We start from the raw sequence: 143,201 nt of genomic DNA, 5'->3' as shown, positions 1-143,201 counted from the left end.
TTGGTAAGTACAGACCACTGGAAGAGTTGTGCTGAGGTAAAAATGGACAGCAGAAATACATCACAACACCAACAACAGTAAATGCTGAATAGACAAATGGAAAATATAATATCTACTGTGTGTGTGTGTGTATATGTATAAAATATATAAAATGTATGTGTGTATATATAGCTTGTCAAAACACACACCGAGCTGGTCCAACTGGTAGACCATCTTTGCGGGCATGTATTACAGACAGTCATGGAAAAATAATTCTCAAATTACGCACTTAGGTTGTTACAGAGTTGAGTGTGAAAGTGAGAAAATTCAGATTCTATCAAATTCTATCAGACTTCTGTTGTTCAGGCTTCACTGCATGGTTGAATAGAGTAAGGAATAAAACATGTTAGGAAAGTAATCAGTGGCAGGATCGTGCACTGTGTTTATTATTTTCCTGTAACAACATATCCTGAAGTGTTTTATTCCACTTATACTGCAGGAATTTGCTAACAGTTGCAAATTAAAATTTATTAATGAACAACTCCAGCCATACTTTTTTCAGAATATACTTATGTTTTAATGTTGTGCAACAGCTGCGAAACAAGTCAGTTCTTGTTATAGCTTAATAACAAGATTAATTATAAGATTACTATAAACATGAATTCCTTCACCAGTCCCTCTTTTTTTCTCTCTTTTGATGTTAATAAGACAAAAATTAGTCCTGCTTCTTATGTTACAGGAAAACTGTAGAAAACCATGTCAGAAAATTTACTGTTACAAAACACTGACACACGAGACTCTTTCCATAATTGTTTTTCTTTGTTAAACAAACATTAAAAAAAAAAATCTATTTATTATTAGTCTTAGATTAGGTGGAGCGCCCCGTCAGTGAGTAACTGTAGAAATTATAACGTATTCAAACAAGCACATTAATATTAAAAAAAAAAAAAAGTTTTGTTTGAAACAGTGGTGAGTAAAAATGGTTGGCCATTTGTAATGTCAGTTGAACGGCCTCTTCCTGTGGAAGTAGGAGGTTCTTTCTCACGTTTAGTGACAAAATGTAACAGACACTACCAAAAGCTAGACGCCTGGCTTGTAATACTTGTACAGAAGGTGCATAACAGAGATGAAGACATCAAGGAGTGTCTGTATGAGTCAGAGCTGCGAGCTTTGCTGTGAAAAATCACTGATTGTCTTTCGATCAACGTTTTCACACCTGCCATCTGAGTACAGATTTTAATCACTTCAAAAAAGAATTTTTCAATTATTCAGCACTGGTGAAGTTCAGCAGCATCAGTATGTTTTAATATTATATTGCAATTAAATGATTTGTCCTAAATAAATCACAGATGTAACTCGTTTCCATACAGCAACAATAACTTTACCACATTCTCACTTTCTGTTTGATGAGCTCCACACCTGGCCTGATTTAACCAAAATTTATGGCATTTAGCAGATGCTCTGTAGAACAACTTAGAGACATGTTTTATAGTCAAGATTCAAGATTTTTTTTATACAGTATATAACTTGCAGTGAAATGAAAACTCAGTGAAAAGTCCCCATCCAAAAAAAAAAGCCTCATGCTTGTAAAATAAGTCAGGGTGTATTAAGCAAAATCCTGTTAGAGAGGAGTACAAGAAGATATTACGAAAACAAAGTACCTCAGATGAAGTATTAGGTAAATTTATGGAGTCACTAAACAGTCAGGGAATTGAATTCCTTCTTTTCCCAATTCTCTTTTCTCTCTCTTCTCTCTCTCTATCTCTCTCTCACTCTCTCAGTTCTTGGCTCTTGGTGAATTCTTGGCGCAGTCTCTTGGCCACATCTTCATTGCAGACTAAAGTAGTAAGGCGTCTGAGTTCAGTAAGAATGGAAAGTTCCTATTTTATCCCATCCTGTCATAGCATTATGTAATGGATCATTTGACTACCACTGACTTCTCAGATGCGAAAGTCCAAGTCTGAAATGTTGCACGTTGGTGTCAGTTTGTTGTAAAATTAATTTAACACTTTCTTTTTGTAGAATAATGTCATCTAATAACATGAATGAGTAATAACTATACAGAGAACTTGTTCCCCACATCAAAGAGCAATTTCACCCTATTGATATCTTTGGTTCGTTTGCTGTTTGATTGGGTTTGGCTTCATGCTGCATGGAAATAAACAAACCAACAAATAAACATATAAAACTTGCTGAGGGGTTTGTAGGGCTGAAACTCTTACCATGTTTGTATAAAATGCAAAAATGAATCAAGCATAGAGATCAATGAGCAAGCACTCGTTGAATGATTAGATAATGATTAGATTAAAACATGTTGCGTCTCACATCCAGCATCTAATATTTTTGTTTGGTTTGCCAGTCCAAACCAATTTGCAGCTTGAGGCTCAGTTTAGCAAATCATTCTGACTGTTCACTTGTACCCCATGATGAAACATCTCCATGCTGATAGGAGTGGTCTCCTCCAGGATGACCATGCCCCCATCCACAGGGCACGTGGGCTCACTGAATGGTTTGAGGAGGATGACAGTGCTGTAAATCATATGCTATGGCCTTAATAATGAGCAGATTTTAGCTCAGTTAAACATCTTTGGGAGATTTTGGAGCATCATTAAAACACCAACTGATCTTTTGGAAGATGTTTATACTGTTTATACTTCCACAACTGTAGATATTATCTAATATACTGTCATTAATAAACTGTGATTGTGCTGTACAATCCATCTACTCAGTAAAACGTAGCTTCATGCAACCTTAATTCCAATCTTGATTCATCTGTTTTGAGCTTGGGCCCATTCTTCATGCAGGTTGACCAGTTTACAGAATAATCCAGCTAACCATGTTAACTATGATGGAGCTGGATGTGCAAATAAATTGGTTAAAAATGAAAAGGCTCATAACAACACTTTGAATGAAACTCTCTTCCCCTGCAAGAGTTCTTCTCTGCTATCAAGTCATAGGAAGCATTAGAGAATCCTCAGCATTGATTTGGGACAGGGCCAGCAAGTCTGCTATTAGTGTCTCTTTTTGGCATCAAAACCACAAAACTTCAGTTTCTTGCTGATTGAACCATCTGCCACAGCACAGGTTTCCGTGCCTGTGCATATGCGCACAGACACTCACAACTACAGACTCTGCTGATGTTAGGAGCAGGTTTGCAGATTCAGAAGTTTGATAAGATTCGTGTGTTATGATAAACTCACCTGTGCCCATTCAAGTACAGTGGTAGTGATGCTGTAAGTCTCCTAAATGAGAATTTGAAAAAGCATTCACTTCTTGCAACTGCACAATGTTGTGAAACACAAGATAAGTAGGTTACAGAAAGATGAAAGCTGTCACAGTCTATACTGAGACTTTGAAACAATTTGACTATTGCACTAGTTAGCTACTAAATAACAGTCTGTTTGCACATCAGTAATTGACCTGTTCTCACCTTTTCTTCAGTGGATAATCTCATCTGGATACTGTAGATTGTTACCTAAAGTTGCTGCTGTAGTCATAAAGACTGTCCTGTGGTCATCCCAGGACTTCACAATCTGCTAGAAGTGTAATGACTTAAAATCCCATTATCCAGATGGGTTCCCTTTTGAGGTTCCTCTCAAGGTTTCTTTTTCTTGTCTTCTCAGGGGGTTTTTTCTTGCTGCTGTCACCTCTGGCTCGCTTAAATCTGCTTTGTGACAATGTCGCGGTATTGAATTGAATTGAAGTAGAGACCATCTAAAACATCCACTGTTCCAGTTATGCTTTAGTTTAACTGGCTTACAGGAGATGGCACAAATACTCACCAACCAGTTTATTAGGAACACCTTTACACCTGCTCATTTATGCAGTTATCCAATCAGCCAATCATGTGACAGCAGCACAGTGCATAAAATCACAGATGCAAGATAGTCAAGAGCTACAGTTAATCTTCACCAAACACCAATTATCAAGCATCAGAATATGGACAATGTGATCTCAGTGACTTTGACTGAGGCATGGTTATTGGAGCCAGCCTGGCTAGTTCGAGTAATTCAGAAACTGCTTATCTAGGATTTTCATGCACAAAATGGTGGTAAAACCAAAAAAAATCCAGTAAGCGGCAGTTCTGTGAACGTGAATGCCTTGTTGATGAGATAGGTCAGAGGAAAATGGCCAGATTGGTTTGAGCTAATAGGAAGGCTGTGGTGATTCGCTCTTTAATATAATAATCGCTCTTTGCAACTGCAGTGAGCAGAAAAGCAGCACAGAATACACAGTGAACCTTGAGGTAGATTGGCTCCAGCAGCAGAAGATCATATCGGGTTCCAGTCCTGTCAGCCAAGAACAGGAGTCTGAGGCTACAGTGAAGACGGGGAAAACATTGCTTGGTCTGATGAATCTGAATTTCTGCAGATGATCTGTCAAAATTTGGTGTCAACAGCATTAATCCTTGGCCCCAACCTGCCTTGTGTCAGCACTTCAGGCTGGTGGTGGTGGCGTAATGGTGTGGGGAATGTTTTCTTAGCACACACTGAGCCCCTTAATACCAGATGAGCATCGTTTGAATGCCACAGCATATCTGATTATTGTTGCTGACAATGTGCTTCTGTTTATGGTCACAATTTACTCATCTTATAATGGCTACTTCCAGCATGATAAAGCACTAGTCATGTCAAAATGGTTCCATGAATATGACAGTAAGTTCAGTATACTTTAAGGGTTGCCCCGTCACCTGATCCGAATCCAATAGAGATTCACAGCATGTGAAATCTGCCGATCAACATCCAGTATTTGTGTGGTGTTCCTGAAAATTGGCCGGTGAGTGTATAAACGTCTGCGTATTGTTGCGCATATCAAATCAAAATTGATATTACTGCATTCTACAGTGCAGCTCAATTCCCGGTAACACACAAATAAACACATAGATATGACCGCTTGTGCACCCGTTGTGTGGTCTCACACTGCATATGCTGATTCTCAGAAAGCTGCAGAGAGGGCAGGAAGAAAGGTAGCAGAGTGTGTCTGTATATAGGTGTGGGTGTATGTGGGAGTGTGTACAGTGTTTTTGTTTTTCACTACACCTATAAGTCTGATTTTATGCTTATTTACCAGATTCTTCTGTGCTTTTCTGGATTAATGTAGACTTTTGACGAGGCATTACCATTGAAGCATGCTTTGCTTAACACGCATTTGCAGGTGGGCATGCAACACGCGCACACACACACACATTCAAAGATGAGACTGTGACTCAGGAAGTAAAGACTGAGACCGTTAAAGGTAGAGCGTGGTTAAACTGAGCTGTTTTTCTTCCTTGCCATGTTGATCAACGATTGTTGTTTATCGTCTTTCAGCATCTACGCACTGGTCTACTCCCTTGATTTCTGATGGTCAGTATAGTCATTAAAGTCATTCGCGACTCGTCATATGTTCTTCAGATGAATGCAATATGTAGACGCTTTAATTTCTCATGAAATCATTCCTTGAAAACACGCGTATAGACCGCTACACGCAGTTCCACAGAACAAACTCATATTGAAAGCTGTGGTTTCAGTGCATTTCTGAATCTCATAACTGCCAACTGAAGCTTCACTATACATTCTGACTATATACATTAGTAAATATTGGTTTCGATTTGTCTGCTGCTTTCCTGAGGACACGTGTTCACATGGCCTAGCAATGATAAACAACTGCAAAATTTAAAGGCGCCACCAAATGTTACGTTAATTCCAAACATTGACTTCTGTGGAAGGAGTGCTGTAAATTTGACTGGTTATGCAATAAATGTCCATAGTTCATGTATCAGCTCTGCTTCTCTGAAAATATGACTGCTGATACCAGTGGTGGTTTATGTCCAAGCATTATTATTGGTTGGCTATTTAAAGGAAAACTCCACCTTGAAAATGTTTATATTGAAAAATTTGTGATGTGATAACAAATTAACACCAGAATTGTTGACTTTCAACAATATCAGAAATAAGGGATATCGGTCAGGTTTCACTGTTCGCTCCTAGAAACAAAAGAGCAAGAGCATCTTTTCTCGGGCACTATTTTCAGCGAAGTTCAACATCATATTAATGAGAAATCCAATATAAGAAGTGGAGAGAGCAAACATTTGACTCAGCGTTTCAGAATGCAATGCAGTAATGGTGTAAAAATACACAAAATTAAAATACCATACGATATGGTGGTGTCTCGATATGATACATTTTCAATAAAGCAGAAATAAGTATTGTCTTAGGTTGCAATTTTTAATTGATTAAAACATTTACTATTAAAAACAGTACAGTGATTGAAGCATAATAATCACATAGTGTGTGAACAATTCGGACTCTTTGCAGCATAGAATGAGACAAAAGCTGTGTGTTAGAATGTCACAAAATTAAACATTAGCTCTTTGGCCAAGCTTTCACTGGTGTGACTCTCAGTGGGGCATGTACTGAAGCACAGGGCTTTTTTATTACATATTCTTCTGAATGCTGTGTTCACCACCAACTGATCAGAGTCTATTATCTGCAGCTGCAGTGGATATAAAAAGTCTATACACCTCTGTTAAAATTTCAGGTTTTTGTGATGTAAAAAATGAAACCAAGATAAATCATGATCTTTTAACACCTTTGGTGTGAGCAGCCAACAAAATTCAAGTGAAAAACAAAGAGAAACATTTTTTTTTTTTAATTACAATATCCTGATTGTACAAGTGTCCAAACTCCTTAACTAATACTTTGTTAAATCACCTTTTCGTTGCAATACAGCACTCAGTCTTTTTGGGTAAGAGTCTATCAACTTAGCACATCCTGATTTGGCAATTTTATTCCACTTTTCCTTGCTCCAGATCTATGAAATTGTGACGAGGATCTCAAAAAAGATCAAATTGTTGATCGTCTTCTTCTGAAGCCTGTACTTTGTTGACTTGGATTTGTGCTTTAGCTTGTTATCATGCTGGAATCTGAAATTTTTCTTAATCTTCAGCTGTCTAACAGAGGCCTGCATGTTTTGCGCCATAGTAGGTAGGTGTTTGGAGCTGTCTATCATTCACTCTATATTGACTAGAGCCCCAGTTCCAGCTGAAGAAAACCAGCTTCATAGCAAGACGCTGCCACCACCATGCTTCATGATGTTCTTTGGGTGATAAGCTGTCTTGTTTTCGCTTCTACCTTGGTCTGATCAGACCGTAATACATTTTTTCACAGGGTTTGGCAAAGTGTATGCAGGCTTGAATTTTATTTATTTATTTATTTTTTACATTTTTTTTGTGAAAATGGGCTTCTGTCTAGCCAACCTACCCCATGGCTCAAACATGTGAAGAATACAATAGATTGTTGTCACATGCAGGGAGTTACCAGCACTTGCCAGATATTCCTGCAGCTGCTTTATTGTTGCTTTAGGTCTCTTGGCAGCCTCACGGAGAAGTTTTCATCTTGTCCTTTTGTCAATTTTGGAGGGATGCACTGTTCTTGGTAATGTCACTGGGGTGCCCCGTTTTCTCCACTTGTTGTTGATGGCCTCTGATGTGTAGGAAATTCTTTTGTGTCCCTGTATCTCGTTATCGCTACCTTTCAACAATGAGATCCCATATATGGTTCGTAAGCTCTTTGCAGACCATGGCTTTAGCAGTTGGATGAACCCAAGGAGATGTCAAGATAATCCTACAGAAACAGCTGGACTTTATTTGGGGTTAATTAGAATCATTTTAGCGATTACAGTTGTATGATAATTATTTTTGGTCCTGAGTTTGAATGTGATTGGTTTATTCTGAGCACAGTCATATTCCCCGTTATAAATGGGTGTGCATACTTATGCAACCAGTTTATGCAATTTTTTTCTTATACATTTTTCTCCTTCTAATACATTTCTATTTGTTTTTCACTTGAATTGTGTTGGTTTCTGTATCACATTAAACATGGAAAAAGATCTGACATCTTTCTTCTTCTTTTTTTTTTTTTTTTTTAATTTATTTATTTATTTATTTTATATCCACTGTATATGTCTTAGGTTTCCATTTTCAATTGATTAAAGCGTTCAGCATTACAAAACTACAGTAAGTGAAGCTTAATAATGGCACAGTGTTTGTATGATCCCTTCAGACTCGTAGCAGTATATAATGAAACAAAAGCTGTGCATTAGAATGTAACAAAATTAACCATGGCCGAGCTTTCAGTGGTGTGACTCTCAAGGGAGCATGTACTGAAGCTTTTTATAACTCATTATGCTCTTCGCTATGTGTGCTCTCAGAAACACATTGCCCTCTGTAGCCCTGGAAGCATTTCTGAATCTTGCGTTTTCCACTACAGTAAGTAGAGTTACTTATCTGTAGTTAACGCCACAATTGCACGATTGTTATTTCTTTAGACCACATCGAATCAGACGGGAAATGCTGCCTGAATGCAGCAGAGAGACTTGTGTGTGTGTGTGTGTGGTTGCTTCTTTTTTTTTTTTTTTTTTTTTTTTTTTTTTTAATCTAGCTGTACTGATTGACACAGTAATGTTTCAGTCTTGTTTCATAACTTATGTGGAAGCCAAAATGTTCCCAAACACCAGACCCCAAAGATTTGAGGGGAAACTTTGTGCTCTTGCTTGCTGCTGACCATGTACATTGCTGTTTTCCCTGAGCTAATATGCTAGAGATTTTTTGTTTGTTTTTTGTTTTTTTTTTGTTTTTTTTTTATTCTCTGTAGCATATCCAGATTTGAGATGATAACTTTTTAAGAGGTTTGGATTTGCATTGTCCAATGTGCAGATGTATCGAATTGAGAGCCTCATATTGAATAATAGGACAAGTTTCAGAAGCCGACTTCTGTTTGAGAGAAGTGGACAGACTAAAAGAATAAAGTGCTTCTGCATTGCTTTCTTTAGGTAGAGATGAAGCAAGGGCTAAAGCCCACTGGTGCCAGCAGGTCGTCGAACGCCTTTGTGGGTAATGTAGGAAGCCATTAAGTAAAGTGTAAATAGATGAGCACGTCAATTAAAGTTTAAACTTAAAAAAAAAGTCAACTCAGAATTGTATTAGTAAATAAATTTTGGATGCCATTGAAGATCTTGTGTTAATTATAAAGACTAATATGCAAGTTATTTAGGGTTTCCCCTCCCCCCAGATTTTCCAAGAATAAAATTATTATGACACCTTTCTAATACAGTTTATTTGGTAAATATATAGAACAGTCACTATAAGCAAAACTTTTATTTTCACATATTAAATATTCAGGTGTTTGTGTGGGGCCAGTATTGCAATACAGTAGCAGCTCGTTAGCAGCAACCATGAGTCAGTGTCTTCCATTTTCCAGTCATCCTTTGGTTGAGAATAAAATAGTTGGAGTTTATTAAGAAAGGGTGTGTGTGTGTGCGTGTTTAAGGGTTTTAGTTTTCTCTACTCAGCTCCTTTGTGGTTTTAATTTAAGTTGCTCACACATGCTCCCACACAGAACTGAAACGGTTGCGGTCGGGAGTGTGTGTGCACACGCGTGTGTGTGTGTGTGTGTTTGCATGCCTATATGTGTGTCGGTAGTAGTGAGATTTCTAGATCTCTGCACCTTAACCAGACAACAGTTTCGTTTATCTCTCCCACACTCGCGTAGTGGATGCCGAAATGCTGACTTGCCTTTTATAGACAGATATATGGTTTAAGAGCTAGCAATCTCAGCACTAAGAGGTCAGTTTGGGCAGAAAATATCAGGTAATGTTACTTCTTATACTAAGATGATATGCACAATAACCTGCTCTTTGTGAGAATGTCTGTGTTGTTTCATATCCTGTTTCGTGTTCTTCTGTTTCATCTTCTTGGCTATGGTTTGTAAGATAAGTGTTTAAAGTGTCGCCTTTATTTAGGTGTCGGGTTTTTTGTATAAAGCAAAATTGGACTGAGTTTCTGTTTTTTTTCCCTTCCATTTCCTTTCTTCTGCTTTCAGGCAGTTTGTGGTACGATGCTTCTGAAACAGACCTGGCGGGTTGCTACGACCACAAGAGGTTAATCTCAGCGCACAACTAACTTTTTTTGCTGATTCAGCAGATATTAACAGAATACGAAGTATCCTTTTCATCACCTAGAGGCATAAAGACACTTTGATCCAAAAGCCAGCTGATTTGCTCCAGCAACAAGTGCAGCTTGTATGTAAATACTGAGCTGAAAATAAAGTGTAAACCTGCTACGTCTTCCATTTTGTCTCTACCTCCTTCTGATGTGGAGGTCATGGAGGCTAGGTTCGGTTTGGGCTGAGGCATCTTCCTTTCTTCTCCCCTTGAGGGAGGGGTAGGAGATTGGTTCCTGCCTGGTTTACAGGAAACAGCCACGTTGCTTGTTAAGCAAACTGTACAAACAACGCAAAAGACTATCTATACACAGATGAAGTCGTGCCAGACTCTGAAGGAAGAGACGATAAAGGAAGCCATGTCGCAAGAGGAGGGGCCGAGGACGCATTCCACACAGACCTACTACCATCATACCTCTATAGCAGACAGCGACCTATCACCAAAGCTCTACAAGCAGGAGGGAATGTCCAAGCCCTATTCAGTGCTGGTCGACAACAAGGTGCCTGCCAAAGCGCTGGCTCCTGACCTCGAACCCAGTCCTGCCCCTCTTCAGCATTACTACAAAGAAGCTTCCGGAACCACTGGAGCCGAGGGAGTGGTGAAGACCAAAAATGACGGGACGTCTGATGACACAGAGGAGGAAGAAGAGGAGGAGGAGTTCAAGCGAGCACAGATCATTGTTGAGGTGAACCTGAACAATCAGACCCTGCATGTCTCTAAAGGTGACAAGAGCATCCCTGCAGGAGAGGTGAAAAGTGACAGTGAAGAGGAGGAGGAGGAGGAGGAAGAAGAAGAAGAGGAGGAGGAGGAGGAGGAGGAAGACGAGGAAGAAGATAGTATAGAAGAGGAGGAGAGTGTCGAGGAGGACCCCGATGATGAGGAGGAAGAGGAAAACGATACCCGGAGGACGAGATCCAAGCGGACACGCACAAAGAGTCACCGCGTCAGTGTACCCACAGGGTCCATTGGAGTAACCACGAGGGGGCGGAGAAAGAGCGCCGAAGCCCCACCTCAGAAGCGCAGGTCAGCGCGGGATGGAAGGAGCTCTGGTCCGTCTGCTTCGGGAGGAGGGAGGGAGGGTGAAGAGCGTGGGACACTGGCGTGTGAGAAATGCCCACGCGTGTTTAACACCCGCTGGTACCTGGAGAAGCACATGAACGTCACACACAGACGCATGCAGATCTGCGACAAGTGCGGCAAGAAGTTTGTCCTGGAGAGCGAGCTGGCCCTGCACCAGCAGACTGACTGCGAGAAGAACATCCAGGTGAGAGGCATGGAAAAAATAAATTATAAAACATTTGAATTTATTCATTTGGCACAGGCATTTATACACAAGGCACAATACTATCCAATTATAGTTATTAAAGGAAAAATCCACTCTGAACAACTTGCATATCAATATTTATAACAAATATGTGATCTTCAGTGGCGCTAAAGATTTATGTTCTGATTAAATCCTGAGGTGAGCATGTTGGTCACTTTTCGCTTTGGTTTTTGATTTCCTACATTACCCACAATGCTATTTGACTACCTGCTGATAGTGGTGCCAGTGGGACTTAGCACTTGCTTCATTTCTGTCTAAAGAGAGTGATGCAGCAGAGCTTTAGTTCTTAGGGTAGTCCAAGCTCGTTCACCTCCTCATCTGTACACTCTGCTCAAACAGATCGGCTTCCAAAGCTACAACCTTCATGCTAATACTGCCAGCATCATGCTAGTCATCTCGTAGCTCGCTAACTAGCCAAGATGAGTGAGAGTGAGAAAAGACTTTTTTCCCGAGCTTACAGCGAAACCTGACCATTATCCCGTATTTCTGAGAAACGTTTTCTCCTATTAAACGCATTGCGCTAACAATGTCAACTTGTGACATTGGAGCAGCAGACAAGCATTAACTTCTCAGACGAATAATGAAAATACAGCATTGTAATACAGCATATAAAATACAGCATATGACTCCATATTAATAATTTCCTTAATAAAATGAATAAAATGGAGTATTTTTCATGGATGGGTACAGATCAGATTTCTTGTGTTGCCAGCAGAGGGAGACAGAGAGTCAGAGACAGACAGACAGACAGTTGCAGAGACAGCAGCATTCAGGATACAGCCTTTAGCATCTAACAGTGGATGAAATATTTTTAATTTGTTGCTGGGAATCTCTAATTGGCCATGTGTGTGTGTTTTGCTCCTCAGTGTGTGTCATGTAATAAATCTTTCAAAAAGCTCTGGTCACTTCACGAGCACATTAAGATTGTCCATGGCTATGCCGAGAAGAAATTTGCCTGCGAGATATGCGAGAAGAAGTTCTACACAATGGCTCATGTCCGCAAGCACATGGTCGGTGAGTAAGAGCAATATTCCTGCTCCTTTCCTCCAGCAAAACACACACACAACACATACAATGGAAAGTCTTACACACACACACACACGTGTGTGTATATATAGATAGATAGATAGATAGATAGATAGATAGATCGATCTATCTATATATATATATATATATATATATATATATATATATATATATATATAGATAGATAGATAGATAGATAGATAGATAGATATATAGATAGATATGTGCTTAGAGTGTATGAAATCAGACATGTATATATGTCCTTAGAGTGTATGAGTGTTTAAGATGAGAAATAGTGACAGTCTAAACACATGCACACTCACAAGCAGAGTTTGAAATGAACTTTCACCAGCCATTGTGGTTTGATATTTTCAAAATTTGGCAGCCAGTCAGCTTTTTTACTCAGCCAAAACAATTACATATCTAAGTGATAAATCCAAAACTGGTACGGCACAAACAGAGCCATTATTTAGTAATTATTAATTAATAGTGAATTATTCATCAATTTAGTTGTTTATATAACATGGATAATTTTGTAAATAAATAAATCAGATTGTTAGGTTGTTCCTCCTTCTATGTTGTCCATTTTTATCATGATTTTTCTTTTCCTTTTTGATTCTTATTGTTCTTGCGTGCTGTGTTTTTTTTGTTTTGTTACCATAACTGAATTCTGGCAAACAACCAGAAAAAAAATCAAGTTTTGGCCAAAATTGTTTTTTTCCATTTATAGTGTACTTTAACTTCTCAGCTTTAAGAAACTGTAAATATATTTTGCCACGACGTCATGGAAATATTTTTATTTACGTTTTAATCTTGCCTAGGCTGTCTTCCTGCAAAGATCATGTTGTCTAAGCAGCCAGTTTAACAAATGCTGTGATTAAAAGCAGTCAGCCTGCCTAAAGATGTCTGAATGTCTTGGTTTGACCAAGTTGTTGTGTTGTAGTGAAATGGAAATAAGCCTAATCTATTCAGTCTATAATCAGATACTGCCTGTCGAAATGTCCACAATGCTCCTGACATTTTTCTAAACTCATTTTTCTTCCACTTTGCAACCACTAGCGCTGACTCTTCCTATCACACATCATCTCCTAACCCAGGAGGGTCAGAGCTAACACGATTTCTCCAAGACAAATGAAGCCAGTCAAATGCATCTTTTTGAACTGCTGCTCATGTTGTCACAGGCACTGTAATACACTAGGAGGAAAGCGCTATCTGCCCTCTTCCACATATATGAGCTCACAGACACCTACGATTCGTTAGTGTCACTGTGACTGATAGAAAGAGAGTAAAACCTTCCTGGTCACGGATGGCAGTGGCATTGTCAGGATTCAAACTCACGATCCCCCAGCAACAGGGCAAACACTGGAATAGATTCATTAAATACACTGTTCTCCTTTTCACTTTTGGGGATAATCAGACATTTAAAATGCTATAACTTCATTTCTTGTTGAAATACCTGCAAAAGAGAAAGTTTTCAGCAGTACATGAAGTAGCAGATGCCCTCAGGCCGCCACACAAACCTGTTGTCACGTTTAGGCCAATATATAAAAGGCCAATCATATAGAAATTACAGTTATGAGAGAAACTAGTGGAAGGATGTTCATGCTGATTGAAAGTAAATGTGCATGTGCAAGTAGTCATTACATGGCTGGTAGAAATTCATCCAGGTCATTTCAATCCCTACTCATGAGATCATACATTACAGTATTACACATTTACAGAGACTTTTTTTTTTATTTATTTTTAATTAGTTAAACTCCATTATTCTAACAACTGGATTTCATACAAGCTGCAGTTGTAAATATAGCTTTCTCTTCCTCTCTCATCTCTTCCCCTCCAGCTCATACTAAGGACATGCCGTTTACATGTGAAACCTGTGGAAAGTCGTTTAAGCGCAGCATGTCCCTAAAGGTGCACTCACTTCAGCATTCAGGAGAGAAGCCCTTCCGTTGTGAGGTACACAAACACACACTCACATCAATGCATTTGCATACATGCCACTGTGTTTGTTGGGGAATACTGAAGTGTCCGTTGGTTTCTCAGGGTAACTGAACTTCCCCACACACACTGTGTACACTACCTTATGTGCACCTACACACACACACACACACACACACACACACATACAAAAACTACTGCATTCATTAATCTTCTCACATGGAGGTAAAGCAAACACACATGCAGCCACCAATGCATATAAGCTTGTAGCTTGCCTTTCTCTCTCTGTGTGTGTGTGTGTGTGTGTGTGTGTGTGTGTGTGTGTGTGTGTGTGTGTGTGTGTTTTATGGACACCTGCCAAGCTTTTCTGACCAACATGAAAATAAGGCTCTCTTTATTTTCTCTACAAAACCAGACCCTATATTTGCATAAAAGTTTATTGAGGTCCATGTTTGTGTTGGTTATACATGTTCATATTTCAGTCTCTCAATATGGCATTGTGCTGTTTACAGCCAAATAAAGATTTATATTTGTCAAACCTGTTGGCTGTAGTGTTAAGTTTGCCCAGGCTTTGGCTATTGCTACTATACTGTTGACTCCAGAAATATTGGCACCCTTCACAAACATGAAATTACTGGCACCCTTTGTGATTGTGAGCAAAAATGAATAGGGGATATAATTTATATTCTAGTGTGTTTAGTTTTAATTTAATGTGATATTTTTAATATTTTTATTTTTAATATTTTTATTAATTTTCTTACTAGTTTTAAAATTATCGCCACCCCACAATTAATATTTGGCTTTATCTCCATCATTCTTCTCCTCACAGCACAGGAATTTTGAGACACTTGAAGTCTCTCATTTTATTTTATTTAATTTTATTTTATTTTATTTTATGATTTTGTTTAATAGTTTGTTTAACTGCCTTTATTTTTTACATATCTTTTTCACGAATAGGTCAGCTTTTTTGTGTTAAGCTCCTTGCTTTAACGCATAGTGATGAGTGAAAAAAGAAATTATAGGCAACGTTTAAAGTTTGTTTTGTTTTTTGTTTTTTTTCTTTCTCTTTCAGTGATGAAATTTCATTTGCAGTTATTTTGTATATTCCTTAGTTGTATCAATGCTACTTTAAAAATAAAACAACAACAAATTAATTAGAATATTTTTAAGAAGTGACTGGAAAATTTCGAATCCTTATATGTAGTACATACTTTTTTTTTTTTTTTTTTTTTTTTTTTTTTTAACAATACGTTTTGCTCTTTCTGTTTAAGGGGTGCCAATAATTCCACTGTATATTCCACTGTGTATTGAAAAGCATTGTATGCTGCTTGATTCTGAATACAATTATGTGCTCCAGATTGGGTTTTTGCTCGTATGTTTGCTGTAGGTAATTATGTTTGATTAACTACCCAGGATTTGATTGAGATCGATGTTGACTGTGCTGTGAATCAGTAACAGGAGAGATCAGTCTGGCTGTACTGGCGTCTCTTTCATCATCCTCTCTGTTTCCTAAATAGCTTGTCTGGTAGTTGAACAATTTACATTTCTAGTATCAGATCCGTGACAGCTGTATGCTGAAGTTTTTGTCCAGATTTAGAGCTGTTCCTCTACACAGATTACATTATGTAGTTATTTCTACTGTTAGTTCTAGCTGAGGTTTAATTAGTGTCTACATGTTTACACCTTTACCCCCCAGTATAATCACTGAGGTTAGAAATGAAAAAGCTGATTCTGCATCAGCACTGTTGCTTTGAGTGTATGAGAGCAGCCACTCCTGGCCTCGTGGCAGTTTTCAACCCCACAGTGGGTGTGGGGCCCACAGGGTGGTCTGGGTGGAGCTGCTTTTAGTCAAAAGCTCAGTACATGTGTGTTTATGTGAAAGAGGATGTGTGTGTGTGTGTGTGTGTGAGAGAGAGAGAGAGAGATTCAGGCAGGGTTGGGCTGGTTCATGTATAAATAACTTTGGTAATGACAGGCTTATAAGATGTAATAACAGGTTATGTCGCTTATATTACAAAGCTCCCTTCCTGTATTCCAGCTGCAACTACTGCGTTCACCCACACTGTCTATTTCTGTGTGTATGTGCAGAATTGTGATGAGCGTTTCCAATATAAGTATCAACTGCGGTCTCACATGAGCATCCACATTGGACACAAGCAGTTCATGTGCCAGTGGTGTGGCAAAGATTTCAACATGAAGCAGTATTTTGATGAGCATATGAAGACACACACAGGTGAGACACACAGACAGGCATATACATAACCCCATATATACAGTAACCACATGCATACACGTGTACAGTAACATACAGTAACCACACGCATGCATGTGTACAGTAACATACAGTAACCACACGCATGCATGTGTACAGTAACATACAGTAACCACACGCATGCATGTGTACAGTAACATCCTGTACGCATGCATGTGGTTACTGTAACCACATGCATGCATGTGTACAGTAACATACAGTAACCACACATATACATGTGCACAATAAGATACAGTAACCACATGCATAGATGTATATATTAACTATACACACTGGTCTGCCATAACATTAAAACCACTGACAAGTGCAGTGAATAACATTGATTATCTCATTACAATGGCACCTGTCAAGGGGAGGGATATATTAGGCAGCAAGTGAACAGTCAGTTCTCAAAGCAGGAAAAATGGGCAAGCATAAGGATCTCAGTGGCTTTGACAAGGACTAAATTGTGATTGCTAGACGACTGGGTCAGAGCATCTCCAAAACAGCAGGTCTTTTGGGGTGTTCCTGGTATGCAGTGGTTAGTACCTACCAAAAGCGGTCCAAGGAAGGACAACCGGTGAACCGGCGACAGGGTCATGGGTGTATAAGGCTCACTGATGTGTGTGGGGAGCGAAGGCTAGCCCGTCTGGTCTGATCCCACAGAAGAACTACTGTAGCACAAATTGCTGAAAAAAGTTAATGCTGGCTGTGATAGAAAGGTGTCAGAACACAGTGCATCACAGCTTGCTGCGTATGGGCCTGCATTGCCACAGACCGGAGAGTTCAGTGTGTTGACTTGGCCTCCAAATTCCCCAGATCTCAACTGTAAAATGACAATTATAATAAAAACATGTTCTGTGTGTGGAACTTTAAGGAATAAAAAGCACAGTTTCTCCATTAAATATCCAAAATATTATTGTGCACATTTAAATAATGAGCCTAATATTTGAAAGGTTGGATTATCGGGTATCTATTATGTTCTGAGAGTATCTGTGGAATTTTTATTTATTCATTTATTTAATTCTTTTAGAGGGGTCCCTTTAAAAGAATTAAATAACCCGTGTGCTCCATTTGACACTTTTGCCTCCCTTTTTTTTTTTCTTTTTGAGAGTTTAGATGACAGACTTAAATGCTTGTGGTGGAACACACCCAGAGTTTCCCATAAATGCCCTTTCATATCACATGCCTCGATGTTGCACACCCAGAAACAAACTCACTTTAACCATTTTTTTTCTTTACACTAGAATTACTACCGTTACTAACAATCCTCTTGTTTTAGGGAGAAATTCACCCATAACCCAAACAATAACTGAGGAATACTGGCCAGTGTTTAAGTAGTATCAGTTTCTATCACCCTTATATATTATTTGTACAAAAGCATATACTGTGTGAATATTTTATAATATTTATATATATATATTATTATAATAATATTTATAATTATTATTTGATAATTTAGCATATTTGATTTCTAATTTGTTTCTTGCATTTTGAAACCCTAATCATATACAGCTTGTATAAGAAATATATGGTCTTGAAGTCTTGATTAACTAAATTAGGCAAAGTAAAGCAGTTCAAAAAAAGCTCAAGGTTTCTTTTATTTGTCGTTCATGGAGAACCCTTACAGGTTTTCCGACAAATCCTACAACAGAGTTTTACTTTGAGAAAAGGTTGCTTGTAAAACTGCTTTGGAAAGCCATCCAAAGAACCCTTGAGGAGCAAGTTTAGAGTTAAGAGAACATCACTGAATGCCTACAGAATATTTTGAAAAATATTAAGTGCATTAGAACCGCAGTCCGGTTTCATTTTGATACATTCTGCATATCCAAATATTCTTAGAGAAGACTACAAGTATTGAACAGTTCAACTGTGAATCTCAAGCTCTTTTGCTTTATTGTTGTAGGTGAGAAGCCATTCATCTGTGAGATCTGTGGGAAGAGTTTCACCAGTCGACCCAACATGAAGCGTCACCGGCGCACACACACCGGAGAGAAGCCTTACCCGTGCGAAGTGTGCGGTCAGCGCTTTCGCTTCTCCAACATGCTCAAGGCGCACCGAGAGAAGTGCTTCCGGGTCACGAGCCCCATGACCCAGCAGCCTGCCAGCATGCCCATCTCTGTTCATCTCCCTGGCCACACCCCTTCTTCCTCTGGCCACACCTCCAGCCCACCACTGCCCTCTCAAGGCACATCCGCTGCAGCAGCCGTGGGCCCAGGAATGATCGCTTCCGGAATTGGACATGGCTTTTCCCCTTTGCACATGCAGGCCACACCCACGCAGCACCACCAAACCCATTTGCATCATCCTGGGCACACCCCTATGACGAGCCACACCTCTCCGCACCAGTCCGTGCCGTCCTCTCTCCTGCCGTCTCCCCCAGCGCTTTTTAAAAGTGAGCCAATCAACCACTGCGCCCACGAGGACGTGTACCTGAGGCCAGGCTCCGCACAGCAGCACTAAAAATAACCACACAGATCCGCCGGCAGTCCACACACAGATAATGTGTTCAGGGGTGTATGAGGGAAGCTCAGCAAAACATTTGTGTGTGTGTGTGTGTGTGTGTGTGTGTGTGTGTGTGTGTGTGTGTGTGTGTGTGTGTGTGTGTGTTACAGAGAGGCATATATGTAAGTGCTGGCTGTGCATTTCCTTGCTGGGAAGCGATCATGTGATCAGAGAGGATGTTTAAGGCTGTTGACCTCAGTGAACTTTCTCTCAAATGATATTAGCATTATTTTACACCTCATATACTGATAAGGAAAAATTCCACTTGCATCATAATGATGAAAACATGCCACTGTATGTGAGCTGGCACACTTTCAGTCTTTCTTTCTCCTCTCTCTCTCTTTCTCTGCCTCTCTTGTCCCTCTGTTGCGTTCTCATTTTCTCTCCCTGTCTCGTTCTCCTCTCTCGCACACCCTCTGTATCTCTGTCTCATACATCCTGTATGCCTCTCCCTCATCTCTCTGTCTCACTCACTCTTACTCTCTCTCTCTCTCTTTTTTCTCTCTTGCGGTCTCTATCTCTCTATCTCACTCTCACTCTCATACGTTCTTCTTCTCTGTCCCTCTCTCACTTTCTCTTTATGTCTCTCTCCCCTCACTCTCTCCGTCTCTCTGTGTCCCTCTCTCACTATCTCTCCCTGCATGTCTCTCCTCTCTCTCGTATCTCTGTTGTCTCTCTCACACTGTCTCACTCTCACACACCTCTGTTTCTCTCCTCTGTCAACAACTATACGCTGATGCTGTCTCGCCCTGTCTGTTTCTCCCTAGCTCTCTCTTTCTTCCTCTCTCTCACCTCCCTGTCTCTTGTCTCCCTCTGTCTCACACTCTTGCTCTTTTTGTCTCTTATAATATATCCAGCTGCTGCTGCCAGGGTTCTACGGGTTCAACACAATTACTTGTAAAAGCTCTAAATTCACTTTTGAATAATGCAGTTTAGCCTTCTCTATATGGAAGTACACATTTGACATAAACACTTGTACATGTGTGTACGTGTGTGTATGTATGTGTGTGTGTGTGTGCGCGCGTGTGTGCATGTGCGCATGTATACAAACTTATACATGCAGACTTTTGGGCACTTAAACTCATAGATAATGTAACGCACTCACTATGCTTGTTTTATAGTTGTCAAATTTATTGTGCGTTATTGAAACCTTTTTTTTTTGTGTGTGTGTGTGCCGATGGCTTTGGGAGCGTATGTTCTGGATGAGGAGTCGTGGATGTATTCAAGTGAAACTCTTTAGGGGAAAAGAGACTGAGAAATTATGTCGTGTCATAAGGGACTTTAAAAAAAAAAAAACATAATTCATTATTACGTTCTGTATGATCTAACCCATTTACCATATATTCTTATTTGTAAACATTACTGTTTTTAAGAGGAATTTTTATGTGTGTGTGTGTGTGTGTGTGTGTTTTAATGGGCTTAAAAAGAGGATTATTTGTATATGTTTATTCAGATGAATGCGTGGTTAGGGCGCTGTAGCGTGCGGCAGTGAGTGTGTGACTGTGTACTTGTTGTGACTGTCGTTACACCTCGGGAGGTGCTGGCATTGAAAGCTGCTTCTCTGTCTTTTACATGACTATCCATCATGTATGTGTGTGTGTGTGTGCTTGAGTGTGTGTGTTTAAAGTCTATTTTGTTTATCTGTTCTCTGCACTTTACTGCTGCATTACAGATTTGAACTGAAACTGACAAGACTTTGTTAATTATGTCTAGCAAGTGTGTGTGAGTGTGAGTGAGATGGTCAGCTTTTGGAAAAGGAGGAGATTCACATCTAAATAATAACCTTGATTTTAACTATCGAAGAGCTTCATTTATTTTATACTTTAATTGATTTCTTCTTCCTGTAGTGTGACAGGTGGAGATGCTTGTCAGTCATGTCTAACCTTTCTGTTTTCCGATTTTCCTCCTTTTCTTTTGGTTGAAAGAATGCACTTTCTAAGTAAACCTTTCTAGTTAAGAAATAAGCAGACCATGTTTAATGTATACTCTGGAGCGATTTAAAGCAGAGGAGTTAACCCTTCTCTGTTTCTACCACTCGAGTGTAGCAGTACGTGATTGCATCACTGTATGGTACTCAGATGTGCAGCTTTGCCAACTTCCAACTGCTTTTTCTTTTGATTGTGTTTGAGAAAGGATGACAGACATGTATTACTCACAGGCCTTTTTTATAATGCTCATTTAACATACTTTCTGATAACTTTAGGAAGTAAAAAAATAAGTAGCCACATTTATAACTTTGTTAGTCATCATTTATAACTTTTTTTTTTTTTTTTTTTTTGAAAATGAAACATGAAGTTTGTCTTATGTTCAGGGTGAATGTGGTTATAATCAGTCCAGCTCCTGTTTGTCTCGCTTTTAACCCTTCATCCCTTTTCTGTCTAGTCCACAGAAGCACAGCTTTTTCACATGATTGTGGTGAGGTTAAGAGTGATTAGATTACAGAAGTGTTAGCAAAATAAGGTTACTTCCTTCAGGGAATGTTCAATTTGACTTATCACTTTGTTCTGAGAATACACCATCCCCGATACTCTGAAAGATCAAAGGCCAACAAACCCATACAGCAGGTAAGTGAAGAACAGTATTGTAATTCCGCAGTGTGATAAACTATCTGTGGTTGTTGACAAGGTTAAGGGCCGTTCACACTTTCAGCACTGTTGTAGATTGACATACGGACATTATTTGGATTGAACAGATAATGTGTTCTAAACAGATAGGAACACACATACGAATAAGAGGTGCATAATTGTTATTTTTCAGAAATCTGGTTGACCCAAGAGTTGTGCATCAGACCGGGATCCTACAGAAAATTAGGTTACTTGTTTATTTAAATTTTGAGCAAATAGAACCAATAATAATTGCACAAGCAAGGTGACAAACCAGTACTGCACACAGTTGTTGATAAGACCAATTATGAACCCGAGTGATGTAGCTGAGGTTGAGGAACTGTCAGAGCCAGGTTCCACACAGCATGGTGACAGTGCTGACATTTCTACCTTTGGGATTATTTCCCCAGTGTTCCCAGGACACTGTGCTACATTCATATTTAACTTCCAAAAAATTAAAATCTGGTTTAGGTCACACCTGCATCTGGATTAAATCCAAATACATTTAGATCCTGTAATACAGTGGAGAAGTTGTTTCTCCGAACATTGGATATCTGTATGAACAAAAAATTTTCTTTTTTCCCCCAATCTGGTCACCTGCCAATTCCAACCCACCAGCCAGCTCTGCTTTATCACACACCAGCTAACATGTGCTTCATCTGAGACACGTGAAGCCAGCCAACCATATTTTCTTGAACTGCTGCTCATCCTGCATCACAGGGCAGCGTTACACACTCGGAGGAAGGTTCTATCTGCCCTCTTATGCATACATAAGCACACAGACACCCAGGATTGGCTAGTGTCGCTGTGATAGACAGGGGACAGAGAGTATGGCCAATTTTGCTCCCTCGGCTTCCATGGGTTTGTCACGATCTGCACTTTGCAATCTCTCAAAGATGCCAAACGCTTTTCTGTTGCACCTCTTGGGAGCAAACAGAACTTTTTGTAGTATGCATGTTACTCCCCAGCTGAACTTTTGAGGTTATAAACACTCAGTGCAATGTTGTCATAAAGAAGTAAAGGAGCACATTAATGATGCAGCTTACAACCAATCAACCAAGCCTGGACATGCTGTTGTCTAATGAAAGTGTATGTGGTTATGGCCCAGACTGAAGAAGTGAAAAGTAAGATTCAGCATGTCTTCAGCAGAATTACAAAACCCTTATGAAGAAAGTGGGTCAAAGGACAGTGCACATGCTCTATCTGTGTGCTTTTTCCTACAGTTTGAATAATCTTTGTACAGATGTGGAAGGTCAGGTGTATTGACAGATGAACATGCACAACACACTTACTGCAAAAATGCTGCAATCAGTGTTTAAAATCTGGCTACTTTTCACTAGATTTCATAACCAAAGGAGTTTATCCCCTCCCTTTATTGCAGTGATATACCAACAGTTACACACCTGACTTCAGATCAATAAACCTAGCAATGCATTGATTAATGAATGTAGTGCTCAGCTGGATTAAAGGTCTGCACACACAATGACACTTTTCTGTTACAAAAAAAAATGTATGGTGGTCTGGGGAAACCCTTCACATGTTCAAATGTCTACTGTATTTACTTCTGAAAACTACAGGTCTAAGTTTTCATTTTGCATGTGTCTCCTCCAGAAGTAAAGTTCTTGCATTTTAAAATCTGGTTTCAAAATGCAATGCCCCACATACACTATATGGCCAAATGTATGTGGGCACCTGATTATCACACCACCTTGTGCTCGTTGAACATCTCATTCCAGATTCAGTCTGCCTTTGCTGTTATAATAACCTCCACTCTTCTGGGGAGGCTTTCCACTAGAATTTGGAGCGTGGCTGTAGAGATTTGTGCTCATTCAGCTACAAGAGCATTAGTGATGTCAGGTGAGGGGGACTGGCGTGCACTTGGTATTCCAGTTCATCCCAAAGGTGTTCAGTGGGGTTGAGATCAGGGCTCTGTGCAGGGCTCGAGTTCTTCTGGTCCAACCTTGACACACCATGTCTTCATGCAGCTTGCTTTGTGTACAGGGGCATTGTCATGTTGGAATGTGTTAGTTCCAGTGAAAGGAAAATTGTAATGCTACAGCATACAAAGACATCCTATACAATTTTGTGCCAGTTTGGAGAAGAACCATATACTTTTGGCCATATAATGTACATATATATCCAAGCAAGCACCACTCCCAGATACACAAACAGACAACTGTGTTTTATTGTTGAGCCAAATACTGTTTTGTACAGTTTCTGTGTGAGGTTCAAGTTATACCAGTAAAAACCAAGTTTAAAAAAAAAAAAAAAAAAAAAAAAAAAAGAAGAAGAAGAACCTTCAAGCATCAGTATTCACACTGTTCAAGTCTCTTAGGTTTGTCCACTGGAGAAACACACCAGTGTTCACTGTTGTCATCCCTCTTGCTTTGTTTCTTTATGAACCTGAGCTCTTCATTTACTTTAGTTGTTATAGTGTAAACTGCTGTCGGTGATAGTGTAACCAGAACCTTTGGTTAATTGTCAGCTATCTCTGTTAAAGCTTCTTACATCAATAACTCCAATATAGTCATAGGGACATTTCCTATACTCTTCCCTCATATGGGCTTTCAGTGCACACATAAAATAAGTGAGAGGTACTACAGCCCTAACTGAATGTTTAATTGTTGATTAAAGAGTCCAAGCCAGTCAAAGAACTTTTCTCTCATCATCTATTTTAGTTTACATCATGGGCTAAAGATTTAGAAGTTTAGATGGTTTTCTTAAAAATATCTTATAGTAGTGTAAACTTTTGGAATGCCTCTGTTATCATGCTCTCTAATTCTACAATTCTTAAAATCCCATGGAAGATGTGAGTCGGGTGTTTGAGTGCGTTGGTAATGATACTGTAACTGAGTTAAGTGCATACTCTGTGCTCCTCTGCCACTGCCTAAAATAACCAGTCAAATTGCCTGTTATTAGAGAGGGCTGCTTTGGACAAGAAGGAGAGGAGAGAGGACCGGCTACAGAAGAACATACCAAGCAAAAAATAAAATAAATGAAATCAAGGAGGTTGTGTCTATCTCCGTATTAATCATAATGTATTTTATTTTGATCATTTTTGTTTAACATTTATGGTCAAAGACAGCTAGTACGTTTCCACACCCAGTACTTGTAATCCATGCACACATTCCCCAGTAGAGACACACGGTCAAGCTCCACAATTCGCCATAAAGGTTTGTTGTATCTTTGAAGGTATGTTTACATTGTTCATACCTTGAGCAACAAAAATCTTCCTGCATTGTATTCTACCTTTTTTTTCTGATTGCAGAGAAAAGCAAAAGGTAGTTTAGCATTATCTGAAAAGACATTCCAGTGTGTCTCATCTTCGGTCTTTTTCCCCAAAACATTGTCTTTCAGGAATCATCCTTTTATGAGTGGAGATAGGGATCTTTATAAGGCTTTCTATTAAAAACTGCAGTCTGCTATCATTCCTGTTCAATCACACAGGAATTGAAAAAGAAGTTCGCTGCCACTGACACCAGATGAGTATGAAAAATCCTGCAGGACATAACTAACTACAAATCAAGGCCATCCACTTACAGATCAAGTCAAGGCAAGTGGCTTTATTGTCATTTCAACCATATACAGCTAGTACACAGTGAAACGAAAAACAACGTTCCTCCAGGACCAAGGTGCTACATAAAACAAACAGAACTACAGGAGATTACATATATTTACATAAAATGCACAATGCAAACATGTGCAGACAGCACAAGACAGTACAAACCTACCAAAACAAGACAATGGGCACAATAAGTTACAGTGCAATGCTGACTAGTACAGATGATGACTGATCTAGATAAACTCAACAACCCTTTTTTTGCTCATTTTAAAAGAGGAGTGCTCCACTCTATCCACCATTCCAACATTTACCATCTCAGAAGAAGTGGTGAGAACTGCCTTCAAATGGCTAAACAAAAGAAAGACAGCTGGCCCAGATCACCTTTATCACTTCATCATTGCACTGATGTGCTGGCCTCTGTCTTCACAAAGATCTTCAACACCTTTTAAGAGGTGCATTATCATTTCTATACCTAAATCACCAAAAAAAAGACATCAGACCTTAATGACTTCAGGTGTGTTACACATAATACAGCACATCTGTGGCCATGAAAACGCCTGAGTATCTAAGTCTTGCCTGGCTGGAATCATGCACGTCATCACTAATGGATCCACTACAGCTAATGCACATTTCTTGCACATGTTTTGTCCATGCAAGATGCTTGATTGCTATGTTTTGGAAAAAGGTACCCTGCCCATCTTTAATCCTTTGGATGACAAAACTGTCCTTGTGTGTAGCAGTCAAGAACCTTGTTTACACAATTAAACACTTAAAAAAAATCTTTTTAAAATTAATTTTTCACTACAAAAAATGGAAGTGGAAGAACTCATGGTGGGTGGGTTTCCATAATATTCTTTTTTTTTTTTTTTTTTTTTTTTTTTTTTTTTTTTTTTTTGAGGTCATCAAATCTCAGCATGAATGACATCAGGTAACTGGGGCAGTCAAACTTATCAGCAGTTATATTCTGGCCTGATAAGTCAAAGTCAAAACTTAGGTGACTAAACACTTTCAGTGGAACTTCTCTGGTAGAAAAAAAGTGACTTAATTCATGTGACATCAGATAAGGGGAGGTTGTAAGGATCCAACAGGAAGCTGACCCCAAAAATCTCGAGGTAGGAAAGTTAGAGCAAATTATGTACAGATATTCATAATTCAATCATTTTTAAGATTAAAGTACAGTAAGTAGAGAGAGGAAAAATTAAGGGATATAATGGATGTATGAAACATGCCGCACCTACAGTTCGATGATGCACTGATGGAGTTAACATTGTATTGAATTATGTTTTTTTTTTTTATGAAACATCTGAAGAATCGGAAGAATAAAGTGGCCTGGGAAATATTTCATGTTACTTAAGCCTATTGCTGAGTATTTGGAGATTTTTGTGTTCATTTCATTTTAGAAATTCATGTTAATGTTTAATTTTTTAAATCCTGAGTTATGCTGCGACTCCAAAAAATAAATTATAAAATGTTGCTTACCTTTTACTGGTATTTTTAATTTTTTATGTGAGTTTGTCCATAATCTTTTCAAAAAGAAAAGATTGGCTATGAATTTGGAAAATATTGAAGATTTGCTAAACCCTGTTATTGTTGTTATTGCTGTAAGGAATAGATTATGGAATGTTATTTAGACCACATTCTTAATATATAGTCAATTTTGCTTAGTCTACAATATTAGAATATGCTGATGATGTATTTTGGAGAAGATTATGGAGACATCGTGTGATTGAAGTTTGAGTTAGTGATGCAATGATTAAGTCTTGACAAAAGGGCAAGTCATGCATCTTAAGAATACGATAAACAGTTAATACCTTGAGGATTTCAAAAATGTGCCATGTCTTTTGTTTCAGTTATTTTGTTTTAATAATGGCAAGAAAGCTTAGATAAGGTTGAAATTCAAAAACTATGCCAATATATATCTGAATTCACCCTGTGTAACATAGCTTGGGGAACTGCATACTGAATTTCACTGTAGTCCCCTCATTTATACACTATATGGATAAAAGTTTGTGGACACCTGACCACCACATATGTGGACTTTTGCCTAAACTGTTGCCAAAAAGTTTGAAGCAAACAATTGTATAGAATGTCTTTGTATGCTGTATCTTTACAATTTCCCTTCACTGGAGCCCAACCATGTTCCAGCATGCCAATGTACTTTTGCCCTGTGCACAAAGCGAGCTCCATGAAGACATGGTTCTCCAAGGTTGGAGTGGAAGAACTCGAGTGTCCTGCACAGATCCCTGACCTCGACCCCTCTGAACATCTTTGGGATCAACTGGAATGCCGACTGCACACAGGCAAATCCCAACAGCCACACTCCAAAATTGAGTGGAAAGCCTTCCCAGAAGAGTGGAGATTATTATAACAGCAAAAGGACTAAATCTGGAATGGGATGTTCAGCAAGCACATATGAGTGTTATAATCAGGTGCCATATAGTGTACTTGAAAGTGAAGTTGATGACTAAACAGCATTGCAGTAATACACTACATGGGTTCTTTGTGGTGTGGGGTTAAAACCACCTTAGCCGAGACAGAGTCAAGACCAAAACCATGGCAAATGGAGTCTGAGTCAAGACCAACTATGACAAGGAACAAGACAAAGACCAACACCACACATGGCCAAGTCAATATCAAGACCGAGACCAGACTCTCAAATGTGGTGATTTGCTGGTTGTAGTATCTTCCTAACATTTCCTGAAATTTCTCTTGTATTACCTAAAATAACCCATTTACTTATATTATCATTCTGTACATTTTGTACTGCAGTGTAATCTTATTTTATACCATTGCACTGGGGGTTTATGGAGCATGCATGAGGTAAACGAAATGATGCAGAGATTGATAATAATAATACTATTTTTTAAAGAAATGCAACAGCACGTGTAAAGATTTGCAAATCAATCAAATCACATTTGCTTTGATATACGCTGCAAAAAAAAGTCGTCTTAGCAAGTGAAATTATCTTGAATATCGTCAAATTTATCTAGTATTTCTTATTATAAGATTAAAATAAACCAAATATAGGATTACCAAACCTATTTCTAGACATTATTACTTATTTCAAACTTGTAATTTTCTTGTTCCATTAGCAGATAATTTTGCTTCTTTTTAGAAATAAATGTTTAAAATGCAATTATCTGCCAATAGAACAAGACTTTTTCAAGCTTGAAATGAGCACAAATGGCTTGAAAAAGGTTTAATAATCTTATATTTGGTTTATTGTAATCTTATAATAGGAAATACTACATACACATGACTATATTCAAGGTATTTCCACTTGCTAAGATGCCTTTTTTTTTTTTTTTTTTTTTGCAGAGTAAGCACAGAACAGGTAAATATAATGCATTAAAAACTAGAATTTGTTTTGCCTCATACAACTTTCTGTGACCAGATACAGCTGTGCATTACAAGTACTTGTGCTCCATTATATTGAACATAAGAAGATGAAGTATTTTGAAACATAGTCACTTGAACTGTAAAGGTGCTTTACAGTGTAACTCCACATGCACAGATAGACATTTACATTGTGTACTGTATTATAGGGAACATTACAGTGTTCATGGAAATGATGTTATGGTCTCAGGTGGTGTTGGAAAAATACTTCTTTGCAGACTGAGACTGAGATAAGACCAAGTAAAAGTTCACCTGACTTTATGACAAGACCATTGATTTATGGTCTCAAATAGCTTTTTGGGCTTCTTAATCTGCAGCCCTTGCATCATTTCAGTATGTTAGTCTGCATCAGTGCTGTGAGGCGGAGCGTCTCTGCCTCTCTGAGCTCATAAAGCGCGAGCAGCAGCGCGAGGATGTTACAGCACTCAGAGGCGCACGCGACACACAGACGGCTACACGGAACTGAAAACAGACAACACTCACGAGACGGTTTCTTTTCAATCTGCACTCTTCAGGTAAGAAAAAAACGTTTCTTTGACGTTTGGTGTAAGCTAGTGATTTAAAACTACTGTAAACAGTGTGTAAAATAGTAGCGTAGACATCAAAATGCGGACTATTTAGGCGCACTATTTAACGCGGTAGAATAAAGTTTAGAACGCAGCCATTCTCTCACTGATTTATCTTTTTTTTTTTTTTTTTTTTGTAGCTCATAGTACATTAATTAAGGTTGTGGGGTTTTTTCCCCCTTCAGAACAAGTAGTAATATCAAATTATACCATGGTGCTGTTGAATTTCGCTGAATTTTGGTCAGAAAATGAGAAAATCAGTGTTGATAAATTTTCTACAAAAGCGGCTCTGAAAATAGTTCCAGCTGCAAGCTGTGTATTAATGCGCTCGTTCTAAGACGTTATCGTTTCCATAGTAACGGCTAATTCACTGGAACAGCTAATTCACTGTGACTTGGCTCATGGTGGATTCTTCACAAACGTGTTATTTAAGAAAGAAAAACAGTCCTTGAAATGGTGAAGTTTTCCATAAAGAGACATTTATTCAACATTTATAGAAGGAGTCTCCGTTGTAATAGTCAGTAACAAGAGAGTCTTCAAGATAGAAGACGCTTTTCAGTAACATGACAAACTGTGGGGTTTTGTTGTTGTTGTTGTTGTTGTTAACCTCAAGGGGAAAAAAAGAGAGGCTGATTAGAGAATAACTGTATCAAGGACTTTCCACAACATGGAAAGTAAAGGACATCCTGAAGGTGAAATTTTTAATACACTTTATCTAATACACATTAAGAAGAAGATTAAAACTGGCAAAAAAAGGGTTCGTATCGAGCATGACAGAGCGGTCTAGAGCAGTCTAGAGCAGTCAGAGGGTGCATGTTGAATCCACGCGTGTATACTTCAGGGCTCATTAATTTTTTTTAAGAACAGTGTTTCTGATGTGCATGCTAGTCTGTGTAATATGTAATACTCTTTTTGGATGTATTTTTAAGTGAAACAGATGTGGCAGTTTCACATGATGTCTCTTCATTTGTTCTTTTTTCAGTTCTCCATTTTGTTGATCTTTTGAAATGGCAGGTTTATTCCAATGTTATAATAGTAATACTCTTGCACACTATTACATACCCTGGGTGGTTGGATCCACTCAATTCCGTAGTAAAATTGTGATGGATCCAGGAAATTGATAGAAATCAACACGGTCAGATGTTTTTGCATCAGAAATAATAAAATCCAGCAAGAATCTGGCATACCTTCATTATCATTTGTTTAGGACATTATACTTATATTTAAATTGATACAAAATGGAGAAGGATTATTTAGATATTAGGAAATTCGAGGAAAATGCCTAATATTTTGGAAACACATCACCCTTTTCCAAGATTCAACTGCATCATGACATGTCTACACTCCAGATTATTTCTACATTTCAGTTGCTATTGCTATTGTTATTGTAATTTATTTAATCTTTTATTTTCTACTAAATACCAAAATACCCTTTGTGTGTCCCCAGAATTAAAAAGAGAGCCTCTGAAGTCGGTGCTAACAATGCGGGACTCTGTCTTCAACTGCTGTTTTAACCCACCTCATCCTCCAGGTGCAGTGGAAGAGACCCATTGGCACAGCAACAGAGCACAGGCCCTGCCCCAAAATGACCGGCGCTTTCTTATCTTTTTTGACTTTGATGAGACGCTTGTGGACGAGTGCAGCGATGACGCCATGGTTACAGTGGCCCCCGGTGGTTCTCTGCCCTCCTGGCTCAAAGACACATATAGGCCGGGCAGGTACAACGAGTACATGCAGCGAGTCTTGGCGTACCTCGCTGAGCAGGGGGTCACTCCATCAAATGTCCGTAACACCATAGAGCGTCTTCCGCCATGCCCAGGCATCCCTGCCCTGCTGCGCTTCCTGATGTCGTGCCCACCACAGGACTTTGAGGTCATTTGTGTGTCAGATGCCAACACGGTGTTCATCGAAACATGGCTGCAGAGCCTCGGCTTTCGCTCGCTCTTCATGCGCATTTTCACAAACCCAGCCCATTTTGATGAGAATGGACAACTTCAGCTCCGCCCCTTCCACTCTCACAACTGCCTGCGGTGTCCGGTGAACATGTGCAAGGCCGAAATCGTGCGACGATACACGGCTCAGAGGGTGCACGAAAGAGAAGGCAGGCGATATCAAAGGGTGCTGTACGTTGGTGATGGTGCAAACGACTTCTGCCCATCGCTGACGCTGGCGCCAGATGATGTGGCGTTTCCTCGACGTGACTTCCCCATGCACAGGCTGATCCAGGAGATGCACGAGGCCAAACCCGGAGAGTTCAAAGCCAACGTGGTGCCTTGGAGCAATGGAGAGGATATCATCAACAAGCTCAGGAAAGTCATAGAAGAGAGGGCTTAAAACATGGCTGAAATACATAAACGTAAATAACAAATAAATACTAATTCTTAACACAGTTACTTTTAATAATCATGACACACACAGATACACTAACGAGGAGGTGACGTGTTAGTGGAAGCTGCTGTTACACTTGCCCAAAGCCAAGTTTCTCTTTTCATTTTCAGTGGTGAACATTTTCATACTTCAATATGAACAGACAAAAAAGTTGTCTGAAAGAACTCATGGCTTGTGTGAAATGTGGTCAGAACCTATTTTTCACTCTTAAAGCAGTTTCCTCAAGGTTTTGAAATAGCTGATTTATTTATTTAACCTAAAAAGATTCCACTTGGAACCCTCTCTGATAGGGAAACACTGCTGTAGAGTTCTACATACAATCTTTAAAGTTTTCTCTGGAGGAACAAACTGAAACAATGAGTAAAGGTTCTCGATTTGACCTTCTTTCTAGTATATTCTGGTATGTTCCAGTATAGAAGAATTCATTTGGGCGCGAGAGAAGAGAGAGTGTGAGTGCAATAATGAAGACAATATTTTAAAGGAGTTTGTTTTAAATTGACAATTTAGTATTTATACTAAATAAATAGCTTCACTGCTGTGTATTCTTTTCTATTTGCCTGTGAGTAGCTAGTCAGCATATCCTTTGGGGTAAAGGCCTGAGCTGTAAATGCCCCTGGTTTGCTATTCATGTGCAATATGCCTACTATTAGTGACATAAATCATTTATTTAAAATCAGTACTGAAATAATTGTGTCTCTGAGTCTCCATTAACCTAATTTACACCACTGCTTTGCACCACTAAAGGGTTTGTTTAGAAGGTATACTGGGGTGGTGCAGGGGTAGCATAGCTGTGTCACAGATCCAGCGTCCCCAGTTTGATCCTGAGCTCGGATTACTGTCTGTGAAGAGTTTCCCATGTTCTCTGTGTGAATGTGTGAGTTTTCTCCAGGTTCTTTGTTTTTTCTCACATTCAAAAAAAAAAATGCTAGTAGGTGAATGGTCTACTCTAATTGTGAGTCTGTGTGTGTTGTGTCCAGCGATGGACTGGTGTCCCGTCCAGTATGTATCCCTGGTGTTCCTAGGATAGGCTCCGGATGCCAGGATCAGGATCAGGATAAAGCGGTTACTGAAAATAAATGAATGATGGGGTGAAGAATGTGTAAGGACAAAAAGAAAAACAAAGAGTGATACAAAAATAAGCTACACAATATATTGTATTCATTCAAATCACAAGTATTTATGGTACATAATAATACTAATATTACTAGAGTAAAATGAGTAACTGTGATGCACACAGGTTTACATAAGAAATACAGTATAAATACATATAAATACAGTACACACTCATACATACACACACACATACACACACACAAAAGGATAAAGATGTTTTTGCATAAATGTCTAGCTGTTCTCGGAAGATCATGTTCAAGATTAGGGAAAGTAGATTAAAAATTGTAAATCTACACATTGACCTTTTAACTTAATCTCTATCCACCACATTTGTAGCATATGCGTGATTACCACAGACAATAACTTCTTCTGTTTCTATTGTTACACTGTAATAAGAAAAGAACAGAAAGCCTGTTGAAGTTTAAAGTTTCAAGTTAACAGGCTTTCTGTTTTGTTTTTTTTTTATTATTATTATCTGTAGTCACACACATGCCACAGTTGTGATGGATAGGAGATTACAACCCAGAAAAAAATGAGATTAAGTTAAACCCACTGGAGTGGGGTGGCACAGTGTGTAGTGTTGACACTTCACAGCTCCGGGGTCTCCGGCTCAATCCTGAGGTCAAGTTAGTGTCCTTGAGGAGTTTTGCAGGTTCTCCCTGTGGTTGTGTGGCTTTCATTTGCATTCTTGCAAGTTCCTCCCACTTCCCAAAAACATGGTGGATGTGGCTACTCAAAATTTCCTGTAAGTACATGTGTGTGTGTGTGTGTGTGTGTGTGTGTGTGTGTGTGTGTGTGTGTCTCTACGGTGCCTGTGATGGACTAGTGTCCTATCCAGGTTGTATTCCTGCCTCAGGCCCAGTGTTCACGGAGTAGGCTGTGGTTCCACAGCGACACTGACCAGGATGAAGCAGTTGCTGAAGATGAATGCAGATTTTACAGATCCTGAATTGTACACAGTCACCCTCCAAATAAACTATAACCGTTGTAGTAAAATACACAAATAATTGTGAGAAATGGGTTTGATTGCAGTAATGTGAGCCAGTTTATATAGAGTGACCACAACTTCCCAGATTGAAACTTTTGCCACATCACAACAAAAGCTAAAAGACTGCAATCATATTTGGCCACAGCTACTGTATGTCATTGAACTTGGCAACTGTCTACACTGCAAATAAGAGCTCAGCAGTTAATTGATTTTTCATAATCTTCTCATAATGTTTAAATAATTAATAGACAATATCCAAACATTATCAGCAATATTCATTTCTCAGCCTAGCTATTACAATCTTTCATTTACTAAATTTAGCCAATTTCTTTAGGCCAGTGATGGGGTCTGTGGAATCTGTGATTAATTGAGACTTTTTTCAGTGGTGGTCACCACAGATTAAAAATACTATCTGATTTATTATTGAGTTCTTATAGTTGTTGACTGCTCACTTTAATTAAACATGTTAAATCCTCAGTCAGTAACCTCACTCAGTAACCTCAGTCACTCAAAACAATTTAGACTAGAAATAATGTCAGCTTACACCTAATGAGTTATTAGAGTGGAAAGATCAGGAATAGGAATAGGCAAGCTATTATTGTACACATACATAAATGGCCAAAAATTTGTGGACACCTGACCATCACAACCATATATGCTTTTTTGAGCATCCCATTCCAGATGTTATAATAACCTCCACTCATCTGGGAAGGCTTTCCCTTAGATTCTGGAGTGTGGTTGTGGGGATTTGTGCTCATTCAGCCACAAGAGCATTAGTGAGATCAGTGGGATTTGCCTGTGTGCAGTCGGCATTCCAGTTGATCCCAAAGATGTTCAGTAGGGTTGAGGTCAGGGCTCTGTGCAGGACACTGGAGCTCTTCCACTTCAACCTTGAAAAACCGTGCCTTCATGGAGCTCGCTTTGTGCACAGGGGGATTGTCATGTTGGAACAGGTTTGGGCCTCTTAGTTCCAGTGAAGGGAAATCTACAGCATACACAGACATTCTAGACAATTGTTTGCTTCCAACAGTTTGGGGAAGAGCCACATATGGGTGTGATGGTCAGGTGTCCACAGACTTTTGGCCATATAGTGTATAAATAATGAGTCTAACATTGGAATAGTTGTATTGTGTTCAATAAATAAATAAATAATAAAATACTATTACTAATAATATTGATAAATAAAATGAATAAATTAAATATGCACTGAGGTAGTCTGTGTCTTTACTTCACAGTTAAAGGAATGCAAATAAATAAATAAATAAAGTTTTCGCACCCCTTAAGCCAGTCTGCTGGCTTTAAGAACCAGAGTGTTTGCGCGCGCCCTGGCGGTGAAGCGCTGCACGCGCATCCACGAGGCCGTACATCAAAACATTGCCGCTGCTTCTGATTGGTCGAGAGGAGACACGTGACCTTACAGCTGATTTCCTTGGATGGAGTGTTTTTGCTTGATGTTCGCCTCGCGCTGCCTGGCTATGACTGCGCTTCTGGGAGATTTCAGATCAGTCGTGGCACACTGACACGCAGCGATCCCCGAGACATTATGGCCCAGGCTGCTCAGATGAATGTCATCGAGATCAACAGCCCCATTCGCGTTGAACACGACAAAAAACGACGCCAGTTCAGCATCCGTCTCAACGGTAACATGACTTCGGCTATGGCTAACCTCGGCGCTCCGCGGCGTTCACGCGCGCGCGACGGCTTGTTACCTTTGTTTTCATAAAAGCCTCAGCATACGAGTGACACAGGCTAGCTGCTTAGCTAGTTAGCTAGCTAGCTCCCTAGCATGAGAATGTATATGTGTCGTATTAACTTTTTGTAGTCACCAGTGTAAGTAGTGGAAACGGGGACATGTTTGTGTATTCAGTGTCCTGTATTAAACCTCTGTGTGTTGGTGTTGAAACTCATTTCCTAGACAAGTTTTTCAGCTGTTTTGGTTTAGCTTAGCTAGCTAGTAATGTTGATATATATATTTTTTTAATTACACACATTAGCCAGCACTCGTCCAAAGCTTCACATTGCTTCGACATACACAACATCCGTCCTCATTTTCCTGCTGTTGTACAGGGCTCAATTCCTCACAACTCCTCACAATTCTTAGTTTCTTTGTGTTTATCACTGAGTGAAAAGTTGATGTATTGCTTCCGAACTGCAGCCAGACAAGCCCGTTCTCGTTCAACTTCCTGTTACATCAATAGCAGATTTTATCAGCGGAAAACAAGCCAGAGACTTATTTTTTTATCCTTTGAATCCTGGTAGTTTAGTGTTCTACATACTTTGTGGAGATTAACTAATGCATAATATTTTAACAACAATGTACAATTATTTCTAATGACACCAACATTTGCACTGGTAGCAGTGGAGGTGAAGGCCCTGGATTAGTTCAAGTGCTCCAGGATTATCTCTCTCTCTCTCTCTCTATGTATCTATTTATCTGTCTGTCTGTATGTCTCTCTCTCACTCACTCTCTGTCACTCTGTGTGTCTCTCTCTGTGTGTCACACTGACTCACTCTTGCTCGCTTGCTCTGTGTGTCTGTCTCTCTGACGCTCTGTCTCTCTTTCTCTGTCTGTGTGTATCTCTCTCTCTCTCACTCTCTCTGTTGCTCTGTGTGTCTCTCTGTGTGTCGCTCTGACTCTCTCTCGCTCACTTGCTCTGTGCATCTCTCTCTCTCTCTCTCTCTCTCTCTCTGTGTCACTCTCTCTCTCTCTCTCTCTGTGTCACTCTGTCTCTCTCTCTCTGTCTGTCTCTCTGTCTGTCACTCTATCTCTCTCTGGCGCTCTGTCTCTCTCTCTCTCTCTCTGTCTGTATGTCTCTCTCTCTCACTCGCTCTCTGTTGCTCTGTGTGTCTCTCTCTCTGTGTGTCGCTCTGACTCTCTCTTGCTCGCTTGCTCTGTCTGTCTGTCTCTCTCTCTCTCTGTCTGTCACTCTATCTCTCTCTCTGGCACTCTGTCTCTCTCTCTCTCTGTCTGTATGTCTCTCTCTCTCACTCTCTCTCTGTTGCTCTGTGTCTCTCTCTGTCTGTCGCTCTGACTCTCGCTCGCTTGCTCTGTGCGTCTCTCTCTGTCTGTCACTCTGTCTGTCACTCTGTCTCTCTCTCTCTCTGGCGCTCTGTCTCTCTGTCTGTCGCTCTGGCGCTCTGTCTGTCGCTCTATCTCTCTCTGTCGCTCTGTCTCTCTCTCTCTCTCAGTTGCTCTGTGTGACTTTCTCTCGCTCGCTTGCTCTGTGCGTCTCTCTCTCTCTGTCTGTCACTCTGTCTCTCTGTCTGCCACTTTGTCTCTCAGTCTGTCACGCTGTCTCTCTCTCACTCTGTGTGTCTCTCACTCTGTCTGTGTCGCTCTGTCTGTCTGTCTCTTTCTCTGTCTCAGTCTCTCTCTCTGTCTCTCTCTCTCTCTCTCTCTCTCTCTCTCATTCCCTCAAACATACCTGCATTGGAGTTCATGCAAATTTATTCTTAGGAGAATAATTCTAATCCCTAATTTTGTCCTAAGGGTGTGCAAACTTTTTTTTCTGTGTGCTAGGTTCTTATGATAGAGCCGTGTTGCTGTATGAATATGTGGGGAAGAAGACGGTGGATCTGCAACACACTGAGGTTCCAGATGCTTACCGAGGACGAGGAATCGCCAAGCACCTGGCCAAGGTTGAGTGTTGCTATATTCTAGTATATAAGCATGGACCAGTATGATGGTTATCTGTATTAAGCATTTAAATCGAATCAAATACACCAAATTTATGAATGTAACGACGCACATGTCTGTTACATGCTGTCAACTTTATTGAGCATTAATGAGCACATGCAACTTACATGGTGTTTGCGCTTACAATTCCATCACACCACCACAGACTGCTTCAGGAACAGCTTTGTACCACAGCGCTGGTGAATTCATGAATCTGATTGTTGAGAAGGTCCTGGCTGCAAGGCAGTGAACAGGTGTATATTAATTCAGAGCTGTTTATTTAGCATTTTTATCAGAATTTTGTAAGGACAAGAGGTAAAGATGTTCCTTTAAATTTTACAGACACAGGAAAGTGTTCAGGACAGGGAACTTTCCAGTTTCTCAGTGACACAGCAAGCTGTTTTTTTTTTTGTTTGTTTGTTTTTTTCGAGATTATTTTCCTATGACAGTATATCCTGTTGTCTTTTTTCCCTTATTTAATTATCTTACATCAGTTTAAGGTGGCCAACTGGATGTGTGGGTAATTTATAAAGGCTCAGTACACTGTTTGCTATATGCTTGTTAAGTGTAAAGTTTTTTGTTTGATTTTTACCTCCTCATTTCCTGTGTTGTGCTGGTCAGTGTCTTTCCATTTCATGACAATCAAACAATATTTGTTATCATGGCGGAGGATGGAGTCCATGATAGTCTTTGTATTTTGTGGATTTAGGTTATTTTCTTTTATTGTTATTTATTTTTATGTTAATATTAGAATTTTATATAATTAAGGAATTCTGAATTCAAAAATTAAATGATATATTCAAGATTTTTAAATTATGAATTAAAGAATTATAAATTGGAAAATGTAGAAAAATAATATGTTAGGGGTGTAACGATACACTCCTGTCACGATTCAATTCACAACACTGGCTTCATAATTCAATTCAATTCGATTCTCAGAATATTTTGAACAAAATTTTAATGAAGAAAAATTATGACTTAAAAGATTTTTTTTTATTATTTCTGAATGCAAAACAATGTGCATTTTTGTCTGTATGAAACTAAAATAAAAATGGAGGTTTAATATTTTAAACAAAATGTCCTGCAGTTTCACCATATCTTAATAAATACATTTATAAATTCTCCCCAAAATTTGATAGAATAAACAAAGTCTCTGGCCTGGGCAGAATGATCCATTGAAACGTAATGAGCTCGTGGCAGTGCCTGAAGCATCAGAAACAGAGCTCCAAAGTCGGCTAAAATGACTTTCACTGCCTCTTTCTCGGGCACTGTAGTTCACAGCAACATGAGGCTGGTGTCGTTTGAAAGCTAAACAAGAGATTTTTTTTTTTTTGCATGATTATAATGTGGTTGTGAAGCCATATAACCTACAATACATGTCTGTTGTTGTGATCCGGAGCTATCGGTCACTTCACAAGTGTAGATGATTAATGGCACAGGCCACGAAAGAATGTGATCTTGTGACTATATATTTTAACTCTGTGTGATTGTTTAAAAATTGAAATTGTTTAAAAACATTATTTTATTTATTTTTTTACATGCTCAAAAGTCAATGGTTTTCATCATATACAGTCACTTGGTGCTTCTCTGTACATCAGCAGATGGTATCTGCATATTCTGGAAGGTAATGAGTCTGGATTGCTTTGCTAAGCATGTTGGATGTGGACATTTTATTCAGACTTCTCTCTTCTTTTTTAGGCAGCGATGGATTTTGTGGTCGAGGAAGACCTCAGGGCTCACCTGACCTGCTGGTACATTCAAAAGTATGTGAAAGAAAACCCTCACCCTCACTACCTGGAGCACATCATCCACTGAGAGAGATGCCAACAGGATGAAAAGACTTCTGTTGCTGACTGTGTGGACAGGGCATTTGAGCTCCAGGGGAGGGGGGGTTGAAGGGAATTGGTCTTCAGTGAGAGAGATATTGTGTGTTAGAGAGAGTGAATGTTTGGCGGTGACAAGATAGAAATTATCAGCAACTGTACAGACAACGCTGCGGACGTATCTACGACATTTGGAACGTCCGTTTTCCATGAGAGGGGGGACATTTGTGTGCTTTGTGAACAAGTGGGCCTGTTTTTACAGCACTTTGTGGTTATGGGATCCACATGCCAAAACAGGGTTCCATGCATATCATCCATGGAAAAAAAAAACAAAACAAAACAGCAATTTTTGTTACTTCACATGCCTTTCTAGCCCAATGCCTTGAGGTCCAAGTGGTGCTCAAAACACACGTGCATGCAAAAAAATTAACCTGTTTGATTGGAAGACAACATAGGTCAACGTAATAGCCATGTACTGGGTGTGAGTGTGTATTTAGGTACCATGTGGAATCCAGGGCCAGTATCGAGTCAATAGTCCTGATATGACCCCCACCCCCCACCTCAAACACACACCCCACCACCATACACTAAGGGACAGACTCTCTCAGGATCGACACTTGAAACAGTTAACACTACCCTTCAGGACAGGGAGTGTGTAATGTGTGTTTGCATAACGGAAGCATGGTGTGAGGTATGTCATCTCTTTGTGCGTTAGAGTCGGTGTGTGTGTGTGTGTGTGTGTGTGTGTGTGTGTGTGTGTGTGTGTGTGTGTGTGTTATTCCCCTACCTACCTTTCCCCATGGCCTTAATAATCATGGTGTCCGTGAAGGCCACCGATAAACAGGGTGTGTAAGGTGCTCAAACTACAGTGGTGCAGTCTGCCCTTCTACTATAACATCTGTAGCAACATCCAGCAATTTGATGAGAATGAAGGTCATGCTCTCTGAATATTTAGAGGCTTGCCATAGTCTGTAGTGACTGTTACAAGAGTATGATTCACGCATATGAACGAGGCCTGAAATTCATCAGTTTTTACACATTCATGTACTCTATATTAATATTCAAGTTTTAAAATAAAGAAGCAGATGTATCAAGTCATTTTGTTATCACTGTTATTTACATAATTATTGAAGAAATCTTAAAAGAGAGAAAATCTTAAAAAAGAGAGAAATTTTATATTCTCATAATCTTAGAGCCAGTTTATTAGGAACATCTGTACACATGCTAGTTCATGCAATTATTCAATTTGCCAATCATATGGCAGCAGCACAATGTATAAAATCATACAAATACAAAAAAAAATAATAAAAAAAGCTTGAGTAAATTTTCACATCAAATATCAGAATGGGGAAAAAATCTGAGGCTACAGTGGGTACAGGTTCACCAAAACTGCAAAGGTAAAGATTCAAGAAAGACCGGATGATATTTTTCCACTCTTCAGCTGTCCAACTGACATTTGCTGCCTCAAATCTAGTCTCCTAGAAGTATAGCTGCCTCCAATCATGTCTCTGAGAGGACGAGCTACATGAAATCATGTTTGTAAGAGGTCTAGCTGCTTCAAATTTCTACTACGAGAGATCTAGCTGCTCAAATCTGAAAAGGAGTGATATTAATGTTTTCAGTCTGGATCACATACATGCACTGATGGATCATGCACTCATTGCCTTATGTGTCTAAACTCACAAATATGATCCTTTAATTTTTCTTCCTATATAAATGTCACCCAAGTCATTTAGTGCCTACTGATAATCCACTTAATGTGACTACATGTTTAAAAAAGAAAAAAATTTCTTCTTCTGTTCAGGTGCAGAGGTGCATATGTCACATATTTAGAAAGAAAATGAATATTGACTGAATCATGTAGACCCCATTAGTAGATTATCTAAATGCATGTAAAGATATACAAATTATTGACAAAAGTTTCTCTGCACTTATCAGATTTGTACATGTAAAAGTAGTTATGTCAACCTGATCAGCAGACTTCTGCATTCTTTATTGGTTTATTGTATGAGAATATGTATGGTCTTTCCTGAACAAAAAATGAAATATGATGAAAGAGTAAGATGTTCTGCAAATGTCAGTTAAACCAGTAACAGGGACATTGAGTGTGCCAAGTACTCAGCAGCACTGGATATTTTGGGTGAACCAGTAAAGAGTGATTTAGGATTTTCTGTGAAAACACAAAAGCAAGACTGTCAAAGTCTTTGCCTCCAACGCCTCCGCTGTAATAAATAGAATCAGGAATGTAACCAAAGGCCAACCATGCCATATATCTCTAGCCCTCTTTGCTTAACAATCAGTTTTTTATTTTGCTAAGGGGTATTATTCTCACCAGAGACTTTTCATAGTCAGTACATTGTGTCTTATCTGACATCATTACCATACATTGTGCATTTTATTGTCTTCACAACAGACCACTGTCTCTTTGCAGATGGTTGAAGGGGGTACTTCTCCTACGCAGAACAAGACACTAGACCACATTTTTATTTATTTATTTTTTTGTTACTTAGTGTTATTTTACCAAATGGACATGTATGCCACTACAGACCTACTGTCTACACCTTTTCTGACCTCAGATCAGGAGTTTATGCTTTTATTTATGCTCAAAAGCTTCAGGACTGGATATGCCTGGGTTAAAAAAAAATGCCAATAGTTATTGGTCATGTGCATTATACACCAACTACTTTGCTTCATTGCCAGCTATGAAAAGTACTGGCGATATTGACGATAATGGCCCTGCCCCAAATCATGTCTTGTAGACATCTAGCTGCCAAAAATCCAGACTACGAGACATCTAGCTGCCTAAAACCCAGTCTCTTTTAGAGCTCTAGCTGGTTCAAATCACATCCGAGAGGTCTAGCTGCTTCAAATAACGTCTGAGAGGTCTACCTGCCTCAAAGCATATCTCTGAAGGGTCTATTTGCCTTAAATCACATCTCTGAGAGGTCTAACTGTCTTAAATCAATTCTGAGACATCTAGCTGACTCAAATCATGCTTCTAAGAGGTCTAGCTCCCTCAAGTCAAGAGTCTGAAAGATGCAGCTATCTCAGATCATGTCTCAAGCTGACTCAAATCATGTCTCTGAGAGGTTTTGCTCCCGCAAATCATGCCTCAAAGAGGTCTAGCGTCCTCAAATAATGTCTCAAACTGCTTCAAATTATGCCTCTAAAAGGTTTAGTGTCCTCAAATCACGTCTCGAACGGGCTCAGATTGTCTCTGAGAGGTCTAGCTGCGTCAAATCATGTCTCTGAAGGGTCTAACTGTCTCAGTCATGCTGTAGGTAGTTTGATCATATAGTCATAATGTGGCCACTGATTTTGCACCAAGGAACAAATCAGGTATTCTGCAAATATAACAGTATAAGGCTATACATATTTACCCGGTGCCATGTCTTGTGTTCTTGCCCCCCTTTGCCATTCAAGTCTAAGGACCTGGCTAGATTTTTACGGTCAAAAATAGTGTGTGTGTGTGTGTGTATATATATATATATATATATATATATATATATATATATAGTGTGTGTGTACTATAGATAGATAGATAGATAGATAGATTAACTTGTGTTTTGATGAAAGCTAACTTGAGCTCCTTAGCGTTTCACCTTTGACCCATTTGGCACATGTCCCATCACGGGATGCTTGCTTCAGTGCTCGATGCTAAACCTCACGTAGTGCGCTGCTACAGGGGGAGACAGTGAGCGGAAGGCTGCACGTGTGGCCGAGTACCGAGCACTAGCTGCTTATATCGCCTCCTCGCGTGCGCGTGCCAGCTCGGTGAGCGTCGCGCGACAGCCGACGGGTGCAGACCTCAGTGCTGAAGCGTGGGAAGAACACAGTATGGGTAAGTCCGAGCTAGCTGAGTGCTTGATAAGACCTGCTGAGGTATAATGCAGTCGTTATAAGAGAAATCCAGATCGTCTGTGCAAAGCCTTTGTGCAGGGTTTTGTTTTGTTCTGCTTGGAATAACATACATATATGTATAGTGTTGTCCTTGCGTTCGATTGGCTGTTACGGAACATTTCAATAATCATAAACTAAGATATGTGCACTCACAGCGTGAAATAATAAGTTTAAAAAGCCCTTTATCTATCCTTTTTGCACACTATCGTCTGCCTATGTCACACACCTGACCTCTAAATTGACATTTTTAGGATATTAATATCTTTGAACAAATAGAAGTGGTAGGCGCCTCGTTAGGCAGTTGCATGATGGGAAGTGTAGTCTATAATACCTCGTATCCGCATAAAAACACAATGAGGAGAAGACTACGCTACCCATAGTGCATCGCTACAATTTTTTTTTACGTCAACGGCAACGCGCTGGTTCTCCAAGATGGCGGCGTTGGGAAGGAGGCGCGGTGTCCCAGTCAACAGGGAGAGGTCAGTTAAGACTAAAACATTAGCGCAAAACCATGTTTTGAATAAAAAATGCTCGTGTTCTTGTTGAGCTACGAGCCTGAGCGTTTATCTAGAAACTACAGAGCTGTGTGTGTTTGAAACGGCCTTTTTAAAGGGTGAAAACATTGTTTGCTTCGCCTCATGTGATGTTTTTCTTGGCTTCTTTGCTCTGAACTAGCTAGCTAGCTTGAAAACGTTGAAAGAGACTAAAATATTTACGTTACGTTTTAAATAAACTAACAATGCAGTGAAACAACAGTGTTGTCTTAATATGTTTTAAAACAACTTTAAATAGGCGGGACGAGGTTTAACAGGATTTTGCCTCCTGAGCTAGCTAGTTAGCAAAGAAATTCAGGATACAAGTTATTAAAGTGACAGCTAGTTAGCAGCCACGGCCACCCACGTCCTGTAGCATTGGCTGGTTAGTGGCTTATAATATGTTTAAACGTCAAAAGAAACGTCTTTGTTTGTTTGTTTGTTTGTTTGTTTTGGGGTGGGTATTTTTGCTGAAACTAACATAAAAAGTCACTAGCACTAAAGTTAACAGAGACAGTTTTCCAAAGCGAACTTAACTCACAACCCACGCGCTAAACAATCCCATCTTTATTTTCCTAACTTTGATATTTAATATTTTTTTAGCTTTGCTGTCCACATGTTCACATTTAATAAATGAAGGCAGGTAAATGTTTAACCTCTGCCATTTTTGAGGACAAAACATAAACACGTTAGCTGCCTGAAATAACTTTTACACAAAATCTAGAGCAATAACAAGACACTTGAAATGGAAAAAAAAAGTTATATAGTTAAAAAGGAGTTATATGTTTAGTGATTTTTATGTATTGATGCATTTTTACATTACCACTAATGGCAGTTTTATAACAATGCACAGACCTAAACTATTGAAATTAAAGACACACATTTCCACATCTGAAAATGTTTTGGAAATGTGCGTAGTTTTCACTCAAACATTTGTTCAGACATCCCCATATTATCTGCACTAAAGCGGACACATCTAACGCATCTCTCATTTCACATCTTTCTCTTCTCGTGATGCTAGGGATGCGGTGAAAATGGCCAAGCATGGCACTTTCAATTTCAGCTGAAACATGTGACCAAAAATGTTACACGTTTGAACCAGAGCTTTTTCCGTTCCGGGTTTAAAACACCATCCTGATAATAGGCCATCTCAGTTAATATGTAGACTACATGTAATATTTTTATACATTGTTTATGTTTGGTTTTTTATCCTGCTTGGTTTTGACACTTCATTAAAATGTCTTATTGTAGTGTTTGTCTCAATTGTTTTTTTTTTTTTTTTTTTGAAGCATAAAAAGTCATCATAAATCCCTGAATTTTGTTTTCAGTTTCAAGATTTTTCATTTCGGTGCATCACTACATGATACAGTTAATTATTTTTTAAAATATTAATAAGGAAACTGAACATAGAAAGCTTGGAAAGTATAAAAATCAGTCTGACAATAAGAACCCTGAATGTGTCTACCTGATTAGATTTGTAAGTTTAAACAAGTAAATATTTGTTTTCTGAGTGATTTTTGTTTGGGTGATTTTGGAAACATAGCTAGATTTGTGTTATAGTGGACTACGATTAGCTCATCAATGACTTGGGCTTCTTTTATCCCTGTCTTTAGGGGAGTGATGGCGGCGGCGGGCGAGTGTTACATCGTGCACGAGATCTACAATGGTGAGAATGCGCAGGAGCAGTTTGAGTATGAGCTGGAGCAGGCCCTGGAGGCACAATATCCCTACATTGTCATTGAGCCGACGCGCATTGGGGACGAGACGGCGCGCTGGGTGGCCGTGGGGAACTGCCTGCACAAGACGGCCGTACTAGCGGGCGCCGCATGTCTCTTTACACCGCTGGCACTGCCTGCTGATTATTCTCGCTACGTAGCTCTGCCCGCCGGCGCCCTCAGCCTGGCCTGCGCCGCTCTCTACGGCATCTCGTGGCAGTTCGACCCGTGCTGCAAGTACCAGGTGGAGTACGACAGCCGGAAGCTCGCGCGCCTGCCGCTGCACACGCTCACCTCATCCACGCCCGTGGTGCTGGTGCGCCGCGACGACGTGCACAGAAAGAGACTGCACAACACAATAGCGCTCGCCGCCCTGGCCTACTGCGCCAAGAAGATCTATGAACTGTACGCCGTATGAACGTACACACGCGCACAACACACACGTACTGATACATCATCTCACACACATGTACACACACATACACATGCTGAGAGGGAGGTGAGAAGCACTACTAAATACAAACACAAACGTGACAGAAAGCCAAAAGGCAGATGGATGCAGGGACGGAGAGAGCGATCACCCAGAACGGGAAGAACCTAGCAGCGCTCTCTTCTTCACTTTTTTCCCATCTGTGCGCTTCAATGGAGGAACGAAATGCCGGGAGGGATGGGAGGATGAATGGATGAGAAGACGGTGCGGGGGGGGGGGGGTTATGGTTTATTGGAGAAGTAAGATTCTTCCCCCCCCCTTTCCTGCACTGTTAAGTGACATCAGCAATGCACTTGACAACCCCGTCCCCTCCTTTTCTCTCCTTATCCCTGGCTGAGCTCCTGCACCTGTGCAGCAACTGTCAGACCGTGACCGCATGGTGGACAGGCGAACACACAGACATGTTTTAAGTATTACTTTGAAGCCCTCTCTCTCCCCTCCCCTGTGTAGTTTTACTGTACCCTGCCTTGGTGCATCACCTTTTCATTAAACAGTAGGAGATTTAACCTCACTGTCATCTTTGCCGACCTTTTATTTGACCTTTAATTTCAGTGCAATTTCTTAGTAGGGTTGGGAAATGCAGCTGAAACTTGAGCTTCTAATGTACTGCTAGTGCATAAAAGTCTAAAACTAGTCTGCATAGAAACATTCAGACTTGAAAGCAGGTATTAATTCTGTTTCTGAAGTGTGGAAAGGTTTTGTCACTTTATTGCCATTAGATAAATATAATTTATTACCCCTGCATGCACACTAGCACCATTTGCTTTCTGTGAATGGGTTTTTTCAATTTTCTGCACCTGGAAATTTCTCAGATTAATCCAGTGGTCATTTCACAACTGCAGTTTCTTCCTGAGTTTCATTCCCATTCAAAAGTCTGATTTTGCTGGCCAGACGTCTGTTGTTCAAATAAGACTGTCTAGTATTCAAATATCCTTAATTATTATTGCTGTCAATTTCACAGAGCGCCAGTTCTCAGACTCTGCTACCTGTAAATGTTTTCCCACGTACTCAGTGACTGAAACAGTGTAGAACAAGCTGGAACACTGATCTCAGTCATTCCTGTTACTTACACATGGCATGCTCTGAACAGATATGAAGATGAAATGAAGTTACTATGTTCAAAACTGAGCTATGGTGGATATTAACTGCTACATAAGATGAGTGTGTATTTATACGACACACTCAGGTAAAATCTCTCACTTCATAAAACAGCTTTATTCTGGGGTTTGTTTTATTTTCCAGAGAGAGAGAGAGAGAGAGAGCTTAAACAGTTCATCTGTTAGCTCATTTATCAATGAATTCTCATCCATCTACTTGTGCTCATCTTTTTCAAATGCAAACGAATGTAGGTCACGTTTAGTAATTTAAGGTTTAGGTCTTAAACACAAATTAGGTGTTTGGGTGAAAGTACACTGTAGAGAATAATTTGTAAGGATTAGTACTGTTTTGAAGTTGTAGCCAGAAACTCATCCCTCACTCCAAACAACGTGGATTCATGTGGATGAATTATGACCAGATGAAAATATATTCCTTCTGAACATACGGAAAGTTTGAGAACTGTAAATTACAATTTACTACCTATAATGCTTTTACCAGAGCATTTTATGGCACAGTGTATAGCACTGGAAGTTTATTGAAATGTCCTAATGAGTTCAGGAGATGAGCACCTCAAATGGACAGACGTGTCCATGGAAACATGGCGTGCCACATTAACCCTTCCGACCAACGTAAAAAGAAATGCAAACTTCAAACCGGACCACAAAGCTATAACTATTGCTATAAAGTAAATTTGCTGAAGTTTTCATACCATGAGTGTTCAATCTCCTCCAAGGTGCAATGTGGAGGTTTTCGTTCCAACCTGAAACAAATTGTTTAGTAATTTGAAGAGCACTGGTTGATTAAACAAGTAAAATCAGTTCATGTTTGCTTGGAGGAAAACCTTCAGCCATAATTAGCCTCAAGATAACATAAGATTGGCCACTCCTTTATTAGTAGTGATGGTGTGGAAATTTCTGAACTCGGATACATTTTTCTATCTATCTATCTATCTATCTATTTATTTATTTATTTATGAGCAGAATGTAGCACCCTAAGTAGTTCTTAAAAGTTTTCTAAAGAAACTTTTATAAGCCTTACAACAGTGTTTATTTAAAAAAAAAAAAAGGTTTCCAAGTAGAACCTCTAAGAAAAAAAAAAAAAACCATTGACTACCCAAAGCACTTTTGAGCAGCTCTTACTTCTACGAGTGTAGGATTCTTCAGACCACTTGGTGCTAATGCAGGCTCAGAAACAAATGCATGTTTGTTCACAGTTCCAAGGTTTAGGAATAATGGGCCATTTTTTCAATTTATGATGTACTTTTGGGTAAAATTGTTTGTGTGTGTGTGTAAATGTTTTTGTAGGCTAAGCCGAACAAAATTATTCTGCCAGAATTACAAAAGTTTTGGTAATGCTGGTTTTTTTTGTAATTATGTGCGTATTGTGATGAGTGTCAATTACCTATAAAGTGCAAAGCGTGTTCATGACACAGCTAATTTAAATTTAGTGACACCCACAAAACTCCAGAAAAGGTAAAGCTCCCAGAGTGCTGAATGTTTCAAATGAGGACAAAACAGCAGAAGTGAAAGTTTGGCTCAGGTCTATGCCAATAAAAATATATTATTTAGCAGGGTGACATCAGCTGAAAAGGCTAAAATTGGGAGACAAATTACAGATAAATTAGGTATAAACTGAGGTGAAAAGAATATGAAATGAAAACAGAAAAAAAGATATCTACACTGTACCCAGGCAATCATGGACACCAAACAATCACAGAGAAACTGCTATGTTTAATTGTTTTAAGTGTCTCCATGGCTGTAATTTGCGCAATCTCAGGAGGTCTCGTAAGATACAAATGTTTTCTGAACAGGATTTTCATGAATAGCATATCTCGTGTAAACGCTCCATACAGATGAATTTATTTGAATAAATTTGTTTGTTATCCAGCCTGAAAAATGAGGCTTTTTTATGGAGTTAGTAAACTGATGGTAGGTGATGTCAATTCGAAATGAGATCACATTCTGAAGCATCTTGGTGTATAAATACAACGCAGTGCTGCCCACTCTGCAAAGTAAATGAATACCTCTAATTTTACAACAGTTGTCTGCCTCGCTTCCTCACCAAAGCACATAATCAAGTGACAAGAAACAAAAAAGAAAAAAGTGACAGAATCCAAGTTGATGAAGGACATGTAGGAATGCATTGTTCTACTCTTTTTTTTTTTTCTGAAATCCAGTAGAATGTCACTTGAGGAATGAAAAGGAGTAGTAGAGTGGGGAAAATGACTGAAAAGGTATTCGTACACTCAGTGACCAGTAGACAAGTTCAATATAGGAACTAAGAGAATAGGGGAAACAATACCACAGAGAATGTTTTAATACCCTTGTCTTTTATTCCAGTTATTAGCTTTATTACATTACAATAACCAACATTCAAGATCTATGTTCAAATGGCAATTTTATATCTTAAAAAAAAAAAAAATCACGTTATAGTGCAGCAGGTAGCGCTACCGCTTCACGGCTCCAGGGTTCCCAGTTCAATCCTGAGCTCGTGTTACTGTCTGCATTCTCACGTTGGTTTCTCTATTTTGCTCTCACCACCCAAAAACAAGCCAGTAGGTGGACTGGCTACTCTAAATTGCCTCTAGGTATGAAGGAGTGTGTGAGTGTGTGTAAATGGTGTGCTGGGATGGACTGGCATTGCAGCCATTGTGTATTTCTAACCTCACTCTCAGTGATCCCAGGATATCCTTATCAAATATGTTAAAAGAGCAGCTTGTAAGCTCTGCTTCAGCTCTAGTCGAGCCTTTTTCTGGGCCAGAAAGATGCAAACAGAAGCCTGAAATGGAGGGACTAACCAGATCTACTGCATGGAAATATTTAAGGTATATCTGAAATTCCGTTATACTTCTAGAAACACTGTTAAAAATGCATTCAATCACAAGACAAAGACAGTTTTCTGTAGAGACGATCTTACTCTGTAAACTGTGGCTGCTACTTATTGTTCTTTTATTCCCTTCTCTTTCTTGGCTCGAGAGGCCATCACTCTGAAGAAGGCGGCGGGCCAGAGAGTGCGGAGGTAGACGGCGAGAGCGGGCAGCGGCCCAACTAATAAAACATCTTTCTGTCTATAAGTGACAGCCTTCAGAACAGCATGAGCCACGTCCACTGGGTCCCGTCCTGCTGCTGTGGTCTTGTCCATCACTGAGAAACAACAAAACAACAATAAAGCCAGTGCGTTCAAGGTGCTCTAACTGCTTAAGGTGCCACTGTAGTCACTGTTTGGGTACTTGGTATGCCCTACGTCCATATCAAGTACGTGAAATATGAAAAAAGTCATGTCTGGCAGTATTTGGATTTTTTTTTTTACAGACAGCACCAATATTATGGTATGCAAGGTATAGGTGTGCATCGAATTTAAAAGGTCTCAAGAGTGTCAGGTTTTTACTCTTTTGCTGGAGTGAGCAGCAAAACCATACAAGTGCGCCACTGCTAATAGAAGGAAGGTTTAATTGCAGTGGAAAACTGCTACTCGATTACTCCACATTAAAGACATTTTCTGCTTTCTTCCAGCAGTTAACCAAACATCTGTTCATTAAGTCTTACAAATAGCTGAATTAATTAAATTACGCACAAGGCACGTCCCTATTATTTAGATCTTCTTCTTGAAGCATATGATTCAGTAAACTGAAGTGAAGAGTACAAGTCTGGGTCTTTCATATCCTACAAAGATAAAGATACACTTACCGCCATATTTGGATCCATCTCCAGTAACAGCGTTGAGTGACAGGTTGGTTCTAATGTATCCGGGGCTGATGACTGACACATGTAGGCCGAATCTTTCCACCTCGGCCCGTAGGCAGTCAAAGTACGCCTGCGTCGCATGCTTGGAGGCTGCATCTAAAACACAACAAATGTTCATGTGTACATTATTTAAAATCCTAAAATTAGCAATAACCCAAAAAATAAATACCAGTAAATTCCCCAATATTAATTGCTTGTTGGTAGAAGATGTGTAATAGTAAATCCAGCTGCTTGTCGTTCTACATAATTCCTCAGAAACGGTATAAAAAACTGCAAATCTACACCAACAACTGTATTTTTAATATACTTCAGCTTCTGGTGTTGCTTCTCCTTTGCACTTCTTTTGTGCAAAAAAGAAATTGGTAATGGACCCATGTGGTTTGTAACGTACTGGGAAGAGTTCAAGAGTTTAAGTCGTTCAAGCAAATGGATCTGTTTTAAATGCATCTTGAGTGCATTTACATCTGCATTTCTATGTGGATAACCCATATCTGGATATCATCATGATGTACAATAAGAATTAAAAAAAAACATCACACAGCAAGGATTAAAAATGGTATATAAGCTCACCGTCTACTTTATTAGAAACACCTGTACATACATGCAGTTATCTAATCAGCCAAGCATGTGGCAGCAGCACAATGCATAAAATCATGCAGATACAGGTCAAGAGCTTCGCGTAATGTTCACATCAAACATCAGAATGAAGAAATGACTTTAACTGTGGCATGGATGTTGGTACCAGATGGGCTGGTCTGAGTATTTCAGAAACTGCTGATCGCCAGGGATTTTCACACACAACAGTCTGTAGAGTTTACACAGAATGGGGCAAAAAACAAAAAAATATCCTGTGAGATGGAGGGTCTGCAGGCTGAAACACCTTGTTAATGAGAGAGATCAGAGAAGAATGACCAGACTGGTTTGAGCTGACAGGAAGTCAGCTGAACCATGGTGAGCAGAAAAGCATCTCAGAACACACAACACATCAAACCTTGAGTATTTCAGTTGAAGATTAGAAAAAAAAAATCACCTGGTCTTTTTCCAGTCTTCAACTGTCCAATTTGGCCATTTTCCTCTAACCTCTCTTATCAACAAGGCATTTCCACCCACAGAACCGTTGCTTACACAGTGTTTTTTTGCACAGATCTGTGTAAACTCTAGAGACTGTTGTGTGTGTGAAATTCCCAGGAGATCAGCAGTTTCTGAAATACTCAAACTAGCCCATCTGGCACCAACATCCATAACACGATTACAGTCACAGAGATCACACTACTTCTTCATTCTGACGTTTGATGTGAACATTAACTGAAGCTCTTGACCTGTATCTGCATGATTTTATGCATTGTGCTGCTGCCACATGATTGGCTGATTAGATAACTGCATGAACGTACAGGTGTTCCTAATAAAGTGGACAGTGAGTAAATGAGTGAGTTTGTATGTATGTTATATATATTATATATATTTATTTGTATATTGTATATTTGTATATATTTATTTGTATATGTATGTTATATATATATAAATATCCATACACAGTCACACACAAATATATATATATATATATATATATATATATATATATATAATTTGTGTGTGTCCAAAAGTATCCAGAGACCTACTCATCCAACATTTCTTCTAAAATCATGTTCGAGCCTACATTAACACCCTGCGATAGTCTCTACTGAAAATGTCTGGAATATTTATACAGGGATTTCATTCCTTTCAGCCACAGGAGCACTACTAAGGTTAGACAATGAACGCTTTAGTGTATAGCAAAAACAAAAGAATTGGCCTTGCCATTCCAATACTTTCGGAGGGGACTGTATGGATATTTAGAGCACTGGACAGATACAGACATATACTGGGGTTGAGTTATACCACTATTGTGTACATTTTCAGTTGTAAAAATCTAACGCTGGTAGGAATCGTTGGTGTAAGATGGACTCGCCTACCCTCTGACACCACTATGTCAGATCATGCTCTGATCTAGAAACCCACTTCTGATTAGTACAGGGAAAGGACAAACCAGGGACAGGATATGTGTATACTCACAAGCAGATCTGTAGGGAATGGCGATCTTCCCCTGCACGCTGCTGATGACGACTATATGTCCAGCACCTCGTTCCACCATGGAGGGAAGAATTGCTAGGAAGATTAAAGGAAAAGAAGAAAAGGATGAGTTATATTTCAGGAGTTTTAACTCCTCTAAATCTCTGCTTTATTCATTATCTCTTCCAATGTAGAAACCTTTGAATCTTAATAAGGCTGCTCCTTAGTCACAGTAACTGAGTGGATCTTATAGATGCTACAGATACAATTAGGCTAAAAAAAAATCATTATGCCAAAACAGTATGCAACCTAACAGACACCACAAACTTAAAACATATGAATGGATAGGTTGTGACTGAATGCAGTTGTAAACGTTGGCAAATTGCTGAGGTATAAGAGGAATAAAACATGTAAAGACGTGTTGTTTTATTTCTTATTTAATTAGCTAACATAATAATCGCACGATTGTTACAAGTCCTACTGCTCATGATAGTTCAAACCTCATATATTCTGCGATTGCTCCTTTCTTGTAGTACTATTATTATACTAGTACTAGGATTTCTCTCAGTGCTCCAGTGTTTACATTTGCTTCAAGCTTGCAGCTTTTCTCGCACCAGTACTACCTCTTTGGTTAACGTAGTTACTGTGCTACAGAGCTCCGATGCTATGATGGATCATTCACTCAGCCTTGTATATATAACGCTACTGATGTACATCTGTGCTGCAGCTGTCACCTTGAGTTAGAGCAACAGGGCCGAAGTAGTTTGTGTCCATGACGTCCTTCTGCACAGAGACGTGTGTGTCCAGGATGGAACCGCGGTAGCTAATGCCTGCGTTGTTAACAAGGACGTCCACGTGACCGTGGCATTTCAGAATCTCCTCTGCTGCCTTGGCGACTGTCTCCGTGTCAGAGAGGTCAAAGGTCACTGTGCAGGGTGTATAGGTCTGACCAGACAAAGATACAAATAATATTGTCTTATATAAGTAAAGACTTTCAGAGGTGAGAACTGTAAATAAAAAAAAAAATGGGAGGTTAGTGAGAGTGTGAGACTGTCTATGTACCTTTGTACCTCTGTTGCCATCTGTTTTAACCCTTAACTCCTCTACAACCTCCTGTAGCCTCTTCTGGTCGCGTCCACACAGGATAAGTCGTGCTCCCGCAGCATGAAACACTCGCGCACATTCTGAAAAAACCATACACGTGTTAGGCCTTCAAAACATGGAAAAAACCCCACTGTGCTCCATATTAACATTATTGTATGCTAAGTGTAACCAAGAATTAGCAAAGAAATGATACATGATGAATATTTAGTCCTATAGAGTCAAGTATAGAATTATTGGCACCCCTAAAATTTTAATTTCTGTATCTTCCCATGGAGAGAATAACAGCACGGAGCCTATCCCTGTGATATCTAACAAGGTTGGAGAGACTTGTTGACGAATATTTCGTCCACTCTTCCATCCAGAACATTCTTACATTCCTAAGTTTTGTGTATGTGGACGGGTTTAAATAGGTTTGAGGCTTACCACAGGTTTAAATCCAGAGACTGAGTCGGTCATTGCAAAACATTGATATTTATGTCCCAAAATCATTCCTGTGTTTCATTATTTTGTTGAAAAGAGGGATTTGCAACCTCATATTTATATCCCACGGAAAGGGTCAACAACAGAGTTCCTGAGGACATTTTAAGCAAGCAAATTAAGATTAACACTTTTTACTTCAAGCATGACAAAATATGTTTTCATAATGGTGTCAGTAATTTTGCAACATGTTTTATATGTGAGAAAACAGCATTATTTTAAAGAAATGTCATACATGTATGCTTTTGTAAGAAATGTAAGAATCTTGTTTGAATGCAAAATTTTTATCAATCTTTTAATAAATTTGTGTGTAAATGTTTCCATAAGCCAAATAGAACTAAACGATTTCTGCCAGATTTACAGAAGTTTCTTCATATTCACATGCGTATGTTGATAGACGTCAATCGCCTGTAAATTACCGGGCACATGCACAACACAGCTGGTTTGCATTTAGTGACGCCCACAAAAATCCACAAAAGGCAAAGCTCAGAGAAGTGCAAAATGACTACTAAATGGCCAAAAAAGAATAATTTCTCAGTGGCAGAACTGGATGTACATCTACAAGAATTGAGAAAAATATTATTTAGCAGCATAACCAGTGAAGTCACAGTAGGTGAAAAGGCCAAAATATGAAAAGAACCCAAGAGTCCTCACTGATGCTGTGCTGGAAAAGCAGGACGCTATGCTCAGAGCGGTGGAGGACATTGCAGCAAATCTAAGAGACATGAGTTCAAGTTTCAAGCGAATATACCAAGCACAGCACAATGTGAAAAAGTGAAAATAAAGCTTGCTATGTCAGTTTAACAGATGGCTGAATTTCTTCCTGCCAGAACCCTTTGCTTCACTGATGCATGATGAGGTTTTTTTTTTTTCAGTTTTCGCTTGGGGCTGGAGGAGGAATGGCTATGATGTATTCAGCAATAAGTCACGCAGCATACTAGGGAGTATACAGCTCACTGTGGGTTGAGACATACCAGATTTCTTGTGTAAATGCTTGTACGATCGATTTACAAATAAATTTGTTCATATCCAGCTAGATAAATGAGGCCCACTGTGTGTACTGTTTATTTTATACAATCAGTTAAGATCATTTGCATGAAAGGTGCCAGTAATTCTGGAGTTGACTTTATTTGTATATCCACGTACACATGCATAATAACCATCCCCCACTGTTTATTTATTTCTTCTGTTCATTACCTTTGCCCAGGCCTGAACTGGCTCCAGTGATCACCACCACTTTATCCTGGAGAACTTGCTTTCGTTTTGCTCTGTGGATCATCCGCAGTAACAACAGCAGACCAACTGCACCTACAGCCAGCGGCCCCACACCCACGCCCACTAAACGCTCCATTCGCCTACACACACACACACACACGACACACACATGCAAATGAACAATATTCTCCACATCATTTATCTACCTGGGATTCTTAAGCTCCAGTGTTGGAAGATCACTGCATTTGCATGTTTTTCGACTCCACCACACTTTATCCATCTCGTGGCAGGTTTAGTAATAGAGCTGATATGTTAGATCCTATGCAGCAGTGCTGTTCCAGCAGCAGGATCATGCACAGTGTGGTGACGTCTTCTGAACTCATTGTGTTGATTCACGTGTGTTTGGAGAGGAAAATCACCAAATTGTCAGGCTTCTCTGATTTACCTATATTATATGGCCAAAAGATTGCAGACACCTGACCATAACATTCATAACATACAGCATGTGCTTGTTGAACATCCCATTCCAGACTTTGTCCCAATTTGCTGTTATCACCACTCCTCTGGGAAGGCTTTCCACTACATTTTGGAGCGTGGCTGTGGGGATTTGCCCATTGAGCCACAAGATCATTAGTGAGCTCAGGTACTGATGTTGAGCGAGGAGGCCTAGGGGGCAGTCACTGTTCCAGTTCATCCCAAAGGTGTTCAGTGGGGTTGAGGTCAGGGCTCTGTACAGGCCACTCGAGTTCTACCACTCCAACCATGGCAGAACATGTCTTCATGTGATAATGACAATGTACACAGGGGCACTGTCATGCTGGAACAGGTTCTTAGTTCCAGTGAAGGGAAATTGTAATGTTACAGCCTACAAAGACATTCTATACAATTGTGTGTTTCCAAATTTGTGGCACCAGTTTGGGGAAGAACCACATATGGGTGTGACGGTCAGGTGTCCGCAAACTTTTGGCTATATAGTGTACTTTAGCCTTTTGCCAACATGTACTCTGACCTTTTTATATTGCTGCTTTCCTACACACCTTCTTATACCAACATGAAATGGGCCTCTGGCAACAGCAAAACCGGAGTAGTTTTAAACCATTATATTATAATCTACACAGAGACACTTGATGTCTTTTAACCTTCCTACAACAGCTAGACTACTTTTCTCTAATACATTTGTGCATCTCAGACAGGTGGCATGTATGGAGAAGTGAGTGCACTCTTTAAGAAAATCCACAGCTTTTAGTTGGCAATTCATTTACAGTAGTGTCGTCTCACAGAACACTTTAGCTCTTACTTAAGCTAATTAAATCACTGAAGATGATTAAAGCATTGAGATGGTTTGAGATTGTTCTTGCCAGAGATTGTTCTGAACCTCCTGGCAGAGGCAACCAGGTTTTGGGTTACAATATCCTGGTATTTTCTTCATTTCTTCCTAACAGTGTTATTTAGAAGAAAATGTGGCAGAAAGTTTTTTATTACATTATTATTATGGCCCAGATTTATTTATTTTTATATTCTTTTCCCAACTTGTGCAGGTCAACAATCATCTGCCCCTTTGTGTTGAACCGTGCTTTAGTTATAACCATGAACAGGGATTTTACATGTGTGCAACCTCATATTTATACGCCAAGGAAACAGGAAATGGTCAACAGTGTTCCTGGGAACTTCAAACAATTTAAGAATAGAAGAATTTATTCTTAGTGCAACACACTCTGTGACACAAATGTCGAAAACCGTACTCTATCCAGTATATAGAGAATTTTTTTGGCTTTGTGTCATAATAATTGCATCTTACAAGTGAAAATATTTATTTTAGTATTTCTAATTTATTTAGTATTTCCTATTGTAAGATTTACAATAAACCAAATCTAAGTTTATTAAACCTATTTCTAGACATATTACTCATTTCAAGTTTGAAATAAATCTTGTTCTATTTGCAGATAATCTTTCTAATTTTAAGCATTTATTTCTAGAAAGAAGCAAATTTATCTGCAATAGAAATGGCAAAAATGTCTAGAAATAGGTGTAATAATCTTACATTTGGTTCACTGTGATTTTATAATAGGAAATACTAGATAAATCTGACTATATTTAAGACATTTCATATTAAATATGAAAAGCATGATTTAAAATTTTAAAATGTAAATATGAAACAAAATAGTTCAAATCTGCACCCAAATCTAACAACTGTAAGTGCTTTGTGTTTTGTCTGTGGAAAATCCATGAATAAAAGGCACCAATGATTATATATGAGAATTAGATTTGTTGGATGTTCATTAAATTAATCTGTGCTTCAATCTTAAGGTTGGTTATGATTTTTTTTAACACTGATAAAGCTGCCTTGGTGCAGAAATGTTTGAGATCCCTGCCCAAGAAGAGTTTTTTTTCTCAGTCCTGGTCCTGGAGCTCTCCTGCCTACCTTCAGGTTTTCCTCCTCCTCTAACACAGGGTTAGGAATCTAATGCACGTCGATGGCTGTAAGAAACAGGGAAGAGGAAGCAGGACACAGGGCAAGTGTACAATACACATCTGGCCAGATGTTTCATTCACACAATTCCATTTTCTCAGGTGGTTATAAACAAACAATTTGCCCGTTTCTGTGTCAGTTCAGAGGGTTGAGTTCTATGACGGTTGAGTTTTAGCACAGTATGTGTTTATAACATCCGTGTAATGTTCAGAATCGCTTTTCAGCTTGTTTGTATTAACTAGCTCAGTTTGTATTAACTAGCCATGTCTGTCGCGTTCGTAGTGTGTAATATTAAATAAATGAACGAAATCATTTTATCTAGAAGTGCTCCTATTGTAATGATTTTAAGATAATCTAGTGTTAAAATACTACCTGGCGCTTTTACTAGCAACAAATGAAAGTACTGAAAACGCAAGTAAGTAAATATACCAGTTATGTTCGTGTTACTGACCTTAAGCCAAGACCCATGTGAACAACACGGAAGTGACGAGGGGGCGTGGCCTCTACTGGCCAATAGGAATGAGCTGTAGGGCGGCGCCACTGAGAGGCGAACTGAAGACATGCTTACAACGCATGCGCGATGCGTGAACTCAAGTCAAACTGTAGATGACAAAATTCACCCACTTTTTAAACCTTCTCTATTTTGGATTCATGCGTTATCAGTTAATTCCAGCCATCATTTCCATAAACTGCTTTAGACCTCTGAGATAAAGCGGTTGCTCAAGATGCATAGATTTTTGGCATGTACCATGTACTAATGAAACCCATGTATCAGTATTATTAAAGTTCATCATCACCATAATCGTTGTTAATTTTACTAATAATTGTGTCTATCTATCCATCCATCCATCCATCCATCCACGCTTGATCTTAATGCTCAACTTTTCATAAAGGACAAAGACACATTAAAGAAATCCAAAAACCAACTTTGTGGGAAATTTGTATTTACACGGTGGCATAAAACCCCTTTTTTATACAAACGCAGAAATCTTTAAAACAACTGCAATAAGCTTTGATGCCCTCTAAAATAAAAAAGAAAAAGAAAACACAGTTGCAACATGTAAATTAATAAATAACCCAAATAATTTACAGTATGTTATAAAAGCACAGTCAATGCTTGAATCTGTTATGGTCTATTTACATCAAAAACATTCATTCCATCACAAACAGAAGGCTCACAACCATCTAATCGCTGGCTTCAGTAAAACTGCATACAATAAAACGTAGTGTTGAAGGTCAAACATCAAACTGTAGGGCAATCAATGACTTTATTATTTAATTTAGGGAGTCTTGAAGTAATAGTTTAATATACATTTTCTACTTAAATACAGCCAAGTTTATTTTTGCTTAGCTTTTTGTTAGTGTTGGAGGATTTTCCAATTAGTTCTAGTCTTTCCCATGATGAAAAACAACCTTTCTAGCAGTGTTTTATGATAATTAAGTTAAATCTGGCAAAGCCGGTCAGATTATGAAGCCACAGATTATGAAGACAGACTGTACATGGATGTTGTGTACTATGTACACACGCTTATGGCTTTTTCAGGAGGATGATCAAATACAGATCAAAAGTATCAATGAAGAAAAAATGTCACTATGACAAAACAACCGAGCAGCAGCCTTGGCTCACGCTCGTATACACAGAACAGAGTAGGACGGACAAAAGGAAGTGAACAGAACTGGAGGAAATATTTGTTCTGATATGGCAAATTTCTATACATGAGGTTGCTTTGTAAACAAATTCGTTTAAAAAGTGGCCCAAGTGTGGCTCGTGAAACGCACACCACAAAATGATGGCCAGGCACCCACACCCATACACACACTTGATCCTGATGATCAAGGATCACGGCAGTCTTTATTGCACTTCCAACAAGGTGAATCTCATAAACACGTTCTTTTCTTCTGAATGACGGACTGGAGTTCTCCCGCAGCGCTGTGGTGGTGTTAGAAGCTCCTCCTCCTCATGCTGACCTTTCACCTCAGACTCATGGAGGAGGGAGGCTCGTCTCGGAGACAGACAGCTCTTGGGCAAGGTCGTTGAAGCGGGCGATGTAGTCGACGCTGTTCTCGCTCATCATGCAGGCCAGCTGATTATCCACCTGGATAAACAGGAAGTATGAGGAGGAATTAGAATGACTCCATAGAGTGATTACGTTTATGTGCAGGTTAGTCTGTAAATCGCAGTTTTGGAGTATTTACGCATCAGAATCACAGCCTTTTTTTTTTTTTTTTTTTTTATATACATAGCTCCTATATTTCTAAGTATAGCCAGCCTACTAGAAGTAATATTTTCCATTTATTATTAAAACATTTTTTCATAACCATCCTGAAATCATGCCAGAGGGCATTTATTATTGTCCCAAATCAACTTTAACAGTCTGAAGTATAAACTTCCTCTGATTTTTGAAATGACAAGCTGTAAAAGAATGAGTCACTCCAGGAATGCATCAACCTTTTATATTCATCGTAACGTGTATGTGGGCTATATAACAATAATGTAATATAAAACAATATAATTTAATAGTAATGTTTTCAACCTTTACTATAAGTGCGCTTGTACACAAAAATGGATATGAATTATTCATCTAATGAATGGCATAAAAAGTGCAAAAACAATTTATGTCACAGATCCGTGAAAATGATGTATCAGTTCTTAATTCTTTTATTATTAGGAAAGCAGATAAAATGCAAATAAAATGCCATAATGTAAAAAAGTGATGAATTCTATCTACTCGTTCAACAGCTTAAACTGCAAAACAACCAGTTACAGACACATTTTATACGTCAGTACATTAATTTAAAATGTTGCTGCCGCACACTTGAAAACAATGAACAAACCACAGTGCCTTAGTATTCACCCCCTTCAACTTTTCCACATTTTGTAGTGTTACAGCCTGGAGGTAAAACGGACTTATTTGGAATGTTACAATTCTACATAAATATAATGTCATGATTCTACAGAAATATAATGATTTTATATTGATTTTCTTTTCACTCCATAATTCTGAAGTGGAGTGAAAAGAAAATCAATATATTTTGCACAACAATTCACCAAAAAAAGAGCCCCATTGGTGTGAAACCTTCAAATTAGTTCTGCTGCAACCATTTATCATAAGATTTTAAATAAATAAATAAATAAATAAATGGCAGAACAACAACTCTGCCTGCAGCAGACCATTATTAAGCACGGCATTAGTCAGAGAAGCAACCAAGGGGCCAGAAGTAACTCTGAAGGAGCTGGAGAGATAGATCACAGGTCAGAAGTGACAAGCTGCTCACATGGCAGCCCAGACACTCCACAAAGCTTAACTTTATGGAAGGAGCTGTATGAAATCCCATTGGAGTCTGTGAATAGGCACGTAGGAGACTCAGCAAACGTGGGAAAAGGGTCTCTGTCTGATGAGACCAAAATTGACTTGGCACAAAGTGCTACATTCTGGAAGAAACCTGCTCATCACACTGAACATGATCCACAGTGAAGCACGGTGGTGGTACTATCATGTTACAGAGATGCATTTTATTTAAAAGGGACATGATTGAGGACAAGATGGCTGGAACCAAATACATGGTAAATCCTGTCCCAGTCTCCAAAAGACTTCAAACTGGGATGGAGGTTCACCTTTCAACCTGACAATGACCTTACACATATTGCCAAAGCTACACTGGACTGATTCAAAACCAGGAACCTCAGTGTGTTAGAATGGCCCAGTCCAAGCCCAGATCTCAATCTGATTAAGAGTTTGTGGCAAGACTTGAAAACTGTTATTCACCAATTGTCTCCATCCAATCTGACAGAGCTTTTAAGTGCATTTCGATTGCAGGGTGTAATGATATAAAATGTGGAAATTTCAAGGTAGATAAGTATAAGCGACACTATTAACACATCAGTAGAAGACTGTAAGTGAGGCTGTAATGTGAATGGCAAGTGAGGCTGTGTCTCACCTCAACAACGTCAGGCAGGCCACGGGCCTGAAAAGAATCATGGGAGTTACTATCAAGCAGGCTGGGGCCAAGTAAGGCTGTACCACTGGAGGGCCCTGCAGGGGTGAGGACAGTCCTTCGGGTTTTATCTGGTGACACCAGACTTGCTGTGCAGAGGAAACAGAGCAGGAGTCTGATTAGTTCGTGAGTCCATATAAATGCAGAGGTTCAGTTTGCATCACGTAACTAATGGGATGTAAAGCCTATGAAACCTAAGGTTATGAAAACTCCAGTGGGGACTCTTTGCATAGTTCTATAATATCAGGACTGCTTTTTAAAACCTGCATAGATGTAAACTTTTGCATATAGAATTAAAATGGGAGTTTTGAATTTGCCACAAATAAAATGAGAACATTTGCCTCATAACACCCAAAAAAGTTAAGACTACTGAAAAATCATAAGTGAACTGGCAGGGAGAAACACCGGTGTGACAATTTTTTTCCCCTCTGTGAAAAAGAATACAAGAGAACATAATTAAAAAACTTTATACATGACTGAAATAGACAATAAGCAGACATATCCAAATATTTATATAAAATACAAGTCTGACTTTCTGTCCTGAGCTGTAGATACACTGTGGAAATGGCATTTAATACCTTTTGGCCCATTTTTAATGGACTTTGTTTCAGTGGTCACATGTGCCATTGCTTTAAATTAAACAAAACCTCATTTAGTTTGCTGTTTTCATGACACTCACAGAGCAGGCAGCCCAGAGTCGAGTCGCTAGAGTCACTGGGGTACCACTGGGGATCATGCATAGGAGATGGCATCCAGCTATGGCCGGGACTGTCCTGGAGGGAGGGGAGAAGCTTAGACCTGTCACTTCCATTGAGCTTTGGAGGAGAAAGAGACGATCCTTCACCTAAGCAAGAAGGAAAGATGGAAAGCAAAAGAGAGAGAGAGAAAGGCAAAGTGAGACGTTAAACATATTTAAAGAAAAGATTTGGCTAGGAAATAATGGTGTCATCTGAGTCCCCTAGACAGGTGCCTAAACAGGACATCTGTGACTTTTTCTTTTTTTTTTTTATTCGTTTAATTTTTTTAATTTGTTATTGCCCAGTGGACAAGTAGGTTCAAACCTAAACCAGGTAACCAAAGAAAGGGAAAAAAAAAAACCCTAATCCCTACTATCTTGTTTCAAATTTTCATTTGGTATGCACGTTTAAACTTAATGCACATTAAACATTTTCGGGAGGAAGACCTGGATGTGAAATTTACAGAGAAAGAGTGAAAACAAATTTTACAAATCATGGTCATTCATCTTCCATTTGTGCCAAGCATGGAATTATCCAATGTAAATTACTCCAGTGAGTGTATTAGGCCAAGGTCAGAATTAATAAAATATATCCAGACACAGAGCAAACTTGCAATTGCTGTAAACAAATTTCTTCCTCGTCGCACATATATTCTGGTCCTGCCCACAAATCTCTAACTACTGGACTGAAATATTTTCAGTGATATCAGAAGTGCTACATGTTAAATGTAGTCCAACTCACTTTAGAGCACTGTTTAGTATATTCCTCTTACAGAAACAATTCCGAACCACTGTTCTGAACTCATATCATTTATAACTTTATTAGCAAGACTTGACTTGGAAAACTATGTATACATAATTTTAAGTGTGGGTTCAATATTTGACAACTTTTACTTTTGTTCTTATCTCCTACATGTGTATAAAATGTCCTGTATTTATCTGTTCAACTGTAATATCCGTTTATTGCTCACTACCGAGTAACATGGAAATGAAACATGTCCTCATACAGAACCAGCAGTAAGTTCACCCAAACCCACCATAGTGTGCAGAACTGATGGCAAGCTCAATAATGGAGTCACTGATGTGAGTGTGAGGTTCTCCAGGAGGAAGGGATTCGTCTGGAGGGCCAGGGAGTGAGATGTCCAACAGGGAAGCAACACTAGGAGGTGCCAGTAGGGAGTCTCCACCCCCTGGAGATGGTGGAGGGACCCCATTCTGCAAAGAACCCTAATAAAGCATTGAGAGGGAGGGGAAAAAACACAGCTGACTTAGAAAATAATCAACATAATCATCAAGTTTCTCATTTCTGTTTCATCTTCTAGTAACTACACATCCAAAAGTGTTTTATTCCTCTTATTCCTCCACAGCAATTTGCCTATATGAACAATTATTTTATAATATGAAAGACCAAACTACTTACTTTTTAATCAACTTACAGTTGCAATTAATCCATGAATTAAGCTAGTTCTAGTATCACTTTATAACAGCTATATTACACCAGTTGTTCCCTCACCAGCCTCTGTTTTGAAGACTTTCCCATGTCAAACAAAGTTACAGATTTACCTCTGACTGTAACAAAACATTACACTGGAGACTCAGAATTGAGAATTCCACAGCATAGTGATGCAAGTGAGTATAACATACTGTCTCTTGCTGCAGAAGCTCAGAACTGGGCTCAGGCTCAGGTTCAGGTTCAGGCTCAGGATCAGAATGTGCCGGTGGTGTGGCAGCCTCAGGTGGCAAAAGGCTCGACTCTAGAACCGGGGCCTCCAGAGCAGTGGCCTCTACTTCTCGACACGGGCTTCCTGGGATAATGCCTGCAGATTTTGCTGCCAGGTCAATTGCACCTGAAGCACAAGAAACAAGTTACTCTCTACTGAAAACAAAAAAAAAGTAGACGCATATTTGTTTTGTTAGTGATCATTCAAAAAAAAAAAAAAAAAAAAAAAAAAAGGTAAAATCAACAGACAACTTCAAAATCATATGACAGTAATCTTACTGGACAGTTGATTAGAAGAAGCAGTATTTATTGTAGTGGAAGTGGCTTTAAGTGCAAGGGGTCGGGATGACGAGAGCCGGCTTTGGATGGGCCGAAAAGAACCAGTGCCTTGAGGAGAAAAATAAAAGGAAAAACATAAAGCCAATGAGATTTTTCTTCTTTACTTCGAAATTGTATTTTTATATGTTAAAACTAAAAATTTGCTAATGTTGAATGTATATATTTGTACAGATAGCCGATATGATGAGGCTGTAGATTACCAGTAGCTGAAGAGCTGGAGAGAATTGAGAAAGAGCACACATGTTGGGAGGAATCTCCTGTTGTTCGAGGCAACAATGTTCTCTACAGAGAAGAAACAGAAGAAACACTTATTGGCTGCAAATAACTTAGTTAAAAATAAGATACACAGTTACAATAATGTCACCCCAATTATCATGATTTCCAGGTTGTAGGCTCTGGTTGCCTTACCTGCACAACAAGTGGCTTCCTCAGTGGACGGCCCCTTCCTATTTTCCTTGGCTTGTGGAAGAAAATATCTGACTGAAAGAGAAACAGTAGTGTTAATAAAGTGAACATAAATTAATTGCTTAAAACTACAGTGTATAGGATTGTTTTGTATAGGAGTCAGGGGAGACACATTCGAAAACACACTATAATCTGATGTTCCCAAGCTGCTGTGAATCACCCAGACAATCCTGTAATAGTAAATCACAGTCAGTGATCACAGTAAATCACAGTCAGAGTTTTGTCAAAAGTGTTGGGTCCATCATTATGCCCCAACTTCAGGCATGAAATAGTGAAAGAGTTCAATTTTATACTGCAAGAGGAAAAAGGATTCAGAACTGACATTTGTTTCTTGCTGAATAGGTAAGGCATACATTTGTGTAATTTTATAATTTAGGGCGAAGCTAGTGAATGATTTTTAGCAGATTTATCTTCGTTGTGGAAGATAATGGATAACAGGTTGTGTGTGAGTTTATTTTTGCATTTCAAACACCACTATATTAGATGAGAGTAAGGCAACTTTTTCTATGGATAACTACACAAGCTATTTTTCTCAATTATAAAGGGGTATTGTGCAGTTCTAAAGTTTGAAGGCCATACTATAGTTTTGCAAGTCACAAAGTTTGGGGGAAAAATGTGGATTGTAAGGTTTGTAAAGTGCATGTCTCTGGTGCAGGTGTAGTCAACACTTAGCAGATGTAGCATTTTCAGGAGGACCCCTTGCTAGACAAATCTTATAGCTGCAGTCCCTCAGGGTAATATGGTCATCATGCTGTTTGTATGACAGCATTAAACCCAACCATGTAATTTAAATACATGCTCCAAATGCTTTGTGTATGATTGTGCACCATCATCTCACTATTCACCTCAAAGAGTGGCTAGGTTTGCGACAGATCAGTTTTTAGCTTGTGCTCTAAAGAAGGTGACCACTCACACTGATTGAGTCCAGCTGCTGGCGGAAAGCCAACTCTGCCTCCTTATTGGGAGAAAACATCCGTAAGTGGCGGGAGCTGTTAGGTGGCAGTGTCGTTGGAACAGCAAACACACCCCCATCACCATCACTGCCAGAAACCAACAGAGAACGTGGTAGATTCCGGCCACCTGTGGAGACACAACAACCGAAATCAGCGCATGCACGAGCCTAACTGCACCCTTGTCTAGATTCCAAAATACTGTCACAGGTTTGCCAATCATCCATGGAGGTTCTACTGAATGGAGGGATATTTTCAAACATTTAAATACCAAGTATGATGAATCATATTGACTAAACATTCAAGATGCTCCTTATGACTGAAAACCTTCACATTCATGTTTATGTTTTGTACCTGTGCCAGCTGTATTAGGCAGTGTTTTGGTGCGTGCTGTGTGTTGCTGCCGTCCACAGCTGGGGCTGCGAGTTCCCACAGCCTGAGTTTTGCCTGGAGGTGTCAGAGACTGTTCCTCCTGACCAGGCTTGATGGGAGATGTCCCTACCGAACACATGTCTGAAGCCTGAGATAGTGACAGCAAGAACAGAAACGCAAAGAAGAGAAAAACATATGTCTTATGATTTGTGATATTCACTAGATGTCACATGTTTTCAAAATTCAAACTGTAACCATCATTTGTATGCTTAAATCCATGGCTACTCACGGGTTTGGGGTTGACCTCTGAGGAGACGAGTCTTAGGAGGCAACGAAGCACGTTGTGAGTGGTGGGCAGGGCTGAAGGGCGGGGCTTGGGCTGCCACTCATACTCTAGCTGCAGCTTTCCAGGCTTGCCCATCATGAGGTAGAGTTCAGCTAGAGTGACATTTTCTGAGCCCTGTGAGCTCCAGCCCTCCTCACGGATCTGTTGCGGCGAGCGACCAGTTGCAGCTGCATCCTCCACTCGGCCTGGGGGCTCAGGTGGAGGAGGAGGTGGAGGAGGAGGAGGACCTCCATCTGCTGTGGCCCCAACTGCTAGAGGAGTCTCTGTGCTGTGGTCTGTCAGTATGGGCTCTCCTGGACTGACAGTGTCTTTACTCGCTCCACTAGAACATGTCTGGGACTGAGATGTGCCCAAAGAATCAGGAGTCCCAGTCCCGCTGCCTTCCTGTCCTGGGAAAGGCAGCAGACTTGTAGAAGTTGGAGTGACAGAAGGAGTGGTAGTGTTAGGAGCCGTGTTTAAAGTGCTCTCTGCCCCCGGAGTGCAGTTACTGCTTTCTGAACTCTCAGGTACTTGTCCATCGGCTCTTTTTATGTCTCCACCTCCAATGGCACCCTTGCCTGGTTTTCCCGTCCCTCGGACAGGCTGAATCCCTAGGATCTGGGCTGCTGGCAGGTCTCTTACACCCGGGCGACCACGCCCAGTCTCCTGCCAGTGCACAGTGCAGGAGGCCTTGGAGTGAACGACACGTGCTACTCCAGGTAACACGGTAACTGTGCTGCTTTCTGCTGGATACAGAAACAGATCTTCCGAGTCACCAGGCAGGGATACACCTTCTAGAGCCTCCCGCTCTGCTAGACTCTTAAGCTAGACACAATAGCATTAAGGATAGAAAATCTGATATAGATGTTGCACATTGTGTTAGATACAATAAACCAGACAAACAGCAAAAACAGGCTCCATTCATTTTAGGAAATTATCTGTCAGGACACTTTTCATGACTTAAACACATGACAGCTGTTGCTCACAGGTCATCTTAGAATGACTCACACCTGCACTCTTCTTAACATCACGGTCAACAATCTAACAATCCCATCCTGACCACTCCTTATGCAAATATCATTTTTTCCCACAAGTTTTACTAAAATGTTAAATTGAAATATACAGCTGCTCCCCTCACTCACACTCCCAAGAAAACACTAAATTACCAACTAGAATATGAGTGAAGGCTTATATAAAAACAATACTGAAAAGTATAGAAAACAAGAACATCATGACAAGCCCATAAAAATCCCAAATTGAATCAGAATTCTAGCTTTGCAGTCTTGAGACCTCCAGGCCTCCTCTGCAAAAAAAATTTCAGATCTCAAAGGGATTCTCCTGATAAAATAAATAAAATTAGGCAATATGCTGGCTGATAAGCTGTAGATAACTTCCCCAAGCTTATAATTTTATATTATATTATATTATATTATTATATATATATATATATATATATATATATATATATATATATATATATATATATATATACACACACACACACACACACACACACAATGTCAGCTTAGAAAAAAAAATCTCATATGCCTTGGTAGTCCAAACTTTTCCAGGAGCTTAGGCACTTTATCCATTTCTCATTTTCCAGGTGTTTTCCATAACATGCAAACCCCCCAAAACATGTTTCAAAATACTGAAATGACAACATCTATAAAACACATTTCACATGTGAAACACACATAGAAAGGATACAATTCGCTGGTCCTGAACAGCCCATTTTTGCTTCAGGAACTCGATAAGACTAGACACTTTCCTGTGCAACTCCACAACCATCCTAAAACAAACATTCCAGACATCATCAACCATTCAACAGGAACAGAGCAAGACATCATACTCAGAAACAGAGAACCAAGAAGCAATAAATCTAACATAGGCCAGATGCATGGTGGATGAGTCCTTCATAGGCAAGAAAGGTTTATGGACATTAACTGGTTGAAGATTTAAAAAAAAAAAAAAAAAAAAAAAAGGCCTTCAGGATCATATCACAAGCCTAAGGATGAAGAATTGATGAACTTATGAAGCTCCTTGAATAACTAGAAAAACCAACATGTAACCACAGATACGGTAAATTTTCTCTAAGAACACATTTATTTTGCATTTTTGGAAGGATTCTCCAGTGTCAAGGCTTTGTAACAGTCAGAGGTAATACTGCAACTTTATGTTTTCTGACATGGAAGAGTCTTCAGGGCAGAGGACTTTGTGTTTACTTGACAAGTCGCACTTTTCTGTCTTATTATCTTGAAGGTGAGGGAAGGAATTTTTATAGTGGCTACAATATAAATGATAACAAGAACTAATAAAAAATAAACTAAGAATGGATAAACTGTCATTCTTTCATGAATAAAAAAATTATAATTCTTGACAGATTGCTGTGTTATAAGAATAAACCACAACGTGTTATTATTGGAAAAGAATCGACTTCTGAGTAATAACAGAAACTCTGCTTTGTATCAGGCCAGATCACACCACCCATTTGTTGATTATTCTCCTATAACACTACACTCCATCATGTTTTATTCCTTACTTATCCTGCGAGCTTCATAGCTGACTGCCCACATGAGTGTAAAAGCCGCCCTCACAAAAGACTTTTCTTAGACCTGATGTGCGCCTCTAATTCCATATTTTTGAGGACCGAAGTCCTAAATAGTGAATAGAGTATTTGAATATTGGCACCTCAAACGTATTTGAATAGCCATGTACACCCCTAACAGAAAATGGACTGTAAGGGAATAATTCAGGAGTGTAACTGTGTGAGGCAGGTGACACTAACCTGAGGCGAGGATTATGGGCCAGACTCTGAACCCGAGACCACGAGTGGTTACTACGCGGCTGCAGCTCCAAGGCAACCTTCAGTGGCAACCGCACTGGCTTCTGGTCCTCCTCATCACTCACTCCTGAGATGTAGAAGACAAAGACAAAGTGGGGGAGAAAAAAAGAGAACAGATTAGTAACTCATATTCTTAATCTGCATCTCCTCCTAGTTTCTAATCAATCACATAACCTGTAACCATAGAAACACAGAATTCACCCTACTTACGCAAGTTCTACAATAATCCACTACCTTCCTCTCAAGCGCTACACACACGTTAGCTTTTTCTAGACCTCCATTCCAGAACAGTCTCTCAAGTTTCCCAGCTGAATACACACTTACACACACTGCTCTCATTTCTCTCTTAAACATACACACCATCTGGGTCGCACAGTTTCTTCAGTGCGCGACACATGGGGGCTTTGATCCTCAGGTTCCTGCCTTTAGAGCGAACCGTGGTGGCCCTAAAACCACACACACACACACACACACACACCTGAGTTAAACATTTAGTCAACTCAACTATAAGTAAACCACGCAACCAGGTGTATTTTATTTGTCTCATACTTGGACACAAATAAATCCACTTACCCTTGCATGATGAGCTCATTCAGTTTGGCCACATTCTTGTCATCCATCACTGAAAAGAACAAGAAGTGGAGAGAAAGCAGTTACATGTGTCCCATTGACATGTGATCAATAACGCAACTGAAAAATTCCAATCCTCGCCTTATTCTTTTGGCCAAGCAATCACACTGTACTTTAGCCAGTGCACCAGTGTTTCCCGTGGACAGTTTTTTTAAAGTTTTTTTAAGCTTTGGATACAAGCGAGTGACACCTGCTTGCCTGACAGGTCAGCGATCTTATTGTCTACCCATTTCCCAAAATATTTTTTAAAAAATAAATGAATAAAAACTCAATTTTGTATTTGTTTGCATGCTAGACGTCGTCAGCTGAACAAAGATACCGCTATCTGTTTATAGACGAGTCATTTCACGTACTGTTTAGTTGATTATATGTGATGGGTATAATTAAATAAAAAAAACAAGTAAATACTGAAAGACAATCTACCTTAAAGCAGCTAGTACGCTAAATTTTAAGCACCTATTTAGTTTGTCATCCAAATGACAAATGTAACAATGTAAAATTGATAATTTGCAAATATATTAACTAAGACGAACGTTTAACGCCGTTTTTGTGCCGTACAATTTTGCCTTCTTTCTTTCTTTTCTTTTGGCCATCGATCATTTGCTAAACTACAATAACTTTTCCTAACATAATATAACAACATTTGGTGAGCCACATAGCTACAGCTATAAGATTATTCTTCTCTTCCAATAACAGGACTTTTTTTTTGACCTCAGCAAAAAGTGAGCAAGTCTTGGGCCAACACAGTATCAACCATTGTGAAGCACAGGACATTTAAACATACACACCTTACGAAAATGTTTTTCTTTCTTTTCTGGTTGTTGAATCTACTTGTCCACCAGGGACATGAGATCTGCTTGTCCCAGATGCCGGGCTACTGCCAAGGGCTCTGTCCACCCCAATTAAGAAAATAAAAGTTACTAGTACTCACAGCCTCCAACCTTCTTCCTGAGCTCGGCATAACATATGAGTCCATAGAGCTCCTGTGAGGATTTCTTCAGCACTCGGGAATACGCTAAGGAAGACAACGAGGGGAAAACAGAATGAGCACGGTCTTGTTTGTGACTCATCACAGTACACAAGAAGTTCACATTTACGCAACACAGTTCAATCAAACTGGACGTAATAACTCAAATCAAAATGGCACTGTATCCTGCAATTCATTTTCTGTTGCAACAGATCATCTAAAAGCAATGACCTCTCCCTTCTTAACATGCACATAAAAAACAAACAGTTCCACTACACTCTGTAAAAACCACATGGATCAAAATGTGCGTGTATGAGCCTTTAGCCTTACCGTTATTGAAATCAATGTGTTTGGAGATCTTGTGCCAGGTTCTATAGTAGAAGTGGCGAACTTGCTCCTTATTCTTCACCATACTAGCAGGTTTGCCTTTCTTCTTATACTTCAGAGCAATGTTATTCTGTATGGCTTCAAAGTCCTTCCCATGCTGAGACAGAAAGCAAGACGGAAAGAAAGAGAGCAAGAAAGAAATATAGGGGGAAAAGGAATAAAAAAATTTTTTTTTAAAGTGACACGTGATCAACTCACTGCAAGTGCCAATTATTGTAATTACAGGTGGCAAATATATTAAATCACGATATGACATTTCAGGACATTTCAACAATACACTCTACATGCCACATTTAGGTTTGCTAATAAAAGGGCCAAGCAAAACACATTTTAAAGAGCGATGAGGTCAGTGTTTGCAAGAATAAATGATTTAACAGAGAAAGAATGATAAATAAAATACTGGATATAAAAATATGTTTTAACATTCAAATACTTGTTATTGTGTGCAACACTGGAGTCAGTCAGCATTTTTAAAACACTGACGATACCAGCAGTATCTCTGAAAAGTCTATTTTGACATAACCTATTACTAATTATAACTCTCTAATATAAATGTACTTGTTCTAATATGTTTTTCATATCGTTTTTAGAAAGAAAGATGTCTAATCGTTATGGTATCATTTTCTGTAAAGAGATGTTTAATCAACGTTTATGGAAGGAGTCTCCAGTGTCAGCACTTTATAACAGTCAGTAAGTTTTCCATCATGAGAAAGTCTTCAGGACAGAGGAGTTTATAATTTCTGGTATTTCTGTACTATGACAAGCTGCGTCTTTTTGTCTTTTTAATTTCTAGGAGAGAAAAAGAGAGACTGGTAAGGAAGTAAGGTAGCAGCTATAAAGCAAATAACAGGAACTAACTTGTCTTATGGACACTCCACAACATTAAGTGTAACTATAAATGGACAAAAACTATGTCCATTTAATTAACAAACATTGGGACTCATCACAGCACACCATCATTGTTTATTTTCCATTAACAGCTCACCCCATTGTGTTTTATTTCTTACTTAACTATCTTTGAGGATGTATTTATAGACTGATCACAATGAGAACTAATATGATGCACATCACAAAACATTCCTGTGGATTAAAAGAACTTCATGGATTTGAAGAACTTAAGCAACACTCATGGCAATAACAGATTACCTCATAAAGTCCTTCAAAGAATGAGTTCTTGTCCTCAGTGCTCCAAGACTCCCACTGTCTGCGTGCACGCTTTTGATTCCCTCCTTCATCTTTCTCCACCGGGCCCTGGCTCCTGGGGGCAGAGCGAGAGCTCCCTCCAGCTGCAGCACTTCCTCCTGAGCCTGCACTGCCTGATGCAGCCACAGCAGGAACCGCATCACTCCCTGGGGCAGAGGAAGGAAAGAAAGAATGAGAGAGGAGATTGGGACTTGTTGTTCTGTTGTCCACACCACACAAGAAGTAGAGGCCCCAGAATAGTCTGGATCCCAAAATATCTAGGGACGGACTAAAAATAATGAAATATTTCCACCGTGTATAGCTGGAACGTATTTATTATGTTACTTCCAATGAAGACCACGGGAATATTATAACTGGAAAAAGCTGTTTATATGACACATGCCTTAGGCAGAACAGTTAAAGTACGCACCCAAATAGACATAATACACGTTCACAAACATGACCTCATTAGATGACTCTCAATAATAAAGAACTCCACTCATCAGCTTTTTAGTAATGATATTCAGCATACAGATCACTATACGCAAGCTATACAGCTCCTGCTATTCAGCTAGATTTACAAATAACTCTAAATATTTTTCCCAGCTGCGTGTCCTAAATACACAAGCATGCACCATTTCACATTCGAAAAAAAAAAAAAAAAAAAAACAGAACGAAAGACAGTGCATTAGAATGATAAATAATGACGTTTTATCACGCAGGGTATGAATTGAAGTGTATGTTGGCAGTGTGTCCACGCTCGTCAGGAAGTGTGAGTGGGGAGTCATTCGGAGGTGTTCCAGACCTGCTGCTTACTACACTGGTCCAAAAACAACATGCCTGGAGAAAGACGCCAACAACACTGCCCCCAACACACACACACACCAGACTACACCACAATGTACCATGCACTCAACCATTCACTTAAAAACATCAAGGATTGTGCTTCAAATAAAATAAATAAGTTTTTTTTTAAAGCACCAGATAAAATCAGTCTATTCTGCAGCATTGCAACAGAAATGAATCTAAGCATTTTACCACACATTATGCATGGTTTTTGCAAATGAGTCCAAACGGCAACTCAAACGTGACACCAATGACCACGTTAAACACATTACGTGACCTCGGTGTCACGCACAGGGCTCCTTTTCTCAGAAAAAAGTGTTACGAGGTTTTTCCCAGATTACTTTACTAAACTGTATCTTTTACCTAGAGGTGTACATGTAGTGTAACTTTACTTGAAAAACTAGTTATGGTCCATGTGCGTACCTTAAATGATTTTTAATGGTATACCGTACGCACACTTCCTGGTGAAAGACACATATTAAAGAGAGAGAAAGATGCACCATTGAGGGTCCCACCCCAGGGACAAGGAAAGCTACCTCTAGTACTGTTTTTTATCAGAGAGTGTATTGCAGAGAAGAGGAAAAATTTTAAAGTCAACATATTTAGATGCATAGTCTTTAGTCTATATTGTTTGGCTTTTTCCCCTCAAAACAGTTTGTGAATTTTCATACTTCTTGAGCGTCCTTTTAATTCCAGTTTCCTGGACTTTCTCAGGAGCCATGATGCAAAGAGGATGCTGTAGTCACAATAAACTAGTATCCCATTAATGTTTTCATCTTTAATCCACGTGGGTCCTGGCAGCAGGAAGGATTATTATATGGTGCTGATTTGTTTGTTTGTTTGTTTGTCCTCTTTTAGGTGAGCTGGTTGTTCCTACCTTTGGTTTTGGTGCCGCTGTGTCCGTTCACCGCGGGCCCGTCTTTGCGGATCCGTTTGCTCGGAGGTCGGACGCTGGAGCGGAGGAAGTGATGCTGGTCGTGAGCGGCCGGAGGGGAGCCCAGGCCCGCGGGGTTCGGCTGCGCTCCGGACGGGTTCGGTGATGAACCGGAGGCGAGCGCGGCGCACGGACTCGGCGCTTCCTCACCGTCCCTCTTTGTGCTCGGCTGCTCGCTCGGTGTCCGCTCCGCGCTCTCCTCTTCTTCGCAGCCTTCGAGCTTTCGGATAGGTTTGTTCGAGCCCTCGACTCCCGAGCCGGCCTGCTGGCCCACTGTCATCCTGATAAAACACACAAAGCAAAAAAAAATTCGAGAGGCTTTGTGGACGTTTTGCTTTTAACCAAAATAGAGGAATTAACTTAGAAGAGGCGACGTTCTGCCTAACTCAACATGGCCGCCGCTGTTTGTTTCAAATCCCCCTCTCACCGTCCCGACAATTCGCGTCGAAAAATTGCATTTTACACACTTCCACTTTTGACCAAACAACACTATTTTGTCTTAATTCGGTTCTTTTTTCGCACTAGTTTCATTTAAGTTCAGTTGTGCTTTGTTTAATCCGACATTCAGAAGGTGAGCTGTACACTTTAGCGCCCTGCACAAACGACAAGCGACAACGAAAAAATCTTTCGCGCATTCGACCTCTATTTAAAGTGATTGTTTTTCGAGAACCGTTACCCATTTTCCAGCTCTTCAGCGGCGGACGAGATCTTCTTTCTCTTCACCATGAGTCCGAAGATTTTGGAGACCAATTTTCGAGCAATTTAAACATATTCTCCAAGCGAGAAAGGAGGTCGTGTGTCTGGACTCGTCCTCTCCTCGCTGCTGCTGCCGCCTCGACTCAAGCCTCAACTCCGCTCAGCTCAACTGTTCGTCTCGCAGGAACAGCAAGTCCAACTCAAAAACTCCCAGACAGAACCACGAGAAACATTTATCTACACCACAGATACACGTTCACCATCTGAAAGGGGCAAATCAACCGCTGTGGGGTCGGACCTCCACATTTTTTTACGACTTGTACCACAAAGACGACACCAAATCCTCCTGAGCACCTCCTCACTCCACAAGTCTGGACTTTGTTGTTAACTACGTCATCATAAGTTTAAGAATCGATGCTTTCTTATGACAAGTCACAATTTATAAAATGCAACGAAAATCCGCACAAATCATCCATCAGAGATGTTGAACCAGTCTCAAGATTGAGATGATGCCAGAAATACACAGGAGAGTTAAGATAAACTACACCTATTCAGCAGGGCGGGTGTAGCTTTATTATATAAACACCCTGAAAATCATGATAGGGCATTTGTACCATTAGTGTATCCTCAGAAATCAGCAGTTCTGTCCCAATCTGAAATCATCAGTATTTATAAATGATACCACAAAGCATTTGACAGCACATGTTCTATGTTATATTGTGCCAATTAGGGTGGTGCCTTCCTCTCTGTCCAGGCAACTGTAAATCTGGACCATCTTACATACAACATGATCAGCAGAAATAGTACCATTTTGACTATTTACTCCATAAAGTTTAGTTATTACAGTTAAGATATATTATTATCTTAGAATCACAGTTTAACAGGCATGCTGTACTTCAGGATCTAGCATGATATGGACCTAAAGTGCTCTTTAATGACAGTTTGGTGAAATCTGAGACATTTGGGACATAAAGATAAGGAATATAATATGATTTCACGAGTTGCACGGTATACTTTAGGTATTTGTACAAGCTGTATAAAGGATCATCGGGCTTCAAAACTCAACTCATTACTTCATTCAAATGATCACCGCATCAACACTTAAAGATCTGATGTAACTTTGCTAACTAGTGAATCTTCCTAACAGTTTGGCTCCTGGTTTATTTTTTTCAGCGTCTTCAATTTCCTATAAGCACACTGAGATGAGTTAGACTCTTTCCATGGCATTGATTTTTTATAGATTTATGTATATATATATATAAAAAAAACAAGTGACACCAAGCTAATGTAATTCACCTTCAAACACAACGACCAGCAAACTAGCAAGCAACACGGCTAGCTAACCATAATCGAGCTATCACAATAAGCTAAAAAAAGTTGCACACACTTGATGTTAAGATGCTGGAATCAAAAGCAACGACTACAAAACACTACTTTACACAGCGATATATTACCTTGTGTGGCGTTTATCAGGTTAGTCGAAGTGAACACAATCCGTAAGAACATGAAGTGGACAGCTAGCTTAGCTTCCCCAGTGACAGCATCATCAAGTTTTCCTGTTTTTTCCCTCGTGCCTCAAACCACGCCCACTCCCGCTCAAAAACAAATCCCGTGATTGGTCACAGGGTGGTCACGTGCTCAGTACGTGTGACGTCGCATAGTTTAAACGTGATTGGTCCAATCTAAATCGTGTTCCTTTAAATTTTTTTACTTTTAAAAATAAAATCTGGATATGCTTGCCAAAACGTGTGCGCGGATGATTTAGAGTTTTAATCAGGAATATTGTTTTATTGTTTTATTTATCGTTGTTGGACCGCTATGATCGTGTTACATCCCCATCTATTATTTATAGTCCGGAAAAGATAAGATACTCTATTTAGGACGAAACTATCTATGCAGCTATTTTTAGAGAACAATGCAGCACCAGTGAATAACGTAAGTTAGTATAATTTATGTACTAAGCCCAATAAGCTTTGTATCTGAGTGGATTTATGAAAATATATGATAAGACATAATAACTTTATATACTATTTTAAAAAGGTAGTATGATATAAATAAAGTTAGGATTTTTTTTTTTTTCTTTTTTTTTTTTTTTTTTCTTTTTAAATTTTATACACCGTCTTTCACTTTTGCAGTACCGTACTGGATAAGTAAGGAGGAAGACTCCATTCAGCCAATCAGCAGTTAAATCTGGTTTGACTTACAAGTTATTTTAGCCAATAGGAGGCGGTTAAATTGTGATTGATTAGCTCCTGAGCCAATCAAAAAGCAGAACGGCTCTCGAACTCTATTTTGACTTCCAAACACGTGTCCCGTCCTTCTGGGCGTGGCCAGCAGCCTCCCAGTGCTTTTTGTGTGGCTAACTTGTGAGCGCTGCGTTACAGAGCCGCCGGTTTCCGCATAGCGGATTAGTGGAGAGACTTTGAGCCGTGCTCTTAGAAGGAAATACGCGACAATGAGTTCGACAAACACTTTTCAGGGCCTTGAGGAAGGCGGAAAACCGAGTTCGAGGTATAATCAGCTCTCCTTGTGATTAAGTCTAAGTGCGCTAGCTGAACTAGCTTAGCTCATCGGTGAAAAATCCCAAGCAGGAACTTGGCTAGTTCAGCTAGCTAACTTTGGTTTAGCTTTCTGTCCTCCAAGTAATGTAATTACTTAGCATGTAAGAGAAGCTAAAAGCTAGCTGAAATGTAAAGCCAGTATTTAAAAACGGCTAATTAATAATAATCTAATCTTTCATCGACACGATTTAGTAGAGATTTAGAGATTGTGCTGCTTAAAGTGAAGTGATACAATCCGCTTTCTTGTATAATTAGCACTCAACTAAGTGTGTCTAATTTATCACCAAGACAAATATATACAGATATAAATATATACAATTTAAGAGATATATAAATGCACGCTTTGCAGTGGTCAAATGTAAGATTTTGTAATATGTAGGTTACTTGTGTAGTAGCTGTGCTGTGTATTGATTTCTGTGCGCTACACATGTGCAGGGTTCAACACTAATAAGAGCACTGATTGACTGAAAATGGAGGCAGATTGATCCTGGTGTACAGTCTCTCAAATAAATCCGCTTCAAATATTGTCACCTAATTGTTTCTGACCTCTGTCATGTACAACTTTTTTTTTTTTTTTGTCTCACACTACTGCCCTTCTTTACCGCCTTTCTCCAAGCTGCAGTGACGCGCCTTGAACGCAAGGGGGCGTTTACATATGCAGCTTTATCATGAACCATTATTTAAACAATTATAGCACGACTTTGTTGAATTCTCGATTCTGATTGGTTAGAAGGTGTTGAATAATTTTCTATAACAGCAGCTCTGACAGTTGTGTCTGCTTTAAAATAAATCACAGGTTATTGTAGTAATCCACATGATCTAAGTCTAAAAACTATTTTAAGAAAGACGTATAATCATGGATATGGTGACGCTTTCTGTAAGGAGAGCTTTATGTAATGGTTAGAAGGCTACGTTTTTCAGGCGTCAGCTGTGAGAGAGTGTCCGAGACTGATGACTTTATGTTTTCCGGTTTCTCAGTAACATGACAAGCTTCAATTTTTTTGTCTTATAAACTGCAAAAGAGAGGCTGTTAAGAAAAGAACTGTTTGTCTCGTGGACCATCCACAACCTTAAATGTAACTGTAAAGAGATAAAAAATTTTTTTTAAAAAAGTATGCTGTGTCATTCACTAATAAATGAAAAATTGTAATCGCAGGCAAATTTCTCTGGTATAAGAGGAATAAAACGCTTTGGGATGTGCTGTTGCTGAAAAATAATCAACTTCGGGGTTGAACTGCTTCACATCAGGCCACATCACACTACTGTCACTGATTATTTTCCTGTAACACCACACCCCGCTGTGTTAATGATTCTCTCTTTTATAAGTGAATAGCAGTGTAAATAAACATTCCAGGGCCCATATATGCTTATGTAGGCTGATAGATTGGTTTTGTGTTTGAGGATTTGTATATCATATTAATTGAATATTAGCACGGGTGTATGTTCACAGGGTTTTGCGACCTCCTGGTGGAGGCAGCAGCAACATATTCGGTGGCTATGAGGACGATGCCGGTGCTTCGAGACGGCAAAACAAGATGGCCTCCTCGATTTTCGCCCCTCCAGAGGAGCCTCAAGGAGGCCCCAAACGCTCCAACCCTCCAGGTATAAACGTATGGTGTACAAAAGCTCTCTTTTCCCTGGTCTTTTTGAGCTGCTGGTGTAAAATCCTCACCACACTGTAATCAGACTGGGCGTGTAACTTTTTCCTCTCTCGCTCTCCGGTCTGTCCTTCTCCATGAGCAGCAGGTTTGAGTCACTGCTTTAATCCCTGAAGGTCGCAGCCAAGCTGGTCATTCCCAATCCCATCAGTCTTGTCAATTTAGGTCAAAGGTTATATGAGGAAACTGTGAGGAGTTTCTTTATGGTTCATCACTGAATCAATTTCCCAACACTATTGATCTGAAGTTTCCAGAGTGCTGTAGGTCAACCATGTGACCTGAGTTATAACAAACACGAACCGGGCCAGGCTTTAGTTTTTAGCTTCAAGTGGTTCTCTTGTAAGCACTGAAGGCTCTGTTCTCTGATTGGCCGTCAGCCTGTGGCATGTTCTGGAAGCGTCTATGCTGATGTTAGCATGTGTGCACCCTTAGGGATGAGGAATGGAATCCAAAAATCTCAGCCACTCAAAGAGCTTGTGTGTGATTAGTTGTTGGATAGAAGCACTATAATATCCACACAGCATTAGAGTTTTACAGACTAATCAGAATCAGAAAGTATATTTCTTTAAGTACAGCATGTCCAGGAACTTTATAAGAATATAGAGCTATGACCTAAAATATTGAGAGAGGTGGTTATGTATGTATAATTTTACTCCAACTCTTTACACACCTGCTAGACATTTATTGTGTTGAGTTTCACAGATTTTTTTTAACATATTTTATATTAAGATAATGCTAAAAAAATTTTAGAAAAAAAGAAAATGTACTTTCTTTTCTGAATGTGATACAAATATTGATTACTAACTTCTCGTCCATTGTTTGTCTTCATTACTGCCTCCACCCTCTCTCTTATCCTTTAAGGAGCTCTTTCTTCTTATCAGCTGTAATTTTTTTTTTGTCTTCCGGATCATTTTTAACTGCGCAAAATGTCACAGGCTGGCTTCTACAGCTCTGGTCAGGAGACAGAGAAGGTCATGGAAGGACTCTGACTTCTTCTTTTAGTTCTATTCATAGCTATTTTGTCGATTATTGTCTTGTGTTATGGATACATGGTTTGTTGCAGGATATACCCACATCTCAATTTTACCTTCTTGGATTTTTTTTTTTGGAATTTTCTTGGAGTTTTATTATTATGTTTTTTTATTGTAAAATAGAGGTATCTATTTTACAATTTCCTCCCGCTCTGGAAACAAAGGGAGGTTGCAGTTTTTTTTTTTTTTCCACTCGGTTGCACATTCCAGTATAAACACAGCAGTGCAAGTTCTGTAGTTGGTGTTAATTATTTATAGTAAACAGCAGAGACAATATGATTGAGTGTTATATATTAGAGTGCATTATCATGCAACCAGTTGATATGTAAATGTCTCAGCAGTGATTTTAGTATTTTATATACGTGCTGTATGAATATACCATGCGACTGTTAAAACTAAATACATGCAAGTCTAAGATCTTTCTGTCCATCTCTCAAAGGTGGAAAGAGCAGTGGGATTTTCGCCGAGCCCGAGGCTTCTTCCCCGAAACATAAGCCCGTGCCTCCAGGTGGAGCGGGTAACAACATCTTTGGAGGGCCAGAGTCAAACCTGCCTACAGCTAAGAGTCATCCCAACAAACCAAAGGTTGGTTAATGTTTAAAATGGATACACTGGTCATTATTCATCAAAACTGTGTGGTCAAATCTGATGCACACACAGCTTCCTTACATGTCAGTTTCTTTGGCATGTTGGTAGAATCAAACGTTTAATTTTCCTCTCAGTTTTATTCTTTCCTGCGATCTTGGATGCTTTTATTGGCTTACTATCTCACCCCCTGCATATATTAGGGCATTACCTGTAAAGTGAATGTACATGTAGGTAAATTTTAATACGCATATGACATGTAAATAAGGGGTGAGGTAAATGAGGGCTTGATGAAGCTGATTCATCCTTTGAGCTCAGTCCAACCCTCGTTTTGATGTCATACGACAGTGTAATGAATCCAAAGCATATTTGTCCTATGCTATCCAATGTGCTTGTTTTTATGCAGCATTGCTGAACAATGGTCATTATGTATTTGCAAAATCATTTAAAAACCTGTAGAATGGAAGTAAATAGCTTTTGCTTACTGATGAGTTCTTCTTAACTTTTTACAGGACAACATAAGTTTGGGTTCAGCTGTTACAGTTGAAGCACCAGGTAAGGGATCACCACAAATGTACAGAATAAAACTAAACACTTCTTTATTTATCATTTCTAAGTTTTCTTAAGCAAATACTCCAGTGTGTTATTCTTTTCCAGTCTAATCTCTATCTACAAGGATTTATTAACACATCTCTCTGTACTGAGAAAAGAACAAATGCCTGTTTATATAAAACATTCACAGTGAAAGTAAAAGGGCAGGTGTTGAATTCAGTTAATAAATGTTTAAATTGTGCAGATATTACAACACTGATGCAACAGTATGTAATATTACTTGTGCATTCCTGTAACCTTTGTGCAATCAATGTGCCGCTAGGTGAAAAATAAAGCAGTGCTGTATATATGTCCATGTTGATAACATGGCAACAAATTTGTGGTCTCATCTTTAAAAGGACAAATTAGAGCATAGTTTGTGGATAAGCTGACTTTCTAATTTTATAAAAATGCATGTTTTGTTTACACACTGTTTTGTTTTAAATGCTGAAACACCTTTCTATATTTCACGTAAGGGTGCTTTCATACTTGGCATCGCTTTTTTTTTCCTCCTCAACTGCCAGATCATCTTTTACACGTAATGGTATGTGAAGCATCCACAAGACTGTCAGAAAGATGCTGCCATCCGCACTGTTTTTCCCCCGACTGCGGAGCTTTCCAAAGTAACATTTTGCAGAAAATTGCTGGGTGACATCAAGCGCTTTTTAAACTCCTGACCAATGAGGTCGCAAATTGGGGGGGTAAGCGAGAAAAACCAACATGGAGAACAAAGTGGCAGAGAAAATGTTAGTCTCGTTGGGACAAGTGCTAACTACGCAACATTGACAATCTCAGAATCTCTGACCCTTTCACACTACATGACTTGAATCGCTTGCGATCATTTGTTTGGTGTTGTAGGGGTGTGCACTTTACAGACCAGGCTCACAAACCGTCCATGCCAAAGCCTGTCTAATCCCAAAATCACGTTTTGTCATGATAAATGCAAGGTCATGTATCACTATTTTGTATGGAAACAAGAACTAAGAGAAGATGTGGAGGAAATATTGTTTGGGGGAGACATAGGCATTGAGAATTGTCTGTTCTGCAAAGAGAACCAGAGTTACAGTGCAAAAAGTTAGCTATTTTTATACTGCGTGTCAGCAGGAATAATGTTTTTATTTTTGCTGTTCTTAAAAACAGTTTGGGTTTGACATGCCAAATGATTTTTTTAATAGAAGCATTATTATTGTGCATTATTACATTTTGCCCTTGTCCTCCCACACAAATAGCTGGATGATAAACTGGGTTCAGGGATCTGCAGTGCTTGAGAGCATGAATTTGATTTCCTCTCGTTGGCTGTTTCTCATCGCTGTTCTTTCAACTGGTCGCAGAGGGGTTCACGCTAGGGATTCATCACAGAAAATCAAACATGCTTGAAAATATCAGTGCCTCGGCAATCTTTCACAGACTGAAAAAGTTGTGTCACTGAACCATTCACACTATACGAGTGTACAGTGAGGAGTCTGGGAAATCTGGGCTAAAATCATGAAGTGTGTACTAGGTTTAATGAGTGAATATGCAGAGATTTATGATCTGCAATTGCCATATCATTAGATATAACAAGTTGGCTATTTTTGGAACCTTTACTGGTATTTCATGTGGCATCCCACTTTAATTGTGGCTGAATTCAGTAAAGTCACACTAACCATCACTGGCTAGCACGTTTCCTGTAAAAGCAGCCTAAACAGGTTTTCTGTTCTTAGTGCAGGGAAACACCCACATGTGAGCTACAGATGCAGTAGACAGAGATTGGAGAATATTTCCTTAATTCAAAGTGTGCTAGCCTATTCACGTAAAGTACAAGAAATGCTTGTTAATCAGTTTTATTTCTGCCGCAGCGCCTCAGCCAAAGAAGATAGAGGAAGTGAAGAAGGAGGTGGCTGTCTCTCCTCAGCCTACCCCCACAAAAGAAGCTCCCCCTCCTGAACCCACAGCCAGTCAGGATGCGGAGCCGTTCCCCGGACAGCCGACGGAGAAGGACCACGAGCCGCGCCTCGGACCCCGGCCACGCTCACACAACAGAGTGCTCAACCCGCCTGGTGGAAAGTCCAGTGTGGTCTTCTACTGACCAGCGCTGTGTTCTCTGTCTCAATCACTCTCTCGCTCTGTTCTGTCTTATTAACACTGCTACTTACTTTTTTAATCACTTACCTTCTTCATGGTCTGTTATTTTCTTTGTTTTTTCGTATACCTTGGTTTAGTTTTCCCTCTTGCACTTTCCAACTCATTCCTTAAACAACCCTCTTCCTTGCTATCTGACGGTTTGAGTAACGGTTGCGCTCAATCAATCAAATGGTTCCTTTCTCATCAATCACACTTGGAGGTTGATTGTTTTATGTGAATGTGTTCTCTGAATTTGATATTGTATAGAATACAGGTCTGATGATGAAATGTAAAGTGTGTGTATGTAACAGTAAACTGGAACCACTGTCGTAATAATGGCGCATGTATGTATCTCAGTCTGAGTATGTCCTCATGCAGCAGTTCACAATCCCCGTCCCACTGCTCTGCAAGCTTTGCTGCATGGTGCTCAGCCCGGTGTGTTAGAGCGTAGAAAACACAAAACCAGCAATAAGTCCTGAGGACTGAGAAGTTTTGTTCTAGCATAGCTCTGAAATTTAGCTGTAATCAGCTAAATAATAGTGTGATGAATTCTTCCTTTTTTTTTTTTTTTTTTTCCTACTTCTCATTGGAGATTACAGTGCCATTGGGTTCTTGAGCAGTATAGGGATGTAGGATCTAGTAGCATCCCTTTTTTTTTTTCCTGTTACACCATATGCTTAGGAACACACACTGTTCAAGGAAATGCAGCCCAACAATACCAAAATGATCAAACCAAAAAGTCCACACAGATGATCGGATTGTAACACACACAAATACAGTAGCACAAAAGGCTGACTCAAGAGTATGCTCATACTCAGCATGGGTTCTTTAGCAAAAAATAAATCAACATGTCATTTTAGTTGAATACATAAATCTAAAGGTATTTGGAACATCAGAAATATTCTCTCTTGCAAGAAAATGCTCTGGATAAACAGATGTTCTGATAATTATTTTGTACCAAATACCAAAGTGTTATGTTTTCACACTTGAATCTGTTTTTCCTTCCTACACCTCGAGCTGCCGGTTTAAATTAAAACTGCAGCAGGGAGGCAGGCAGGCGGCGCACGTTTGTGTGAAAGTGTGTTTCTCACATGCTGATGGAAGCACTGCCCAAAGTGCCTGTGTGGTTGAACGGCAATGTCACAGAAAACTGTGTTACAATAAACATCTATTTTGATGATTCATACACTTTGGTGTTGTGTCCCTCTGTTTAGGTCATGGTTATAAATTCTTGTCATCTTAGCCTGTATTTCCTCTTATTTCTAAACGCTTAGGAAAGTCACACTGAGAACTCTCAATGGTGTTCCAGTTTGTCCCGTATGAGGGAACCATTTGAGGTTCTCTGAGAAGCTATAAATCAAGTCAAAGAGTGAGCAAGCACGACTTCTCTGTGTACAAACGATTGGTTTCAGTTTTAGTTTCTTCCACTTTTCTGCCTCTGCCACCATGTGGTGGATATCTCAAGAACAAGTGCTTGAATGTTTGCAGGATTTATATGGAATTATCATTGTAAACAGCAGACGAACTGATTAGATTTTGGAACTGACCCAAATGTTCAAGGTCAAGGTCACAGCAAGGTCAAATGTCTGAAATAGTTTTTCTTCAATAGCTTCCTCTCTGTTTGTCATACAGAAATGTTACTTACATGTTCATACTCAGGAACTCAAGGCCCATTTTCTGGCTAACTGCAGTTTTTTCCAGTGGTCTGTCCATCGTTCGTCCATCCAAGAATCTCGTTGGTGTGATATCTCAAGAAGAGATGCTTGAATGTTTGAATTAATATGGGATTTTCATTCCAACCAGCAAATTAATTTATTTGAGTATGGAATTGATCCAGACAGGGTCAGGGTCACAGCAAGGTCAATGTCTGAAATAGTTTTTCTTCAATAGTTTCCTTCCTCTTTGAAGGATATTTTAAGGATATTTCAGGCACACAAATTAGTAACAAGAAGGACTAGACTTGTTGGTGGCACAGGAATCCCTGTCAGTGCCACTGGCACCAAGTTCTACTTGTTTGTGAGAGCAGTGTTTTCATTTGCCATGTAGAGCATCACTTATCAACTTCACTGAACCTATGACTTTCAAAACACTTTTTTGGAGATAATTTATTAAATATCCTTGTTTAATTTGATTGGACAAGAGGCGTTCCACGAGGCGTTCTTGTTCCTCTTTCGGCTGCTCCTGTTAAGGGTCGCCACAGCGGATCATTGGTCCACATATTTGATTTTGGCACAGTTTTTACACCGGATGCCCTTCCTGATGCAACCCTCCCCAATTTTATCCAGGCTTGGGACCGGCACTGAGAGCGCACTGTTGCTGGGGTTGGTTTCCTGGCTGGGAATCAAACCCAGGCCGAAGCAACGAGAGCACTGTGGCCTAACCACTACTCCTCCAGGGACCCCAGGCATTCCAAGAGATATTTAGTATATATTTAGTATAACAGCACTGATACATTTCACTGTTTGAATCACTCTCTGGATTCGCTACATAAAATTTGAATTCTAGCAATAATTCATTACATTATAACTGTTACTACACTTACTACGAGCTGTCAGTCTGTGCACTGCATGGCATCATGCAACACTGTCCAGCTGTGGCATCTTTGGACTATTTGAACATGTGGACTTCTTTGAACTATTTTGGTTGACGAAGCAAAAGTAAATGAAATATTTTGGCCATATTGTGTCAATATTAATTTCATGTTTATAGAACTGTTGTTACAATCTGCTGTGATTACCCGTGGCCTCGTGCCTACGCTTGAATCACGGCCGTGCTGATATTCAGTAACAGCACTTTTGCTTGTGCGATGTTGCTTAAATAGCTACTGGGTTTTATATAATATCAGGTCGTGTTTTAAAGAAGACTGTGCATTGCCAGATGAATGTAGATTTTTGTACATACGAATACCATGGAAACTCATTTGTTCATTCATTCATTCATTCATTCATTTATCTATCTTCAGTAACTGCTTTATCTTGATCAGGGTAGCGATGGATCATGGGAACATTGAGAGCGAAATGGGAATACAACCCTGGATGGGGATGCCAGTCCTTCGCAAGTTATCACACACATTTATATTCTCGTTCACACCTAGGGGCAATTTAGCAAATTCACCTATTGATATTTTTGGACAATTGGAGGAAACCAGAGAAAACCCACATGAACAGCAAATTCCAAGTATTTAAACACTTAAAATCTTTAACGGAATCCTCACACTGACCCCCCCAGTTGACATGTAGTAGTCACCACATGACATACAATCCTTATACATTGACTAAAGCTTTCTCCCCTGCCACAGGATCAGTCAAACCAGTGGCAGAACATCAGATTTGGCTCAGCGCTGGGACATTTCAGCAGAGGACTCAACTGTGGAATATAACTTATGATGCCAAATTTTAACGCCAGCGTGAATTTATCAAATTTCACCACAATTTCACCTATTTTGGAGGTGTAGAGCTACCTGTCCGTCATGACACAACTGTGTGCGTGTGTAAGAAACATACCTCAAAAGCATACTATACACTGTAATAGCAACAAGACGTGAGATTGGCTGCTAGCCTACTCAGTGAGCAGCAGCAGATGTGTTGTGACTGGAGGAAGTTGAGGTATTTGAACTAATTCCACTGTCCCTGACTTTGCCTCAGCACATTTCTTCTTAAAATTTTCTTTCTAGAGACACGTTTATGTGCATAGTTTATGTTTATTGTGCCTATCCCGTGTACGGTGTATAGCCTGCACATTGAGGTTACAGTAGCTACTTATAAAGGTTGTGTAGCCTAAGCTGTAGTGATTATTGTATTAATTAGTGTACATATGCATACAGTACATGTATTCATAAGTGTAGCAAGGGTTTGCAGAAGACTTATTGTTTCTTCCAATTATATGTATTTTATAAATGGTTAATATAGTTTTGCAGCTGCTCACTTCAGCCTCTGGAACCCTACTGAAAAGCCATAGTCTGAATTAAAGAAGGCAGTTCAACATGCATAAAGCTAAGAATATAGAGGATCTTGAAATGCCGAGCATGAAAAAGTGGTCCAGTATTACTCTGTGTTCAACATTTTGTTGAAATAAAACTATACAGCGCCCCCATATGTTTAAGTAGGACTAATGTTAAAATATCACTCCCTGTAGGTCAATAATTCTGGATTTGACTTTAGATCAGTTCATGCTGTTGGATTGATTAGAATTTACTGGAATAAAAACTGGAGGCCTGAGTCATGCTAGGTTTATTCTAAATTCCCTCCAGCTCTTTTAGCATTTTATTCTCTTGTATTAGCCTACATTCAGTAAGTGATAAATTATAACTCATCATAACATGAAAACAGTATGCAAACAATTATTCATTATGCATTATTCATCACTTAAATATTATGTTTGCCATCACAGTATTTTTTCAGAAAAGTCCACATGCCATTCATACCCAATATTTCACATTCATGTATCTGTTTAAACTTCTTCCCTGACCCATCTCTGTAATGTATGGAAGCCTGTTTCCTCCACTGGAAAAAGAGAATATGTGATCAATCAAATTTAAAAGAACATATTACACATAGTTTTCATAAACCTGTTTTGTTTCTCATCAAACCATGATTTCATTGCTTATATTAAATTGAATTTAATCAAGTTTTTAATTACTAGTTTGATTTATGTAGGGTGAGTGTAAGCAATTCACATATTAATGTGATCCAATTACATTATAAAATCTCACACTGATGGGAAGAAATGACTATAGTATTAAATTAACCTGATTAAAGTATGTGTGGCATTATAGCTCAGTGAGCCCGTGCTCGGCTGGGAGTGCAGGGTAAGGGCCCGGGCTCGGCTGGGAAGGGAGGGTAAGGGCCCGGGCTCGGCTGGGAGTGCAGGGTAAGGGCTCATGCTCGGCTGGGAGTGCAGGGTAAGGGCTCATGCTCGGCTGGGAGTGCAGGGTAAGGGCTCATGCTCGGCTGGGAGTGCAGGGTAAGGGCCCGGGCTTGGCTGGGAGTGCAGGGTAAGGGCCCGGGCTCGGCTGGGAGGGCAGGGTAAGGGCCCGCGCTTGGCTGGGAGTGCAGGGTTTGATTTTATACTTGATCAAATCATGTTAGATGTATGAAAACAAATTTAGCTGGTGTCAGTGTAACTCAGCACCATCACGTGGAACTGATGTACATATTTGAATAAAGTAAAATCAGTGAGCTTTTTTCAGTGCAGTTAGAAATTGCAAAACATATTTTCTTTAGTTTTGGCAGCAGTAGTATCTTGAAATTGTGAGATATTGAGTCAGAATTTTGAGCTAAAGGCCTAATCATTTTAAGAGAATAAACGAGAATTTAAGAGAATTAAAATGATCATTTTAAGAGAATAAGTCAAAAATTTTAAATAAGAAGTCAAAATTCCGACATACTGCTGCTGCCAAAAACAAAGAAAAAAAATATGTTATGCATTTTTTCCCTTTTCTGCCTGGAAATGGGCTTCTATAGTGTAATGTCACCGCCGGTGCACGAGCTCGACGCAGACGCGGTGGCACCACCCGCGCCGTGACGTCACCCCTTTGAGTCACCCCCCCCAACCCCCCCCCCCCCCCCCCCCGCCCCCTCGCCCCCCTCCGCCCAGCTCGCACGCGACTCTCTCAGCACCCGGAGAGAGCGAATGGGAAGCGGCATCACCGCCCCACGTTAAAAAACACCGCACCGACTGTGGATGCCAAAAGCCGACTTGTGCCGCTATGCTTTATAGACACTACACCCGGGCGTCGAGCAGCGGCCAGGTGACATCCGCCTGTATGTATATGTAAACGGGCTAGCTATTTACCCTTTATTTATTTATTTAGCTCCTTATTATTATTTTTCTCCTCCATTGATTTTGTCGGCGCAGTAATGGCCGCGCAGAGGCAGGTGCAGCGTCGCGGATGTTTGTGCGCGTGATGTGACGGATTCCGCCCGCGCGCTGGGATGGGATGGGACACACCGAACCGAGGCCCGATCTTTCCGGTGACACGTCTGATGAGGCTTTACATCGAGGCGTAGGGGTGAGGTTTTAATAGCGCCGGCTGAGGGCCTCCTCTCGCATAGCGGCACAAGGACTAAACAAACAATCCGCGCGGCCGAGATTCTCCCCGTGACACTGCGGCGCATCCTGATGCTTTTCACATCCCATCATGGAGCAGTGTGGCAGCGCGTGCACCTGATGACGCCCCTGTAAATGAACCCCAGTCCCTCCTCCCAAAATAATAACGTCTGGATGTAAAAAGAATCGCACTCGCACTCTTTCTGAATCACACGCGCGTTTGTTTATTTATTTATTTATCTGATTCCCCTGCGTTACAAAACAAACAAACAAACAAAAAACACAGTAACATCGCCAAGATGATGGAGCTGCCGCTGGACGAGGTCGTCTACCAGGACGACTACGGCTCCGTGTCCGTGATGTCGGAGCGCGTGTCCGGCCTGGCCAACAGCATCTACCGCGAGTTCGAGCGCCTCATTCGCAGCTACGACGAGGAGGTGGTGAAGGAGCTCATGCCGCTCGTGGTGAACGTGTTGGAGAACCTGGACGCCGTGCTCACGGAGAACCAGGAGCATGAGGTGGAGCTCGAGCTGCTCAAGGAGGACAACGAGCAGCTCATCACGCAGTACGAGCGGGAGAAGGCGCTGCGCAAGCAGGCCGAGGAGGTGAGCGCGCATGCGCGGCCCCGGTGTCACAAAACAGCACAATGTAACAGCAAAAATACGGTTTAAAGCCTTGTTTTTTTAACTGATTAGTAGACATGGCTGGGTCAGAGGTCACGATTGGCTCGCTTGCGTGGACCTGAATGAACACCTTTTTGAATAAAATCAATTTTAAACTACACACTCTCAAAAAATACTAAACTGCACCTTTCCTTGTCACTGGGGTGGGACCCTCAAGGGACATCTTTTGTACTTTGTAGTGTATATCTATTACATGGTAATATGAATAAAATATACCTTTAATATGATTTAAACACATAATTGGACCTTCAGAACCACTCTTGTATCTTTAATAAGCTTTTAGAGGAATACATTAAAGGTACACTACATCCACATTTCCAAGAAAAAGGTATACACTAAAGATATAATCCATCAGTGACAAGGACAGGTACTTTTTCCCTGAGAGTACATGCCTTTTCTGCTTGCTTTAAATGAAGTTGACCAACCAAAACTTCTCGAGCTAAATATCTATATATATTTTTTTTCATTTGGCATCAAAAGCAAAAAATAAATAAATAAATCTGTGACAGGATATAATCCAAGCTGTTAGGAGTTAAACAGTGATTCTCAGGTACTCCTGCGATTTGATCTCACAACCTTATGCTCATTAGCTTAGAACCTTTACCATTAACCCACCATCGCCCCTAAAAACCTTATGACCACCAGTTACCATAATGCAAAGTGCATGCCGAATTCATTACATATTTGCCTCAGATAACATGTTTTCTTATATACAATTTTATAATTAGCACAAATCCCTAAGGCCATCCAAAGTTCCAAAACCCTCAATATCGATATTACAGTGCAGAAACTATATTGCCAAGACCATTTGAGATTTCATGTGTTTTGAGGCATGTGTGTAGCTGTTTGTAAGATGCTAATTGGTGTTTATGAAATTCCACCAGCTCTTTATTAGTTTTGTCTCACAGCTCCAGTGCAGAAAAAAGCAAAGTTTGAACACAAAGTGAAAAAAATGTATAGATAAGATTTTCCCCAAAACCATTTTTAATTGACCAGAAACAGTCTAATTCAATCTTCAAAAATCTTTATGCTTCGTAAAATATTTGAATATGAATATGCATACTAATTCGGGTATTTATTCCCAGCCTCTATCTGTTTTTTTGTCAGCCCCATCACTGTAATTCTGCTGTAATTGGGATCCTGAAGGTTTATCTTGCTCATGCAAAATGATCTCAGAGGAAGCATAACTTTTATGACATGTAATGTTGTGAAAGAATCCCTCTCCTTTGCTTAAGCAAGATAATCTTTGGAACCACAAGAATTACACAATTCTTATGTAAACACACATTGACACTCTAACACATCAGATTTTTTTCCTTGCACTCCCCTGAGCAACTTCAGCTGGAAATAATATAACAAAACATAACTCTAAACTGTATTATTTCTTATTTCGATCATTTCTGAATTTTAAAAATGAACATATTTTACAAATATGTTTTTAAAAGTTTTTAAAGTTGGGGTTGGCCTTAGATGTGAGTCAAGAACTATAACATCAACTCATGCTAAAGGTAGGCTGTCAAAAAGCATCTTTGAGAGTGAGAGAAGACACACTGAAAATCATCCCTTGTATATCTATTGTTTTAGAAGCTGAGTATTGAAGGGAGGTTAACCAGGAGGCTGTGAAAGAGAAACTACAGAAGACGGGATTTTAAAATCTAATTTCTATTATGATAGTGTATTCATCTTATATATGACTGACATTTCCATAAATGATTGCAAGCTCTTTGTGTGATTGACTGGGAAACAGCTAAAAAAATAACTGGGTTTAGGCGCAAATATAGTTTTATTGCCAATAATATTCTTTGACACCTAAACTTGAAGAAACCATAAATATATTTCATCAAAATGGCATGTTTTTAATCTTGACTAGAATCATTTTATTCTTGGCTATCTTCGTGCAAAGATCATGTTGTGTAAGGAGCCGGTTGCCATAAGATGTCTAAAACCGCACTAACTAAGTGCAATTTCCTCACATAGTGAATGTCATGTTTTGATCAAGTTGTTGGATAGCTACATGTTATAGAGAAATAGACATAATCCTAATTTATTTTGTTTGTAATCAGATACCGGCTGTCAAAATGGCTGGGATGCTTCTCTGCAATTCGGAGTACATATATACGTATACAGTGGATTCAGAAAGTATTCCGACCCCTTTACTTGTTGCACCATTTATTGAGTTGTGGATTTGATTTTGAATGGATATAATTACCATTTTTCCCCATCAATCTACACTTAATTGTATAATGACATAATGACAAACTGAAAACAAGTTTTTAGAGATTTTTGAAAATTAAATAAAAAATCAAATTCTGAAATCTCTTATTTACAAAAATGTTCAGACCCTTTGCTGTAGCACTCCAAATTGTGGTCAGGTGCATCCTGTTTGCTTTAATTATCCTTGAGATGTGTCTAGAACTCAATTGGAGTCCACCTGTTCCAATTTGAATTGATTGGACATAGAATGGAAAGGCACTAACCAGGGTCTATACGGGCCCTCAATTTACAATGCATTGTCAGGACAAAAACCAAGCCATGAAGTCCATGAAACTGTCTGTGGAACTCCACGATCAAATTGTGGCAAGGCATAGATCAGGGTAAGGATATAAAACAATTTGTAAGGCTTCAGTGCTCCCAGGACCACAGTGGCCTCAATACTTTTGAAATGGAAGAAACTTGGCATAACCTTGCCGGCCAAACTGGGCATCCAGGAAAGAAAGGCTTTGGTCAGGGAGGTAAGAAAGAACCCAACAGTCACTCTAAAAGAGCTCCAGAAATCCTGTGCAGAGATGGGAGAACCTGTTGGACAGACAACCATCTCTGCAGCACTCCATAAATCAGACCTCCAACTGCAGAGTGGCAAGACAGAAGCCACTGTTGAGTGAAAGGGATATGACAGGATAAGGGACTCTGGCAACATCTGGAAAAAAGACTTTGTGCTCTGATGAACTCTTTGGGCAAAACAGCAAGCATGTATGGCAAAAAATAGGTACTGCACATCCCTATGGTGAAGCATGGTGGTGGCAGCATCATGCTATGGGGTGCTTCTCAGCAGCAGGGAGCGGGAGATGGGTAACAATTGAGGGAAGGATGAATACAGCCAAATACAGGAACATCCTTGAAGAAAACCTCCTTCAGAGCGCACACAATTCGCAGTTCACCTTTCAACACAACAATGATCCTAAGCATACAGCAAAAACATCACTGGAGTGGCTTCAAGGCAAGTCTCTGAATGTCCTTAAGTGGGCCAGCCAAAGCCTAGACTTAAATCCCATCAATTATCTGTGGAGAGACCTGAAGATGGCGGTTCACAAATGCTCACCATCCAGTCTGATGGAGCTTGAGACGATCTGCCATGAAGAATGGGATGAACTGCCCAAATCCAGGTATGCAAAGCTTGTAGAGACGTATACAAGAAGTACTTCTACAAAGTATTGAATAAAGGGTCTGAATGCTTTTGTGTATAAGAGATTTCAGTTTTTGATTTTTAATTAATTTTCAAAAAACGTTTTCACTCCATCATCATGGGTGATTAAATGTAGATTGACAGGTAAAATGGCAATTATATCCATTGAAAATCAAATCCACAACACAATAAAGTGTGCAACAAGTAAAGTGGTCTGAATACTTTCTGAATCCACTGTATATATGCAGCACTGTGCAAAAATCTTAGGCACATTCAGAGAAATGCTGTAGAGCAAAGATGTCTTCAGAAATAATGAAATTAAATATTTTTACATTAAGAAAATACTATAAAGAGCATTAAACAGTAATAAATGAAACAATATTGTCAATATTTGGTGTGATGACCCTTGGCTTTAAAAAAAAATTAGTAGTCTCAGGTACAATTTTATAAGGAAATTAGCTGTAAGTTTTACTGAGCATCTTGCAGAAGCAGGCACAGTTCTTCTGGAGACTTTGACGGTCACACTTTTTCATTTTTGCAGCAAAATCCAGCAGCCTTCTTTGTTTTTTTGTTTTTGACCGAAAAGGGATATCTTACATAATGTGCTGCTTTCTTTACTGACATACAAACATTTTTTTTGTAACATTTAATTTTGTGCTGGAAAACTAATGTTTGGAAATCTAAAATGTTTTGTACTGACTCGATAATGTCGAGTATATGTTGATTTTATGATACAAGTCATAAAATAAAAATCTATAACAAAGTTTGTACTAAAAAAAGTAGGGTGCCTAAGACTTTTGCACAGTACTATATGTGTAACATATATATATACATATTATGTCACCAAATTTTACCCAGACTGCCACACATTTGTGTTTCCACAATCTACAATTATGCTGGTTTTATTCAGCTGCCTGTTCTGCATTAACACAATTTCACAACTGGTCGATTCCCTAACAAGTGTTTCCTCTACACACTTTAAAAAAGGAATCCTTCCCAAACAATTTCCTTTCTAAACCCTCTCTCTTACACACACTACTCCACATTCTCTCTCCACACTGCACTAACCATGCCGTCATTGTGTGCATCTGGCACTAAAGCAGGCGCTGCCAGACTGACCAAGCAGCTGCTGAAAAATCAAATGGCTTTAAAACCCTCACACAAAGCCTCTGCAGTGTTATCGCAGAACACTGGCACTGCCAAGGCCTCCTCCATATGTTACCACTGCTTCACACCCAGTGCTCCATGGCAGCTCAGTGGCTCAGAAGGAATTAGAAAGATGTTGGAGAAATCACATTAGAAATGCAGCTTTAAAGTGTGAAATATTACAACACTGAAGCTGAAAGAGCTGAGGATTACACATCACCTGTGTAGTAAACTCAAAGAGGAAGAGGTGATTTACGATAGTAGGGTTGAGAATTCACTGAAGATCTATTTGGTTCAAAGTACTACATTGATGATAGAGCACAACTACAATTTGTAAAAATCCAATTATTTAAAATTCCTTGCTTACGAAGTCTGGATAAGCAAATAACATGACGACAAGTTACCCTTTAATAATTAACCATTAATGAGTAGTTTATGGCTATAATCAACAAGACAGTTTGAAGTGGTTATGTTTTGTTTCACACTGGCACGCATCATGCTACTACTTTTGACTAATACTGTGAACTCTGACAGATAAGACTCATCTATTTTCAATATGATGCAGGAAGAATAAATGCATACGTCAGTGTTTAGAGATGTTTCATCTGTGAATACTTCTGATGTTCACATGCCCATCTGTAATGCATTACTGAAAAAGTTTGCATTTGGAGTGCCTTGCTAAAGCATTTTGATTGTTGTTGTTGGTTTTTAAGCCAGAAAAACAGCGAAGCTACAAAAAGGGTTCATATGACTAGGAATAAAACACAACAGGGCCTGTTGGTACAGGAAAGTAATCAATGATTGGTTGGTGTGATGCGGCCCACCATGAACTGAGTTACTGTTAGAAAATGCATCCTGACATAAAACATCAACATATCAATAATTTCACACTTTAAATACAGTTATGTGAGGTGTCCACCATACAACTCCCTCTGTAAGCAGTTACTATACAAAGAATAACATATTAGAATGGGCACATTAATATAAATGATGATTTAATGGATGAATAATGGCCTAGAAACAAATTTCAACCCAAAACCTGTATTAAAATGTCTTTAAGACAATGACAGTAAATATATATTTAATCTAGTGGGTCCAGTTTTTTCAGTGGCAGTGTATTATCACAAAGGGCAGTATTGTGATACTGGTTTATACAGGATATATATATATATATATATATATATATATATATATATATATATATATATATATATATATAAAATCGTGCAGACCTCCCATACATCCCTTAAATGCGTCAGACTGGATGTGCAGTCTGAGCTATTTTTTTTTTATCTTTATGCTCAGCAGCCACAAAGACAAGCATAGCAAAATTGAGGTTTTCCTGTAAATAAGGCGAATGTTGCTAAAGATATATTGGTTATTTATAGAATTCTTAAGTATTAGTATAGTCTGGTTTTGCTCCTGCAGGAGAAGTAGGACTGCTGGGTCATCCAGGTTGGGTTTTTTCCCAGGAGGTGTCTAACCCAGGAGGTGTTTTTTTGTATCTAAAGTGTAGAGAACATGTAGCTGTGGGTGCAGTGTATTTTTGGCTGCAGGTTGCAGAGAGAGAAGGGTTTAATGCATGAATAAGAGCTATTGGCAATACAAATATTACAATTTGTAGGAACTTATCTGGAGCAGACAGTGGAGAACAGTGTTGTTCTGCTCCTAATTTCAAAATCAGAAGGTTTATATTTTAATGGAGCTTATATTGGTTCCAGTGGGAGTACAGGTTTCTCCCCAAAGCAAAATGAAGTAATCATTTTCACAATATTCAGAAAGATTACTGGAGTACAGATTATTAAAAATAGGATTGTTTTAATATCCGGGCATGTGTTTTAGTGTTGTGTTTTGGGTGTAGAGGACGGCAGTGAGAGGAGGATGGGTGGAGAAGGTGATTACGGGTAATCAATAACCCACAGCAGGAGCCTGGCGCTGTAACCTGATTCTCTTATTATGAGAAAGAAGGAAATAACAGGGAGGGGGAAGGGATGGAGAGACAGGAGGAAAGACAGAGAGGGATGCAGAGAGGAGTGGAGGGTTAGAGAGTAGACAGCCTTCTCCAGTTTCTTCTCCTGCGGGATTATGAGTCCATATCGGACACAACGAGGACAGCTCCTGCTGTATACGCCAGACTGATCTTTCAAATGCTGCCATGCATGGATCAGTATGATATTATCCACTGAGTCAAATCATTAGTGTAATTGGTGTAGTAGTGAAGAACATCAAAAGGAATTTGACAGTGTAGAAACTCGAGTGTGTGCATCATTTATGTGGACGGTTTTTAAATTTACACTTTTACAAAATTCAATTTTATTTGTACTGTTCACAAAGCAGTCAGAAAATAACTTTGTGATCTAGATCCCTAATGAGCAAGCCGGAGATGACAGTGGCAAGGAAAAACTCCCTGAAATAACCCTGAGAGCAACCAGACTCAAAAGGGAAACTCTTCTGGGTGACACTGGATATTGGAATTTTATAAATCATTACAGTATACAGGTGTAGAAGAGTGAAGGCAAACACTACGAAGTGTGTTGAAAGGATGTTCAGTGTGAGCAGCTAATGAGAATAAGTGTCCCAGGATGAGCACAGAACAGTGTTTATGATATCAGCAGCAGTTCTTAGGAACAAATCGATCCAGGTGTGATTATTCACTAAAACAAGAGTGAGACTTAAGGCGTAAACTGTTTTTGGGAAGTGAACATCTTTAGGGTATCCGTGTGGGACCGTCGCAGCAAATTGAGTCAAAACTGTAGAAGCTAGAATGCTCCTATCTGTTGGTTTTTTTGTGATATTCAAGTATGAATTTAGCTAATAATTCACTCTTCTTGAATTCTTTTTAATAAGAGAGATTCACAGATGATTATGACAGGTGCTGAATCTTGTTACTATAAGTTTACGGTGCTTAAAACAAAGTAATTGTATCAAATGGCCTGGCTTATTTGTCTAACTAACTGACTGAACTCCTGAGGATGGGAAGGCCACAGAGCATTTAGTGTATGAAAAATTAGTTACACTATATGTCCAAAAGTTTGTGGACACCTGACCGTCACACCCATATGTGGTTCTTCCCCAAACTGTTGCCACAAAGTTGGAAGCACACAATTATATACAATGTCTTTGTATGCTGTAGCATTAAGAAATCCGCTTTGATGGAACTAAGAAGCCCAAACATATTTCAACATGACAGTGCCACTGTGCACAAAGCGAGCTCCATGAAAACATGGTTTGGCAAAATTGGATTGGAGTGGAAGAACTCGAGTGTCCTGCACAGAGCGCTGACCTCAACCCCACTGAACACCTTTGGGATGAATTAAAACTCTGACTGCACCCCAGACCTCCTCACCCAACATCAGTGCCTGACCTCACTAATGCTCTTAATCCCACAGCCAAGCTCCAAAATCTAGTGGAAACCCTTCCCAGAATGGTCGAGGCTATGTTCGAAATGCACAGAAAAAAAGCTCATGTGGGTGTGATGGTCAGGCATCCACAAACATTTGGCCATATATTGAATGTCTTTGGACTTTGATGGAATGTAGAGTATGTACAAGCCTGTGTTTGCATGTGTGAGGCCTTGGGGCCCTCAAGAAATCACCTGACTTCTTAAAATCTAGAGATTAGTACATACTGTGTGTATATATATATTAGACGTATAAGGTTAAGTACACAGCGCTGTTTAATTCATGAATCTGTTGATTAATTTTAACAGCAGCTCTGACAGTACTGTCAGCTACAAGGCAAATAACAGACTTACTGTATACTTACTGCTTGTTCTAATACGTTAGCGTTTCTATAGCAACAGCTAATTCTCTGGGTATGGTATGGTGGATACTCCTTGTAAACTAAACCTAAAACACTTGTTATTTAACAAAGAAAAATGTATAATTTTTGATATGGTGAAGTTTTCTCAAAGTGTTTTATTCCTTTTTTAAGTAGTCAGTTATAGTATCTAATTTCTATAGACTACATAGATTGTAGTTTGGACATTTAATATGATGGCACATGCCATCATGACATTTATTCATTAATAATTGTCCTTATGACAATAAAATTCACAATATGTCCAGATATATTTTGCAGGAAGAACTTCCAGCTCGAGCATAACTAAAATTGAGTAATCTCAAGATCGGAATTCGATGTAAACATAAGCAAAAGACAACACTGGTTTGTTTTAAACTCTTTTGCTGGGTCCAGATGTCCACATCCTACTCTTCTAAATACACATCTTTTTGTATTGTAGTTACTGAATAAGTCTCAGTGGTGACTAAATAATATGCTTAAATATCAATAACTGAATAATAAACTGTGTGTGTGAGCATGTGTTTTTGTTTTGGGACAGAGCATTAGCTCCTTGTGTGTTCCAAACCCTTGCATAGGGAGATAAGACGATTTTGACATTGTGGGGACATTGTTGCTGCTCCCAATAAAAAAAAGTGCTTAAAATAAGTGTGTGTGTGTGTGTGTGAGCAGCATGGAATGAGGATTACTGATTTCAGTAGTTTCACAGTGGTTCTGTTGCACTACTGCAGAAAGAACCTATTGTGTTCCACTAAAACTCCCACAACTCCAAGTCAACATGCACACTCATCGTTTGTCCATATGTGTGTTTGTGTGTGTGAGATATTTCTAGATGGACATGTTTGTTCATTTTTGTAGTCAGCATCTATATATTGACTCCTTTCCCTTCTCTTCAACTTTTATCTTCTCTTTAAATTCACAATGACATTTTGTAAATGCTGATGCTGAAAGGAGTCAGCACATACCCACACACACGCAACACACACACACACACACACACACACATACACATACTGCAGTGCTGCTCACACTGATCATACTGCAGGCAGCTCAGAAATCTCTTGCACACACACACACACAAATACTTTGCATAGAAAGCTGATCTCATGTTGGTTTAGTTCACGGTGTGTGTAGGTGCATGTGTACAGTACAATGAAATCCTTTTCTTTGCATATCCTTGCTTGGAGTTCAGGGTCAGCCTTGGTACGATGCCTATGGAGCAGTGGAGGTTAAGAGCCTTGCTGATTGGCCGAAAAAGTGGCATTTGGCAGTGCCAGGATTTGAACACATACTCTATGGAATGTGAGTCCCAAATTTGGGGACATTAGCAATAGCTACCCAGCTACATCATATTGCTTAACTACACATCATAACAAATTGCTATTGCAATTTCTTTGGTACGTTCCATTTTTTATATTTACTATATAAAGGTAAGTTTAATGGCAGTCAACCTGTAACAATTTGTTCACACATAAGAATTACGATATAATAAATAATTAAATATATAGTACATAGCAGGGTCATCAACTGGCAGCCCACAGTCCTGATACAGACCCAGCAAAGTATTTCAGCAAAATGAAACGATTACTCAAACAATACTGTATGAAAGACAATCAGTTGTAGGTCAGCTACTCTAAATGAATCAACTCAGCTTCTGTAGCAGATCTTCTGTATCAGCTTATCCAATCACCTACATTTATGTAAATTATTTAGCTGAAGGCAGCTCATCTGACCAAAGACTAGCTACAGGGCTAGAGTCATTAGGTCAGAAATGGTAGGGTCTTAGACAGTAGATTTTTCATTTTATTTACTCTGTCTGGTCTGAATGGGGAACTGAAGACATGGTTTGTTTTAAAAGAAAACGTAGACGACAAAAACAGAATTGTTAAAGATGATTGAACAGAGAGGTGTTTATTCTCCCTGCATCAAATTCAAAACCGATGTGTCTCATCTCTTCAGAGTCCATGATGTTATTCAAAAGTGGTATTATTCAAAAATATGATACACCACTATGAAACAAAACAGAATACTTTAGTTTGTCTTATTTATGGCCATAAACCAATCATTAATGGTTGAACACTAAAAAGTACACTATATGGCCAGAAGTAGGTTGATGCCTGATTATAAACCCCATATGTGGTGCTTCCCTAAACTTTTGCCACAAAGTTGGAGGCCCAAGATTTTCTAGGATGTCTTTGTATGCTGTGGCATTATGATTTCCCTTCACTGGAAATAAGAGGCCCAAACCTGTTCCAGCATGACAGTGCCCCTGTGCACAAAGCGAGGTCCATAAAGACATGGTTTGTCAAAGCAGTCAAGTGGCCTGCACAGAGCCCTAACCTCAACTCCACTGAACACCTTTGGGATGACTTGGAACGCCGACTTGCCCAACATCAGTGCCCAACCTCACTAATGCAACATTCCAAAATCTAGTAGAAAGCCTTCCCAGAAGAAGGCTGTTATAGAAGCAAAGGAGGGGCCGGCTTCACATTACTGCCATGCTTTTGAAATAGGATGTTCAACAAGCACATCTGGCAGTCACGGTCAGGTGTCCACATACTTTTGCATGTAGTGTAACTATTGTCATCATTCAGTCATGTTAGTTGCTTATCCAGGCCTTTGTAAGCAAGAAACATAGCTTACAAAGTTATGTAGCTGGACCTTTACAAATTTTAGTTGAATACTGTTTGTATATATTGAATATATATATATGAATCTTTTACTAATCGACCTCACTGCTTTTGGATTCTTAACACTGATTAGGATGCAGCTCTGTGTGTATATATCTGTCAGACTGCCAAAAGCTGTTGCCCAAATCAGTGTTGCAGTGTAGTTCACTAGCTGGCCTGGAAATGATTTTAATTTGTGTGGTGAACCCATTGGGGACAACCTGATTTAGTGTGCTAAGATCTGATGTGTTAAGATTTCATACATGTATGTGCATGTGTGTTTGTTTGTCCATTAACAGAAGTTTATCGAGTTTGAGGATGCGTTGGAGGCAGAAAAGAAGGATCTCCAGGCCCAAGTGGACTTTTTAGAATTACAGGGAAAACAGTTGGAACTGAAGACCAAGAACTACGCAGATCAGAGTGAGTCAGCACACACACACACACCCACAGAAGCACATGAATGAGATTGCAGCATGCGTTCACACAAGCACATACACTGCCCTTTTTAACTAACTCAAAATACGAATACCCCGTTGGTGTGTAATTGTGGTTTCTGACTCATTTTGTAGTCTCCCGTTTGGAAGAACGTGAGTCAGAGATGAAGAAAGAGTACAACGCTCTTCATCAGCGACACACAGAAGTAAGATCTTCTCCGGATGCCTTTCACACACATATACACACACAATGCCTGTATCTGTATCTGTATAATTCTCGAAATCTCAGTATGTTTATCTATATTCGGATTTAAACCTGAATTGGGCGTGACCTACACTGGAAGGGTTTTTTTTTGGTATTAAATATGAACCCTGTGCCCCAGAGAACACTGGAAACCACTACAAAAGAGGTAGAAATGGCAGCACTGTCAACATAGTGTTCAGTTCCTCAACCTCAGCTACATCACTCAAGCTCATAATTGGTCTTTTTTAAAATCCCTCTTATTTTTGTTTGTACCTGTCTGCAGTGTTTAGTAACAAATATAGTTGGTTCTATTTCCCAAAAATATAAACTAGTAGCCTAATTTAAACCACTGCAAGCTTGACCAGGCAGTTACTAAAGATGAACGAGTGAACTCTGTAAATTCATCGCGCAGCACCACATGTTCATGGTAATGAATGCGGTCTTTGTTTGTCCCGTGAGCTTCATATCTGACTCCACATGCTCCCTCGCTAAAGACCTCTCACTTGCAGAACTTTTTTTGTTGCGCCCCTTGGAATCCCAGTCCCAATGCAGTCCCAATCTCTAGTCTCACCCATACACCTTATCTGTTCATTATGAATAATATGTTCATATTCGGTTACATCCCAAATGAATATACAGTACACCATGATGTTAATTGTTTCTTTTGCAGATGATTCAGACCTATGTTGAACACATTGAACGCTCCAAAATTCAACAGGCTGGAGGCAACCAGTCAGATACCACAGGCTGCGGAAGAACGTGAGTGTGTGTGTGTGTGTGTGTGTGTTGAACCAGTATCCCTTTGGTTTAAATGTAACTGTTAACCATATTGATATGTTGTATGTGTTTGCTGCTTTTGTGCTTTTCGCTTATATGTGCTATATGTTAAGGTGCATATAAGCTGGTTTTGTTAAGATCCCATGATTAAAGCAGTCGTCTTGGAGATGGTGTTGCTAGGCACTCGTTGGACTGAGATGTTGGCTGACAGTCTGTCAGTTCATGCTTAGTCACAGGCTTTGTAACGGCTGGCCCTCAAACACACACCCATTATACACACACACTCACCAAAATGTGCACATTACTGCCCACACATAGTCATATGCAGCCTTCACATGCTCTTCGGCTGCTCATATTATCCGCTCGTGAAGTCGTGATTACAACATCTGAGTTTTGCATCACTAATATTAGCTAGCTAGTGGTTTTGGTATCTTCTTTACATTTCTCCCATTGTTAAAATTATGATATAATGGTTTGGTGAACTTTAAAAATAATTTGTATGAAGGAAAAAATGACGAATGACCTGCCAGTGACTGTTAAAACTGAACTTTCTTTCGCCACGATGAAATGTTTAAGGTGGTAGCAAGTCAGTTGTAGCTATTTTCCAAGTTGTAGCTATTTTCCAAGCTCCCAGTTGTAATTGCTAATTAATTGCTCATGTGTGACCTTTATGATATTCCTGAGAGCACGGTAGGCAAGCAATACTTGGACATAATTATTAGATTATTCTTCACTTCTTGTTCAGACAATATATACACATACATATTCATGTAATATTATATCTTTTGTGTCTGTTTTCCTCTGCACAAATGGTGCATCGATTTTGTCTTTCAGGGTTTGAACATTTGATTAAGATAACTCATTTTCCATGCTTTATATTATGACTGATTTGCATCATGTGCGCTGTGTTATGTTATGTTAAATGTACCATGTTCTGTGAAAAGGACATGTGTCTGTCTGTTTGTGTCTCTGCGTTCTTAAGTCTAATTTGCATCTTTCTCGTTGTGCCGCTCTCTCTCTCTCTCTCTTTCTCTCTTTCTCTCTCTCTCTCTCACACTGTGTGTATGTGTGTGCACTGCTGTGTTTGTCTCCTCAGTCAACGCAACACCTGGAGGAAAAGGTAAAAATGCCCCACAATCCTGTCTGCCTCTACGAGAGGTTATCACTCCCTGTTCCTACCCCTGCACTAATTTTAATCCTTGTAGAGGAAGATGAATCCCTCCCGATTGAATGAGCCCAGTCATACACTGAAAAATCTATACCTCTTTCTCCTTTGTGTGCGTTCACATGACCCAGGCTCACATGTCTGTTACGGGCTGATTTTTACTACACTTTGACCTTAAAGGAAAAGTCCACCCTGAAACACATGATGTTTCTGTTGAAATATTTGTGGCGTGTTTAGCAATTTTGGTGCTAATTTGTTGGTTGATGCTGTATTTTTTGTTGTAAGAAGTTAGTGGTTGTTGCTAGCGCAGTTACAATGAAAATTTTACCTGAAACATAAGAGATAAAGGTCACAGGTTTCTTTTCTGACTCACCATTTTCTAGCGACATTCAGCATCGTATTAAAGAGAAATCCAACACAGGAGTGATAATAAACATTGGACTCCATGTTCCAGAACGCAATGCAGCTATATGATGCAGTTGTGCCGAGTTATGGCAGAGATTGGGCACAGCTAGTTAGTGATCTGCGAGATGACAAGCACAATGGCGTTGACTGTGGTATTAGCATGAATGCTAATCTGTTTGAACAGTGTGTACAGATGAGGAGGTGAGAGACCTGAACAGACCAAACAACTAGAGTGCTGCTGCATCGCACTCCTTAAGTAGAGATGAAGCGAGGGTTAATTCCCACTGGTACACCTTTCAGCAGGTGGTCATTGTGGGTAACATAGGGAGCTATTAACCAAAGTGAAAATAGAAAAACATGTCGATCAATAAGTGTAAGCTAAACAAAGTCGACTCAGAATTTCATTACAAAATAGATCTCGGACGCCATTGAAAAATCACATGTTAATTGTAAAGATTAAGGGTGGATTTTTCCTCTAAGTCCTTTTGTGTTAGTATATGCCACATTTCTCATTCTCTGCCTCTCTCTCTCTCTCGTTCTGTCTCTCTTTAGTAAAGCGGAGCGACCTCCTTCGTTGAGTCTCTTTCCCACTGGGGATGCTATGGTACGTGGGGGTCACGGGGGGGCTAGGACGACGTCGACAGACGCCTGGCATGCCAGTGATCTGGGTCGAGCCGTCTACGCCCCTGGCTTCCAGGTGCGACAGATAGGGCAACTTGTCGTGCCGCAGCTGGGCAAGGAGTCATCATAATGACATCACTGTTCTGCTCGCTCCCTACTCCCGCTCACCTGCTCGTGTCCCTGGAAGACAAGTTCTGTCAAATGCACACTTGTCATACTGGATGCCAGCAGGCATGCAGGGATGCATAATGTTTATTTACGTCTTTCAGTTTGTAGTTTAGCAAAACATGTAATATATTTTTGCGTTCTTTTATTGCAAAGGATTATTTTTAACTCAGCAATGAATCATGACTTTAGCTTCATTGTCTTCTGCTTTTGGCTTGCTTTGTCTACATAAAAGCATTTATGCAGATATAAACGGAAAAGCAGAATACATGTATCTACACATTTTAGGAAGCTACATGCAGTAGGAGCCTTTTAGGATAACAGTACTTCAGGAAAGAGTTAGATCCTGTGGAGGTTGACACTCAAAAGTTGGTACTCAAACCAAATCCAGTCATGCATACTCTTTCTCCCCTGTCAATCACAGGCATCTGTGAGCTTGTGTATGCAGAAGAGGGTAGATAGCACTTTCCTCTGAGTGTGTTACACTGCCCTGTGATGCAGCATGAGCAGCAGTTTGACAAGATGTGGTTGTTCGGCTTCTTGAAAGAAACACGTTAGCCTTCACCCTTCCCAGTTGGTAGCTGTCGTATGATGGAGAGAGCTAGCTGATTGAAAAATGGGGGAGAAAATGGGGGAGGGGCTTAGTTTGATAATACATTTATATTATTATGTCTACAAGTTGTCATATTGCCCTGCCGTTGGTACTTAGAGTACTGAACAGGGATGTATGGATGTAGCTAGAAAACATGTCTGATGATCAAATGCTTTATTTTTCTTCACATAAAAAAAAAACACTGACTTTTCAAGAAAAATTGTCACCGCTCAACACCTTCCAGAGTCAGATTAGTAACTGTAGTGAGCTGTACTGCACTGTCTGGTGAGGACACGTCCTAAGTCATAAACTCAAGTCCAAGTCTAAAGTCAGGAAAATCCTGACTTATCTCTGACTCCAAAAAGATGTAGGACTTTAGTACTACATCACTGGGTTTTAATTAGAACCATGAAGATGGCTGCATTTACACTGTGGGCCTTGATGCACAGTTCTGCTGTTGTGACACAGATCAGATTTTTTGTCCTGCCTGTTTACCTGTATGAAAGGCCTGATATATATATATATATGATTGCTGTGATTACATCATTCCCTTGCAAAAATACACTAAGCTGAAAACAGCAACTTCTTACTTGTAGCATCCCTGTGGTTGAACATAACCCCCCACCACAGAAGAGATCATTTTCGTAGCGTTTATTTGTAGCAGTTTACTCTACGTAAACGTGTTGTGCTGGTTTTGTCATGGCTTGCGATACGAGCCAGCTGTCACACTCCGGCAATGACAATATCTTCAGAACTAAGAGCAAAATTGGATGTGAGTGTTTAGATGTGAGTAAAATGACCTAGATGAAATACAAATTCATGAAACACTGTTCATTGTTTTGAGGATGTTTATAGCACTGCAGTTTTAAGTGCATTTATTATTCACACTTAACTGCCTACAGATCTGCCAATCTCTCATATTAATGTTTGCATTTTGTTTTCTTTTGTGAAAAATAACAGGAAAACTCGTGCTCTAGACTTGTTTAAAGATAGAACAAAAATGGCCAATTTCATACTTCCTGTTTTCTATGTGACTTATTGGTCACATGACTGCGCAGTGCTTGTTGCTTATTTGTGGCTTTGATGGTGCTTTAATGGACATATTACATCAAAGTGTTTCTTTGTGAATTTTGTGTGTGTGTGTTTAATAGTAATTTATGCCATTCTACAATGTTAGTGCAATGCTAAATCAATTCACTATCAATTCCAGTTCAAATGTTTTGTGTGTATTTGTGCTTTAATGTGTGGGTGTTTCTGATTCCTCCCAAATAAAGGAGGACGGCTCAGAGTCCGACTCAGTTGTGGCCACGCCCAGCAGCACAGGCAGCAAATCAAACACTCCCACCTCATCTGTTCCCTCGGCAACAGTTACCCCTCTGAATGAGGCGGTGGTTCCCTCTGGAGAGTTTGACATGTGCCGGGGGCGGAGCCGCAAAAACGCCAAGAGGCTCAGCAGGAATATGGAAGTGCAGGTCTCACAGGAGACCAGGAATGTCAGCATCGGTGAGAAAGAAAGAGAGAGAGACAAGAAAATGCAGAAATCCCATATGCTATAGTTACAATATCTCATATAAAATCTATATAATTGTGCACAAGACAAAATGAGTTGTGGAATTCTTCTCAATACTATGCACCATAACCTCAGTTAGCCAATATAAGTACTTTTCATATGCAAATCTTTGCTAGGGGTTTAAGGAATGCAAATGTATTTATGAAAATGAAGCCCAGTGCTCTATGATAACCCACACTGCATATGTCTGTGTGTGCGTGTGTGTGTGTATACGCAGGTATGGGAAGCAGTGATGAGTGGTCTGAGTTTCAGGAAATCATAGACTCTACTCCAGAGTTAGATATGTGCATGGACCCTCGTATCTATGGCGGAGGAAACAGGTGTGAAAACTTGACAGTGTCATGCAGAATAATTACAGTATTAATATACAATTTGAGAATTTTTTATTTTAAATGCAATTCTTAGCACACATATGTTTTGATTTTCTCTCAGGTCCTTCATAGTTATTTATCCATATTTGCTACATCCACTGCATCTTGCATTTGTACTGTATATATGGAGCAGTATGTGGACAGCGAAAGCCCCACTGACTATTTACTGCAAATTCAGCAATGTTTCAGTATTGAAACAGTTGGTTTAGAGCAACACACTAAGGGCTATATCCAAAAATTATGTCAATATTTATAAAGGGAAAGTTTCTACATATATATTTCTATATATGGGTTACACACATATGTGTATTGATTTTTTCTGAGCCGTTCATTCAGAAGATTATAATTATCTGTTATTCAGACCTCTGAAGTTGCCAGATATTTCAGTAGACCACAGATTTTCCCACCTTTGCTGTCAAATATAATCCATGTCAATAAAAGCAAGAGAATTTATAAATATAAAATAAAAAAGAGTAATATGATGATATATCTAACAAGAATCTAGTATATTGCTGCATGAATAGTCCTAGATGTATTTATAACACTAATCACTGCAAAGCTGATTTAAAAATATGGCTTCCACCTTCATTATTCAACAGCTTAGCTTATAAAATAGCACTTGATCCAGCACATCAAATTAATTTTAGCATGTCATTATTTAGTATGTTATTCCTTACCGAGTTTTTTTTTTTTTTTTTTTTTTAGTCCATCTCAGGGCATAGTGAACGAGGCATTTGGCATCAACACAGACTCGCTGTACCACGAGATCAAAGACGCAAAATCTGACATCATTGGTGATGTGGATGCCGGAGCAGAGCTGCTCGGTAAGCTCTAGTCATGGCAATCCTATGAGTTTTTATCTTCACTGTACTGTTGATTCGTAGCTTCTCATAAATGCAGGCCTTTGATTTGTTCATGGTATTGTATTTATGATTTTTCATTGTTTTTAAATTAGTAACTTAGCTAAATAAGTGATCTTTGCACATTGACCTGCATGACCGTTTTGTACGATGGCTACACTGCTAACAAAGGCCGCTGGGATATCACGCTTGCCCCATGGCTGCAGCACCCCAACCATCAAACCCATTGTGAAAGAGGGAAACCTTTCATTTGAGTATGTTTGGCTTAAAGAGAGTTTTGATCTGTTTATCTTAGATTGGGGCGTTTTCCATTTGTTTTTAGTTACTGTAAAGGCAGAATTTGATTTGTTTATCTCAGTGTGAAGGTGGTGCTTTGATTTGATCGGCCGTCTCACTCACTGACCCTTGACCCCTCTCTGTGCTTCCTTCCTGTGTGTGCTTCTCCTGGCCATGCCCCTAGGGGAATTCTCAGGTGTGTATCTCATCACTGATCATTTTATTATTTACAATATTTTTATTTTGCTGCTCTTTTACCTCCACACTTACTTGATATGAATAGAATAGAATCTCATTTTAACACCAATTTTAAAAACAAAATTTTTGCAGTTTTCTTCAGTAATTTGTTTCTGAGTGAAACAGGTTCAGTGTTTTTCCACTCAGAGATAGCTGGGAGTCGGGGGAGGTGAAAGATGACATGATTAATTACATATTTTTAACATCCGCATGTGCATGGTGATGTAATTAAAAATCAAAAGCTGTTTAGAAGTGGACATTAATAGAATAGAATAGGATGCTTTCAAGTTTGAAATCAGCAAAAAAAAAAAAAAAAAAGGCCAAATAATCTTAAATTTGTTTAAGAGCAATCTAGCAATTTGCAGTCTGTCTTATATGACTGATACTAATGCATAGGGAAATAAAGTTGGTTTTGATTATTTTAGTACTGCATCAGCTTCAGCTGCAGCTTTTGATAGGTCTCATGTTTTGAACAGTCACATTTTTAAAGCTAACAAGAATTATCAGAATCATTGTTGTAACAGTAATTTTTGATCATGAAGATATTTCTTCGCTCATCTGAGAGGCTTCATCAGTTCTGACCTGAAACAAGTCCACTTGCCAAGACTGACAGGACATTCATATAACCTGGATGACTGAATACCACTTTATACATCCAAATTAGACATTCTCTCATTCTGCTATTCATATGATGTTTAACTATGTGTGACAGCCTGGGAAAACCCTTCACTTGGTGCAATTTTGATATTTGCTCCTACATATAGTTCTACCTCTAGTTTCTCTTTGCATGTATCTTAATCAGGAGTAAAGTTATAGTATTTTAAATATTGGTTACCTCCAAAACTGAAAAAGGAGAAAATTGCATTTAAATATTCCACTCCAACTGATGCACAGGAGCTCTGTGAACAATTTGTTTGTATCTGATTATAAACTGAATTTTAGGAATCTTTAAGGCCAATGTAAACTTGCAGCATTGTTCACCTATTCTCCGACATCATTTATGTACATCTGGAGGATTAAAAGTGATATTCACTAGGTGGCACATCAGAGCCAAAATATCCTTGTCCATCAGGTGTCGAAGTCAAACCTTAAAATCTTTAGAGATTTCATGTACACTGATGTTAAACACAATGACAAGCTCTGTTAAAATTTTCTGCTGTTGTCGTGATTGTTGTCATGAGCTCTGTCTCAAATCTAAACCTCTGATCTTACATTCAAAAGTATTTACTAATCTGGAAAATCCAGAAAACAGACCTTTCAGTAGGCTTGAAGACTACATAAGAGTACTTTTCATTAGCCAGTTGCTGACACAGAATCATATGGAGCTTTTCTGCCCTAACTATTTACTTTGGTATTGCACCATGCGGAAGCATAGCATTCAGTTCTGAGGATGTGCGAGCAACACTAAAGAAAACCTCAGGATACACGTGGCAGCCATCTTGCATATGTGCATGCATAGTTATAAACAAGTATAATACGTCCTTTAGGCAATCTGACTGTTTTTACCAACACTTTGGTTAAACTGGCTCCTTAAACAGCATGATCTTTGCAGGAAGATAGCCTAGGCAAGATTAAAAAGCATATAAAAAATTACGCATTGTTTTTGGTTTCTTTAAAGTTGAGATGTAAAATTATGTTTTTATATTATGTTTTTATATTATGTTTTTGTCTTTTTGGCTGTTTGCTAGAATTCAGCCACAGTGAAATTTGACAGGTTTTTCCCCCAGACCACCTCAGAAAATATAGTCTGTGTGTGTGTGTGTGTGTGTGTGTGCTCACACATGCATATGTATGTGTATGTACAGGAAATCCCTCAGGCAAAACGTTTATCTCACCAGAAGCTTTCTTGTTTTCTCCTTCTTTGTCTTTCTGTCTCTTTTACCCCTTTTTAAAATTTCCTTTGCACCATGGCACCCTTTTCATTTTCCTCTTTCTTCTCTCCTTCTTTTATTTCACTCTTACTCTTTGTTACTTTCCCCTCATTATCCTGCTGCCCCACTTTGCCTCTTTTTCGGCGCTCTCTCAGTGCGGGATGATTTCTTTGGTAAGGCTCTGGCCCTGCTGATTCCTCCATGTCTATGTGTTTTTTGTGCCCCATGCTGACATGATGGTATCCCCTCTTCCTATGCTGTGATGTCATTTCCTGCAGCGCTTCTGCTATGGCATCCTTCATTAGCGTTGCTTCGGAATGGCCATATTTAATTTTTTATTTAATGGTCTGTTTTGAAGTCCTCTGTGAATATTTTTACAATTTGTTTTGTAATTGTTATAAAAGTACATGCATCTAAGTTGCATTTTGTTGAACTGCTTGTTTCTGAGTTGGATTGTATTTGTGCTACTCTTCCCCTTCTCCATGATCAAGTTACCATGTTGTTTGCATATAGTAGCACTCATGAGTTAAACTAAACCTCCTCAGTTTTTTTTTTAATTTAAATTAAAAAATATATTTTTATTAAAACATTAAAGAAACTAATTATAGTAATGCACACACTAAATAACTGATATAAAGCTTATTTGGAGGCCACTGCTGATTAACTGTATCTAACAGGGATGGGGAAAGAGGTGGAGAACCTTCTCACAGAGAACAAACAACTACTGGAGACCAAGTAAGAAGTGTGTGTGTGTGTGTGTGTGTGTTTATGCACGTGCTGTATGTCTGTTCGTATGAGTTTTCACTGACCGTTCCTCTCTGCATAGGAATGCTCTGAACATTGTGAAGAACGACCTGATCGCGAAAGTGGATGAGCTGTCGGGAGAGCAGGAGGTCTTGAGGGAGGAGCTGGAGGCAGTTAAACAGTCCAAGAACAAAGTGGACAGCAGAGTCAAAGACCTGGAGGAGGAGCTGAAGAGGTACATATCTCAATTTTCCTTTTTCAGACATAGTCTGAGGTGGGAAGTAAAAATTACTAACAATTGTTTAATTGAATTTGAACTTTTTTTTAACTCAAGTATTTTGAGTATTCAAGTATACTTGAATGTAAGAGTTTATACTTTTCTAATTTAACTTGAGTGAAGGATTTGAAGCTGTGCTTCAACATTAAACAGAGGATTTATTTGATGAGTAGTTTTACTTGAGTAAAGAATGGTCATAGTAGGTACGTTTCCAACAAAGTTCAGGAATCTTTAGAGGAACTAAAATGTTCTGGAAAGAAGAATTGTACGATTTCTGGATGAGTTCCTGGTTTGCCATTCACTCTACTGTGTGAATAACAGCAAGCTTCTAAATAACTAACACTTACAATGATTCTGACTCGCCATTTGTGTCTAGAGTCCCTTTACCCGAGTGTTACTAGACATGTATCACCCAGGATGACAGAAGTAAACCCTTAATAAACACAGTCCTCCTGGGGAAATCCTTTCATCCTTTCACTTGGCTGTGTGTTTCTGCTATGTCCAATACTATGCTGAAGTGCAACTGTGCATAATTGACTCTAATTTCATCTCCCCAGGCTGAGAGCTGAGGCACTCGGAGCATCTCAGGACTCAAAGGATGAAGGAGGAGAGGATGTAAGTCTCACACTTTCTCCAATTAAATAACACAATCTAATAATCTTACCTGCTTAAGTAATTACTTGAGTATATATTCTAGGGATGCATCAATACTGATTTTTGATATTGATTTACTGGTATGGGGTTTTGATCCGATACCATGTTCATTTACGCATAAAAAATGCTTTGTTACCAATCTGATCTGATATCACATGATACAATGTGACTATCTGTTCATTAGTGCTAAGTTATCACACTAATGAACAGACAACCTGAAATGACATCGATTTAGATGTATTACACATTTAATGATGGCAATTAAAGCAAAGCAATAAAATGTAAGTCTAAAACCTAGCATGAGAAGTTCATTGCTAGCAGATACAGCATGGAGCTGAAGCAAACACTAGCTATATGAGAAAAAATGTCTAGACAGTGCTGGGGGATATATTGCTTTTGCAATTTTGGCAGTATCAGTCACTGACAACAAAGGATTCTGACACAATGAAAACAAAAATGTACTTTACTTACAGCTGTACAGAGGCACTTTTCTGAGTTTAAACACGACCCATTCTTCATTGTTACTAAAGCACTCATTTAAATTCACCTAGCTAACATTATGAAGAACGAGCCTAGTAGCCTAAGTGAATGAACACGCATGTTTGCTTTACATGGCCACTAGTTAAACCAGGGAAATTTAAAGAGAGCTAAATAAAATGTTTTGTGCTTCCCTGATTGATTAATACTAAATATGGTACTCATTTCTGTATCGGTATTGACAAGTACCAAAAACAAATGGTATCAGTACATTCTTACATACTTAGGTATGGACTCTATTAATAAGGTCAGTAATTGGTAAGAAAGTCAACAGTAATTACTGCAATGTGCTGAAGCTGGGCACTTAAATAATATGAATGCATATTATTTTTAATACTGAGGCCTTTAGATGCTCTGTTTATTTAACACACATACACACACATCCTTGCATTGATGCTTTGGCACATTTCTCACAAAAAGCTTTATTTGCTGACCCATAAATATGTTACTTTAACCAGCTTTGCCTCTAATCACTAACCTCCGCCTGCTTGTGTGGTCTTTTTTCCCTTTCTTTGGCATTTGTGTGTTGGAATATGGCACAGTATTCGTCCTCACTGCAGGATGATGTGGCCATGGCGCAGAGGCGCAGGTTCACACGGGTCGAGATGGCGCGTGTCCTGATGGAACGCAACCAGTACAAAGAGAGACTGATGGAGCTGCAGGAGGCCGTCCGCTGGACTGAGATGATCAGGTCGGGGTCTCACACACATTTAATATATCACACGCAGAAAGGCATACATCACATACAACATCAAACATACATCACACTACTCCCTGGTGCACAACACACACTAAGTACATGCCTAGAAGTTCATGCACTCACTTGGGTCATGTGTCTTCATTTCTCTTTTTCTTGCCATCTCTATTACAGAGCCTCTAGAGAGAATCCTCAAATCCAAGAGAAGAAGAAATCAACCATCTGGCAGTTGTGAGTTCCTGGTCCTTGCATCTGATACTTGCACATTAATTTTTATAATTAACTTGTGATCTTCAACAGCGTCAAAGATTTATTTTGTGATAAAATTCAATGATATATGACTTTTTTAATTTTAAACTACATGTTGATCTAGTTTGGTTAACTGTTTCCTGCAATGCTGTCGACTACCCGCTGATAGTGGTACGAGTGGGATTTAGCGCTCGCTTCATCTCTACCTAAAGAGAGTGATGCAGCTGCTCTTTAGTCCTTTATTCTGTCCAGCACTCTCACCTCCTCATCTATACACTCTGCTCAAACAGATCAGGTTTCAAAGCTTCAACTTTCATGCTAATACCATCACCAATGCCATTGTGCTTGACATCTTGTACAAGTGCGTCGCATAACTGCATTGCATTCTGGATCTTTGAGTCCAACGTTTGCCGACTCCACTATTTCTACGTTGGCTTTCTCATTAATATGATGTTGAATATCAGAGGAAAATAGTGAGTGAGAAAATACACTCTTGCTCTTTTGCATTTAGGTGCTAACAGTAAACCCTGACCGTTATCCCTTAAGGATGAGATTGCTGAACTCTTTTCTCCTATTAAACTCTATTGTGACTGTGCTAGCAACGTCGACCTGTGATGTCAGAACGGTAGACAACTTCTAATAGCAAAACTACAGCACCAACCAACAACTTAGCACCAGATTTGCTAAGCACATCAGAAATATTTCACTATAAACATAATTAATGTGTTTCAGCATGGAGTTTTCCTTTAAGCAGCTGCAGAGAAACAAAGACCACAATGCTGTTTCCTAGGATTTGCTTTAAATAAGATGACAATGTGGTGAATCTCTCCTTTTACTTTTCCTCCAGCTTCGCACGTCTCTTCAGCTCATCCTCAAGCCCTCCTCCAGTGAAGCGGCCATACACCAGTGTCAACATCCACTATAGATCCCCCTCTCCTGGCTTCAACCAGAGACGCTCACAGACCATGTGCCAGATCTCCACTTCCAACCGCACACTTGAGTTCTTCCCTGAGGAGTGAGAACATGCAACAGCACACACACATACATACATAAATGTTCACAAATTAGTACAGACACACAAATACTGTTACGTACATACACACAGACCACAGGTATAAGACTGCGCAGGAAGCTCCAATGAAATGTTTAACAGTGCGGCTTAAAAACTTGATAACATCACATCTGAAACATTAGCAATACAGCATGCGATGTCCATTTTGTGTTTGCCTTAATGAATATGCAATTTCGGGCATTTATAACTTAAGCTAAAAATATACCTTTATGCAAATTGATTCATTTTACACCTCATGATTGAAGTTATTAAGCTTGAAAGTCACTTTTGGGGTGGAAATTGGATATGCAAACTAATATGCCTGAAGGTCGGGTATTAAATGTGCATAAGCATAATACTATTGCTTGTAAGGAAAATTATAGATGTACATTTATATAAATTATATCATAATGTCTCAAAACAATCAGAATGTCACTCCAACCCCTACATTTATTATTGCCATGGTTTTGTATTAGGTATTCACCACATGTTCCCTCCTCTGATGCGGACAGCATTTAGAGCTTTAAAAATGCTTACTCATGTTCATATTGTAGTTTTCCAAAGCATCTCACTGCCTTCAATCGCCATTATACTTTCGGTTTCAGTTTTATTTTGACTTCTCTGGGAATCTCTTTGAAATCTGAACTCCCTATGGCTATTGAGAACAATTGGCACACACAAAAACTTCATTTGCATGTTGTTTTGTACCCTTAGGTGGTATGTGATGTAATTCACGCAGTTATTTATCCAATTGCACATGCAAATTAGTACTTGTTATTTGAGATCTTAGTAAATCAGAGCTTCTGTGTTGTAATGGAGCAAAGCTCAGGGTTTATAGGACAGCGAGGTTTTAAATTATCATTTTGGGTTACATGGCTTCTCTGGGAGTCAGTGAGTAAACCGCAAGTTCTTTTGCATAATAAAATAAACCACTTTAATGACTACTGGACATTAAATTTTGTCTTTTGTAAAATTTATAATTACTAGTCCAGGCTGGTTTATGCTGGTAATTTCTGTTCTAGTTGTCTAGCTAAATCTTGCTGGTTGCATTACACTAGGTAGTGATTCTCAGATTACTTGAGAAAACTTGATGATGGTAAGACAGACCATTTTGTACAAAAAGGAAGGAGGTCGTTTATATTCTAGCAACTTGACAAGCTACAGAATAGATTCATTCAATCATCTTCAATGACTGTTTTATCCTGATCAGGCTGTGGATGCCTGAAACCTCTGTTTTTCTAAGCTTGAAATGCACTTCATATTGAATAAATGGCTAGCATTTGGTTGATTTTTCCATTATAAATGAACTGAAGAATATTTGGTAGAAATATTATTCATCCAAATATTATTCACGAAGCGCTTTATCCTGTTCTGGGTCAGACTGAATCCAGAGCCTATCCTGGGAACACTAAGAATGAGGCAGAAATGCACCCTGAATGGCTAGAAAACATTAACATGTCATATTGGGTGGGTTACATGCTTACTGACCCTGGAGTTCTGTATAACATTTGCAGTAAGACACAATTTAAATATCGATCACTTTGTAAATCACTCTATGAATGCTACATACACAGTACTCTTGCATACTTTTTTGGATTTGTGGATTTCTCTGTGCACACATTCCTGATATTGTATTATAGTACATTATGTTTTGTCTCTATTCATGTTTTCTCATCTGGTCTAGCTGATATTTCCAAAGTGCTCTGCTGCTTCCCCTGCTGCACAAATCATATACATATACACACACATACATACACAGATCTAATCTATAATATTGACTCAAACTTTCAGTCCAATGCATGCGTGCTCACAGCTGGGCTTCTTCATGCATATGTGTGTGTCTCTGCGATGTAGAGCTGCGCAGTTTTTCTTTCAGTCTCACCTCTAACCCACTGCCCCAATTTTCCTTTCTCTCTCTAACTCTTCCCCTCTCTCTTTCTATCACTTTTGCGTACGCGGCTGGCTGGCTGGCTCACTGATGCTCTTTTGTGGACCGCACGCCCCCTCTGTCTCTCCCTTTCTCTGTCTTTCTGTTCCATAGACTGCCCAGTAATGGTGTTGCGTCTCTCCTTAGCGACTCGGCGCTCTCAGTCCGTAGGGAGCAGCGGCGTGAGCAGTACCGGCAGGTCCGTGAGCACATGCGCCGGGACGATGGCCTCATGCAGGCCTGTGGCTGGAGTGTGCCACCCCGATTTAAACAGGTAGCGCCACTTCACCTTTGGCCTTTCACCTTTCACCTTTCTTCCCTCACCTACGCTCCAGCTGCTGAATTATGAAAGGCCAAGTTTGAAGAAATACTAGTGAAGCAGGAAAGAAAAAGAGAAGTGCAGGTAAAGTGGGACTATGAGGATGAGAATATTTCTTGAGGTTAATATGCTCTGTTGCAGATTTTTTTGCACTAGTCTTTCCTGTTCCTGAGTCTACCTACTGATCTGCTAGGTGATGGCTAACACATGCTTTCTGAGACATGTGAAGCCAGCCTTATCATCTTTTCATGCACAGCTGACTTGTGCTTGGAGCAGGGCAATACCTGCTCTTTTCTGTGTATATGAGCTAACACTCCGCTGTGATTAGCCATCCTCTCCACCCATTCTTGGACTCCTGGCAAGTCTCACCCTCTACTGTATAATTTCATCTGGATACTCTAGATCTGTAGCCAAGAAGTGCTGCTATAATCATAAAAACTGCCCTGTGCTCATAACACATTTAGTACAGTTTGATTTTATAGTATACAGTTGTAAAAGAGTAACATTTATAATCACACCCAGAAGAGGAATGGTTCCTTTCTGTGTCTGGTTCCTCTCAAGGTTTCCTCCTCATGTTGTCTCAGGGAGTTTTCCCTTGCCACTGTTGCCTCTAGTTCTCTTGCTCTGGTACTCTAGTTCATTAGGGATCAGGGTCTAAATCTGGATTTCTTGTTGAAGTGCTATACAAATAAAATTGAATTGAATTGGCATCACTGGAATTTAAACTCACTAACTCATGAACTCTCATGATAAAGCTAAACTTTAGATTGGTCTTTGAAATGACTGTAATTTGGTGTTCTGATTGTTTGATAGAACGTTGTAATCAATGGTATAGTTAATGATATTTTCCTGTTGTCAGGAGAAAAACAAAACACTTCAAGAAAAAGTGCACAAGAATCTTAACGGAATGATGCTTGTAGGCAGCTCCTATTGAGCAGCTGATTGGTTTAAATAGATCACAGATTCAAGTTGAAGAAGGTTACTGGATCTTGAAGCATCAGCAGCTAATGTTAGGTGGTGAGAGTGTATATGTGTCAGGGTTGCCAGTGGTGACCGTGTGTCGCCGCGGCTCTAACTGTGATCTCCTGCAGACGGGTTCCCAGGCAGACAGCGCTCAGGACGCCGCAGGAAAGAGGCCGCAGGCAAGTCTGCCCGGCAGAGGACTAGCATGCACCTCTCCCTCCCCGCCCCCTCTAAATCTCCGCCCCTAATCTCACCCAAACGTTGCCCAGCAGTCAGACCTAACAGAAGGCCTGCCCCTTTAGGTGTGACAAAGATCCCTTAAGGTTCTTTGAAGGGTTTAACAAAGTACAATGGAGCAAGAACACCTCCAGCACATAGCAACACAATATTGATGCACAAATGGTCACATGATATCTGCCAACCAAGAACTACAGATATCAACTCAAAATAAACAGTGATTCTCAGATAATTAGATTATCAGATTGGTACAATGATCAAACCTTTCCAAAGCCTACAATTAAACGTTGCTATTGGCTGTTGTTTCTGTCTTAAAAGTCAGTGTACAGTGTACAGTATTAATCCCTGTTGAGCATGTTTGTATGTCTTTAACCTAAATCTAAATCAGGGGTGTCAAACATGTGACCAGTGGGCCGATACCAGTTCTAATCCAGCCCACCACATGAATTTACAACCTGTGTTCTAAATTAAAATCATCTTGTGGAAGATTCGAAAGATTCGAAAAAAGAGCTGGTCTCTGTTATTCCACTAGGGAGAAAATAGAGCAATAAACTCAGGGCCATAAAGCACACTACTCACAAAATGTGCTAATGATATGTAATTCTTCACTAGCAAGCTAAATGTTTTAAGAATCCCAGTTAATCAGTCTCAGTTCCAGGTTGTAACACCACAGAATTTGTTTTGTAGTATATATAGGTAATGAATTACACTCTTCATCTCATTTGTAGGTAATATATGTTCAATCCTGCTTTACGTTTGTGTTCATAAATGAACACATTTGAACACACAGTTGTTGATGTATTTGGTCTACTAAACTGATTTTTTTGGTCCAGCCCACTTGACATTGGACGATGTGTAATGTAGCCTGTTGCCTAAAATGAGTTTGACACCCCTGCTCTAACTACATTTAGCTCTTTAACTGTTTAATTTAACCACCGAGGGAGTCCCCATGTCTCTCTGGTTCTCTGTCTGTGTTTCTGCGCCATCTTAACAAGGCCATGATGCGGCTTCTGCCCCGGGCCTTTTCTGCATATGAAGCAGTGTCATTATCTGCTTTGTGACTGTCCCCACCTCCTTGTCTCCTCACAGGCCAATGAGAAAGAGGACAACCGCATGAAAAACGTCCCTGTGCCTGTATACTGCCGCCCTCTGGTGGAGAAGGATCCCAACAGGAAGGTAAAACACATACACAGTAATGAGATTTGTGGCAAATCGGTACTGTAGGAACCACGCAGGATGAATCATCACATATTGACTTTGTGTAGCTGTGGTGTGCTGCTGGAGTGGACTTGACTGGCTGGAGGACACCCAGTCAAGAGGCGGGAGTGAAGCTACCAGCCAATGGCACTGATCCTCTGACTGGAGAGGACGAGGAAGGAGAGAATAAGAGCGAACACAGCTCACCGGAGAAGAAGAAGGTAAACAGCAACCCAGAATATGTATGCAGAGCTTTTCCCTCCTGAACTTTCCACTCAGGGAACCTGGTGCAGAAGTGCAGATTTGATCAGTTTTGATCATCATATTGACAGTACATTTCCTAATTTCAAATTCTCGTTATTTATACTTGTTTCAGTTTAATTAGCTTTAAATATTAGAATGTCATAGTTTTAAATAGATATAATTATTTTATGTAATAATTATAATTAACATTATAACTTTATCAGATCTGATTGATATTGATTAATTTTCTATCTCAGCAGCTCTGACAGTGCTTCTGGCTTAAGGTTTATAGTAATGCACTCATTCTGATATATTATTATTTCTATCCTAACAATCTTAATTATAAACAAATAAAAATGTGCTGTCATTTAACAAAGAAAATGTATAATCATTGATGTATAATCATTTTCTGTAACGGGAAAGCCTTTAGGACGGTGGGCTTTGCTTATTACTTTAAAAAAGCTGGTGAGGGAACAACTATTTATAACTGATATAAATGATAACAGGAACTAACTTGTTTTGCAAATGTTCCACAACACTATATGTAACTATAAATTGATTAAAAAGTATGATTTGTCATTCTTTAATGTAACTGTTCAGAAATTGCTGTTGTTTAAGAGAACACTTTGGGATGTGCTGTTATAGGAACAAAATCAACTTTAGGGTGGTAATGGCCCTTTACTTCAGACCATTCACCACGTTGATTATTTTCCTATAATATTTTATTCCTTAGATAACTGCTACAACAATTTTAGAAAGGATTTGATAGTGATATCCACTGTCACATCATTAAATAATACTTTATTAAAATAATTACTAATAATAAAAGTGCAGACCTCTCACACTGAGAAACATGCCAGTATATAACATATGCAGTTTACTGCATAAAGAGATGTCAGAGAAAATGATTAAAACACAAATACAAGAAAATTACAAAAACCCATGCTAGAAAGATTTTGTTGCTTATACTAAATCTTTTATTCTCTATCCTATATTGCTTTTACAGATCTCACCAACTGTGTCTTTCTCTGCTTCTCTCACCTGCTTTCTCTTGCTCTCTCTTTCTCTCTCAGCCTAAGGAGCTACATGAGACAGACTCCATGAGTAGCCGTGTGTGGATCCTGACCAGCACTCATTCAGCCAGTAAGGTGGTCATTATCGATGCCAATCAGCCCGGGTCACTGGTTGACCAGTTTAATGTGTGTAATGCCCACGTGCTCTGCATCTCCAGTGTTCCAGGTGAGAGCTATACTCACTAGCAGATAGATAACAGACAGTCAGTTAATCCCTTCAGTAACACAGTATGGCATTTTGCATGCTTTCACATTCAGCATTTTTGACAATAAGTATTATAAATATGCTTGTACCACATCATGGTTGAATTCTCAATCGTGATTGGTCAAGAAGGTGTTTATTGATTGATTTAACAGTACAACTATGACAGCAATGTCAGGTTTATATTAATATGCTCATTCTAATATATTACTTTTTGTATAGTAACAACTTATTCACAAGGACTTGTATAGAGGATGGTCTACATAATTAAAGCCTAATAATAAGTGGATAAAAACTGGTGTTATTTAAAAAAAAAAATACATATATAAATGTTGCTCTGGTGAATATTATTAGCTTCAGGAGAGAGAAAAAAGAGCCTGGGGAGGGAAGGACTGCTATAATGTAAATTATGAATGAGGGAAGAGTTAGCCCGATATCTGAAGTTTAATAGAAGACTCGTTTGATGAGATCTGAATTTGTTGAAATGTGAAATGTGTGTTTGCAGCGGCCAGCGAGAGCGATTACCCTGCAGGTGAGATATTTCTGGAGCAGCAGGGTGATGGTGGTTCAGAGGATACTGGTAGAGTGGAGGGAATGCTGGCAGGCATCACACTGGTGGGGTGTGCAACCAACTGCAGCGTCGTGCGTAGTAACTGCTCCTCACGCACCGACACCCCAGTGCTGGACAAAGGACAAGGTGAGTCACATCCCGTAGTACATAGTTATCTGTTTGTGAAACTGTGAAAGATTTGTTCATGTAAATGGCAGGACTGCTGCATTTTTAGAGCTTGAGGACTGTATAACTGTAACTGCTGTCCAATATGTGACAGGGGTTTTATGGGTGTCATTGTCACTTTGGCTCATGTACTTGGTACTATTTGGCTCGTTATAATCCAGCAGGTGCCAGTAAATTATATCCTCAGAGGTAATTCTTTGGTCTCTGTGGTGCCCGAGGCACTGAAAATAAGAGAAAAAATATGAAATTTCATGTGTTTTGGGGCATAGCTTTGGAAGGGTCAGCTGTAGTTGTCTGAGTTTTTTTATGACCAAAGAAAAAATATATATATAAAATATCAGTTTTAAAAGTATTGTCAACAACTTTGGCCATAGTGGTAGCTAGCTGCTTTAAAACTCAAAATTCAAACAAATACATATAAGAAGGTGATAATATTTTCAGTTTACTCTACTAATATTCATATGGTTCAAGATATTTTCTGGTTGTAATTAGAAAATAATCTTAAAGACAACCTTTTTTTACCTTGTTATTTAATGTGCCTTGTCGTCTTGTACATAGTCCATAGTACCTTAGTACCAGACACTAAAAACAACAAAATTATGATTTTTTTTTTATGAGTTACTGTCATATATCCTCAAATCTTCAGAGCGCTTTACACCTGTTATTAAGCGAACACTGAGAATCTTTTACTCCTGAATACAACTACTCCAACTAAAATTAATAACAAATAAATTAATTCAAACAATTGAAATCTGTTTTTAAAATAAAGACTGAAACATTGGATCTGAATATTACAGGAAAGATGAATACAATATAAAAATAAAACCTTACATAAGCTTGATTTGTGTGTGTGTGTGTGTGTGTGTGTGTGTGTGTGTGTAGCACCTGCAGCTCCAGTGTGTAGCCGGCTGGCAGTGTCTCAGTCAGCAGAGGAAGCCACTGAAGCCATGGAAGTGTCAGAGGAGGCGGGGCCAGCTGAGGAGGGCGGTAGCTCCGCCTCTTCTGGAACATTCACTGAACATGTCTTTACAGATAATTCACACAGGTAACACACACACCCCACTATAATCCTATAGACATATAGAGAACAAAACAAGTGTGAATCAGACCGTAGTGTGATTTTAGATCACTGACTCTTCATTAACTCACACTGTGATTGGTTGAAACAAGGCAGCTCAGCTTTCAAGTTATCATGGGAGGTTTCAGTAGCCATGGCAACATGCCTAGAAGTAATGTAGTCTAATTATTGGTGGTGTGGTCATTATGTACACAAGAAACTGAATTTCAGTGATCCATAATAATGTTTTGTGATGGATGCAGTTAGGACTCATTGAAACGTTTGGTCTATGAATTGTATATACTGTATGTTTTGTATAATATTCACACACATTGTGAATAATTTTGATGCTCATCATGTAATATTTTCTATGATAATGTGAAATGTGTAATATATGTGTTTAGTGAGGGTGGGGGCACTAAGGAGGAAGTGACATCAGCACCTGCAGACTCAGAAAACGGAGGAGATGAACGTGCTGGAACCAGTGCCGCACCCACCATGTGGCTCGGTGCCCAGAATGGCTGGTGAGTATTTCATATGCATTAGTAAACACATTCACACACACACACACACACACACACACACACACACACACACACACACTTGAAACCCTCTCAAACATTATCATTACCCATCTGAAAGTTATGTTTTGTACAGTACAGTACTGTAGTACCCAATAAACACACACTTCCAGATCAGGTGAGTAATGTCTCTGTGCACTCAATCCTCAGGCTGTATGTGCATTCTGCAGTGGCAAACTGGAAGAAGTGCCTCCACTCCATCAAACTCAAAGACTCTGTACTCAGTCTAGTGTAAGTGGAGTCCTAATGAACAGTGCTTTTATTATGCATTATAAAGACAGTTATTATATATATTTATGTGTTATGTGTATATTCCCTCTTTCTCGGTCTGTCAGGCATGTTAAAGGAAGGGTGTTGGTGGCACTGGCAGATGGAACTCTTGCCATTTTCCACAGAGCTGAAGGTTTATATTTTCTATTATCTGTCTCTCAAACTATGGACACTTTATTGTCTTGTTATAAATAATTTCATTGTTAATAATGCAAACATATTAACACCAGTGATGTACCACTCACGTCTGATTTAAACAGGGGTGCCAACATTTACGATTTATCCCTAGCATTTATGATTTTTGACCCCTGTGAACGGTGATACAGGAGATTCCTGAAAATGACACTTTTCTGCTTTCTCAGCTAAAGCAGCAGTGGCTCTAAACGAGATTAAAATTCACCAACAGGAAAACCAATTCAATGCAGTATATATGGAAAATGCATTTGTGGATGCAGGCTGTGAAAAACACATTTACTTTCACATTACTTTACCTAGGTGAACTTTCAGCTGTGAATTCTCAAACCGCCAATAAGAGCGAGTATTTTGCAGTTCTGGGTCGATTAACAAGCAGTTCAATAATAAAATGCAGTAAAAAAATGTGATGAGCGCAGTCATTGAAATATTTTATAATTTATAATTATCTTTTTTATGTAGTTATTTCATGTTCCTATTTGAGCAGAAAAATTTTATTATATTACTATGTATACATACATGTATTATATACTTATACTGTATACTTTATTGTTATGGGCAAAATAATATGGATGTGCACTTGTTTTAATTTTGAAACAATTATATAAACCAAGCTTTTACACTCAGCTGGTTGCTTATGAATCCAAACGTTTCTGTAAATTGCAGTTAAATATCAGTTCAACCCGTTCATGTTTTAATATTTATTCTGTTAGCATCCCATCCACTAATATAATATAATATAATATAATATAATATAATATAATATAATATAATATAATATAATATAATATAATATAATATAATATAATATAATATAATATAATATAATATATGCTAGGGACAAATGTCTATTTTTTTAGGCTAGAATCTTCTTGTTAACAATGTTGGCACCTTTGTTTAAGTCATGATTTTCATTCTGTAACTTTGTCACTAGATCAAGAATCGATTCAGACAATGACTTGGAACATTTTTACTGAAGTTTGTGTTGATAAATCAGTTAAGGTAATAACCGATTGTTCAGCAGTAAAAATAGTACTCAAAATTATTACTCAGACTGCCCGACTACAGTCTCCTGCAGTTCATTAAGATATCCAGAGTTCTCCTGATAAATTAAATCATCAGGACTTTGGACTTAGACGTGAGGGCGAGATGACTTAGATTTGACTTAAGGATATGAGACTTGACAACAACATTAAATTAAAGATAAGTTATAGAGCAGACTGATTGGTAAGATGTACCTGTACCTGTATGCATGTGATCTACACACAGACGGTCAGTGGGATCTGTCGAACTATCATCTGATGGACCTGGGTCGCCCTCACCACTCCATTCGCTGTATGGCTGTGGTGCATGACAAGGTCTGGTGTGGCTACAAGAACAAAATCCATGTAATCCAGCCAAAGAGCATGCAGATTGAGGTAAACTCATACTTTACATATTCACTAATGAATACAAAAAAAATGAATCATTTAGTAGTATATTATATATCAGAGATCATATTCATGTAATGTTTTCCTGATAGCCAAGTTAAATATGTAAGGAATAAAACACAATATGGAATGCTCTTATAGGAAGACATTAATTATTTTACAATAACAGAAGTATTTCATTCCTCTTTACCCCAGCAATTTTAAAATAATTGCAATTTTTATTAATTAAAGAATGACGTCATACATTTTAGCTTAGTTATATTTAGTGTTGTGGAACATCTGCAAAGCAAGTTTTTTTTTTTTTTTTGTATTTTCCTGTTCTCACTCACATTGTAGCATCTATGAACAGTTTCCTCACTTTATCTTGAAGTTAATAGGACAGAAATAATGCAGCTTGTTTTGTTACCGAGAACCCGTAAAAATACAGAATCCTCTATCCTGAAGACTTTCCTGTGGTGGAAAATGTAAAGTTATAGATTTACCTCTAATTGTTACAAAGCAGAGACACTAGAGTTAATTTTGTTAAATAAATCTCCTTACAGAAAACTTCACCAAATCAATAATCATACATTTTTCAAAACAACACAGTTTTAATCTGTTTATTATTAGACTTATTGTATGGATTGTCTGCCATCCAGGTCCCTGTGTAAGTTGTTACTACAGAAACAATAACATATTAGAATGCGTGCCGATACTGTTGTCAGAGCTGTTGTTATGAAAAATTAATCAACACCCTCTGACCTATCAGAATCAAGAATTCAATAATTAAGCAATATTGAACAAGCAAGAGTGCTATTGTACTGAATATCAGCATGACTGTGATTTGGCCGTAGGCATATGGCCGCAGGTAATCACACTCCTGCAGATATTCAGTACAACAGCACGACTGAGAGTTTTATACAACAGCTGTTTAAACAAGAAATTAATATCGAGTAACCGACATTTCAAGTACAATATGGGAAAATATGTTGTTTATTTTTGCTCCATCAATGAAAATAATTCCCAAAGAAGCCACAGCTGGATAGTGTTGCGTGTTGCCATGCCAAAGCACAGACTGACTGACAGCCCATAGTAAGAGTAGTAACGGTTTCAATACATTGGTAGAATGTGAATATGAAGTAGTGAACACAGACATGTGGAGTGATACAAACAGTGAAATGTCCCGTGCGCTGTTATGCTAGATATCAGCACTCTTGGAACACTGCTTGTCCAGTCAAATTAGTGGACTAGAACTAACTGTTGTATAATATACAAATAGAGCACTTTAACCATGTGCTCTGTGATTGATTAATCTTTGAGATTTCACTAGTGTCTCAATCACTTTCCTTTACTTTATTTATTTCTCAATCACTTTCCTTTACTGTATTTATTTCTCAATTACTTTCCTTTACTTTATTTCAGTTACTTTAATCACATAAGTTTGGTATAATTCATGTAGAAAAAAATCTTTAACCCTGACACCTGATGGGTAAACCAAGTTGTTTTAATATATTTAAACATTTGCTACATCGCAATATATTATTTTTCTTCATATTGTGGAACTCACTCTTCTGCTCTTCTTTGCAGAAATCATTTGACGCTCACCCTCGCAGGGAGAGCCAGGTCAGGCAGCTTGCCTGGATCGGAGACGGCGTATGGGTGTCCATCCGTTTGGACTCCACACTGCGATTGTACCATGCGCTCACACACCAGCACCTTCAGGATGTGGACATCGAGCCCTATGTCAGCAAGATGCTTGGTAACACTGTTCTCTCTTTGGTTGAAATCTAATCAAATGCTAACTGCATGTCCATTTATATGTACGGGTTATAGACAGTGATCTGAGTTTGCAGAATTCAGAGCAGCAGTAGTTGATCTCTGCTTTATGTTGGTTTTGATTGACAGGTACAGGGAAGTTGGGCTTCTCATTTGTTCGGATAACAGCTCTGCTGATTGGAGGAAACCGATTGTGGGTAGGAACAGGAAATGGAGTCATCATCTCCATCCCTCTGACCGAGAGTAAGTTTTAATAGAGAATAACCTATTTGCTTGGTCACTGATGTAAAACAAACCATTTTTCTTTTGTCTGTTGTAACTTCTTCGACACTCTGTGATTCTTATGACATCTTTCTCCATTTCTTTTCTGCCAACCCTACTTCTATATCTGCATTTACTTTTCTTTTTACCCCCTGCCTGCGCCCTTGCTTCGTCTGATGGATTTTGCTCTGTGCCCCCATCTCCCTTTCTCCCTTTTCTAATTCCTGTAGCTATAGTCCTACATCGGGGACAACTTCTTGGCCTGAGGGGTAAGTTTAGAGCCATCTGTCGCCCTTTAATCCTGTCACTTTTTTACATCATCCATCTTCTTTTCCCATTCGCTTTCTTCAAATCATTCAGTTCTTATAAGTTGCACTTCATGGTTTATCATGGTTTACATTACCTTTCTGCATGACTGCACTTATTTTGTGGCTGTTTTTATTTTGTTATCGTAAACTTGACCTTGTATATATTTGTGTGCATGTGGTTTTTTTTTTGTATGTGGATTCATAATTTCCTGTAGAGAAGCTCCCTTTTGAACTCTTTTGTTTCATTTGATTCTAATGCTTCGTTCATATAGTGCTCTCTGGAGAGCCTGGAGGACTGATTGCTCCTTTCATTTAAAGGTGGAGTTTGTAATTTTTAAAATGTAAAGGGTCTCACTAGTTTCTTCATTTAAGCTTTTGTTTACTTTTTTCTGGCCCAGAAACTAGCTCCGCTCTACTCTTTTTCCCATACTTAATTTCAGCAGAGGAATTTGTTGTGGGGAAAGAGAAGGCTCATCAATAAAATGTTTCTTGTAATTGCAGTTCACCTCGCAGACAACAGAAGGCTCTAAAATTACAAACTGCTCCTTTAGGCGTTGGTCTGCTATTATTTCTCGTCAATCGGTTTGTTGCTAATAGATTTCTTGTGCTTCATTTCTAGCAAACAAGGTGTCTCCCACATCATCAGGAGGTGTGATCCATGTATATGCTGATGACAGCAACTCAGACAAAGGCAATGGTAGCTTCATCCCATACTGCTCCATGGCCCAGGCTCAGCTGTGCTTCCATGGGCACCGGGATGCAGTCAAATTTTTCGTGTCAGTGCCAGGTATGTGCTGACTTCCCCTTTAGTGTCTTTTAATTACTCTTCAAAATGTACTTAAAAGAGTATTACAATAATTTATTTGTTACTCTTTGATTTTAGAATAAGGTGTAAACATATATAGGCTTTTTACCTCATTGCTGTTTTCATTTTTTTTCCAGGCAACGTGCTGGCCACCCTAAATGGCAGTGTCCTGGATAGTCCATCAGAGTCTCAGGGTTCTTCAGCCCCAGCGGAGACAGAAGCTCAGAGTGTTCAGAACGTGTTGGTCCTCAGTGGAGGGGAGGGCTACATTGATTTCCGCATAGGTGAGCAACACTGACACACATACAAAAGCACAGAACTACTGGGGCGTTTGAAGTAGTGGGGCAGCATTGTGGTGTAGATTTAAAGCAATTATCTTTGTGGAGTTCGGCAAGTTTTCTGGGTTTTCCAGTTTACTCCTGCCTCCGAAAAAGATGATGATAGGTGACCGGCTACTTTATGTGTATGAATGTGTATGTATGAATGGTGCCCTGCAATGGACTAGCGTCCCATTCCTGGGACAGGCTCCAGTATAAAGCAGTAACAAAAATGAATGAATGAATGAATGAATGTACAGTGGGCGAGGCAGTATATCCTAAAATTATATTGTAATTTGAACTATATAATGTGATTTGAACTGCATTGAACATTATTGATAATCATTTGTTTCTGGTCATTTTTATTCCAGGTGATGGTGAGGATGATGAAACTGAGGAGGCAGATGGCGAAGCCCCTCAGATTAAGCCAACATTGTCTAAAGCTGAGAGGAGCCATATTATTGTTTGGCAGGTGTCCTATGTCCCCGAGTAATGCTATCAGACACTTTATGCCTGCATTCCCCATCTTGTAACTTTGGCCCCAAATATTCTCTATGAAACCTTGTGTATTCCTAACAATGCCCCTTAAATTCTGTATGTAAGCTCTGTAACTACCCCCTAAGGCCTGTATTTACCATCCCTAAATTGTAACTATCCCCTGTATGTTGGCTGATTTGCCCCTGTGACTGCCCTTTACTCCAATGCGAACAGCTCAAGACTCTTCTACATCTTACAGCTGAACGGCAATTATAAATGCATTCGATACAACTACCTTTCTCAGAATAACTCAGTTTTTGCCAAATGTATAAACATGCTCTTGCGCTATTCTTACTTGTCCACCAGCTCACAGCTCACTGGATAGTTGCTTTTATTCCAGGTGGAATAAGGATAGGGAGCTGTGATTGGTTAAAAGGGTTTGCAGAGCTCTTTGGTTTGTATGATCCTTATTTAGGAATTTGTTTATATGATGTAATAAGGAGGATGGTGGGGAAGACGCAAGGGATGTGTACAAAGGTGTAAATATTGAGGCTCGGTACATACAACGTAGTGTCATTTTAGGGGAGTAATTGAAAGTGTGATACCTGATGGCTCAGGAATTGAAATGACAATAAGATAAGAAAGCACATTTGAAGGAGACCTGTTTCAAATATTTAAAATGTCACTGATATGGCAGATAAAGTCAATAAATACAAAATTGTTTAAACACCACCCTAAATTAACATACAGAAAGTAAGACATATCCATCAGGTAAGCTGTGAGCTGGCTTTATCTTCAAAGTAGACTGGGTTTTGTGGGACACACACAAGTTCTATGATTGGCTACTGGTTTGACTGACAGTTGAAAGGACCGATCTGATCGTCTGTATGTAACAATATATGTTCTCTTATGTGTGGTTAAATATTAAATATTAAACATATTCGTGCTCTGAAGAGATTTACTCGTGTGATCATCTTGTACTTTGTAGCCATTTTCCCTACACTAAAATGTGTACTTTAAACACAACATTTTCAGTGCCTTGTTTATTTCCTTAAACTTGATATGCCTATTAGGTTACGGGTTACACGGCCTTCCAAGAGGCTTTAGGATTGTAGCTGATGCACTGTTGAGTAACATGTACATATAAAGTGAATGGCTTTAGAAAACCCTTTATTTTATTTACCCTTTATTAACACGCTATTTGGGCAGCAGAGCACAAGAAACAACTAAACGTAGTTTAAAAAAAAAAAAAAAAAAAAAAAAAAAATAGCAGGCGCCAAAGCTGGAGTGTAAAAACAGCACAAGTGTAAGGCCTGTAAGGCGAACAAGCTCACTCAGCTCATTATTGCTTTTGTCATTATTCTCATCCATACATACAGTAACATGCACTTCAGGATCTACAAGAGGACCCATGCAATATTGAAACAATGCTGGTGTTTTCCTTTCCTTAAGTTTGAACATGCGTATAGCTTTAATCAATTTGCTGGAGTGGTCTATGGCTCATGGTAGCACAAGCCTTCCTTCTGTTATAAGTGCAGTACATTTTGGTCAAGATTATAAATTCTGCATTGCTCAACTACTAGATCAGTTTTTGGTTTAAATCTGCAATTATTCACACAAGCTGACAAGAGTGATGTGCTAAAATTTAAATTCTTGGACAGAACTGAAATTCAGGACACTGATTTATTATTTTTTTTTCTTTTTATTGCGGCCAGGGCATCAATGCTAGTGGAAAAAGTCTAGGAAACGTCAAATTATCAATATAAACCTAAATCCATATAGAAACAGAACTGAATATGCAACAGTAGTCAGCATTTAAACAGCAAGCTAACTAATGACTAACAGGCCCTGGATGAATGAGCAGAAGATAAATATTTTATAGTGTCACGTTTTTGTTTTTATGCCTCTATCCAGGAAAACATGCAAAAAGCAGGACCACTAAAGATACCCAACTAAGTTTTGAACATTGCAAAAAGACGAGCAAAGGAAACAGCATGTGTTTTTTAACTACTAATCAAGATTTTAGCTTCTCAAATAGCAACAAGACTTATTTCAACAATAAGTCCTATAACGATTTGTAGTTTTGACATCTGACTCTATTTAGCTTATGAAATGGAAATGGTTCATTTCAGCACATCCACAGCTCAAATCCTTTGTGTGTGTACATTTTGGTAGAGAGCTCTACCATGCCACTCACTAGACCTCTAGAAATGCCACAAAGAATTCAAACTTTTGTACCAATTCTGTAGAATTGTACTTCAGGGAAAAATTTCATATTGCTAGACATACATCAGGTTACAATGCTGTGTGTTGATGTGGTAAAGAGAGGGCATCATACGTAGATCCACTGCTCAGTGCTCTCTTCCCAGCAGGCGAGCTCATGCTCTTTGAACCACAGGGAGATTTCTCTCTGTGCACTCTCCACTGAGTCACTTCCATGGACAACGTTCCTGCAACACAAGACATACACCAGTTTAATGAGGACTAGCCAGTACTTAGCTACTATCTTGTAATCTGCTCTGCATGTCATCTCTTGAAAAATACTGATCCTGTCATCCTGAAATACTGAGGCCTGATTTAGACATACAGGATGAAGGCATGGATAAAAATTAACATGTGGCTCAAGTGCATCCAAAGTTGTATCTTCAGGAGATTTTCTCTGCAAAATTTTCCATTAGTGATTAAAAAAAAAATCTCATAAAAACATTTCAAAACAGTTATCTTTTAATAATTTATTTGGCCTAGCATTTCCTGAAATCACTTCTTTCTTACTATGGGGTTTTAGTGGTTTAGGGAATATAAAGCATGGATAACTATAGTGCAGAGACAGCCAAATTATCAATTTATTAGCTAGCCCACTGTGCAAGTGAAAGCTCCAAAGTGTTGCCCAGTACCTTGTTAGCTAATGTATTGTAATAATGTATTAAGAATTAGTTTAGTTCATTAACGCTGACTAAGGGATACGAAGCAATATGCAAATTCCCAGGGAATGGATGACTATGTAGCCAGTCAGAAGACTCTTCTTAAAAAACAACATTGGTGACTGCTACATCAGCAGCAGCAGCCTATCAAGCCTACTTGTCCACCGGGTAACTACAAATAAAACAACAGCCCAGACACATAATCTAGTGATCTGTCCACTCCTGTAGTGTAGTGCTAATTTTGGTACCTAGTCCCATTAGCTACACTTTAACATAATTAACAGACACTGTGACTTACCGGCCCACTTCCACACCGTAATCTCCTCGGATGGTTCCTGGAAGAGAGTCTGCAGGGTTTGTCTCGCCAAGCATCTTTCTGGATGTTTTCACCACATCCAGACCTTGCCATACCTGTGTGAGATTTAAAGGATTGTAGTGGTTCACACAAACAAATCAAACAAGTTTTGAGAATTTATTCCATACAACTGTAGTACAGGATGCAATTAGAAAATCAAATGTGGAGGAGCAGAGGAATAAACTCTGGATGAATGTGTGTGTCTTACCATTGCTACAATAGGCCCAGAGCTCATGTATTTCACAAGGCCTTTGTAGAATGGCTTCTCTCTCAATTCCCAGTAGTGCTCCCTCAATTGCTCCTCAGAAGCCTAACCAACCATAAACACGCACACAAAGAAATACAGGTTTGTGATATGGTACATAAAATTTATTGACGGGACAATCCAGATAGAAAAAAAAGTTGCAATCCAAATCCAGAATTACTGGCACCCTTTAATAGAATAAGCAAAACTGTTTGTATAAAATAAACATTGCAGACAATGAGTTCTCCTTTTTCTGTTGTAGTGTCCATCAAAAACATATCCTCATGCTAGTATAAATAGGTCAGGGTCTAAAAATACTGTCAAGCTTAAAAGCTGCTACAGGGAAGTTGGTACAAAGAAATTGGTACAGCATCAAAAACCGTACAAGTAATTTTTAAAAAAAATTTATGTTCATTTAAGTGCTTAGTGCATAGGTTCGCCCATGTAGAAATACAAATGATCTTAGAATTGAAACAGCAATTCCGAGTCTCTATCTCAAGCTGTGTGACTTACATAAGCCAATGAAAACACAAGCTGAAATTCAGGTTTAGCTGTGGCTGTTGGGCTTTCACTAGTAACATGGCACTCAGAATATCATGCCAGCCTATAAGCATGGTTTTTATGTGTACGTTATGTGTACACATAGGCACTATTTAAGGGTAAGGGTTTTTCTTACCTGCAGGAATTTCAGGCCGACCAGTTTAAAGCCTTTTCTTTCAAAGCGGCGGATGATTTCTCCCACCAGCCTCCTCTGGACACCGTCAGGCTTCACGGCGATGAAAGTGCGCTCGTTCACACCCGTCCATCCTGCAAATCCAGACACCAGCTGCACTTTACACTTCTCATCAACATCAATCTAATAAGCCAACACTTTCTTTTTCAAAGAGTGGGCCAGGAACCCCAGGGATCTGTGAAGCATAGCCAGGGTTTCTGTGGTTCAAATATGGGGCAATTACACTACTTTGTGCTGCTACTGACCCCATGTTACAGCTATCATTGCAACCATCTGACAATAAGGCAGATGATTTCTGCATGAGAAATATCCTGAGTTTAAGTTTAATTGCTTTGAAATGAGTAATAACTGTGCTTATATGCCACAACTAACATCTGATTGGGTGGTTTTGCTGTTTTGTTGTAAACTTTTCTGCAATCACAGACCACTTACAGTAAAAAGAAAGAAAGAACGAAAGAACGAAAAATCAACAACCCACCTTACACACACACACACACACACACACACACACACACACCACAAGACTCATATTACAAGTATAATTTAAAAAGTCAAATAACAAGCAAAAATGTACCCCCACGTTTATTTGTTGGTGTGTATTAAAATTGCAATTAGATTCAATCTGATCATTAATTATGCTTATTCTTATATTGAATTTTAGATAGAAAATGAACAGTTTCCTATATGGAACATTAGTCCATTAGGAACATAATGCTGAAATCAAAAGGAAATTTTTTTTTTTTAAATGCATGCATAGGTTTTCTGGAAGAGAGAGAGCAAGAGAGAGAGAGAGAGAGAGAGAGAGAGAGAGAGAGAGAGAGAGAGAGAGAGAGAGAGATGCTGGTGAGGAATGACTGTTTATCGCAGTAATGACTGTTTGTCTCTCAGATGTTCCACAACATTAAATTGAAGTATAAACTGTAAAAGAGCATGACATGTCGTTCGTTAATAAATTAAACATTGTACTTGTTGACAAATCACTATGGTATAAGCAGAAAAACACGCTCCACACTGTGGTTATACGCAAATAATGCACAAATGTTTGGAGTGTGTTATTGCTTACATAACAGCTCTGACAATAATCACACCACCCTGTCACTGATTATTTTCCTATAACAGCATTCCCCATTGTGTTTTATTCCTCTCATATAATACTTCTAAAAAGTGTTCGTTCACATGAGTGGAATTTGTAACTGTAAAAAAAATCTGAATGGAGAGTTTTTCGTGTTAATTTCTTTACTTTTTAATGTTAAGCTCTTTCAGTACGCAGATATCAGAACACCAGTTGTTGATATTGGTTATAAATTAGTCAGGAGAATTTCTTTACACACTGGAAAGTTGATGCTAACATTAGCACTAGTATTATTATAGACTTCTCCCTCTCATTGAAACCTGACTCATGACTCACTGTTGACCACTTTGCCATCTGCGCTTTCTTTTCGACGCCTCTTGCCTTGATTCTCTACTACGGCTAAAGAACGCTTCATTTTGGTGTCATTACATGGAATAACCGTGACATGGCAGGTCTGTATTAATTTCCAACTTTAGCCTCTAGCCTCTTTTCTAGAGCAGGCGCTCGGATGCATGGGAAATGTTGTTCGTTATTAAACACACCAGGCACTAACAGCTTCCAAATTACACAATTCCAACTACCATGAGCACCAGGACTTAAAATTTGGAAACACACCTACACACACACCTATCTAACACACAGGTGCTGCTGTAAGCTTTATTACTGTACCACCTTCATTATTAAAACTAGAATAACTTGTAAAACTCGACAGTGGTGTCCACTGCCACCATGTCATTTAAATAACAATAATAAAATGAGTTTGCATCAGGCAAATCAAGCAGGTGGAGAAACACAGCGATGTCCTGACAGAGCTGAGTCTTAGTTTTTGTTCGGATTTCCACTCTGAGCTTTATAGACACTGCATATGAATGACGTTACAGAAATATGAATGTGTTACAGAAAATATTTCATATGTGACAGGCAGGTACTCCTCTACCGAGAACACTAAGCACATCTTTTTTTTTCAAAAGCAAATTCTCTCATGCCTTTTGGGATGGAGTGAAAGTTTGGTTAACTGATAAAAAGGTAGTTGTTTTGAACTTGGCTTTTGTAGACATTAAATACGGGAACTATGAAGAAGATGGCCATATAAGTTGGTTTTTTTTTTTTTTTATAAATAACACTATATTATTGGCTAAGCATTTTATCCACAAATGCAGATTTTTTAAATCCCCCCCAAACATTAAAAATAAAAAAATGGGTTTTTGTTTACAGTATCTGATAAATACAATTTGTTATAAAAATAGTGTTAATACCACTGTGATAAATTTATCATCATTGATGTGGATGCAGTAGTTTTCCAAAGTTACTATGGATCTTGTTGAGCTTTGTCAGGTGTCTATTTTTTTTCTTTCTTTTTTTTGTTTTAAATCCTGTGGTTAATATTATGTTGTGTCTGAGCCCCTGTTATATGTTTAACTGAGTAACTTGGAACTTGAATGACATCTTGTTTTAAAATTCTTGGTTTTCACTGAATGAATGAATGAATGAATGAATAAATAAATAAATAAATGTGACAGCCAGGTAACCAACACGTGATGACGTCACAGCTACACCTTGGCTGGCTCGTGTTTAAATAATGGCGCTCGTGCAGGATGAGAAAGGAAACAAAACACTGATAATTATGAAAAAAAGAAAAAAAAACTAAAACTATATTTCAAACAGTTTTTCAGTGTGTTACAGATACAGGCACGCTGTTGTGGTGATTCACATCACCAGAGCTTCAGTATGGGATACAGGATTAGGAAACCAAACCTGGACGTCTTTGTTAGGCTAGCTGCATTAACTGCTTATGCTAATTAAATATTTAAAAGAAAAAAAAACAATTAAAATGTACTTTATCAGCAGGGTCAAGTTCAAGTGGAGAGTTTGTATTCAATGAAATGATGGACGCGTGTATTATCATTTAGGTTTCTCACACTCACACACACACACACACACACACACAAGGGCAGCATGTAAGTTATACTGTCTTGAGGCTGTGTTTTTTTTTTTGTTTGTTTTTTGCTAGAGCTTAAAAGCAAAATATGGAGATGAAGATAAAAAACGTATAAAATAAATACCAAGTGTGTGCGTTTCATTGTAAAAGTGCTTTTACACACACACCCACACCCCTCTAGTAAAGGCTAAGTATATGGACTAAACCCAGCATGGCTACTCTAAGATACTCAGCTTAGCTAGCACACACTCACACACTAACCGGTAAAAGGGATAACGCGAGTTTTCCTGAGAACACTGAGTATATTTCAGCTAATCAGGATGAAGCCCAGTCTTCACACAGCACTCACCTGTCTTGAAGACGTGAGCGAAGAACGCCAAGAAAACACAAATCATGTCTGTGATCTACCGGCTGCTCGGCCGCGTCTCTCCCACGAGCTCCTCGGAGAAACAGCGAACGCGCGCGAGAGGGCGCGCGTGCGCGATAAAGTCTCGAGGACCAGATGGGCGCGCGTGCTAGCATGCTCGCGCCTGTAGTGAGGGATTAGCCTTAGCATCTGAGTCTTTTCAAAGCCCTGCCTTTATTTAAAAAATACTTTTATTATTCGTTTTATTAAGCTTTTATTTCATTGCTGTTTAAAGTTACCCAGTGCCATTGTACTTAATAAAGGTTACTTGACTCTGACTGGCCTGACTAGATTTCCAGCCTGGCCCTTTCCCATTAAAACCATAGAGCTACTGTATTTTTTTTTTTTTTTTTTTTTTTTGTTCTTCATAAGTTATGAACATAGTAAATTAATATGGGAGGAAATAACGCTTAATGACCACTGTCAAGTAGTCAAGTATCATGTCTTATTTTAATAATATCTGACTAAAGACATTCCAGTTATGTTAGTCATCACCATGAACTAAGAGTACTGCTTTTTATGTCAAAATGAATCACTGCCTTAACTATCTGACACTAGTCAATAAGAGAACAGCAAAAAATCATGCCATGTAAATGTATTGATCAAGACACACTCCGAAAAATAGTACTAAACTGTACGAAACCCTTGAGGCTGTCACCTCAAGGGTACATCTTTTGGTTCTTTAGTGTGCACCTCTTACATGGTAATATGAATGTAGTGTACCTACTACTTAGTGTACACAGTTGGACCTACATGAATGCCAGTTAACTTTACTGTATCGCTAATATATACTATATAGCCAAAAGATTGTGGACACCTGACTGTCACACCCATATGTGGCTCTTCCCCAAACTGTTGCCACAATGTTGGAAGCACACAATTGTATGAAACGTCTTTGTACACTGCAACATTAAGGTTTCCCTTCACTGGAACTAAGGAGCCCAAACATAACAGTAAATATACAGGTTTCACTGTGGATACATTTGAAAAAGGAGCAGTACAAAAGCATACACAAATGTTTACCAGTGTTGCTGTTGTTGCCACTGAAATATTGTGGCAAAGACAGGCATAGCTACACTACACCCCGCATAGTGAGAAGAAATGTTTCATTTTACGATTTTGTCATTAGTATCTCATTTTTATTTACAAATAATGCAAATGCTATTATCAGAGCATGTACAGTAATTGACATCACATAGAGAGATTACTCTTTCCTCTTTAAGGAAATACAACACCACAAAGAGCCTAAGGTTTAAATTGTCTCTGAGTCATCCTTCAGTGGCCTGACTCCAAGGAATAGTCTTTGACAGTAAAAGATGTTTTTCAGCCATTCTGATTTCCCAAATATGGCTATCATTATGATATAATACATGTTAAATGCTAGCATGTGGGCAGGCTTGTCCTAAAGCTTGTCCTAAATCACTATAAGAACAGCTTCCACTTTGAGATAAACCCCATACATAAAAAGAAAGCAGGAGGAATTCATTAAGGTTACTCAAAGATTTGATCTTTCTCCACTGAATTCAGCTTACACAGGCGTTCCCTCCTGTTTCTGCTGTTCCTGGCTGCGGAAGTACTCTTTGCTGAGCAGCACGTCTCGTTTAAGAGGTAGGCTGGGTTCAGGTAGGGTGCTGGCATCGACGCCGAGCTGCTTGGCTTGCTGTGCTAACATCATGGCACGCAGGAGCGGCGGGTAGCACACATGTCGGATGGGGGGTTCGGGGACAGGCTCGAAGCGTGTAAAGGTCTCTTCTTCATGTTTGGGAACCAAGCGCCAGTCGTGGTACATGACCTTATCTATCTCCTTCTCAGAGTCTTCTGTTTTACCTGGAATACAATGCAGATGCAGTACACCTATACACACCAATACCTCTAACATTTATGAAATCAAACCTGATGTGGATGCCTGTACATATTGGTCATTTGAATTTCAACTATTCAATGATGATTTTGAGTATACTGTCACATTCAGATTTATATGGCATGGTTAACAATGACAAGATTATATCTTAAAACATGCTATAGACTCCTTACTGGAGACCACAGCTGATCTAGTATTAGCCACCATATTATCAAACACTTTGTTCAAACATTCCATTATATCCATTATAGTAAAGATATAAATTATCCATTTTAGTAAAGACGGTAAGCCTAATGTAGTTTCAGAAACTGACAAGATAAATTTTGTGCTCTTTGGAGAGGGAACCAAGTAAGTAGTAAGTACCCAACTAGAGCTCATTATTTATTTTCTCAGATTCCAAATTTTAAAAGGCACAAAGAATTGAATCTGATGAGTTTCACTGAGTTATTATTGGTGTGTTTATTAAAAAAAAATCCTGATTCTACACTTACCTTTAAATGTCAAAATGCCCCACGCTTTCCCATGGTCCATATTCTACAGGAGAAAAACAAGACAAATAAATCAATAAGTTCCTAATCTTTGACTCTAAAAATACTTCATGCTTTTCGTACATTTCTGAACTCTTAAATAGCCAGAGCTAGACACCCAATACTCGTACCTCTGCTGTGTAGTCTACTTTCACTTTAGTTATCTTCCAGTAGCAGGGCTCTGTGTGCTCCTCCAGCCACGATTTCCGTGTAAAGATCCGTCCCACGCCGAATATGCGCATGCCAGCCAGGAGCCTGAAGAGTGGAGTCTCCCTCCGCACGTCCTGCCAGGCTAGCACTGGCAGCCTCTTACCAGTGAGCGGCCGTGTCATGGTTTCATAGTCCAGGGCATAGCGTTGCGAATCCCGCGGCCGATTTTTCAGCTCTTGATAAGCCCGGATCTTTCGGGCCATCTCAGCAATCAGTCTCAAACGCTTCTTTTTCACCATTGTGACTAAAAGAGAACAGACAAGAGAGAAACACATAATATGTCAGTGTATGTTTCAGACTGGTGGAGCTCTCTCATCTGACACACTACCAGATGAATGGTATGTCTTTTAATCACAGGCAGGGCCATGGTACAAATGGGCTAGCAGGGCTAAGCTCCCCCTGTCTTACAAAGATAGAAAGACATCATTACAAGGGTTCTTTTTTTTCAGATTAATTGCTGTTAACAAATATCTTGAGGCAAATTAATTAGGTGAAGCCAAGCACCACTCCACTAGTGGCCATAAGAAAAACATGCAGAATGGTATGAAGATGTGAGGCTGCGGCTGATTTCTTTCAAGCCCAGACTGTAGATACCTGCAGCCAATCAGTAACAGGCATGTCTCGTGATTGTACAGAATGAAGGTGTTTTTTTTTTTTTTTAGCCAAATATGCATTTGGAGAATAACGAAAAGAAGTCAGACTAATCACACATTGTCCAATCAAAGTATAAATTACACAAAAGGACATATAACACAAGTGTATGTTTAATCCATTTTAGTTTGACTGAAAGAGTTACAGCTGTTCTGTTTACTATGTCTGGTATTCACACAAAACATGGCAAGAACCCAGTACAGCATTACAGAACTTAAACACTAAACAAAAATTTAAATTACAAACGCAGCTGCCTGTCTGCCTTTAAGTGTGTGTTGTGTGTGTTAGTTCATCCCACATCATTGTTAATATACCATCAATGAGACCTTGACACATAATGTATTGCTCATCCCTGACAGTTTCATTGTTGAGCCAGTGATATTAGATTTTATCCCTCACATCTACTATAACACCCAGCTATCACTGTTCACAAGCTTAAACTGCCTGTTTATCACCTGAAATTAAGAATTAATGGCAGTTATCGATAATGTTTATTAATTTATGGGGTGCTGCTGGATATAGTAATTTATTCACCTTCCCACAACACTAAAAATACTGTGAATAAAAGAGCACAGTGTATTAGTTTAGTATTTCTTACTGGGGCACTGACAATGTGTTTTGCAATATATCATCAACCCCTGGTTAATCTGCAAAAACGATTATCATAGGACATATTACAAACCCCTGCTTTATAGCGACAGACAGCTACAGAACCCAGAGGCATCACGTGTAGCTTTAGAACAAGTCCTGCATGAAACAAATAATATACACTCAAACTGCACAATGCTAAAAAAACAAACAAAAAAACAAAATACATATATTAAACAACACATACATGTGATCGCAATAATCACAAGAAGAATAACACGTTTCTCTTACCTGTTTTATTTGACTTGACCTCCACAAACGTAACTTCCGGTACAGTGGCAGCAAAGTAAGCGTTTCGTTCGGAAACAGGGCTACAGTTCCGAGAGTTCCTAGCTGTTCTGACGAGTAAAAAAAAAAATTAACAAACAAAATGTAATTTATGTTAATGTTGTCGTCTTTTAATAATTCACAGTAGACCTAACAAACACATTTTCTTTGACAGTTTATGAGGTACATATGAGGTTCTCAAGCCTTTTGCAGCTTTAACTGCTTTACACACACACACACACACACACACACACACACACATATATGTGTGTGTGTGTGTGTGTGTGTGTGTGTAAAGCAGTTAAAGCTGCTTTAATATCTCGGTTACTTGAGCCACAGAGCTTTTATTCCTGAGCTTTCCATCATCCAAGTTGACATTATTCATAGCCCTGCATGGTTTTTCAGTTATTGAGGCTTGGATTAAACCCATTCAGTTCAAGTCAAACAGGCTAATAACTGTAAGAACTCCATAATAAATGGGATAACTTTGATAATGATGGTTTGTAATTTTCAGCACAGTAACCAAAAAATTTCAATCACAGACCCCACTGATGTTGCCCAACATTTCAGACATTTATTAAAAGCATTGCTTGAGGAGAGTGAGAGGTATTATCAAGGACACCTCCCATCCCCAGCATGGACTGTTTGTGCGTCTCTCATCAGGAAAACACTACAGAAGTCTGTATTGTTGCACAAAAAGACTCATGAACAGCTTTTTCCCTTCAGCTGTATTAATGCTGAACTCAGCTTTCATGCATTAACTGTCAGGCTCCACCTAACAACTAAACATTAGCATTAGACACTAGTGTTATCTGCAATTCTTTGCAAGTATATGCACTTTACTGCACTATCTGTCATTATTATTATTATTACTATTACTTACATCAGACTGTTATTTGCACATTATTGCTATTTGCACCTCTGCATTTTTATCCACTGTATGTATCCACTGCATCACATTGCATGCATCATGCTGCTTATCTCTACCTGTATACTGTTTATCTCAACTAACTGCACCACAATTCTTATTTATTCCATTTAATTTAATTGCCATTTGCATTACTGCTATGCATCATACTGTTTACCACTGTACACTGTAAACGTATTGCACCATAACCTTGTTACCCTCATTTTAACTTATTTGCTATTTCCACAACTGGTTGGATGCTAACTGCATTTCGTTGTCTCTGTACTCGTACTCTGACAATGACAATAAAGTTGAACCCAACCTAGCCTAACCTAACTTTGAGAACCACTGATCTACCATACAGGTGCACTTTACAGGTGTATAGTTAGTAATGTTTCTCAGTCCTGGTTCTGGAGTACCCCTGCCCTGCACATTTTGGTGTTCTCACTGCTCCCAATTCTCCTGATTGAACTCATCAGCTAAATAAGCATGAGTCAGCCTGTACTGGGTCAGTTAGGAGGGAAATCATCATGTGCAGGGCAGTGGTATTTCTGGATTATGACTCTAAAACCCTGCTGTAGACCATCTCTTGCTATGCACCATTTGCCAGCCCCCTGTACCTATTAAATCTATTAAAAAGATGACTATCAGACCCTTCTCTGTACAACCAACGCAGTAGTGTGTAGTGCTCATACATCAGGCATAGCAGTGATGCTGGGGTTTACACTTACCTT

General features: G+C 39.2%; 9 protein-coding genes across 29 annotated transcripts in view; 5 read left to right on the top strand and 4 right to left on the bottom strand.

The window, feature by feature from the left end:
- znf652 (zinc finger protein 652) overlaps positions 1 to 21,280 on the top strand; it is a 22,895-nt gene extending 1,615 nt beyond the window's left edge. For 2 of the 5 annotated variants that reach the window (XM_053239295.1, XM_053239294.1), the window contains exons 2-6: positions 9,840 to 11,224; positions 12,151 to 12,298; positions 14,151 to 14,266; positions 16,337 to 16,481; positions 18,406 to 21,280. In XM_053239295.1, coding sequence (XP_053095270.1) covers positions 10,274 to 11,224; positions 12,151 to 12,298; positions 14,151 to 14,266; positions 16,337 to 16,481; positions 18,406 to 18,962 — 1,917 coding nt within the window. In that variant the 5' untranslated portion in view covers positions 9,840 to 10,273 and the 3' untranslated portion in view covers positions 18,963 to 21,280. The other 3 variants (XM_053239297.1, XM_053239298.1, XM_053239296.1) reach the window with 3 other exon arrangements.
- A 7,639-nt stretch (positions 21,281 to 28,919) lies between these two features.
- Positions 28,920 to 32,195, top strand: phospho1 (phosphoethanolamine/phosphocholine phosphatase 1). The gene is made up of 2 exons (XM_026916163.3): positions 28,920 to 29,080; positions 30,579 to 32,195. Exon 2 carries the CDS (start codon positions 30,614 to 30,616, stop codon positions 31,463 to 31,465), a length of 852 nt encoding a protein of 283 aa, XP_026771964.1. The 5' UTR covers positions 28,920 to 29,080; positions 30,579 to 30,613; the 3' UTR covers positions 31,466 to 32,195.
- A 2,831-nt stretch (positions 32,196 to 35,026) lies between these two features.
- Positions 35,027 to 46,268, top strand: LOC113527874 (protein NATD1). 2 transcript variants are annotated; one of them, XM_053239076.1, is made up of 4 exons: positions 35,027 to 35,260; positions 37,141 to 37,259; positions 38,995 to 39,059; positions 45,166 to 46,268. In XM_053239076.1, exons 1-4 carry the CDS (start codon positions 35,164 to 35,166, stop codon positions 45,683 to 45,685), a joined length of 801 nt encoding a protein of 266 aa, XP_053095051.1. In that variant the 5' UTR covers positions 35,027 to 35,163; the 3' UTR covers positions 45,686 to 46,268. The 2 variants fall into 2 exon arrangements, with proteins under 2 accessions (XP_053095051.1, XP_026771977.1); XM_026916176.3 differs by lacking the exons at positions 35,027 to 35,260; positions 37,141 to 37,259; positions 38,995 to 39,059 and adding an exon at positions 43,358 to 43,498.
- Positions 46,269 to 48,537: 2,269 nt separating this feature from the next.
- On the bottom strand, positions 48,538 to 58,464 carry dhrs7b (dehydrogenase/reductase (SDR family) member 7B). 3 transcript variants are annotated; one of them, XM_034309664.2, is made up of 8 exons: positions 58,365 to 58,427; positions 57,866 to 57,921; positions 55,426 to 55,583; positions 53,710 to 53,831; positions 53,382 to 53,592; positions 52,651 to 52,743; positions 50,542 to 50,694; positions 48,539 to 49,998 (listed from the first exon to the last, which is right to left on the bottom strand). In XM_034309664.2, exons 3-8 carry the CDS (start codon positions 55,577 to 55,579, stop codon positions 49,793 to 49,795), a joined length of 939 nt encoding a protein of 312 aa, XP_034165555.2. In that variant the 5' UTR covers positions 55,580 to 55,583; positions 57,866 to 57,921; positions 58,365 to 58,427; the 3' UTR covers positions 48,539 to 49,792. The 3 variants fall into 3 exon arrangements, with proteins under 3 accessions (XP_026771839.3, XP_034165555.2, XP_026771840.3); XM_026916038.3 differs by lacking the exon at positions 57,866 to 57,921 and having other exon boundaries at positions 48,538 to 49,998; positions 58,365 to 58,464; XM_026916039.3 differs by lacking the exon at positions 58,365 to 58,427 and having other exon boundaries at positions 57,866 to 58,358.
- A 376-nt stretch (positions 58,465 to 58,840) lies between these two features.
- cramp1 (cramped chromatin regulator homolog 1) lies at positions 58,841 to 76,895 on the bottom strand. Of its 2 annotated transcripts, none has more exons than XM_026916795.3 (20): positions 76,758 to 76,895; positions 74,551 to 74,888; positions 72,792 to 72,994; positions 71,589 to 71,742; positions 71,223 to 71,306; positions 70,235 to 70,283; positions 70,022 to 70,107; positions 69,605 to 69,728; positions 68,527 to 68,608; positions 66,781 to 67,641; positions 66,474 to 66,639; positions 66,083 to 66,249; positions 65,113 to 65,184; positions 64,905 to 64,986; positions 64,645 to 64,752; positions 64,290 to 64,492; positions 63,683 to 63,872; positions 62,589 to 62,753; positions 61,853 to 61,998; positions 58,841 to 60,009 (listed from the first exon to the last, which is right to left on the bottom strand). In XM_026916795.3, exons 2-20 carry the CDS (start codon positions 74,885 to 74,887, stop codon positions 59,896 to 59,898), a joined length of 3,393 nt encoding a protein of 1,130 aa, XP_026772596.3. In that variant the 5' UTR covers position 74,888; positions 76,758 to 76,895; the 3' UTR covers positions 58,841 to 59,895. The 2 variants fall into 2 exon arrangements, with proteins under 2 accessions (XP_026772596.3, XP_026772595.3); XM_026916794.3 differs by lacking the exon at positions 76,758 to 76,895 and adding an exon at positions 75,284 to 75,824.
- Positions 76,896 to 77,604: 709 nt separating this feature from the next.
- Positions 77,605 to 85,018, top strand: jpt2 (Jupiter microtubule associated homolog 2). Its single transcript, XM_026917136.3, has 5 exons — positions 77,605 to 77,814; positions 79,315 to 79,466; positions 80,993 to 81,138; positions 81,651 to 81,693; positions 83,568 to 85,018. The coding sequence occupies exons 1-5, from the start codon at positions 77,759 to 77,761 to the stop codon at positions 83,795 to 83,797; spliced, it is 627 nt and encodes a 208-aa protein (XP_026772937.1). The 5' UTR covers positions 77,605 to 77,758; the 3' UTR covers positions 83,798 to 85,018.
- A 4,421-nt stretch (positions 85,019 to 89,439) lies between these two features.
- mapk8ip3 (mitogen-activated protein kinase 8 interacting protein 3) lies at positions 89,440 to 130,679 on the top strand. Of its 13 annotated transcripts, XM_026916365.3 has the most exons (34): positions 89,440 to 90,485; positions 101,879 to 101,999; positions 102,149 to 102,219; positions 102,928 to 103,016; positions 104,131 to 104,154; positions 105,157 to 105,208; positions 107,257 to 107,485; positions 107,770 to 107,872; positions 108,629 to 108,747; positions 109,244 to 109,255; positions 111,323 to 111,340; positions 111,845 to 111,902; positions 111,994 to 112,146; positions 112,746 to 112,803; positions 113,922 to 114,070; positions 114,251 to 114,307; positions 115,173 to 115,340; positions 117,451 to 117,577; positions 118,714 to 118,764; positions 119,912 to 119,998; positions 120,088 to 120,240; positions 121,336 to 121,501; positions 122,043 to 122,234; positions 123,156 to 123,318; positions 123,735 to 123,854; positions 124,062 to 124,142; positions 124,247 to 124,314; positions 125,643 to 125,791; positions 127,370 to 127,541; positions 127,688 to 127,801; positions 128,050 to 128,088; positions 128,747 to 128,914; positions 129,070 to 129,216; positions 129,621 to 130,679. In XM_026916365.3, exons 1-34 carry the CDS (start codon positions 90,180 to 90,182, stop codon positions 129,740 to 129,742), a joined length of 3,906 nt encoding a protein of 1,301 aa, XP_026772166.1. In that variant the 5' UTR covers positions 89,440 to 90,179; the 3' UTR covers positions 129,743 to 130,679. The 13 variants fall into 13 exon arrangements, with proteins under 13 accessions (XP_026772166.1, XP_026772163.1, XP_053095118.1 ...); XM_026916362.3 differs by lacking the exon at positions 111,323 to 111,340 and having other exon boundaries at positions 105,157 to 105,301; XM_053239138.1 differs by lacking the exons at positions 109,244 to 109,255; positions 111,323 to 111,340 and having other exon boundaries at positions 89,444 to 89,594; positions 89,689 to 90,485; positions 105,157 to 105,301; positions 117,418 to 117,577.
- Positions 130,680 to 130,974: 295 nt separating this feature from the next.
- Positions 130,975 to 137,490, bottom strand: nme3 (NME/NM23 nucleoside diphosphate kinase 3). The gene is made up of 5 exons (XM_026916149.3): positions 137,340 to 137,490; positions 133,923 to 134,053; positions 133,211 to 133,312; positions 132,946 to 133,058; positions 130,975 to 132,176 (listed from the first exon to the last, which is right to left on the bottom strand). Exons 1-5 carry the CDS (start codon positions 137,383 to 137,385, stop codon positions 132,059 to 132,061), a joined length of 510 nt encoding a protein of 169 aa, XP_026771950.1. The 5' UTR covers positions 137,386 to 137,490; the 3' UTR covers positions 130,975 to 132,058.
- Positions 137,491 to 138,513: 1,023 nt separating this feature from the next.
- Positions 138,514 to 141,652, bottom strand: mrps34 (mitochondrial ribosomal protein S34). The gene is made up of 4 exons (XM_026916786.3): positions 141,525 to 141,652; positions 139,916 to 140,238; positions 139,749 to 139,791; positions 138,514 to 139,223 (listed from the first exon to the last, which is right to left on the bottom strand). Exons 2-4 carry the CDS (start codon positions 140,231 to 140,233, stop codon positions 138,925 to 138,927), a joined length of 660 nt encoding a protein of 219 aa, XP_026772587.1. The 5' UTR covers positions 140,234 to 140,238; positions 141,525 to 141,652; the 3' UTR covers positions 138,514 to 138,924.
- Between the last annotated feature and the right edge of the window lie 1,549 nt (positions 141,653 to 143,201).

Source organism: Pangasianodon hypophthalmus, chromosome 13, assembly GCF_027358585.1.
Source record: "Pangasianodon hypophthalmus isolate fPanHyp1 chromosome 13, fPanHyp1.pri, whole genome shotgun sequence".
NCBI classification, from domain to species: domain Eukaryota; kingdom Metazoa; phylum Chordata; class Actinopteri; order Siluriformes; family Pangasiidae; genus Pangasianodon; species Pangasianodon hypophthalmus.
This window is presented reverse-complemented; position numbering and strand designations above follow the sequence as displayed.

Coding starts and splice junctions, on each gene's coding strand:
- phospho1 (XM_026916163.3), top strand. CDS start 30,614: ATGCGGGACTCTGTCTTCAACTGCTGTTTTAACCCACCTCATCCTCCA.
- LOC113527874 (XM_053239076.1), top strand. CDS start 35,164: ATGGCCCAGGCTGCTCAGATGAATGTCATCGAGATCAACAGCCCCATT. Junction 35,261..37,140: donor GTTCAGCATCCGTCTCAACG/GTAACATGACTT, acceptor TCTGTGTGCTAG/GTTCTTATGATAGAGCCGTG. Junction 37,260..38,994: donor TCGCCAAGCACCTGGCCAAG/GTTGAGTGTTGC, acceptor CTTCTTTTTTAG/GCAGCGATGGATTTTGTGGT.
- dhrs7b (XM_026916038.3), bottom strand. Junction 53,832..55,425: donor CAGTTCAGGCCTGGGCAAAG/GTAATGAACAGA, acceptor TGGTTTTTTCAG/AATGTGCGCGAGTGTTTCAT. Junction 52,744..53,381: donor CCCTGTTGCTCTAACTCAAG/GTGACAGCTGCA, acceptor TAATCTTCCTAG/CAATTCTTCCCTCCATGGTG.
- cramp1 (XM_026916794.3), bottom strand. CDS start 75,333: ATGGTGAAGAGAAAGAAGATCTCGTCCGCCGCTGAAGAGCTGGAAAAT. Junction 71,307..71,588: donor ACACATTGATTTCAATAACG/GTAAGGCTAAAG, acceptor TGTCTTCCTTAG/CGTATTCCCGAGTGCTGAAG. Junction 70,108..70,234: donor AATGAGCTCATCATGCAAGG/GTAAGTGGATTT, acceptor GTGTGGTTTTAG/GGCCACCACGGTTCGCTCTA.
- jpt2 (XM_026917136.3), top strand. CDS start 77,759: ATGAGTTCGACAAACACTTTTCAGGGCCTTGAGGAAGGCGGAAAACCG. Junction 79,467..80,992: donor CAAACGCTCCAACCCTCCAG/GTATAAACGTAT, acceptor CATCTCTCAAAG/GTGGAAAGAGCAGTGGGATT. Junction 81,694..83,567: donor TGTTACAGTTGAAGCACCAG/GTAAGGGATCAC, acceptor TTTCTGCCGCAG/CGCCTCAGCCAAAGAAGATA.
- mapk8ip3 (XM_053239138.1), top strand. CDS start 90,180: ATGATGGAGCTGCCGCTGGACGAGGTCGTCTACCAGGACGACTACGGC. Junction 105,302..107,256: donor TCTACGCCCCTGGCTTCCAG/GTGCGACAGATA, acceptor TCCCAAATAAAG/GAGGACGGCTCAGAGTCCGA. Junction 107,873..108,628: donor ATCTATGGCGGAGGAAACAG/GTGTGAAAACTT, acceptor TTTTTTTTTTAG/TCCATCTCAGGGCATAGTGA.
- nme3 (XM_026916149.3), bottom strand. CDS start 137,385: ATGATTTGTGTTTTCTTGGCGTTCTTCGCTCACGTCTTCAAGACAG. Junction 133,313..133,922: donor TCGGCCTGAAATTCCTGCAG/GTAAGAAAAACC, acceptor ATGGTTGGTTAG/GCTTCTGAGGAGCAATTGAG. Junction 133,059..133,210: donor CTGGGCCTATTGTAGCAATG/GTAAGACACACA, acceptor AATCTCACACAG/GTATGGCAAGGTCTGGATGT.
- mrps34 (XM_026916786.3), bottom strand. CDS start 140,233: ATGGTGAAAAAGAAGCGTTTGAGACTGATTGCTGAGATGGCCCGAAAG. Junction 139,792..139,915: donor AAGTAGACTACACAGCAGAG/GTACGAGTATTG, acceptor TTTCTCCTGTAG/AATATGGACCATGGGAAAGC. Junction 139,224..139,748: donor GGGCATTTTGACATTTAAAG/GTAAGTGTAGAA, acceptor ATTGTATTCCAG/GTAAAACAGAAGACTCTGAG.